At 46.8% G+C, this 119,709-nt stretch overlaps 2 protein-coding genes across 2 annotated transcripts; one reads left to right on the forward strand and one right to left on the reverse strand.

Annotated features, from left to right (window-relative positions):
- Positions 1-27,033: 27,033 nt before the first annotated feature.
- On the forward strand, positions 27,034-63,930 carry SPACA7 (sperm acrosome associated 7). Its single transcript, XM_030922401.1, has 7 exons — positions 27,034-27,170; positions 36,569-36,625; positions 41,718-41,804; positions 42,733-42,840; positions 44,709-44,804; positions 62,169-62,249; positions 63,724-63,930. The coding sequence occupies exons 1-7, from the start codon at positions 27,077-27,079 to the stop codon at positions 63,786-63,788; spliced, it is 588 nt and encodes a 195-aa protein (XP_030778261.1). The 5' UTR covers positions 27,034-27,076; the 3' UTR covers positions 63,789-63,930.
- Positions 63,931-64,529: 599 nt separating this feature from the next.
- LOC115894610 lies at positions 64,530-113,001 on the reverse strand. The gene is made up of 3 exons (XM_030922407.1): positions 112,705-113,001; positions 109,571-109,735; positions 64,530-68,521 (listed from the first exon to the last, which is right to left on the reverse strand). The coding sequence occupies exon 3, from the start codon at positions 67,440-67,442 to the stop codon at positions 64,530-64,532; it is 2,913 nt and encodes a 970-aa protein (XP_030778267.1). The 5' UTR covers positions 67,443-68,521; positions 109,571-109,735; positions 112,705-113,001.
- Positions 113,002-119,709: the final 6,708 nt, after the last annotated feature.

Below are 119,709 nucleotides of genomic sequence, written 5' to 3' on the forward strand. Positions count from 1 at the left end.
ACGATCACACTAAATGCAAGGAAGGCAGAAGCCCCAGCGTGCCCCGCAGCTCTGGGCGATTACCGAGCGCATCGGGGGGTATCCTGCACTCTCAGACTAAAGGCTCAGAGACTTTCACCAGAAGGAGAGGCGGTCTTTCCATACAAATGCACTACCTGCGGCGTCTTGTTGCAATAATGAAGTGGAATTTATAAATAAAAATAAGGTGCCGAGACAGACCCTGTGCGATTTCCGGCCATTACTGACAGAGGAACGACATCAGTGACAGCTAAACCGAGGCTGTGAAGCCGTTTCATAATTTGCTGTATATTTTAGTAAAAGTTGCATGTAGAAATAACTGACAAATCAATGTTGATCAAAAGAAAACCTTAAATTCAAATGGGAAAATTAAAGGTAATCTGTCATTATTTAAAATGTGTTGACATAGTAAAAAACATTCTTCAGTTCCTATTCAAAAGGAAGCAACACAAAATAGCACCAATGGGTATAATTATTGTATATCAGGTACAGCTACTGGTACTCATGTTACAAAACTAAGAATTTTAAAAATAAATTACCCTTATCTAGGTGTATTTTCTCTTCTACAGAACACAATTCTCTTTTACTATAGATGTTAAAGGAAACATGTTCTTTACTTCTTGTATTGTGGTGTTAACCACAGCCATCTCTTTCTTCATAGACCCACAGCACGTAATTCCAACCAGACATTCAACCCCTGCAGATTTCATGTGAGCAGATCCACGGTATCATTTTCTATGGCTCTAGTAGAAGGTGTTTGTTCACAGAGCATTTCTATAGAGCCCAACTGTCTCGTATTTTCAGTAGCGGGTGGGGGGGCGGGGAATGAATAACAACTGTAACGATTTTACATATTCTGTGTGATAATTTGCTGTATATTTTAGTAAAAGTTGCATGTAGAAATAACTTAGAAATATACAGCAAATTAGGAAACAATGTAACTATTTTACGTATTCTAGTTACACCTTTAGTCTGATGATCTTCCAGGACTTCGGAGGACAATGTTGGAATATTATTGCCTGTTTCGGCGGCTCATGCACTGCAATCATTAAGGAATCTGAATAATTCACCTTACAAAATCTAATCTGAAAAACAATGTATATACTTGTCCTTTGCCACTCAGACAGGAAACGGATGAACTCTCAACTATCAAACGTCTATCATTTTTGTGAGGCCGAATGCACTCTTTTGTTAAGGTCAAGTGCACAGCCGTCATCTCACCTTTCTGGGATTCACTAGGAATCACTTTGCCTTATTGGAGGCATCAGGCACAGCTCAGCTGGCCCTGTGTGAATGGAAGCCACAGGGATGGGAGGTTTTCAAATGTAGGAAAAAGTGACCCTGCTTCTGGGACCCCTTTCTCTGTCCCCACGCCAGGCACACTCCTGGTCTCAGCCTCCCGCACGTCGGCCTCCTTGGCTATTTGTCTCCTGAGGCTCCGTGCATGCACTGGGTCTCAGGCAGACATTCTGTGGTTCTGGTGACAGACACAAACACAGCCACTGATGCTCAAAACTTTGCAAATATTCTCAGCCCATAAGGGTGGTCCCGGGACCTGAGCAGGCTCATCGGCCTGTTTTATTTGACTTGTCTACTACTCAGAAAAGACAAGATTTCACACAAAAATCCAGCTTCCCATCCATTCTCAAAAAGTCTGAGGAGCAACCGTGCAGAGCCCGCTCACCAGGGAACAACGCCTGGAGCCCCATCTCTATGACTCCTTCTGTGGGCCGCAGGTCTGGCAGCCAGTGCAGCCCCCGCCTAGCCTGGCCTGAGCCTTCCCCTCTGTCCCTCTCGCCCCTGGGTCACCCACAAGGACATCAGTGTGTGAGCCCCAGATGAGAACACCTGGGGCAGGTGCCACCGGCTGACCTTGGGTGTGACTGTCCCCTGCTGGGAATTCTTTTTCTGTGTGTCTCTTTTCAAGTCCTGGTTTCTTGAAAAGAAAGTCTCTTTTCAAGTGAGCTTCAATGAGGAAGAGACATGACTGTCATCGTTCTGACCTTAAGGTGAAGTCCTTGACCAGCAGCCTCACACCCACCTAGGAGCTTGTTAGGGATACAGAGTCTCAGGCCTGTCTGGGGCCTGCTGAGTGTGACGCTGTGATTTCACAGGATGCCCAGGTGGTGCTGCGCTCATTAACCTGTCCTCGAAGGCACCTCCAGCAGGACTTGGAGCAGGTGCACAGTCAGCACTGGCCGACGGCTAGTGAGAGGGTGGTGCTGGAGAGTGAAAACCCGGACCCAATCCTGAAACAAACCAAGAAACCAACAGAAACCGCACATGGGCCAATCAATCAGCAGGGGGAAGCCACCGCTCCAGAATTCTAAGACCTTCAGGGAGTAACATGACGAAAATTGCGGCCAAATTATGCAACCCCATTTTTCAGGCAGCCTCTGTGCCAGAGAGTTGAATGATGCCTGTGAGTTTTATTGATAAGATTTCAAGAGGACTCTGAGAACTTGGCTTCCTTCTCAGGTGAGCGGGCTCTGCATTATTTACTCTTCAGATTTTTTGAGAATGGATGGGAAGTTGGAGTTTTATGTGAAATCTTGTCTTTTTTGAGTAGTAGGCAAGCCAAACAAAACAAGCCAATGGGCCTGCTCAGATCCCAGGGCCACCTTTACGAGCCAGAGCTCAGTCGTGTTTAATGATGATTTAATGATCTTCCACCAGCCCACAGCTCGGCTGGGAGGTGTGCTCCAGTGCGAAGAGGAATAGAAGGTGACTCCATTTCCTACATTTCCTACATTCCTCTCCAGTGCAAAGAGGAATAGAAGGTGACTCCATCTCCTACACTTCCTACATTCCTCTCCAGTGCAAAGAGGAATAGAAGGTGACTTTTGTCCTCAAGGAGCTTAGAGTCTAGTGAGGGTGTTTGCAAATTTCTGTCTGTGGTAGGAAAATAACAAAGAAAAGGCCATGAACCTATCCCTGAAGTCCTTACAAGCCTGCCAGATTTCTAGTGATGTGGGTTCCCAGGCTGTAGCCCCGAAGACTCGAGCCCAGTAGCACAGTGGTGAGACAGGCATCCCCCTTGGTACAAGCACCTGTGGACTCCCACAGATGTGGTCAGCACCCTTCTCTGAGGCCCCCCGCAAACCAGAGGCAGATTTGAGTTCATTCAGATAAGCGAAGTCTTTGTGCTTCCCTGGGTCCCGACCTCCTGGCTGCAGCCTCAGGAATCCACAGCCTCTCCCATGAACGGACTCAACTCTCCTCCCTTCCTCTGCATACCTCAAGGAGCCATGCGCGCTGGGGTGGGAGGAGGAGGAAGCCTGTGGCTGCCAAGGCCCCTCTGTCTCAAGTGCCTCTTGGGTGTCTCTTATGCCTGTCACCATCCACTCAGCATGTCTTCGCAGAACGCCTGAGAGCAGGGCCTGACCTCCCGCCACCTCCCAGGCAGGCTCCCCAGCGCCCTGGGCCCTGGCTCCGGCCCACCAGATGTGCTGAAGCAGCCAGCACAGCAGTGAGCCACTGCTCTGGTTACCCCACGATGGTCCCCTGTGCAGATGAGGGAGCAGCAGTTCCACTGAGCAAGCCAGCCCCAGCTCCTGTCCCATGACAAACATGCAGATTCTCGGGAACAACCTAGTTTTCTCATCTGTAAATGAGGAGTTGAGAAAAAAAAATCTCTTCCAGCACTTAAATTCTATGATCAGAAACTGTCACTACCTTAAACCATCTCCCAAGTACCGTTCACCATGAGTAGCACCTTTGTGTTCCATTTGCTGGCAGCTCTCTTTGCAGATCTTGTCAGATGTTGTGCACAGCTGTGCATGGCTGTAGGTGGTCGTGCACGTCTAAATGGTTGTGAATGTCTGCATTTGGCTGTGCATGGCTTCTGGCGATTGTGACTGTGCATGGTTGTGCATGTCTGTGAATGGCTGTACACAGCTGTGCGTGGCTGGGAGTGGTTGCACATGATTGTGCATGGTTGTGTATTCCTGTGAATGACTGTGAATATGCATGGTTGTGCATGTCTGTGCATGTCTGGGAATGATTTTACATAGTTGTGCATGGTTGTGTATGGTTCCACATGGCTGTGCATACCTGTGCATGACTGAGAATGTTGTAAATGTGCATAGTTGCACATGACTGTGCCTGGTGGTGCATGGCTTTGCATGGTTTTGCATGACTGTGAATGGTTGCAAATATGCATGGTTGTGCATGGCAGTGCACAGCTGGCAGTGGTTGTACATGATTGTGCATGGTTGTGCATGACCATGAGTGGCTGTGAATATGCATGGTTGTGCATGGCTGTGCATGGCTGTGCACAGCTGGGAGTGGTTGTACATGATTGTACGTGGTTGTGCATGACCGTGAATGGTTGTGAATGTGCATGGTTGTGCATGTCTGCACACGGCTGTACATGGCTGGGGGTGGTTGTACATGATTGTGCATGGTTGTGCATGACTGTGAATGGCTGTGAATGTGCATAGTTGTGCATGGCTGTGCATGGCTATGCACAGCTGGGAGTGGTTATACATGATTGTGCATGGTTGTGCATGACTGTGAATGGTTGTGAATGTGCATGGCTGTGCATGGCTGTGCATGGCTAGGGGTGGTTGTACATAATTGTGCATGACTGTAAATGGTGGAGAATATGCACGGTTGCACATGGCTGTGCATGGCTGTGCATGGCTGAATGATTGTGAATGCACAGTTGCACAAGTCTGCACATGGATGGGAATGGTTATATCTGTGAATGGTTGTGCATGGTTGGTTATGTGCAGCTTTGAATGACTGTGTATGGCTGAGTGAGTGTACATGGTTGCGCATGGTTGTGTGTGGCTGTGAATTGTCTTAACGGTTCTCCTCATGTGAGCCGGGTTTATGAGCTTCTACAAACACTGTATTTCCTCACATCCTCCAAAATATATGCCACATCTTCATCACAACCCTTATACTCTCTGTCTCTCTCTCTTCCTTTTCTCACTCACTCTTCCTCTCTGTCTGTCATTCTTTCTCCCTCTTCTTTCTGCCTCTCCATAAAAGACAGAAAGCATGTGTACCTTGGTCTGTAACTTAACGAAAGCTCGGTCTCAGAGGCTGTAGGTGTCTGCCAGGTTGCAGAGATGTTGTGGGATCCAGTTCAATTGAAACAAAACAAGAACTTTTGCTAAAAGCTCTGCTAGAGATGCTTTCTATATTAGATACATGTTGCCAGCAACTCAGAAGAAATAAACATGTTTGGTTGTAACTAACATGCACTGAGCACTCCGGGGAGCAGGTGCCATGCTAAGCCCTTTACTCAGGTTCTCTCATCTAATCCCAAGAACGCGGTCAGGTGGGTACTGTTGTGATACTATAGATGGGTTTGGCTAGCCAGTGAGAAGTCCAGCAGGAATCTGAGAAAAAGGCCCCTGGCAGCAGAGCTGCCGGTTGAAACACAGTGTCATGGCCATCTTAGATTACACCCTCACGTCCACGAAGCATTTGAATTTCTCAAGGTTCAAAGTATTTTTCAAATATGTTTTAATAGTGCAAAAACAAATCCAGTAAATGTTGAGAAATATTTTGGGAATGGGAGCAGTGTTTGTGAAGCTCCTGCCAAGCTGGCTGCGACTTAGGGCCTCTGAGTCTTGCTCAAAAAGGGAGTATTAGGACACTCACAGTGCAAGGGTCAGGCCTTTCCAGCACCTGGGGGTGAGGATCAGGGGCGTCAGGACCCCAGGCTACAGGGAAGACCTCACCATGGCAAACTTCCACTCAGAACAATCCTGTAGGTGAAAAGCCTGTTTCTATCTACCAAGGCCAACTCTGTTTTCTTCTGTAAACACAACAATATTTGTTGTGTGGTTTTAGTACATACTGAATTCTCCAGTAATGCAACTACTTTGAAAATCAAGAGAAGTCAGTACTTTATTTTGTCAGAATGTTATCAAGTGTTGTTTATCATTGAGGAAAATCATGCCACAGACAGGAAAATCCTGTCATTACTGGAGTATTTGATGCAAAGATAGATAGAATTGTTGGTGTATTGGTCTGCATTTGTAACCATTGCATTCACGAAAATCCTATTAGGATGCGTAAATCCAAATATTTTTAGATAACTTTTATTTCAAAATACTGAACGTAAAGTCTTCACAACAGCCGAATGTTGCTTCACTTCTCTGAAACCCGACAGGCTCATGTGAAGGAGGGGAACGTGTTTGTCTACTTCGTTATGTTTGTTCACACTGTCATGCCCAGGTGTTTACATATCGAAATATAGGCCGCTGTAAATTAACGTCCTTTGATTACGGTTTATTTTAATTAATTTCCTATCTATACTATCACTTCTCAGGGGTGTGGATTACTCATACTAGCTGTGACTTTCATTCCAAGTAAAGGGAAGTGACAACGTGTTTGTCATGAAAGCAGGTGGCATTGGTTTTCGATGGGGTTGGAAACCACAGCTCTGGGGGACACTGCCCTGCTTTTCCCCACATTCGGATGACAGCGAACAGCTATGTGTTCAATGAGGCAGCTCTCTGTGTGCGCAGTGGAAAACACACGTGTGTTCTGGGATAAATAAATAAATAATCCCTTTGATAAAGCAGGAAGGCTCTCTACAGCTTTCTCACTCCGCCACTGAAAAGCTGCTAGCTTAATAAAGCCATCAAAGTTTTCGCATTCTGACCCCACAAAGGCAGTGAATAACTAGAACTCTGACTTTTAATCTAAGCTGCAGCATTTGAAGAACAAGGAGCTCTTGAAGGCCTCGCAGCCCAGCACCCCCGGCCGCACTCGTCCTTGGGGCTGCGCGCCTGCCAGACGTTCATGATCACAGCACAAGGACGACTTGCTTTTTGAAAGGAGGCCTCAATCTTGTCGCTTAACCCCCAAAACATTCATTATTTTCAGCCAAAGGATAACAAAAGTTATTTCAGAAATTTTTTTCAGCCTCATCTCTGGAGCACACTTCACCTCCTAACTTCCACTGACTTCGTCTCTCCCAGACACTCAGGAGGAGCCAGAGGACCTGGCCCAGCGATCGGGGCCTCATGGGAAAACAAGGCAGACTGTCTGCTGAGTCTCAGAAGAAAAACATCTTGAAACGCTTTCAGATGTCAAATCGGTGGGCAGCGAGATTAAGAATGAGGGGAACAGGAAAGAACGGCAAGGGTGGCGAGGAAACAAGCCCTTCAGTGACACACGGATGGGGCGGTGAGCTTAGAAAACATCAGCAGCTGCTAGAAATCCCCCTGGAGGCGATGATTTCCAGGCCCACTGGAAGGCTGCACGAGGGTGCATTGTGAGCTGGGAGCAACCAAGAATCCGGGACCCTGGGACCTCCCTGGACGTGCACCCAGGAGCTGGGTGCACCCAGAAAACACCCAGCCCAGACACCCAAGGAAGGCCGGATTCAGCAAAGGAGCCCCGCAGCCCCGTCCAGGTGGAGTCCCAGAAAGCTGGGCCCCAAGGCCTGGAAGTCAGGGAATTGCACGGGGGGAGATGGTGGGGAATGGAGACTGGGCCCCAGAGTCTGCCAGGCCTGCAGCCTCAGAGGAGCCTTGGGGAAGCGGCTCTCCCTCACTGAGCTGTCAAAAAGGCATCCAGTGATGTGACCACGACCACTGAGCCGCTGGACCTACCATTGGCCCTCTGTGGCCACCCCAGGCTCCACCTGCCGACAGGGCCCCCACCCATGGCTACCTAGGGACGATCCTTTTGCCTCCCCTTTAGGGATTCTCCAAGCTCAGCTTCCTCCCACCCGGCCTCCTTCCCTTGGGCCAGCACAAAATTGTGGAGGGGCAGGGTGTGCTGAGTGCCCACACCCCTGTCTCACCCCGGTCTCCCCGAGGGGGTTGCAGGCTCCTCACTAGCTGGGAGGGTTCAGATCTATCAGACGGACCTGGCACAGGGTGAAGCTGTGAGGGCAGAAGCCAGAGTCCAGGGGTACAGGGTGACCCAATGCCCAGCACTGGACGCGGAGCCCTACTCACCCGGTCCTCCCGGCTTCGGGGCTACCGCGCTTTACAGACGAGGAAACGGAGGCTCTGGAGCTTAGGTGGCCTCTGAGGGCACAGGGACGCCGGGACCACCCCCTGCGCCCCAAGGCAGGGCGCTCTCCTGCCTCTCCTGCCTCTCCTGCCTCTCCTGCGCAGGCAGAAGCTGTGCCTGTGATGGCCCCAGCACCGCCCTGCAGGAGCTCAAGCTCTAGCCCGGGGCAAGGCCGCAGGGGAGGGAAGGGAGACAGCAGGGGGAGGGGTCACCTGTCCGGCCATGGGGGTCACACGTCACGTGGTGGTGCCTTCAGAAGTCGCAGGTGTTTTCATTCAAATCAAATCAATGTTACATTTAACTTAACTTTAACCAGGTGTGTCATTCAAGGCTAAGCCGGCGTGGGGGAAGGGGGCGTCTGTGGAAAGGTCCAGGTGGAAGAGACAAAGGGAAGCGGGCACCAGGCCCAGGGCCCCGATCCCAACACCAGCTGTGAGCGTGGCCCACTGGGGGCTCTGCCTGCTGGAGACGGCCACTCGCCCCTTTGGCCTCCATCTCAGTCCTTTTAGGCCGCTGTCACGAAATACTCTACACTGGGTGGCCTGGAACAAAAACGTGTTTCTCAGTTTTGCAGGCTGCGAGTCCGGCATCAAGGCGCCGGCGGATTTGGCGTCTGGAGAGGGCGTCCCGGTCTGTGCACGGGGCCTTCTCACTGGTTCCTCGCATGCTGGAGGGTGAGGGAGCTCTCTGGGCCTCTTTGGTAAGGGCACAAATCACATTCGTGGGGACCCACCTTCATGACCATCTGAACTGATCGCCTCCCAAAGGACCCACCTCCGAACACTCACGTGGGGCTGAGCATTTCGATTTGTGAGTTTCCTGGGGGACATGAACTAAGAGCATGGCGGCCCCACCACGCCCGCTGCGGGCCCCTGGGGGTCTCCTCCTCCTGTCCGCAGCTTGCTCTGTGCCCCTTGCCCTCCGGAGCCCCTCCTGCCTCCTCTCCCTTTCTCTACTCCGCACACACAGGCAGAGAGAAGAGCTGGCCGTGTGGAGGTGAGGCGGGCACCCACGCAGGGGCACAGGAGCCCACCCCAAGCTGGGCACAGCGACGCTGTGGTCCTGCAGAGCAGGCAGCCCCGGGAGCGCTTATGAGGGCCAGGCGCACAGGGCACCTTAGAGCCGTGAAGTCATTCCGTGAAGCTCACAGAGCAGGGAAATACATCCGAAAACAAAACCAAACTTGGATGAGATATCACCTCCAAGGCGAAACGGAATTGGAAAACTTTCCCATGAAAGCACCTGGAAGAGGCTTTAGGTTTGTATTAATCTAGATATTGCATGATTATGCTGGTATCTCACCCCTGTGCAGTGGGGGCCCCTCCTGCTCCAGCGACGGCCTTTCTCCCTCACCGTCTCATCTCCGCGCCAGGCAACCGATGACCAGGGGCAGAGCGTCCCTGCTGTGGGGGCCAGATCAGGGTTCACCTCCACTCCTAAACTGAGGAAAGGACGCCTTTTTTAAGGTCAAAATTAATGTGTAAATTGCATCAAATTATCTCAAATGAAAACGTGTAGGGACATGCACATGGCCCCCTGGCTATTTCTCAGCACGTGTTAGAGAAGGAGGGCGTTTTCAGCCCAGCCACTGTGATGCCTGTTTCCCACAGTCTCCAGAACAGTGCTTCCGTGTGCTGCGCGGACAGAGACCCAGAGTGTGTTACCTGCTCACATCCCCAAGGCCAGGCTCCTTATGCTGAAATGATGACTCTGGCCTGTGCCCTGCTAAGCGCTTGGCACGACTTCACTCTCCGAATAAAATTAGTCTTTGATTCTTCATCCCCATGGAAATTGCATGGCTCCAGCCTCTCCACTTCCTTAATGGTTTCTTCACTACAAAGGCTCAATTGAATGACCCTGTCAGCCATCTCCAAGGTTTGGAATTAAATGTACCTAAGTGTAAATCAATAGAAAGGGAATCAAAAACTAAAAGGTTGGATTATTTTTGCAGATCTCTTTGTGCAAAACAAGTTTGCATTGACCCCGGGACCACCTGCGACCCCAGAGCAGCTCCGCCTTCTGGCTTCAGGAGGAGCTTTGATGAGCAAAGATGAATCACGAGATCTATTAAAATGGAATTATGATTTTGACCCGCTCACCTCCAAGAGCTGCTGGATAGCAAAATTAGAGAATCCGGAACTATACGTGTTCCATTTTAAACTGCAAGAGATGCTGCGCTGGCAAGCATCTCCTCAGCTCCTCCTCACTCCAGACTCAGGTGACTCAAGTCCTTCATGCAGACATGGATTGTGAATGCATTGCATTCTCAAACAGTGGGATATGCAACAAAGATCCACAGGCATATTTAGAACCCAGTGGAAAGCAGCTCTCAAGGCCACCAGCACTTCCTCCCTCCCTCTAAGTACAGTAGCTCCAAAAACTCTGGAGGTTGCTCTGGCCTGACACCTCTGGCAGGGACCAACCCACCACCTTTGCCAGTCTGTGCTGGTGCTAAACCTCAGACCTGCCAGCCCACTACCTCGTCTACAAAACCAGTTTTTAATTTCCTCTTAGACACCAATGCCTGGTAAATTATTAGCACACATTTCTTCCAAGAATGCTTCATGTTTCAATAGTAGCCCCCATAACACAACATGTTAAGCAAAGGAAGAACTTTCTGACAGTAAAAATGCAGCCACCTGAGCCAATCAGAAGGCTTCTTTGTGCCTCAGGTTGTAAGGAGCTGCACCTGGACGGACATCTCTGGTTGGTTCTATGGACCACTGCCAAATTTCCAGTGGTCAGCAGGAGCCCATACAAGACGGCAGAACTAATATTCTATTCCAAACATTCACAAACCAAAGTGTCAAAGCTGTAGGCTTGTATTCATTCTGCATTGCTGTAGGAAACGCGAGTTTTGCCTTCAGCTTCAGTAAAGCTGAGGCCTGGGTGAATGGGCGCTGGATGCTTAATTTCAGAGTTGAAGGAAACAGTAGCTCAGAAATTGTTTCAAGGCTACAGGTGGGCTGTTCAGAGAGTCAGCAAGTGAGAAAAAGCTTTCACTCATTCATCACAAAATGTAACGGTAGTCAGAGTGAACCGTTTTTGCTAAGTTGACCTTATCTGTAAAACATGTGAATGATAGATATCTTTGAATGTTAAAAAAGCAACAACAACAAAACCAAACAAACAAACTGACACGTTCTACCCTTCATCTGGAACCTCGGAGTTCTCGAATGCACCCGTCTAAATGAAGGCTAGAAAAGAGGCTGGGAGATGTGGGGGAGTGAAAGAAAGGAAATGGAGAATTGGGGGTCAAAAAGAAAAAAGTATATGTGTGTGTGTTGTAGGTGCGTTGTGGTTGTGTGTATGTAAGTGTGTGTATGTGTATATGTATGTGGTGTGTGTATATTTTCTGTGTGTGGTGTGTGTATGTGTATGTGGGATGTGTATGCATGTTGTATGTGTGTGGTGTGTATGCATGTGTATGTGTGATGTGTGTGTAGGATGTGCATGTGCATGTTGTGTATAGTGAGTGTACATGCATGTGTATGTGTATGTGTGATTATATATGTGTGTATATGTGTGTATGTGTGTATTGTGTGTGTGGTGAGTGTGTGTATATGTATTTATGTGTGTGGAATGTGCATGTTGTGGGGGAACATACATGTATGCATGTGTTGTGTGTGTGTAGAATGTGCATTGTGTTGTGGGGAATGTACATGCATGCATATGTGTGATGTGTGTATGTGTGGGTGTGTGTACATGTGTGTAGAATGTGCATGTGGGTGTTGTGTGAGTGTACATGCATGTGTATGTGTTTGTGTGTGTACAATGTGCATGTGTGTTGGGGGAGTGTACATACATGTGTATGTGTGATGTGTGACGTGTGTGTGTAGTGTGTATGTAGGGGAGGATGTTTATGTGTTGTGTGTGGTGTGTATATGCACGTGTGTGATGTGTGATGTGTGTGTGTATAGTGCGTATGTGGGGGAGATGTTTATGTGTTATGTGTGGTGTGTACATGCACATGTATGTGTGATCTGTGTATGTGTGTAGGATGTGCATGTGTGTTGGGGAGTGTATATGTATGTGTATCTGTTATGTGTGACTTGTGTGTAGTGTGTACGTCAGGGAGGATGTTTATGTGTTGTGTGTGGTGTGTATATGCATGTGTATGTGTGATCTGTGTATGTGTGTTGGGGGAGTGTATATGCATGTGTATGTGTGATGTGTGATGTGTGTGTGTGTAGTGTGTATGTAGGGGAGGATGTCTATGTGTTGTGTGTGGTGTGTATATGCATTTGTATGTGTATGTGTGATGTGTATATGCATGTGTGTTGTGGTGTGTATGTGTGTATGGTCTGTATATGTCTATAACAAATAACGAAATGACTGGATCGCTGTTTTGAAACAGAACCCCTTATGTTTGGAAAATGATGTTCTTCCTGTGGACATCGGGATGTCGGTGCCCCAGGGCACAGTGATGGGTCTGCCACAACCTGATATTTCTCCAAGAATCACTTCAGGTTAAAAAACACATTCATAGTAAGGTGAAGGTCTCAGCAAATGTGAAATAACATCTCACTGCCAGTTCCCACGTCCCAGGCAAAAATTCCTTTAAGTTAATTATACATTATCTGAACTAGTGTGTACATGTTCAGTCTCTTCATATCTGTACACATCTTCTAGCACTTTTGTTCTGATTTCTAAAGAACCTTGACTAATTCACTTTAGCAAGAAGCTAATCCCGCACTGTAGGGCTAAGTATAAAACAAGTGACATTCTCAAATGGGTGACAGAAACGTGCAGGCGGGGATCATTAAGTACTCATTAGCCACGTGCCGTCACGTTAACCACGGGGTGTCGCACCAATTTTCTCTTCTTTGTCATGAGCCAACACTATCCCCCTTTCATGGAGCAAACCACCATGGCGAATGGTGCCCACACCTCCCGCCTTCCGCTCTGCTTGTCACACAGTGGTCCCTGAGCTGCATTTCCATGGCCACGGTCTTAGGAGTCCACTCAGAAAAGACTGTTACCTGGGCCTGTTCGTAACAGTGGTGTGTAATTGAAATGGTCAAGTACCAGAAAAAATATATTTTTTCAGACTATTCAATGTATACAAGTGTTAGAGCCATGTGTGAATATAGTCATTTTATTTCAACTCATGATTTTAGAATCTTAAAGATGGCCATGTAACCCAGACATTTAGGATTCCCAGGTTTGTTTTTATTTTCATTTTTTAGTAATTTCCATTTTATTTTAGATTTGGGGGCACACATGCAAGACTGTCACATGGGTATACTGTGTGATGCTCACAGACTGAGGACAGTATCCAACAGTTACTTTTTCAGCCCTTGCCCCACTTTCTCCCTCCCACTTCTAGTCCTCCTCAGTGTCTGTTGTTGCCATCCTTATGTCTATGAGTACCCAAAGTTTAGCTCCCACTCATAAGTGAGAATATACGGTATTTGGTTTTCTGTTCCTGCATTAATTTGCTTAGGGTGATGACTCGTGGCTGCATCCATGTTGCTGCAAAGACATGATTTTGGTTTTTTTTATGGCTGCATAGTATTCCTTTATGTAAATGTACCACATTTTCTTTATCCAATCCACCACTGATGGGTACCTAGGTTGATTCCATGTCTTTGCTACGGTGAAGAATGCTGCGATGAACACACACATCCATGTGTCTCTTTTGTAGAATGATTGTTTTCCTCTGGATATATACCCAGTAATGGGATTGCTGGGTCAAATGGTAGTTCTGTCCTAAGTTAAGAAATCTCCAAACTGCCTTCCACCGTGGCTGAACAATTTACATTTCCACCAACAGCGCCTGAGCATTCCCTCTTCTCCGCATCCTCACCAACATGTGTTGCTCTTTGTTTGCTTGTTTGTCTTTGTTGTTGTTGATTTTTATTTGAATAATGACCATTCTCAGGTCCACCTACGTTAAAAATGGCCCTAAAATAAATCGGTTGAAGAAATTACATCCCAAAGATTCTTGATTTTTTCCTAGGTGAATTTTGAAGTCTTCATCAGTATATCCATATTAAAAGGAGATGACAGAAGCCAAAATAAAAGAATTGTGGGCTGACAGGACAACTGGATTAAAATAAGCATCAGTTTCATTAAACAGGACTAACTAGAAAATAAATCTTTTAAAGACAAATTTTTATCCAGCTCTCTAAATAAAGTGACCTTGATGGACAGTGGAAGAAATCACACCATGGAACTCCTTTAATAAATACGTATTGACTTTAAAAATAATAATAATAATAATGGCCATTCTGACTGGTGTGCATTGGCATCTCATTGTGGTTTTGAATTGCATTTCTCTGATGATCAGTGATGTTGAGCATTTTTTCACATTTGTGGGCCACTTGCATGTCTTCTTTTGAGAAATGTCTATTCATGTCTTTGGCTACTTTTTTAGTGGAGTTATTTGATTTTTGCTTGTTTAATTCATTAAGTTTCTTATAGATTCTGGATATTAGACCTCTGTTGGATGCATAGTTTGCAAATATTTTCTCCTATTCTGTAGGCTGTCTGTTTACTCTGTTGATAATTTCTTTTGCTATGAAGAAGCTCTTCAGTTTAATTAGGTCTCACTTCTCATTTTTTGTTTTTGTTGCAATTGCTTTTGAGGACTTAGTCATAAATTATTTCCCAAGGACAATGTCCAGAATGGCATTTCCTAGGTTTTCTTCTAAGATTCTTATGGTTTATGGTCTTATATTTAAGTCTTTAATCTATCTTACATTGACTTTTGTATATAGTGAACGGTAGGGGTCCAGTTGCACTCTTCTGAATATAGATAGCCAGCTATCCTAGGAGCATTTATTGAATGGGGTGTCCTTTCCCTGTTGCTTATTTTTGTCAACTTTGTTGAAGATCGGGTGGCTGTAGGTGTGCAGCTTTATTTCTGGATTATCTGTTCGTTCTTTTGGTCCATATGTCTGTTTTTGTACCAGTACCATGCTGTTTTGGTTACCGTAGCTTTGTAGCATAGTTTGAAGTCAGGTAATGTGATGTTTCCAGCTTTGTTCTTTTTGCTTAGGATTGCTTTGATGTTTGGGCTCTTTTTTTGGTCCACATGAATTCTAGAATAGGTTTTTGTTTTTTTTTTTTTATCTAATTCTGTGAAAAATGACATTGCTAGTTTGAAAGGAATAGCATTGAATCTGCACATTGCTTTGGGCATCATGGCCCTTGTAACCATATTGATTCTTCCAAGCCATGAGCATATTTTTCCATTTGTTTGTGTTATCTATAATTTCCTTCAGCAGCATTTTGTAGTTATCTTTGTAGAGATCCTTCACCTCCCTGGTCAGATGTATTCCTCAGTATTTTATTTTATTTTTTGTGGCTATTGTGAATGGGATTATGTTCTTGATTTGCTCTCAGTTCAAATGTTATTGGAAATACTTCTGAATTTTGTATGTTGACTTTGTATCCTGAAACTTTTTACTGAGGTCATGTATGAGTTCCAGAGCCTTTTGACAGAGTCTCTGGGGTTTTCCAGGTATCAAATCGCATTAGTGAGGACAGATAATTTGACTTCCCCTTTCCCTGTTCGGATGCCTTTTATTTCTTTCTCTTGCCTGATTTCTCTGGTCAGGACTTCCGGGATTCCCAGTTTTAATTCTTAGTCACTCTTAGTTCCAACAGTTGTAGCATGGACAACTGTGAATTTATGACTGTACAAAGAATGTCTAGGCATTTAACCATGCTGTCTGCATTCAGTAGCTATCAGGAATTAGAGCTGTTAGACTTGAGCAAACGTATTGGTGGGAACGTGGCTGGGAAACATCTTTAAAGTTTCTTTAACCCTGCTTCCCTGTTTGTCCTGCCAGCTAATGATATTCTTTGAAGGAAAAACTGAATTTAAACTCTGCTAACAGAGGCCTAACTCCATAGCAATGTGTTTTACAAATAGTAGGTCTTGATAAACATTTGTAGCACAGTTTTACATCTAACTCATGATCAACAATTTTCTCCTAGTTTTCCAATTAATAATTCTATGTAAGCAAATTTTTTTTCTTTCACTGTGATATGACTCCATCCTCATACAATGTATTTTGTTTTTGATTTTGCCAAAATTATTTCTTAAAGCAACATTGGATTTCATATTTGAATTCAATAAACTAATACAAAATGGAGCCTGAATATATGGAATTGGTCTCAGTGAACACACTTGCCCAGATTTTCCAGGCCAGTCTTGGCCATCTTGGGAAATTCTGCCATTTTGTGCTACTGGTTTCACAGCCGGTAGTGGCCAATATACTGGATTTTATCACATGCAGAAATCTACAATTAATCTGATTCCATGTAACCTGATCCTCTCAGCAAACATGCTCCATAAGAAAACAAGGAAAAGGAAGGGAGGAAGGAAGGAAGGAAGGAAGGAAGGAAGGAAGGAAGGAAGGAAGGAAGGAAGGAAGGAAGGAAGGAAGGAGAGAGAGATGGATGGATGGATGGATGGATGGTAGGTATAGAATGCTTTTAGGTTTTCCTACTCAAGCAAATCTTTTGCTTTCCCAGAGGAGACAGTGTTCCCGCTTGGCATTTCACTTTTGTCACCAACACTTAGAATTTCTAGTAGAGGGACCTCTGGAATGCAGAGCTATTATGGACCATTGAGGTCAAGGCTGATGCATCCAAGAAGGTGCCCTGCATTTTCTTGCTGGTCTTCACAGACTCCTCCTGTGGACCCTCCCTGGGCAGGAAGTGTCATTGGCCATGATCCTGCTGTGACCCTCCATTCGGCATCCAGGTTCTTTCTGCCTTTTAAAGCATCAGCATAATGTCTCTACAATTAATCTGTAAAGCAGCAGAACTTTGTGATTCTGACACAGTTAATCGCTCCCAGTATCTCTATTTAAAGCTTTCTAAAGACAAAAGTAAAGAAGACAATTATACAGATTGCAGAGACCAGAGTAAGATGAGCTTGGAGAGAAAGAGAAACTCAGAGAGCCAACAACAATATAACATAAACAGTTCAGCAAATAATAGTGCAATTTCCCAGCTAATAGAATGGTTTAACACCTGAATACATTCACATGCCTGATTAAGCACTAACCACATACACCCATAAAGGAAGATTATAAGTTGTAATATGCCTTTGCAAGAAGCAGCATATTAACCACTATTTGTATACTTCTCCAATTACATTCCTTTAATTCTTTCATTTAGAAAACAGTTTACATTATAATAGCCAGCATCACTTCTGTTTTTAAAACAATTGGTTATACGTACATTGCCAAATTATGGGTCTACGGGATATTTTCATAAGAGAAAACAATTGCCAACGTGCCTGGAGAAGGATCTTTAACTGGAGAGTCTGGTGACACACGGATGCATGGCCATTCCTTTTCGCTATGCCAACGCTTCCCAGTGGATTGAACAGCCCATTTTTTCTTCTCAAGTTTTCCGCGAGCAGAGATTTGTCTTGCAGACATGAAACCCAGACAGTGTGAGCCTGTCCAGCTCCCTCCTTGTTCCCTGTGTGCACTGTCCAGGAGCCCAGCTCTCCCAGGCCACTGCACCCACCGGAGTCTACATGCTGGTTTGTCACCAGCTATTCCATGGCAAAGGCCTCCAACACACCTCCCCTACCCAAATCCCAGCACACTGCTGGTCCCACACAGCTCAGCATCTGGCCTGCGCAGGGTCTCCCCTGGGACCCAAATGTGTCAGAAACCAAGATGCAATCAGCAACAGCAACAGAGCCTTAGAGACAAAAGCCAAACCAATGAAAAGCACCACCATTCGGACCAGAGCAAGCCAGGCACTCCCTCCTTGTGATGAGCACCAGGAAACTACAGGTGGAGGCAGGAGGAGCCTGGGCGGTATTGGGGCTTGGAAGGCCATACCCCAAAGCCTGGCTGGGACCTGCTGAGAGGCCCAAGGAGCTGTCTCCAAATCAGGGCCCCCTGGCCTGGGCACCAGCCCCTCCCAGGTGCTGGGAGGGGCTCTCTCTGGAATTCCTTGTCTGCCTACCAAGGCAGCTTCAATGCAATTGTCTTACATCTCCCTCCTTGGGAATCTCATCAATGGCCAGGGAAGCTCAACCACCTGGGAAGGGAAGGAACAGGGGTTCCCCACACCCCAACTTCTCATCTGTTCTTCCAAGGGCAACTTCAAGGGGGGTTTTGGGGGACTTGATCTGCATAGTGAGGCGACCTTTATTCCTGTGCAGCTCCATCCCCCACCTTCCTGCCTCCACCTCCCGGGGCCATTTGCTTTTCCCTGATGATTTATTGCCCCTCAGAAGAACTTCCCACCCTCACCAACCCCCTGCTCCCCTGTGGAACAGGACACATCAGCCTCTGCACCGTGCAACACATTTGGGAAATCCCTGCGATTTCCCCCCAGGCACAGTCATGAACTGCATGTGCCTTTTCTCTGATCAATCCGCCTTTTATCAGTTGATTTTGGACCAAACCTTCAGAGGGCAGGTAAAGGGGAAGTGAGCCCACAGAGAGGTAGGCACAGCCAGAGAGCCACCCCAGGCAGGTACAGCCTAAGCTTTGGTTCTAAGTGGAGAAGCTGAGCCTGAGAAGTGAGATCTGGCAGGGCAGGTTGAGTTGGCATGGACCTAGGGAGGGTCCTGCCCCATGGCCACACACCAGCAATGCTGCTACCAGGGAAGCCACAGAGGAGGGGCTGGGCCCAAAGAGGGTTGAAGGGTTGTGCTTTGAAAGCCAAGTTCGAGGTCAGGGACCATTGGCACTGAGGGATCCCAGGGCTTCACAGACCTGATCAAGGGAACATAATTTCTCCCAATGTCCTAGAAAAGTATGACAGCAGAGGGAGGGGCTTAGCCCCAGTCTAATAGCTTAGAAAGGATGCCAAGACAATAAACAAGCAAGCCACCATTCCATGCATTAACTTACTGTTATCAACTGGATTCTGTGCCCCGAAATGTGTGTGTTGGCGCTCTAACCTCCAATGAGATGGTATTTGGAGCTGGTACTTTAGGAGCTAATTTGGTTTAGATGAGGTCATGAGGGTGGGGTCCCCATGATGGGATTCCTGTCTCCATAAGAAGAACAGGCCAGGGTCCTCTCTTTGCCACGTGAGGACACAGCAAGGGGGCTGCTGTCTGCACATCAGGGAGAGAGCCCTCACCAGAAACTGAATCTCCCAGCACCTTGATCTTGGACTTCCAGCCTCCAGAACTATAGGAAATCAATGTCTATTGATTAAGACACACAGTCATGACTGAGACACTCACTTAACACCATAAAGGGGTGTGGTAAGAACATAACATGAAGGGCCCAGCTCCACCTTCCCTGCACCCACACCTGTGTCCTCCCACTTGGTGCTTGTGCCCAGCTCCACTCCTTAGCCCTGGCTGAGCCCCATGCATCGTGGTTTGTAAGAAAACACCACACCATCAGAAGCTGGGAAGTACTCACGCCCAAGTCCTGATGGCCCCTGCTCCTTTTCCACCATGGTCATGAGAACGTGCTCAAGCCAGCCTGCGGGGAGAGGCACACAGTATGCATCTCCACAACCCCAGCCGAGAGCCAACCACCATAAGTGAATGAGAATAGCTGAGTGAGCCCAGCCCAGACCTGAAGAACTGCCCAGCTCAGCCCAACCAACATTGCTAGCCACAGGCTTAAGCCACTGAGTTTTGGGGTGGTTTGCCATGTAGCATTATGGTGAAAACAAATGACTTAGACTTGTGGGAGTTATCAGCTTAGAGGCTCAGAGGTGTATTTGACTTGTCTGAGGTCATCAGCTAGTAAGCCACTGGCCAGGAATTAAATCGAGCTGGTGTGACCATGTTGAGCGCTTAGCCTGGTGCACACTGCCTCCCAGAGCCTCACCCACCATGGACACATGTCCTGCAAGCATGCGCTCATAGAGATGCATGGATTGGACTAGAGGAAAATAGGAGCTGCCTCTGCTTTCCTGCTATTCCCACTAAGGACAACAGAAAGCCCCGGACACTGCCCACAAGACAAATAGAAGTCTTAGAGAGCTGGAAGGAAGAAGGTAAACCCACTGGGGACCTCGGATCGAGGAATTGCCCAGCAGGGAGTTCCCTGGGTTTTCCTTTTGCCTCATGTCTCCCAAGTGGGTGCTGGAGAAGCTGGCAGCACAGAGATGGCCATGGATTCAGACCAAAAAAGACTCCAGAAAAGCCTACGCTCTGCAGCCACAAGACCAAGGAAGCAACAGCCCTGCAGGACACAGTAACTTCTCTCCTCCAGCCAAACACCATGGAGCTGTGGCCCTGTCCCCACCCCTCCAGCAGAAGTCAAGTGGGGAGCCTGGACTTCTGCCCTCAGCACACTGTCATGAGATGCCCCAAACCCCTCTTTGGGTGGCATGGGAACAGGCTCATGGAGGGGGGCTTGGACTTCCACCCCCACCTGGTGGTAACAAGGCCCATTCCCCTCCCCACCAGGATGGTGACAAGAGAGGCAGCACAAAGTGGGAACTCTCATCACCCCCTAGCTGTCATGAGGCCACCACCCCTGTAGTTTCACCTGGGGCCATGTGGGACCAGTAACGAGGCACTCCTGCTCTACCTGCTGCCAGCAGTGCAGAGGTGCCCCATTGTGCCAGTATCGATGAGGGCTGAGAGGGAAGCTGGACTTCCACTCCCAGCATGACAGTGACACGATAGCACCTGTCCTCACCCAGGGTCAGAGAAACCTGCTAAATGGCAAGATGCAGGTAAGATGCAGAGTCTCACAATATGATGCACAAACTGCCCAGGTTTCCATCAAAAATCACTTGTCATATCAAGAACTAGGAAAATCTCAAATGGAACAAGAAAAGACAACTAACAGAGGCCAACACCAGAATAACACAGACGTGAGAATTATCTGACAAGGCTGTTAAAGCAGTGATCATAAAAATGCTTCAACAAACATTCACAAACACCCTTGAAACAAATGAAGACATAGAAAGTCTCAACAAATTAAAGCTTTCAGCAAATAGTAGAAAATTAAAAAAAGAACCAAATGGATATTTTAAATCTAAAAATACAATATCTGAAATTCTAAAAATCACTAGATGGGATCAATAGCAGCAAAAAAAAAGACAGAAAAGAATCAGTGATGCAAAGATAAAATAATATAAATTTCTCAATGTAATCCACTGTATTAGCACACGAAAGAAAAAAGAATTACATCATCATACATATTCATGCAGAAAAAAAATGACAATTCTTTCCAAAATGATACACAGATTTAACACAATTTTCATCAAATTCCAGCTCTTCTTTTGCAGATATAGACAAGATTATCCTAATATGTAACACAGAAAGCCAAAGGAAGAGGAGTCGATAAAACAGTTTTGAAAAATAATACTAAAGTGGAAGCAATTGCCCTTCCCATTTCCCAGACTTTCGTGTCACTTCAGCAGTCAGGACAATATGGCACTGGAGAGGCATAAACACACAGATTAACCAAATAGCAGAGAGAGCCCAGAAATAGCCCCACACACGCATGGCCAGCTGGTTTTTAACAAAAAGCCGAAAGCAAGTCAATGGAAGAAGAACAGAGCACCAGTTTAAATGTAAGTCTTATCACGGAAACATCCAGCATAATTTTTTTTTTTTTTTTTTTTTTTTTTTTTTTTTTGAGACAGAGTTTTGCTCGTTACCCAGGCTGGAGTGCAATGGCGCACTGTGGCTCACTGCAACCTCCACCTCGCAGGTTCAAGTGATTCTCGTGCCTCAGCCTCCAGAGTAGCTGGGATTACAGGTGTGTGCCACCATGCCCAGTAAATTTTTGTACTTTTAGTAGAGACAAGGTTTCACCATGTTGGCCAGGCTGGTCTCGAACTCCTGACCTCCGGTGATCCACCCGTCTCAGCCTCCCAAAGTGCTGGAATTACAGGTGTGAGCCACTGCACTGAGTCCAGAATAATTTTTGACCAAATGTCTGGGTACCATGGCCCAGCCAAGCTGACATAAATTTAACCATCGCAGGACCCAGTGGAATCACAAGGTCTTTATAAATCAAGAGAAAGGCAGAAGACAGAACTGGAGATGGGGAGATTTTGCTACTGGAGAAATGTGGGCAGCCTCCAGATGGTAGAGGAGATGAGGAGCCAGATTCCCCAGAGCCCTCAGAGGAAATGTAGCCGACAGCACCCTGGCTTTAGTCTCGAGGCCCAATTTGGACTTCTGGCTTTCAGAACTGGTAAGAGAATGAATCATTGTTGTTCTAAGGCACTAAATCTGCAGGAATTTGTTAAAGAAGCAATAGAAAACTAGTTTAGGTGTGAACAGACATGTTCCCGAGAGGGTGCACAGGTGGCAAGCACTGCAAGATGTGAGCATCGCCAGCCGCCAGGGAAATGCAAATTAAGGTCACGAGAGATTGCCACTACACTCCTATTAAACAGCTAAAATGCAAATACAGCCAATAGCACATAGGGACAAGGACAGTGAGAAGCCAGATTTCACATACGTTGCTGGTGGCCATGTGAAATGAAAGAGAGACTCAGGAAATAGTTGGGCACTTTCCTGAAAAACTGAACCTATACTTGCCACATGACCCAGCAATTGTACTGCTAGGCATGCACGCTGGGAGAGTGAAAACTTATGTCCGCACAAAACCCATACACAGTTGTCTATATTAGCTTTATTTGAAACACCCTCAAACTAGAAAGGACCAAAGAGTTCTTCAACATAAGAACAGATAAGCAAAGCGTGGTACAGTTATGCCACGGAATGCCTGCTGCTCAGCCGTGAAAAGGAACTGTCACTGCAGCCAGCAACTGGGATCAATGTCGAGGGCATTATGCAGAAGGAAGGAAAAGCCCATCTCAGAGAAACCACCCTTTTGTATGATATTCTCACACGACAAAATTACATACAAGGAAAACAGACGAGTATGTTGGGAGCAAGCCCCCCAAAATCTGGCCATAAACTGGCCCAAAACTGGCCATAAACAAAATCTCTGCAGCACTGTGACACGTTCGTAACTGGCCCTAACGCCCAGGCTGGAAGGCTGTGGGTTTACAGGAATGAGGGCAAGGAACACCTGGCCCGCCCGGGGTGGAAAACCGCTTGAAGGCACGCTTAAGCCACAAACATTCACGCTTAAGCATGAGCGATCCGTGCCTCAAGGACATGCGCCTGCTGCAGTTAACTAGCCCAACCTATCCTTTCATTCGGCCCATCCCTTCATTTCCCATAAGGGATACTTTTAGTCACTTTAATATCTATAGAAACAATGCTAATGACTTTTTATAGTTTCATTGCTTAAGTTCTCTATAGTGAGTAAGCATTACTATAGTATTTATAAAAAACAAAACATGATTTTTCAAAAATTAAAAACATCAAAGGCAAATATTCTAAGATACTAACAGTGTTAATTTTGGACAATGGAACTAAGTATGTTTGCATTTTTCTTGTTTTGTTTTGGTTTTTCTGTGTGTGTGTGTGAAATGGGGTCTCATTCTGTTGCCCAGGCTAGAGTGCAGTGATACAATCACAGCTCACTACAGCCTCTGCCTCCCCAAGGTCAGGTGATCCTCCTACCTCAGCCTTCTAAGTAGCTGAGACTACAGGTGCATGCCACCACACCCAGCTAATTTTTGTATTTTTAGTAGACACAGGGTTTCACCATATTGGTCAGGCTGGTCTCGAACTCCTGACCTCAGGTGATCCACCTGCCTCGGCCTCCTAAAGTGCTGGGATTACAGACGTGAGCCACCGCACCCAGCTTCTTTTAAATGCTTTTCTGAGATGCGGTCTCACTCTGTTGCCCAGGCTAGAGTGTAGTGGCACAATCACAGCTCACTACAGCCTCTGCCTCCCCAAGGTCAGGTGATCCTCCTACCTTAGCCTTCTGAGTAGCTGGGACTGCAGACATTTACCACCATGCCCAGCTAATTTTTGTATTCATTGTAGAGATGACGTTTGCTCTGTTGCCCAGGCTGGTCTTAAACTCTTAGGCTCAAGAGATCCACCCACCTCGGCCTCCCAAAGTGCTGGGATAACAGGTGTGAGCCACTGGACCTGGCCTTGCATTTTTCTTTTAATTTTTAAAATTTTTACATTTCCAAAAATTAAAACAATAAGGAAAGCCTGTTTATTTAAAAAGAGCCATAAACAGTTCTTTCCTCTTTCCCCTGGAAGATGCAGGAAACAAATCTCTATCGGCATATGACAGAGACAATCTCTCAACTGAGATGCAACCATGGAGAAAAAAACTGCTAGGAGTCATATGCCGCTGCTATGACAGTTATGCAAATGAATTAAAGTCCCCATTCAAAGAAACTGGTATAAATAGATTAATTTATTAAATTCCCTTCTGGTTTTAATGTTGCATGCAAACACAAATGCAAAGGGAATTATGTGTAAAATTGTTGCTAAAAGACAGCAAAGAATAAGAAAAATAAATTTGCCATCAACCTCCCAAGGGTTGGTGAGAGATTCTCCAAACCCGAATCTCATAAAGCAACTGATTAAAAACACATACCAGACACTCTAGCCTCTTCTTTCCAATTAGCTAAGCAAAGCTATGAAACAAGGGCAGGCAGAGCTGTGAACTAAGCCAGTCTGACTACTCTCTCTCTATGTATAATTGTTTTTGGTTTTTTTTTTAGATGGATTCTTGCTCTGTCTGGAGTGCAGTGGTTGGAGTGCAGTGGCACAATCTCGGCTCACTGTAAGCTCCGCCCCCCAAGGTTGCGCCACTATCCTGCCTCAGCCTCCCGAGTAGCTGGGACTACAGACGCCCACGACCACACCCGGCTAACTTTTTTGTATTTTTAGTAGAGACAGGGTTTCACCATATTAGCCAGGATGGTCTTGATCTCCTGACCTCATGATTCGCCCGCCTCGGCCTCCCAAAGTGCTGGGATTATAGGCGTGAGCCACCACGTGCGGCCTCTGACTACCGTATTTTAGTGCTCAAATCTGTTCCTCCACTCCTGCCTCTGGGATTAGTTTGACTCATTTGGCCAATGAGACATTAGCAAATGTGGTGCAAGAAAAGGCTTGTTTGCATCGAGGCTTTCTCTCCTCTGCTGTGACCAAGCCCAGGCTGCCTGCCAGAGGCCAAAAGACCACATGGAGGGAAGCCTTAGCCATCCAAGCTCCATCATCCTACCTGAGGCCCCAGACATGTCCATGAGGCCACACTGGGCCAGCAACTACCAGAGCCAACCCACGAGGTTGTGAGCAATCACACATGGGCTGTATTGAGTCACCGAGCTTCGGGCAGCCTCGACAATGACTCCTTCCTCGACCAAACCAGCCAGGCTCCTCTGACTCCTCTTCTCAACGAGGTCTCGCCCCCAGCCCTGCTCAAATTCCTCATCCTCTGCCCTGAGGTGGAAGTCCCTGCCCTGCCTTAGCCAGACATCCCTCCTTGGTGCAGTGGGTGTCATGTGACAGGCAGCGGGGCAGGGTTCTGTTCTTATGGGAGCTCTGGCTGCTGTCCATGTGTACATTCAGCCTCTTAGGCCCATGCTACTGGCCCCAAAATGACACTTTGAGTAGCAAGAGCCTGGGTTATAGAAGCGAGCGTCTCACTTGGACCATTCATTAACTCAGAGTGGGACTTGGAACCCACTGGGTTTCTGCAAATGTCAACCATGCTTAGTGTGCCTTTATGGATGCACTGAAAATCTGAAATATCCTCCCCACGCCTTGAGGTAGATTGGCTACCACTGCATCTATCAAGAGGAAAACCTGAGCAAAAATGTGCTGTGGATTCCCATACCAGCAATAAAAATTAAAGCACCAGAGATCCACGGTGGGTCAGCCATCCTTGGGGTCCTGCCAGGCCTTGGGGACATTGTTAGTCTCGTGCGTCCAGGACCCCAGCTGATATGATTTGGCTCTGTGTCCTCACCCAAGCATCATCTTGAATTATAATCCTCACAATCCCACTTGTTGAGGGAAGGACTTGGTGGGAGGCGATGTGATCATGGGAGTGGATTCCCGCATGCTGTTCTCATGATAAGAAGTGAGTTCTCACTAGAGCTGATGGTTTTTAAGTGTTTGACAGCTCCTTCTTCATGTACTCTCTCTCTCCTGCTGTCTTGTGAAGAAGGTGGCTGCTTCCCCTGCCATCATGATTGTAAGTTTCCTGAGGCCTCCCCAGCCATGCAGAACTGTGAGTCAATTTAATCTCCTTTCTTTATAAATTACCCAGTCTCAGGGAAGTTCTTTATAGCAGTGTGGGAACAGACAAACACCAGCCTTCTCCACCATGGAGCTGGGATCTGGAGGCTGTTCACCCAGGACCCCACCACCGGCAGAGTCTAGGCCAGCTGCCCCACTCTGAGCCCTGGATGTAGGAGTCAGTCCAGGGGTGAGATAGGATCCAGGGGAGCCAACCAGAGTGACTCCTTTGGGGTTTTGTCACTGCACTGATGCAGAAAGCTCTAGAAAGTCTAGGAGATCGAGCTGGGAGAATGATAACATGGAAATGCAGCCATGTTCTCCTCTTGTGATTAAAGTCTCACTGCTAGGGAGAGATTGGGGCTGATGCTGAGAAAGAAGATGTGGGGGAAAGGAGGCTGAAACCTGGGTCATCTGTCTCCTGTTCTTCACAATCCTGGAATTTTGAGGGCAGAGGAGGATGGGAGGGGACATGGGGCCATGAGCCTCTGTTCTTCAAGGCTGTGTTCTTCAAGGGGCCTTTAAGAGGTGATTAGATCCTCTGAATCTGTCGGTTCTGGCACTTGCTCTGTAATTCAATGACCTCTCCAGCATCCTTCAAATTTGCCTCTTTCCATGGGAGCAGATTTTGTTGGCTTTTGGCCACTGGCACTTAGAGTTCTAATTAGTATCTACCCCTTCAGTCCTCAGGGTGCTCAGGACAGAGGAAGTCACCAGAACAGGCAATAAGAAAGAGTGGAGAGGATCTCTGTTACCTTAAGACCCCCATCAGCCTCCTCCCACCTACCCAATCACAGACTCTGGACAGAAACCCTGCCCACCCCAGGCAAGATGCCAGCTCCCTTCCTGGTCGTGATGTCACCGGTCCCTGGACATGACCTCCCCCCCAGGGCAGGACCCTAGCTCCCTTCCTAGTCATGATGTCACAGGTCCTGACATTCCACAGTGTCCTGGAGACCAAGGGTGGGAAACTGCCAACCTTCAGGACGTCCTTCGCCTTCAGCTGGAGGGAGCATGGCAGTGAGCCAAGGAAAAGGGACCCTCTGCTTTGTCCTCCTGCTGTGCTGCTGGCAAGAAACCGAGCTCCGGCCGAGAACTGCGACTCCAGGTAGGGCCCCGCAGGGATGGCTCAGCAGAAAGAGAACTGAACCAGGTGGGTGGCAGCCTCTTCTCCCATGGGTTCTGCTTATTCTCAACCTACATGAATTTACCATTTATTCCTTGGGGAATGAATGTAGCTGAAAAGTCTTTCTATCTTTGAAGACCTTTTAAAATCTAGATGCCCATAGGAAAGTTGCATATGTTACTTATTTTAACTTTTTATTACAGAAAATTTCTAACTGGGAAGAATATCATGAACCTTCATGTAGTCACCCTCAGGTTCAATTATTGTGTATATTTTGTTTTTTTCTACACACACACATACACACACACACACACACCCCACGCCACATACACACACTTTTCTTGTTTGGGGAGTATTTTAGCAGTGTCCCAGATGTCTTACCACCTCATGTAAAACATTTTCTTGTTAAGAGATGAAAGCATTATCCACCATGTTATAATCACACTAGCACAATTACCAAAAGCCTTTATTGCAGCTCATACCAGTTAAAAAATATTTGTGATGCTTGTTAAAGATGGGCAGGCAGACTTTATTCAAAGGGGGCTACTACCGTGGTGTCTCATAATAGCAGGGAGTGGGCTCAACTCCAAATACAGGGAAAGTGGAGATTTGTAGCCAAGGGTCAGGTGGGTCAGTGGATGAACACTGCTAAGAGGTAGGAGAATTCTTTGCTAAACTGATTTAGCAAAGGCCAGGAGGACTTTTATAAATAAAAACGAAGCATTTGTATTTTTTGTCCCACCTGATTACTCTAGAATTTGGATATGATGATTTTCAGGACCGTCTAATTGTTTGCATAAGTTTAATAAAAATTAATTCCCCTTACAACAGGATGCAAAGGTCTGCTATCTTTGAAGACCTTTTAAAATCTAGACGTCCATGAGAGAGTTGCATATGTTACTTATATTAACATTTTATCATGGAAAATTTCTAACTTGGAAGAATATCATGAACCTCCATGTAGTCACCCTCAGGTTCAATTATTGTGCATATTTTGTTTGGCCAAACAGGAGGCCAGGCCTGAAGGGAAGCCAAGATGATAAAATAATCAAAGATGGAGGGTGAGGAATTTGATCAGATATCAAGGGTGAGCAGGCCAAGACTGGGGGATTTCCACTAAAAGACTTCACAGGATTCCTACTAAACATGGGGAAAAGCAGACAAAGGCAGAAGCTAGGATCAAAGCCAAGTCAAAGAGAAGACTCCACAGAGTCTGGCATGAGGCAAGTCAAGGAGCAAGGCTTTCTCATTCCCTCCTCTTGTTCCAGAAAGAATAGACATTCCTTTTCCCTTTGAACAAGATAAGTCCATTTTTCATGTAGTGGAGGATATTTGCTGGATGGTACAAGTAGTCAGGAATTTAATGAGGGGAATGTCTATGAAAAAGAGAAGAAAAACAAAGATTGATAGTTGGAAACGCAGTTCCCAAATCCAAAGGGCAGTCTGTTGAGAAGATTTCTGGATGTTGAGCTCAAGGTATCTTCAACCAATGGGGCAAGGATGGATTTCCTAGTTTGCACGGGGGCGTATCCTTGGTGGCATCGTGACCATCAGAGCCACAGTCATGGTTATGCTGGGGGCAGAGTGTGGATGTGTCCAGCTCCAGCCTTTCTAGATGGTCCCATGGAAGGCCTGCATTGTCAGACTTTAGTTCTCAGTAACACCCAGTCAGGAGAGCAGAAGAAAGACTGGAAATGTTAGCCTGGGGACATTGAAGGACTCTAGAAGACTTCAGGATCCAGTCCAGTTTACAGGTAGATAACAAAGTAGAAAGTAAGCTGGAGTTCATCAAAAGGTTAAAAAAAGTAGAATACACAAGGTTATAACTCACAAGGGTGTGCTACCATTTTTCATTAAAACATAAACTATGGCTCTATAGTCACCCCCTTTTTTTGACCAAGGTAACCAAAGTAATGCTATTCTTATCTCAAAACTATATCACATCTTACAAGAGTTGGTCTGGTTATTTACATGAGTGCAGCAAGAATGGTAATGGACCACATAAATTGAGTTTTCTTCGCTGGAGCTTTGTGCAAGGAATCTCAGATTAGATTTTTTAAAAGCTTTTTGAGGCTAGGAAGCCCAGCCAAAAACTCACCATCAGACTTCATGTGTGGTCCCTAAAGACTTCGGTGAATTTCTCTCTTCCAAAGGTCTCGAGGCTTCCAAAATTCTTGGATCTGCCAGAAAATGACCTTCTTCACTCACCTGTGGGATGGGGACCCTGTGAGCCAGGTAGCAGGTCAGTTTCTCCAACTCCATCAAATCAACCTCAGTTTTTAAAAACTGTCTGGTCACATTTGATTCTATGTATCAGTCTCAAATATGACATTCCAGTCAAAGCCTTGGTAATATGACCAATGTTTCCAATCATGTCCTGTTTAAAGGAGAATCAATTTATATTAAACTTATGCAAACAATTACATGGTCCTGAAAATCGTAACATCCGAATTCTAGAGTGGGACAAAAAACATAAATGCTTCATTTTTGTTTATGAAAGTGTAATTACCAAATTGTTGTCAGTTATACATAGCCTAAGAGAAACCAGAAGCAGAGAGCTCTTTAAATCTGGAAAACAAAACATTAAAAAACCAGAAACATTTCAAAGGAAATTCAGAAAAATATAATTGTCCCCACATTAAGTCCCACATAATTAATTCTTGTTCTACTTGATCTTGGGTTAGCAGGTTTACAAATCCGTCAGTTTCTCCCTCAGTTCTGGAAAAGTCCAGTCTAATGGCGCAATCTTAGAGGCATCAGAAACCTTACTTCAGAGTACTTAGCAGAGTCTTACCTAAAAATCTCCTTGAAGACAAAGAATTTTTGGATTGTAGCTGATTGCAAAAGCTTTCAAAAAAGCATCAGCGTAAAACAATAATTGTCTTGAATGACAAAAGACATAAAATGCATAAAATGGCCATGGTCAAAAATCTGATGAGAGTTCATTATGCTGCAACTGACAAGGAAATTTGGTTGTTTCTGTGACATACAACATTACAAGACAATAATGGAAATTATGACTCATAACTTTATACCAGGACGTATCATGGACAGTAAGGACAGTGAAAATTTCTAGGAATTTTATACAATTCCTGAAACACTTATAACATATACACATACAAACATAATATAAAGAAGGTTAAACAACCCTTCTTATTTGACAATGCTTTTTATGAATTTAAGTATCAAACAAAGCTAATTAGTTTAACATCTCTCTTTTCGCCAGTGAAAGAACAAATCCTGTGAGATTTTCTAGTAGTCCTCTGGGAAATCTCAAAATTAGTTTGAGGCCAAAATTCTTCATGTAGAATTTGACTTGGATGAAGTTGTCAAAAATTACAAAAGGTTTGAATATTTGGTTAAATAGGATCATGATTTACTATGAAATGGCAGTTATCCATTTAAGCTAAATGACAATAAAGAATTTTTAAAGAAAATATAGGAAGTGCCATGGTTTTTAAAACAATTTAACTCTTTTAATATTGAGGAGACTCAGTTTTCTTAAGTAATCAAAAACATGATAAAGATAACATGGAACACAGGAGATATTTGATAAGACACAGAATCTTTGTTTATTTTTAAGACTACTCAACAGGTAAGAAAAAAGTGCCTCTTACAATCTCTTACTAAGAACAGAACAGGCCTGGCGCCATGGCTCACGCCTGTAACCCCAGCACTTTGGGAGGCCACCATTGGCGGATAATCTGAGGTCAGTATTTCAAGACCAGTCTGACCAACATGATGAAACCTCATCTCTACAGAATTAGCCAGACGTGGTGGTGCATGCCTCTAATCCCAGCGACTTGGGAGGCTGAAGCAGGAGAATCACTTGGACCCAGGAAGTGGAGGTTGCAGTGAGCCAAGATTGCGCCATTGCACTCCAGCCGAGGCAACAAGAGTAAACTCTCAAAAAAAAAAAAAAAAAAGAGAACAGACCAATAATTCAAGAAAACTTTGGCCTTTTAGCAGAGAAAGAAAATCAAACTCCAGTACTGCATCCCTCTGCTATTGATGTAAAGCTCATCTATAACATCTTATCATAAAATTCATTTACTCTTAGTGTATCTCGACCACATAAGATGTTTCTCTCTCTCTTTTTTCTCAGAGACTCGTCACATCTTTCCATTCTCATTTACGCATTTTGTCCGTTTTTTTCTCTTCCTGAAAAAACTACCTTTAAACCACTTTAGGACAAAATTACTCACCTTTTTCTTCAACAAAAACACATTCTTCATATCACATACGCTTTCTTCTCAAAATCAGATCTTACTTTCCTTTGTACTTTGCACAGGAAGTTGTTTTTCTTCACCCTCATTATTTCTAGTAGTTTTAATTACACATGTTGATTATGTTGATTTCAATGTTCAACAGAGAAAACTAGGAGTAGACAGTTGGGAATTGTCTGTCACATATAGCATTCTGTAACAAAGTAGTAAATTGTATGACTATACCCTCTTACAATTTTTAGAGATATATTTATCTACAGCATAATTTTTCAAGGTGGCAAAAACAACTTTTGTTAACAGACTCAAATACATTTAGTCTCTCCGTACCACATAAAATAAAAAGTCAAAAGTATATAAACTTGTGCTTAGTACTGAGTGTTTCAATAGGTTATCTTATTTAAAAATTATTAATGAAACTCTTGTTTTACTTAAGTGATCATAACGCCAGGGTTATGAGTCACCAAAAAGATGTTTAGAAACTGTTTTCAAAAGGCAAACACAGGCTGGGTGCAGTGGCTCACACCTCTCATCCCAGCACTTTGAGAGGTTAAGGCTGGTGGATCACTTGAGCCCAGGAGTTTAAAACTAGCCTGGGAAACATGGTGAAACCCTATCTCAACAACAACAACAAAAAATGCAGAAATTAGCAGGGCGTGGTGGCACGTGCCTTTAGTTCTGGCTATTTGGTAGGCTCAGATGGGAGGATCACCTGAGCCCAGGAGGTCGAGGCTGCAATGAGCCATGATCACGCCCCTGCACTCCAGCCTGGCTGACAGAATGAGACCCTGTCCCCTCTCCAAAAAAAGCAGACACATTATTGTGTAACTTCCCAAGGGGTTTACCTGCCTCCTGCCCAGGCAGAGCCAATTCATCAAGACAGGGGAATTGCAATAGAGAAAGAGTAATCCACGCAGAGCCGGCTGTGCGGGAGACCAGAGTTTCATTATCACTCAAATCAGTCTCCCCAAGCATTCGGGAAACAGAGTTTTTAAGGATAACTTGGTGGGTGGGGGGAAGCCAGTGAGCCAGGAGTGCTGACTGGTCAGGGATGAAATCATAAGGAGTCAAAGCTGTCTTCTTGTACTGAGTCAGTTCCTGGGCGGGGGCCACAAGATCAGATGAGCCACTTTATCCATCTGTGTGGAGCCATCAAGTGCAGGGTCTGCAAAATCTCTCAAGCACTGATCTTAGGAGCAGTTTAGGGAGGGTCAGAATCTTGTAGCCTCCAGCTGCATGACTCCTAAACTGTAATTTCTAATCTTATGGCTAACGTTAGTCTTACAAAGGCAATCTAGTCCCCAAGCAAGAAGGAGGTTTGCTTTGGGAAAGGGCTGCTACTGTCTTTATTTATACTATAAACTATAAACCTTCTCCCATAGTTAGTTCAGCCTATGCCCAGGAATAAACAAGGACAGCTTGGAGGTTAAAAGCAAGATGGAGCCTGTTAAATCTCTTTCACTGTCTCAGTCATAATTTTACAAAGGCGGTTTCACTACGACACCAAATAAACCTACCATCATCTCCAGTTATTTCCCTGTTAACTATTTTCAAGTTTATTTGTCTAGTAACCCAAGTAGAATAAAATTATGTCCTCATTATATCTATAGCTGAAAACTCCAAAGACATACTGTCTTTATTTAACAAACAATCTCAAACTAGCTTTATATGTCAACCATCCTAGTAAAGTAAACTTGAAAAACATTTGGGTTAGTTCCTCTGTTTCTGAGAGTCCTAGAAATATTTAATCAAGCACATCTTTTTTCTCTAAGCCAATTTGAATAGAACTCCTTCAAGGAATTTTATAATTACTTTGGCAATACCATCCAGAGGTAGAAAAATATCACATATATGTAACATAGGTAAGTACACATACAGACAGACACATGAAAACAGTGATTGCATGGCTTCATTCTTAAATTTTAGCCATGAGTCCGGAAACACAGTAACACAAAACTCACTGGTTTATTTCCACTCTATATTTTTATCTGAATTATGTTTCTGACAAAAACGGGATATGTTGAGGTTACCCACTCAATAAGAGCTAAAGATTTTTCTTTCTTAACCACGATTTGTGAAGGGGAATCTCAAGCCTTTCTTTTCCCCTGATATTATTTAATCTTACAGAGGCTGTGACTGAGGCAGCCATCTGGAGTTGTCAAAGCCTTCACTGAGTAGATAAAATGTCCCATCTGCTTCCAGTTGGTCTTTTTCCTTCTCAGCCTCAGATCAGGTAGTTGATCTGGAGATGTCTGGGTCCATAAAGCTCCAGGGACTGTTGGGAGTCAAGGGGCTGAGTGGGAAGAGGAGGGTGTAATGGGGGTGGGGGGAGGAGTGGAGGCCCAGGGGGACAGATGCAAGGTGCAAAGGGACTAAGGGAGATGGGATGGTGTGAGGAGAACTCGGGGGCAGAACTCGGGGGCAGAGACTACGGAGAGGGGAGAACTCCGGGAGCCAGTCTGGGGAGATCTGGGCCATGGCCACTCTGTATGGTCCTTGCAAAGTCATACCAAAAAGGAGAGGAGCAGAGCCAGCGCCACAGTGGGGAGGGTCAGGAGGGTTTTAGAAGGGGTTTCAATAAACAGAAGAGCCATGCCCATGTGCAACTGAGCTCCATGCCTTTTTATGGGTTGCATGTTCAAAAAATGGCAGTGTTCGCATGGCAGTGTTCGCATGATCCGAGAGCGGCGTTTTGGCCCTCTCTGTTAGTCAGTCAGTTCTTGCACTGCTTTAAAGACATACCTGAGACTGGGTAATTTATGAAGAAAAGAAGTTTAATTGGTTCACTGTTCTGTGAACTGTACAGGCGTCTACTTCTGGGGAGGCCTCTGGAAACTTGCAATCATGGCAGAAGGCAAAGGGGAAGCAGGTGCATCTTACATGGCCAGCAGGAAGAAGAGATAGAGTGGGGAGATGCTACACACTTGTAAACAACCAGATCTCAGGAGAACTCACTCACTATCACGAGAACAGCAAGGGGGACGTCAGCCCCCACAATTCAGTCAGCTCCCACCAGGCTCCTCCTCCAACACTGGGAATTACAGTTCAACCTCAGATTTGAGTGGGGACGTAAATCCAAACCATATCAGCCTCTGACATTCAAAGGTGAAGCAGAGGACAGTAAACCGTCACTGCGTGTCCTACATGGACTGGCCAGAGCCACTCCATGGTCAGTGGTCTCTCATCAGGAAGGAGTGCTGGGGGCACTGCACTGTTTCTTGTTTTCCAGAGCCGGCTGCTTCTTACTCCTTACGGAAGCATTCTGGTCACAGTTGTGTCAGGAATGGGTAAGAGGAAGAAAGGTCAGAGTTTAGTCCTCACCTCCTAAGATCTGATTTCCTCATCCAGACAGTTGAAACAGGTGACCAAAGTCTTCCCCAGCTTGAAGACCAATTAAGGGATCATTTCCAAATCACTTTCTCATGGGGAACACTGGGCTTCCTTAGTCTCCGTGGGCCTTAATGACTCAGTGGGCACTTCAGGCGTTTGCTTCAGAAATTGAGTTGACCATGTTATGTGGCTTTCTTGAGACGTTGGACCTTGAGGGAGAGAGGAGAGCAGTCAATGTGGTCCTAGTGATGGAGAAGGGTGCGGTGCTGTTTTCCCCAAATTAACCAGAGTGAAATCTCAGAACTCCACAGGGAACCCTTTCATGGAGGCCAGCGTGTGCATGATGTAAATATCGAGAACGAGCAGGAGATTCTCACGATTACACGGCATGCAGCACCTTAAAACCGTGAGGCTGAAGTCAGAGGTGACACAGGAAGAATACGGCAAAGCCACTCCACTTGACAATGCACTTTAAAAACCGCACGGATGTTATAAAACACAAATATTTTACTGCACATGCTTACTGGCTGACTTGCACAATACTTCCATTATAATTATGGGACAGACACAAAATGAAAAGAATATTTTTAACAAAGCACTTGCACGATGCAGCTGTACCCATTCTTAATGATCATTAATGTCTCATCCAAAGAGAACTGTACTTTGTTCGTTTCGTTTACCGAAGGTCAGCATACTGGGAAGCAATTGTCATCACATCTCAGACCTTTTTGCATATTTTCCCGCATTGTTCTGAGCCTGCATGTGCGCAGACGAGTCGATTGGTATGCAGATTGTCTGTCATTAAAGCCATTTGGAAATCAGCTTTGTCATTGGTTTAGTGTTGGAACTTCACATCCTAGAAGACACCACTGGAAAGCTATGTGCACTCAGAAAGGGAAGGTGTGTGACCCTGCCGAGCCCAACCTCAGGGCTGCAGGAAGAGGCTGACCGTGACCTTGAGCCAAAGCAACGTCCCAGGATGCTGAGACGCCACACCTCCAATTAAGAAAAACTGTGAATGGCAGAAGCTGGGAACTATTGGGTGGGGGCTGCCAAGGAGAAAGCAGTGCTCAGAACTACCACCCACTGTCAAGGTCACTCAGCTCCCATCAGTCAGGCAGCCAAGGCCACAGGTCAGGAGGCCATGGGACCTGTGGACAACCCATATTCCAGACCTCAGAATCTCACCCACATGACTCCACCTCTTATCTACAAACGGGACCACCCTGAAATTACTCTGTTTTTGAAGGAGGAGAAAGGGGGGTGGCCCGTCTCTCTGAGTCCTGCCCTCCTAAAACAGAGCCATGAAGCCAGGGCTTCCTGACAGAGCCATAGCATTACACACTGTTTTCCCATTTCCCCAGAACATGGTTCCAAGCCTCCAGGTGCACGCATTGCAGGAGCCTTCCATGAAGGAGGTCAAAGTGGTGCTTTCACAAAAGGAGATGTGCCCTTTTTCTCTGCTCACCTCAAAGCCGCTGGGTGAGCCCAGTCATCCTTGGGACCAAGACATTGTCTTGACCTCTCAAGGGGTTATTCCAGGGACCAGGAGGGCAGGCTCAGCTCATAGCTCCTGGGCAACTGTCCTCCATCCTCACAGCCACCCCGGAGGTGGCTGTTTCTCCACATATTCCAGACATGAAACCCAAGTCCCAGAGAACTTTCCTGGGGCCATCTCTCATCACCTGCAGGAGAGACTGGAACTTGGGCAGGACTCCTTACTCTAGCAGGGGCTGGTGGGCACCCACAAAACCATAGCCATTTAAAGAGAAAAAAATGCAAATTCAATGAACATTGTTAAACTATAGGGCTTTTATTTCCTCCTAGGTTCAACCACTGAAATACCATTCAGTTCAAAACATGAGGATGCGTCTGAATTATTAGGTAAGGAAGTCCCTCCTCTCAGCCTCTGGCCTGTATGTGCAGGGGGCTGGATGGCTGTCTGTGGCTGTTTCCCAGATAACCTGGTACAAGCTGCAGACAGTGGAGGGAACTGATTGGTTTGGGGCTAGAATCATATTCCAATGGCCCATAGCTCTACTGTTGACATCTGAGAGTCAAACTCTCAAGAAATTAAGGAAGACAAAATTTTAGACCATTACACCTAAAAAGTGCCTGGGAGCCTTGCTTCTCAAAGTGAGGTCCGAGGACCCGCAGCGTCTGCATCACCTGGGAGCTTGTTAGAAACGCCCAGCGGCAAGCTGGGCCCAGCCCTCCGGCACCAGCACCAGCACCAGCACCGCATTCAACCTGATGCCGCTGATTCCTTGCACCTGACAGGCCCCGTGGCTGAGCCGTCCCCTCCTTCACTGCCTCAGCCCTGCCAGCCCCCTGGGAAGATGGTGGAAACCATGGACCCCCTGGCCTCACCCCGGGGATGCAGACCGTGCTGGTTTGGCTGGACCTGGTGCCTCTGTGCTTCTCTAGAGCTCTGCAGGTGATGCTAAAATACAGCTGGCTGAGAACCGCTGGCCTGGGCCAGGGCCATCCAATAGAAACACAGCACAAGCCGCAGTTATTGTTTTCATTGTCTAGTGGCCACATTAAAAAGACATAGATGAGGCCAAAGCGGGCAGATCACGAGGTTAAGAGATGGAGACCGTCCTGGCCAACATGGTGAAACCCCTGTCTCTACTGAAAATACAAAAATTAGCTGGGTGTGATGTGTGCCTGTAATCTCAGTTACTTGAGAGGCTGAGGCAGGAGAATCCCTTGAACCTGGGAGGCAGAGGTTGCCGTGAGCCGAGATTGTGGCATTGCACTCCCACCTGGCAACAGAGTGAGACTCTGTCTCAAAAAAAAAAAGACACAGATGAAACTCACTGTAATAACGTTTTATTTCGTGTGATATTTCAACATGTGATCAGTGTAAAATCATTAATGAGATGTTTCAGTCTTTCCATCACGCTGGATCTCCACAGTTTGATGTGTCCTTTGCACTTCACAGCCATTTCTGCGTGGACAGCCACACTCCAGTGTGTGAACGTGTGGCCAGTGCCCACAGTTCTGCTCCGACCTCTCGTTTTACATGTGGGGAAACTGAGGCCTAGAGTGCTGGGACTCAGAGCACGCGGTCCTGACCCCTGCTCACATCGATGTCCTTGGGAAGCAGTCACCTTCCAGGACCTCTCTGCCAGCGTCACCTGTGCAGTGGGGTCAGGAGTAGGGGCTGGGGGCCACCTTCCACCCGGCAGGGCCTGGGACTGCGGCTGCGGAGGCTGCACGGCCTCGAACAGGGGCTCCCGTGGGAAAGCAGGGGCCCCCAGGTGCTGGGCCCCTTTCCAGGAGCTGCTGCTGTCAGAAGTCAGGCTTTGCTCCATTTCCACGTCTGGGTGGGAGAGTCTGGGAAAAGCTCTGCCTGCCGGCGTTTTGATGGGTTACATGGATGGATGAGTGAGTGCCCCAGTGAATGAGTGGATGTTCCCATTCTCGCTTCTGCCACCCCGTCCACTTTCCGGGTACTCAAGGGAACTGCCCCAGGTGGGAGTTAGGCTCCCCAAGGTCAAGGAATGGCTGTGACTGGACTCATTTTCCTGGTGAATCTGGCGGTTGCCAGATTCTGAGAGTTTTCGTCCTGAGACCAGCACCTGCTCCAGCCAGTGGCTCAGTCACCACCGATGAAACAGCGGCCTCAGGAAAGGATTCAGGAAAAGGAAAGACTGGCTGGCATTTCTGATAGTTTTTCTGAGTCCTGACCAACTAAACCTAGAAGGAGGCGGCAGCTCTTACCCCCATGCGCACCCCCACATTTCTTCTAGGTAGAAAGCTGAAAGCTTTGACAGTGAGAATTCAAATCCCCGTGGAGGTCAGCGAAGCCCACCCAGGCAGGCCAGGCCCAGACTGTCTGTCCAGAGCTTGCCCCGGCAGGGGAGTTGCCACCATCACGTGCAATTTCAGAGCCTCCGAGTCAGGCAGGGGATGGGGCCTCACTACGGCAAGGGAAGCCCAGGTCCCAGGCAGGCTTTGGCCAGGGGCACTCGGGGCGGCTCATCAGACGGGCGGCAGGTGTTGGTGAGGGAGCGTGTGTGGATTTCTCTGGTCGGCTCTGAGTTAGAAGCGAGGACAAAAGCCAAAGGAGCTGTCGGTGATGAATGCATTCGTGGCCCTCTGGAGCTGGCTGGCACAGGGGTTGTGGTTTGGCTGCCTGAGTTGTTGCTAGAGGAGCTCTGATACCTGCAGTTTGACTGTGGAGCAGGCCAGCCCCTGGACTGGCTGCTGCAGATGTGGTTGGCTCTGTTTTTGTTTTTGGTTTTTGGTTTTTGGTTTTTTTTGAGATGGAGTCTCACACTTTCTTCACCCAGGCTGAAGTGCAGTGGCGAGATCTCGGCTCACTGCAACCTCCACCTTCTGGGTTCAAGTGATTCTCCTGCCTCAGCCTCCAGAGTAGCTGCGATTACAGGTGTGTGCCACCTCACCCAGCTAATTTTTGCATTTTTAGTAGAGGCGGGGGTTTCACCATATTGATCAGGCTGGTCTCGAACTCCTAACCTCAGGTGATCCGCCCAACTTGGCCTCCCAGAGCACTGGGATCACGGGAGTCAGCCACTGCGCCCAGCCTGGTCAGCTCTGTTTTGATGGAAGGTCTGGTCATTGTATTTCAGCTTTTCCTCTCCCGAAAAATTCAACCATCAGCAGTTAGACATGGTTTTAAAACAAAGAGCTTTCTAACCTTGTTCCACCTGCTGGCTTCATCTCTACCTAAAGCATTTTTCTATCCCTGACCAATCTCCCTGTGGGTGGGGAGGCCCGTGGAAGGGTCCAGGCAGCCTTTGGCCATGGGCAGCTCACCGTGGGGCAGCTCGGCCTCCCACCTCTCTTTGGCCCCCAAAGCTATGACTGCTCTCCCAGCAGAAGCACGCCTCCCCACAACTGGGCCTCCATCCGCCCACCTCAGGGAATCCCAGGGTGTCTACAGCTTGAGGAGTTTGGGTCCCCCGGAGGCCACTCCCGGCTTCGGGCATGGAATGGACTGGGTCACACTGGGCCAGGTCAGGGACTGTGGGTGCAGTTGTTAGAGATGGAGAGTTGCAGAGATAGCCCATCTGCCATGGACAGGAGTGACTCCCAGTAATGATGGGGTAACTGAAGCCAAGGTCAGCCCAGAAGTTCAGACAGTGCCCCAGGAGGGCCCACGTCTTGGGCTGGTCAGCTGAATCCCGTCCTCTGCCTGCCCCCATTTGCCCTGAGAACCCATCTGCCCTGGGGGCCCATCTGCCCTTGGTGGATGCTGCTGACTTGCTGTGCCTGGTCACGGCTGTACAATGCTGCCTCCTGGACATGGCTGGCTGGAGTGGGACAGAGAACAGGGACCGAGGCTGGGCCATCCTTGGCACCCCAGCACCTGGGCAGTGTCTGGTTCAGATGAGTGCCCAGTAAATGCTTGCCATTCAAATGCGTATCCACTCTTCTCCAAGACCCCATCTCACTGGACACCATGACAGACCCCATCTCACTGGACACCATGACAGACCCCATCTCACTGGACACCATGACAGACCCCATCTCACTGGACACCATGACTGTTTAGGAACTTGGAGTTCCTAAGATCAGTGCTTCTGTCCAATCACTGGCCAAGGTCTCCTCAAGGTGGAGGAGGCCAGTGTTGCCAGGGCAGTGCCCCGGCTGAGACCACAGCCGGCCCCAGTGGACAGAGTGGGTCCTGAGTGGTAGCACCCAGCCCCTTGGCTGGGATCTTGGGGCACCCGAAGCTAAGAGGGAGGTGGCGCCGCCTCTGGTCTGGCAGTTCCACAACACGAGGGCATGTCCCTGAGGTTGTCCTGGCCTCTCCTCAAGCTCATGCCTCATGATCAAGGATGGTGTCCACAGTGCCAGACACCTCGTCCACTCCCAGGGCAGGAGGTGGGGGTGCAGGCCTGGACACTGGTTCCCCTTTTATCAGGAGGAGCAAATTCCTCACAGAGCTGGTAGACTCTTGCCTACCTTACAGGGCTGTAGCCCACCCGGCTGCAGGGGGCCTCACTGGGGGCACACATTGCCAAAACCCAGCGCTGTGAGTGAGGCAGAGGGAGAGTGCGGCTGCTGGGCGAGACACCGAGAGCCCAGGATGAAGCATTTTTCTCAGGCATGTTGGTGGCATCTTCATTTCCAGTGGCATTTTCAGCCTCTTCCCCTTTACCCTCGAATTCCGCATGAGCTGGTCCTGGGGTGACCAGACACCTGCTTTGCCTGGGGCTGAGGAGCTCCTCATTAAGGGACTTGCTGTGCTAAACCCGGAGCGCCCAGCAAACTAGGACCCACTGCCCAGCCCAGCACTGCAGCCTGGCCTGGTGACTGTGCTGCAGAGACAGCGGTGACTGTCAGTTGTTGCAACACCTGGCCATGGCCCAGGCTTCATGCTGAGCGCCTTCTGCATACACTGCTTTACTGGACCCTCAGAAAAGCCCACAGGCAAATACAAACCCCTGTTTTACAGACAGAAAACCGAAGGTCAGAGCTGTGAGGACGCTTGTCCAAGATCACATTCTGGTGGGAGCAGAGCCCGTGTGTTTTTTCTGGGTCTGTCAGACACAAAGCTCAGGGCTCTCATGGTAAAAGCTCCCTAGGAGGACTCATAGGGACGTAAAAGAAGAAAATGAGGCCGCGTTGACGCAGAGATCAGGAGCGACGTTCGCTCACACATGGAGGGCAGCTTCGGGAGAGCCTCAGATGGGACAGAGGGACCCAGGGCGGGAAGGAGACAGGACCACATGTGGGCCAAGTGTCCAGCCTTGTACCTTTGGGGAGCAATGTTCAGTGTCCAAACATCCCCGTGGTCTCAGTTTTTCTGAAGTTATTGAGGGAGGCAGCGGCCTGCCCACCCAGAGCAGGTTCTTTCAAAAGTCAAGTCCCACATCCCCTGGGGTTCTGGAGTTCCCGTTTCCCATTCACTGTGTGTACAGATGGCCTTAGGGGACAGGAACACAAGGGCCAGCCCTGCAGGGCCAGCTCTAACGTGCTCTTGTGTGCTTCTCCCAAGATGAAATTCTAGTCCAGGAGATTTTGGATCTGAATAAAACAACATGGACCGAAATGCCAAGCACAGCATCGACATTGTCAACAATACGTAAGGAAAACCGCAAGCACACCCCTTTCTAACCCGCTAATTGCACTGATTCCTGGAGCTCGGTGCTGTTGAATACATGACGCTACTATTTGAGCATTAAGACCAGCTATTTCTGGGGCAAGGGCACATGGAGATGTCAACAATATGGTGTCTAAACCGTTTCTACAGCTTCCCGAGACAGAGGAAGTCAACCCCAGACTGGCAGGGATGATTCCCTTTACTCTGGGATCTCTGGAGTGCAGGTTCAGGCACGTTCTCCCCCTTGGGAGCCACTGCAGGAACGCAGGGCACAGGAACATGAGAATCCTGCACTAACCAGCAGTTTCCAGTTCCTCCCACACACGCCCACGCTCTCACTTCACGCTCACCTAAGGCTTCTGAGAGAGCAGGGCAGTTATCATTACCCCATTTGACAGAAGGTAAAACCAAGGTCTAGCAAATGACTTGCCCAAGGCCACACAGTGAGTCATGAACAAACACAAAGAATGTGCCTTCCCCAAGTGCAGCTTCACATGGCAAAGACATATGCAAGTAAATAGAACAGCACATTTAGAACCAAGACACAGTACTGAATCCACAGTTGCCAAAGAGAGAACTGGGAATCAAAAATCCCCACGCAGTGCATGAAAATGTATTCAGCAGCAGGAAAGTTCAGCACTCTCTTGAAATCTTTCATCCAGATGTAAATTCCAGTTCCTAGGATTGGTTCACCTGCCATCTGCCAAGGTCCACACTGCTGGTTCAAGGGAGTCAGAGGACACCTGACTCTATTTACACATTCACTTGCCAACGCACGTGTCCAAATAGAGCTTGCAAATCATATTAGCATCTCATCCCTACATTTTAAAATAAAGCATGGGCCAAAAATGTTTATACCTGTGTAATCAAGAAAACTTTTCCCCATTTTTTTCCATGTTCTTCATTGAAGATGCTGGTATTGATGAGAATTATCAAGCTGGTGGTTCTGAGAATTATCATGAATTATTAGAGAATTTACAATTCTCTTCTGGCACTGAGGACAAAGTTTCCAATGATGGTAAATGCAACCCAGCAATTACTCCTTCCCACGTCCAGCTGTAACGGGAGAGGTAGAAGGCAGGCAGACACAGGCGGAAACATCTCCTTCATGGAGGATAAACCCTTGGTGAGAGAACGTGCCTGCTTCCCCCGGTTGGGCAGATCTCCCAGTCTCTGTTGGGACTGAGGGACCCCCACTTTCCCCACCCGCTGCTGTGGGGCTGACCCTGGAAAAACCACAGCCCAGGGAAGCACAGCAGAAATGTCTCATGGGCAGGCAGATGCCAAGACAGGGAGGTAGGTGCTGCCACAATGCCTGGCCCCCTCTCCCAAAGCTTCAGCTAAGTTACTTCTCCTTCCCAGGGCAGGTGCAAAGAGAGCCAGAGTGCCCCCAGGGGGTTCCCCCAGAAGTAGGGAAAAGCCTCCCTCCAACAGATGAGTCTGCTGTGAAAAAATCAGTGTGCAAAAGCTAAGAGGATAAGACCCTTGGATGCCACAGAGGGGCAAAATACCTCCTCTTTACCCTGGAGATTCAAAACCAGAAAGGGCACATGTATATACCCAGGTGTATGAGTCCATTCTCACACTGCTATAACGAACTACCCGAGGCTGAGTAATTTATAAAGAAAAGAGGTTTCATTGGTTCATGGTTCTGCAGGCTGTGCATGAGGCGTGGCTGGGAGCCCTCAGGAAACTTACAATCATGGCAGAAGAGCATAGGGGAAGCAAGCACATCTTCACATGGAGACAGGAGAGAGTGAAGGGGGAGGCGCTACACACAAACAACCAGACCTCGTGAGAACTCACTATCATGAGAACAGCAAGGAGGAACTCTGCCCCCACGATCCAATCATCTTTCACCAGGTCCTTCTCCCAGCACTGGGGATTACGTTTAGACATGAGATTTGGTTGGGGACACAGAGCCAAACCATATCACCAGGACACACACGTAGGACATCTGTGCTGTTCCCCACATACAGGACCAGGTCACAGCTCCAGTATCTGATGGTGTGCCAGGAGCCAAGCATTTCTGTAGGGGTCCAGGAATCTGCATCCCAATCCATCACCCCAAATAAGACAGACTCTGGAGTTGGGAAGGATTGAACTAGATTTTTTCAGGCCTTAAACAAGATTTTATTTAAAATCAACATGAATCCTTCCGAATTTGTCTGCCTGATGGTCAGTCTGGCAAGTTTCTCTTTCTGCCATTGCTTCTCCATTTATTAATTGGGATTCTACCTTAAGAAAGAGCTGCCACTCCTCCCCTGTTTGTTTATGTATTCAGTTGCTTATTACTGTCTACATGGGCTCCTAGGGATTTACTATAGTCTGTGGGTTATAAAACACTAACACCATTACTGATTGTGAGCCAAGAACTGTGTGCTTGTTAAGTTCAATGGCACAGCGTTGCTTCCGGGCCTTCTCCACGGACAGAGCTAGGAAACACATTCGTGCAAATCATGGATCCGTGCAAATCCTCCTTTTCTGCCCACCCTCCTTTCTTCCTACCCCAGTTCTGCAGCCATTATCTTTTGTATGGTCTTTTCCATTGTTTGCAATATTTTGCCATTTCAAACACAGCTGCAGTGAGCAGCCTACAGCACAGGTATTTTCATATTCTCGGGAATTATCTCCAGGGTCAGTTCTTAGCATTGATCCTGCTAAGATGCTGGGTCAAAGGAAGTGTGGAGGAGTGACTATGCAGTTTTAATAGTCAGATGAGGCCTGGCTCTGTATTCACATATTGAGTTTCCAAAACATATTTTCAAATAAAACTTGAAAATGATATTAGCATTTCAACTTAGCATTTTAAAATAAATGACCAAAATGCTTGTAAGTGTGTAATCAAGAACATTTTCCCCGTTTTTTCCATATTTGTCATTAAAGAAGCCAGTGCTAATGCAAATCTCCACGGCGATCCTTCTGAGAATTACAGCGGGCCACAGGTGTCTCCTGGCAGTGAGAAGAGAGTTTCCAGTAAAGGTAAATATGCCTTGCCCACACTGAGAGCTCTATGGGAGAGATGGAGGCACGTGTGTGTGAGGTGACCGTCTCCCTCCTGCCTCACCACGATGCCTGTTACACCATTAGGTTTCCACCAGCACCATGGTGAGAAGGGGTATTTCAGTATTGCTTTTGTTTGCATTTGTCGCATTACGAGTGAGTTTAAACATCTCATATGTTTAAGGGCCATTTCTATATCACTTTTGTAGATGTTGCTTTCATTACAATTTCCCATTTTCCTTGAGGTTTTTGGTTTCTAGCCCCATTTTCTCAAAGCTGTTTATATTTTAAAAAACAAACTTTGAGATACAGATAGGTAGATGGTAGATGACAGGCAGATGACTGATAGATAGATCGATTAGATAGATAGATGATATATAGATAGAAAATTATTGGGGTTTGTTAATTGACTTTTGACTGAGTTTATAATTTTTCATGTAAAAAAATGTCAATTTTTGTGTAGCCCAAATTATCAATCTCTGGCTGCCTTTAGCTTTGACTTTCTGGGTTAGAAAGTCTTTCTCCACACTGAGTCTAAAGAGGAATTTGCTTTCCTCCGATATTTATAGGACTTCATCTCCTACGTTAGCCCTTGGATCCATTTGGAGTTTACCTCTGAGCATGGTGTGAGGTGTTCTTAATTTTATCTTTTTATGAATGGCTACTCAGTTATCCCTGAACCATTTTTTAAAAGTCCATCTTTGTCCCATGATCTGCAAAGCCACATGTATTACACACTGAGTTTTTCTGTGTGTGACTGTCCTGTCTGAGCCATGCAGCACCATCCTCTACTAAAGGGCCAGCACCAGAGTGTGTTATTCAAAGTGTATTTTAACCTCTGGGACACATGTCCCTCTTTTAGTTCTTTTTAGCTTTTCTTTTTCCATATTTCCCTGATTATATTTTTGGTAATATGTCTAATTTCCTTTCCCTGAGTTTGTTTATATTTTTATTGGGATTGCATTACATTTGTAAAGGAATTTAGAAAATAACTGAAACTTCTACAATGTTGAGTGGATCTATCTAAGAATAAGTAATGTCTTTCCATTTGTTCAATGTCATTTCCTACCTTTCAGGGATATTTTTAAGTCTTCCTTGCATAGGTGTTATACTCTCATGATAAGCTTATTCCTAAGTATTCAGTTTATCATCTTGCTATTAGAAGCAAGATTTTATCTATCATTGTGTACTTTAACTGGTCTTTTATATGAATGCTTTGATTTCTATAGGTTAATTTTGTCCTGCTATCTTACTGAATCATTTTCTTGTTTGAGTTAGCTTTATCATTGATTATTTAGGGTTTTCCAGATATGCTATATTATCATCTGATAAATAGAAATGGTTTTCTTCTTCTCTACCAATTTTTATGCATCTCATTGATGTCTCTTGGCTAATTGCATTGACTGATATATCCAGGATAATGTTTAATAGTAGTGGGGTGAGTGGGCATTCTTGCCTTGTTCACAGCCTTGGTAGAAATGCCTATAGTGTTTATCCAGTAAGTAGGATTCTGGCTTTGGAATAGAGGAACACACATTTTAACATGTAAGGAAAGCATCCATCAACCATTTTACGTTTTGTCAAAGTCTTTTTTATCATTTTTGGAGCCAATAGTTTTTTTTCTTTAGGTCTATTTAATATAGTGAATGATATTAATGAGTTTCCTAATACTGAACCAATCTTGCACTTCTAAAATAAATTCCATTTGGTCATGTTGATTATATTCTTAGAATGGTATTAGATTCAACTTGTCAATATTTTATTTCATATTTTTGCATCCAAATACACAAATGACACTAGACTATGGTGGGTTTTTTTTTTTGTTTTTTGTTTTTTTTTTACCTATCTTTCAGGTTGAAATATTGATGTTGTAATAAAAAATTTATAATAAAAATTAGAAATTTTTCTTTCGTTTTTGGCTCTTTAGAGCATCAGAAGCATTTTGTCTTTTAAAATTTATGAGAATTCCCTGTGAAACCACCTCTTCCTGGTGCTTTTTCTGGGGTAGTTTCTTAAAAAGTTTATTCCTTCTAAGAAAAGTGATTCATTTAGGTTTCTTAGTCAATGGAATCAGTTTAGACATCTGTATTTCCCTAGGAAGTTATCCATTTCTTCTAGGTTTTCAAATGTATTTGAATAGAGATCTTTAAATCATCTCCTGATTTTAAAAAATTTACTTGTTTCCACTGTTATTTCCCCTTTATGATTTCTTGTTTTGTAAATTTATGCTTAACCATTTTCTTCTTGATCAAGTAAGCCAGCGACCTGTCTAGTTTATTATTTTTTCTGAAATCCAGGGATTTTTAAAATTTCCATAGGTTTTTGGGAAACAGGTGGTGTTTGGTTACATGAATAAGTTCTTTAGTGGTGATTTCTTTCTTTTTATTTATTTATTTTGAGACAGAGTCTCGCTCTGCCGCCCAGGCTGGAGTGCAGTGGCCGGATCTCGGCTCACTGCAAGCTCCGCCTCCCGGGTTCACGCCATTCTCCTGCCTCAGCCTCCCGAGTAGCTGGGACTACAGGCACCCGCCAACTCGCCCGGCTAGTTTTTTGTATTTTTTAGTAGAGACGGGGTTTCACCATGTTAGCCAGGATGGTCTCGATCTCCTGACCTCGTGATCCGCCCATCTCGGCCTCCCAAAGTGCTGGGATTACAGGCTTGAGCCACCGTGCCCGGACTTTAGTGGTGATTTCTTAGATTTTGGTGCACCCATCACCCAAACAGTATACATTCTACCCAATTTGTAGTCTTTTATTCCTAACTCTCCTCCCACACTTTCCCCCAAGTTTCCAAAGTCCATTGCGTCATTCTTATGCCTTTGCATCCTCCTGGCTTAGCCCCCACTTATGAATGAGAACATATGATGTTTGGTTTTCCATTACTGAGTTACTGCACTTAGAATAATGGTCTCCAGTTCCATCCAGGTTGCTATGAATGCCATTATTTCGTTTCTTTTTATAGCTGAGTGGTATTCCATGGCATATATATACCACAATTTCTTTATCCACTCACTGATGTATGGGCATTTGGGCTGATTCCATATTTTTGCAATTGCAAATTGTGCTGTGATAAGCATGGATGTGCAAGTGTCTTTTCCATATAATAACTTCTTTTCCTCTGGGTAGATACGCAGTAGTGGGATTGCTGGATCAAATGGTAGTTCTACTTTTACTTCTTTAAAGAATCTCCACACTGTTTTCCAGAGTGGTTATACTACTTTACGTTCCCACCAGCAGTGTAGAAGTGTTCCCTTTTCACCACATCCACATGACCATCTATTATTTTTTGAGTTTTTGATTATGGCCACTCTTGCAGGAGTGAGGTGGCATCGCATTGTGGTTTTGATTTGTATTTCCCTGATCATTACTGAGGTTCAGCATTTTTTCAAATGTTTGCTGGCCATGTGTATATCTTCTTTTGAGAATTATCTATTCATGTCCTCATCCCCTTTTTGATGGGATTGTTTTTTTTTTTTTTCTTGTTGATTTTTTCATTGTAGATTCTGGATATTAGTCCTTTATCAAATGTATAGATTGTGAAGATTTTCTCCCACTCTGTGGGTTGTGTGTTAACTCTCCTGATTATTTCTTTTGCTGTGCAGAAGCTTTTTCATTTCATTAAGTCTCATCTACATTTGTTTTTCTTGTATTTGCATTTGGGTTCTTGGTCGTGAAGTCTTTGCCTAAGCCAATGTCCAGAAGGTTTTTTCCAATGTTATCTTCTTAAATTTTTATGGTTTCAGGTCTTAAATTTAAGTCCTTTATCCATATTGAGTTGGTTTTTGTATAAGGTGAGAGATGAGTATCCAGTTTCATTCTTCTACATGTGACTTGTCAATTATCCCAGCACGATTTGTTGAGTAGGGTGTCCTTTCTCCACTTTACGTTTTTGTATGCTTTGTTGAAGATCTGTTGGCTATAAGTACTTGGCTTTATTTCTGGGTTCTCGATTCTGTTCTTTTGGTCTGTGTGCCTATTTTCATACTAGTACCATGCTGTTTGGGTGACAATAGCCTTATAGTATAGTTTAAAGTCAGATAATGTGATGCCTTCAGATTTGTTCTTTTTGCTTAGTCTTGCTTTGGCTATGCAAGCTCTTTTTTCATTCCATATGAATTTTAAGACAAAATCCAGTGTTTTGATACAGTAATTAGCTCCATTGTATTCTCTTCTTTACCTCATTAGTTTCTGCCTTTGCCACTAATATTACCTTCTTTATTTTCTCTTATAGTTCACTTCCTTGCTCTTTTTCTAGTTTTAGACCTGAGTAATTCTTTTATTTTTTTCCTTTTACCAATAAGTGTTTAGTGCTGTGCTTCTTTATATGTATTCCATAGATTCTCATGTATAGTGTTTTCATTATTATTTTCCAGAAATTTATCATTTTAGTTTGTATTTCCCTTTTAACCAAAAGTTTTCCATTTCCCAGATAGTAGGGCATTTTGTCTTTGTTTTTTATAGTAATTTCTAGTTTTACTGTCCTGTGATCAGAAAGTATTGTTTGTAATAGTTTTACTTTACAAAATTCGCTCATAGTTACATAAACATACTCAATTTTTGTGAATGTTCCATAAGCACTTGAGAAACAGGCGTATCCTCCAGTGTCAAGATTTAACAGGAATCTGGTGCGTGTTAATAATGGCCACCTTTTGATTATGTTGTTTAGGTCTCCTCGCACATTTTTCACCTATTCAACCTGCCTTTTGTTAAGAATAGTGTATAAATTCTCTATTATAAATATTTTTCTGTCTGTGTCTCCTTGCATTTTCTGTAGTTTTTGCTTTATGAGTGTGATTCCTGTGTTATTTGTTGCGTAGATTTTTATGAATATTATATCTTCATTGTGAATTCCAACTTTTAGTATTGAAAAGATACTTTCTTTGTCATGTTAATGTTTTGAGGATTGGATATTTCTTTCTCTGCCTTAAGGACCACCATCTCTCTGCTTTCATATTAAACAATAAGATATATTTTGTCCATTCTTTATTTTTTAGTTTACCATTTAAACTTTTATTTTTATTCATTTGCTTTTTTCTTCAATTTTTTAAATTATGCTAATACCTATAACATAATTTGCCACTGTAACCATTTTTAAGTGTACAGTTCCATGATGTTAAACACATTCATAATGCTGTCCAACCATCACCACCATCTGTCTCCAGAATTATTTCCATCACCCCAAATTGAAACTCTGTACCATTAAGCAATAACCCCCCTTTCTGCCTCCCTTCAGGCTCTGGCAGCCACCATTCTACTTTCTGTTTCTATGAATTTGAGTATTCAGGTGCCTCATATAAGTGGAATCACACGGCACTTGTTCTTCTGTGATTGGTTTATTTCACTTAGCATAATGTCTTCAAGGTTCATCCCTGTCTTAGCATGTATCAGAATTTTATCTCTTTTTAAGGCCAAGTAATGTATAAATTACATATCTGATGATAGATTAATATTGAGAATATATTTTTAAAACTCTTAAAACCCAACAACAAATAGCTCTATCTAAAAATTAGCAAAGGATTTGAATAGAGATTTCTTCCAAGAAGATATGCATGGCCAATGAGCACATGAAAAGATGTTCAATATCACCAATCATTAGGGAAATACAAATCAAAACTACAATGAGATATTACCTCACACTCATTGGGATGGGTAACATTAATGGATGAGTTAAGCCCATTTACATTATGGATGTGACTGATAATTCATCGCAACTCTGTCAAAATATTATAAAATTATGTGGATTGTGTTACATTTACTATGTTTCTTCAGGAGATAAATATTCCTTGTTCTTTAAATTATAAAAGTTGTTTGTTGTTGGGTTTGTTGTTGGGTTCAGAATATATTCTGAATATTAACCTCTCATCAGATACACAATTTGCAAATTACTTGGCCTTAAAAAGAAATAAAATTCTGACACATGGTAAAACAGTGATGACCCTTGCAGATATTATGCTAAGTGAAATAAACCAATCAGAGAAGGACAAATACTGTGTGATTCCACTTATGTGACGCACCTGAGTAGTCCAATTCAGACTATTAAAAAATAGTCAGTACTGGGGAGGATGCAGAGAAATTGGAATTCTTGTGCACTGTTGGTGGGAATGTAAAATGGTGCAGCCACTGCAGAAGACAGTATGGCGGTACCTCAAAAAATAAAAAATAAAATTACTGTATAAAATACACCCAAAATAACTGAAAGCAGAGTTTTGAAGAGGCATTTATACCCCCATGTTCATAGCATTATTCACAATAACAAAAACACAGAAGCAATCCAGTGTTCACTGACAAATACATGGATAAGCAAAATGTGGTCCATTCATTTCTTTATTTTTAACCACTCAACATCACTTAAGTATACAGTATATACTTGGATCTTACTTTCTAAGGAAAACTGAAAAAAAATTAATGGGTGAGTTAAGCTCATTTATATTATCAATGTGACTGATAATTCATCACGACCCTGTCAAAATATCATAAAATTATGTAGATTGTGTTACATTTGCTATTTTTTTTAGGAAGTAAATATTCCTGTTCTTTAAATTATAAAATATATTTTGGGTATTTAAGAAAGTTTATATTTTTGTTCTAGTAATGACCTTTATACTTATAACTTTTTAAATGTCCCTAATTTCCTTTTTTTCTTATTACACCATGTACTCTCTGGTTTTTCAGTTTTTAGTCCATATATAATAGTTGCACATATTTACAGGGCACATTTAACATTTTGCTACATGCATACAATGTGTAATGATCAAATCTGGGTAACTGAGATGTCCACCACCTCAATCATTTATCATTTCTTTGGGTTGAGAACATTCTACATCTTCTCTTCTAGTACTTTTGAAATATAATAAAATATTGTTAACTGTAATCACCCTACTGTGCTGCTAAATGCTAGAACTTATTCCTTCTATCTAATTTTATTTTTGTTCCCATTAACCAATCTCTTTCTATTTCCTTCTCCCCTTTTACCTTCCCAGCCTCTGGTAACCACCATTGTACTCTCTACCTCCATGAGATCAATTTTTTTAGCTCCAACATATAAGTGAGAGCATATGATATGAGGCTCTCTGTGCCTTTCACTTGACCTAATATCCTCCAGTTCCACCTGTGTTGCTGCAATTGACAGGATTTTGTTTTTTTTATAACTGAATAGTATTCCATGTGTATGTGCACCATATTTTCTTTATTCATTTATCCACTGATGGACACTTATGTTGATACCATGTTTGGTCTATTGTAAATAGAACTGCAATGACTATGGGAGTGTAGGGATTTCTTTGATGTACTGATTTGCTTTCTTTTAGACATATACCCATCACATCAGTGGGCTTGCTAGATCATATGATAGTTCTGTTTTTAGTTGTTGTTTGAGGAACCTCTATACTGTTTTCCATAGTGGCTGAACTAGTTTACACTCCCACCAACAATATACAAGGATTCCCCCTTGTTCCCTATCCTTGCCAGCATCTGATACTGCCTGTGTTTTTGAAAAGTTATTTTAACTGGGATGAGATGATATCTCATTGTGGTTTGATTTGCATTTCCCTGGTGATTAATGCTTTTCACATACCTGTTGGTCACTTGTATGGCTGCTTTTGAGAATGTCAGTTCAGATCTTTTGCCAATTTTTAAATTAGTTTTTTTTTTTTTTTTTTTTTTTTTGGCTATAGGGTTGTTTGAGTTCCTTATATATTCTGGTTATTAATTTCTTGTCAGATGGATAGTTTACAAATATTTTCTCCCATTCTTTAAGTTGTCTCTTCACCTTATTGATTGTTTCATTAGTTGTGTAGGAGCTTTTTAGCTTGATATAATCCTAATTGTCTATTTTTGCTTTTGTTGCCTGTGGTTTTAAGGTCTTACTCAAAAAATATTTGCCTACACAGATGTTCTAAAGTGTTTTCCTAATGTTTACTTCTAATGTTTTCATAGTTTCACATCTTACATTTAAGTCATTAATCCACTTTGAGTTGATTTTTATATATGGGTGAGAGAGAGGGGTCAAGCTTCATTCTGCTGCATATGAATGTCCAGTTTCCCCAGAACCATTTATTAAGGAGACTGTCCTTTTTCAAATGTACGTTCTTAGTGCCTTTGTTGAAAATGAATTGGTTGTAAATGCATAGATTTATTTCTAGATTCCCTATTCTGTCTCCTTGGTCTATGTGTCTGTTTTTAGTGTATTTATTACAGATTTTTGCTTTGTGGTTACCAGGAAACCTAAAAAAACACATCCTATAACAAGTTATTTTAAACTGATAACAAATTAACTTTGATCACAAAGAAAAGAAAATAAACAAGCAAAGAACAAACTAAAAATCCCTACACCTTAACTCACTTCCTCCTATATTTTCCTTTTGTTGTCTCCATTTAAGTCTTTTTATATTGCCTATCTCTTTAAAAATTATTATTATTTTTAACAGATTTGCATTTTCATCTTTATACTAAAGATTATGAGTGGTTTGCACACCACAATTACAGTATTAGAGTGTTCTGAATGTTCCTGTCTGCTGACTTTTACCATTGAGTTTCATACCTTCGGATAATTTCTTGTTGCACATTAGCACTGTTTTCTTTCAGATTGAAGACTTCTTTTCAGCCTTTCTTGTAAGACAGGTCTGGAGGGTATGAATTCTCTCGGCTTTTATTTGTCTGGGAAAGTATTTCTTTTTCAGGTTTGAAGGATAGCTTTGCTGAGTAGAGCATTCTCAGTTGGAAGAGTTTTGTTTTGTTTTTTTCTTCCTTTAGCACTTTAAATATGTCATCCAACTCCCTCCCGGCCTATAAAGTTTCCACTGAGAAGTCTGCTGCCAGGCGCATCAGAGCTTCTTTAGATGTTATTTGATTATTTTATCTTGCTTCTTTTATAATCCTTTCTTTGTCCTTTACATTTGAGAGCTTGATTATTAGATAAATTGGGGTAGTTTTACTTGGGTTATTCCCGGTGATCTTTGATCTTCTTGTACCTTTAGTATTCTTATCTTTCTCTAGGTTTGGAAAGGTTTCTGTAATGACTTCTTTGAATAAACTTTCTACTCCTATCTTTTCCTCTACTCCTTCTTTAAGGTCATGACTCCTTAGCTTTGCGCTTTCTTGATTTCATAAGTGTTCTGCATTCTTTTTTATTTTCCCCTCTGACTGTATATTTTTAAATGGCCTAAGTATTAGTCCCTTTTGTGTTGCCATAAAGGGATACCTGAGGCTGGGTAATTTATAAATAAAAGAGGTTTATTTGGCTCACAGTTATGCAAGCTGTACAGGAAGCATGGTGCCTGCATCTGCCTCTGGTGGGGGCCTCGGGGAACTTTTCCTCATGGCAGAAGGCAAGAGGAGCCAGTGTGTTGTGTGATCAGAGACAGAGCAAGAAGGAGTGATGGGAGGAGTTCCATACTCTTGAACAACCAGCTCCTGTGTGAACGAAAAGAGCAAGAACTCATTACTGAGGGGAAGGCACCAAGCTGTTTATGAGGGATCCACCCTCATGATCCAAACACCTCCCAGTAGGCCCCACATCCAACATTGGGGATCACATTTCAACATGAGATTGGGAGGGGACAAACATTCAAACTACATCAGCCTGTCTTCAAGCCCGATTCTTCTGCTGGATCAATTCTGCTGTTGAGACACTCTGATGAATTTTTCAGTTTTTAATTATGTTTTTCAGCCCCAGGATTTCTGTTTGCTTATTATTATGTTATTATTGTTATTATTTCAATCTTTTGTTAAATTAATCTGATAAATTTCTGAATGGCTTTTCTGTGTCTTTTTTTTTTTTTTTTTTTTTTTTTTTTTTTTTTTTTTGAGATGTGGTCTCATTCTGTTACTCAGGCTGTAGTGCAATGGCGTGATCTCGGCTCACTGCAACCTCTGCCTCCCAGATTCAAGCAGTTCTCCTGCGTCAGCCTCCCAAGTATATGGGATTACAGGCACATGCCACCATGCCCAGATAATTTTTGTATTTTTAGTGGAAATGGGGTTTCACCATGTTGGCCAGGCTGATCTCAAACTCCTGACGTCAAGTGATCTGCCCATCTTGTCTTCCCAAAGTTCTGGGATTATAGGTGTGAGCCACCACGCCCAACCTTTTCTGTCTCTTATTGAAGTTTCCTCAGAATAGCTATATTTTTGTAGAATTCTCGGTCTTAAAGTCACACATCTTCATATCTCTGGCTTTGGCTAATGGTGCCTTACTTCATCTATTTGACAGAGTCATATTTTTCTGAATGTTCTAAATGCTTCTGAATGTTCATTGGTGCCTGGGCATTGAAAAGTTAGATATTTATTCCAGTCATCACATGGGCTTTGTTTGTACCCATCCTTTAGAGGACCTTTCATTGATTCAAAGGACACTGACTGACTGTTGAGTTCCTTAAGCCTGTGGTCACTGCAGCCATTTTTGCACTACAGAGCATCCTAAGTCCAGTTACACTGCAAGTCTCTTGCAACCTCGTAGATACCCAGCTCTGATACAGTTGGGGAAAATCAGGAGAATTCTCTGGGCTCCCAAACAAAGTCCCTCACTCACTTCCCTCCATTTCCCCATAGCAGACGGAGTCTCTCTCCACACTGAGCTGGCTGGAGTTGGATGAGGAGTGATACAGGCACTCCCATGGCTGCCACAGCTGGCACCATGCTGGGTCTCACCCAAAGTTCCACAGCTGCCCAGACAAGCACAGTACCAGAGCTCATCCAAGGCCTGCAGCTGCTACTGCCTTACTGCCATTGATGTTTATTCGAGGCTCCAGGTCACTTTAGTCAGCCAGTGGTGAAGCCAGCCAGGACTCAGGACCATCATACTAGAGTGGTATTATGGTCTTCCAGCCTTGGGTCGGCCTAGAAATGTTGTCTGGCAGAATAGCCTGGAATCAGGATCTTTGGGGTTCTTCCCAGTGTGGTTTTACTGTGGCAGGGTTTGTGCTAGGTTCCAATGCAAAGGCCCCTGTACTCTTTTCTCTCCTTCTCCCGAGAAGGAGTCTCTCTCTAAGCTACGGTGCCTGGAGTTGAGAGAGTTGTGATGTGGGCACTCCTATGGCCCCTGCATCTGGTGTTACATTGGGTTGCATCCCAAGCCTTCTGCCTCCCAGACCAGTGCAGCACCACAGGGTTCACCCAAGGACTGTGGTGCACTATAGCCCTGCTGGCACTGAAATTTATTTGGGACCTATGGCCACTTTAGATAGCCAGTGGTGAAGAAGGGCAGGACTCAGGTTCATCCTGCAGGACAGCAATGCTCCTCTGGCCTGGGGTGGGTCTAAATGGTCCCTCTGTGGGCACTGGCCTGGAATCAAGGACCACGGTATTCTGCCAGGTGCTGTGTTCCACTGTGGTGAGGCCGCATTGAGCTACAATGCAAGGTCCCACATTCACTTCCCTCCCTCCCTAAAGCACACAGATTCTCTCTCTGCACTGTGCTGCTTGGTATTGGGGCAGGGTGGTGTAGGCAATACTACACTGTCCTTCCTACCTTCTTCAATGTGTCTTTTCTTGTTATTATGCTAAAACTAGGTACTATGATGACTCATCTGATTTTTCAGTTCTTGTGAAGGTGCTTTCTTGCATGCATAGTTGTTCAATTTTATGTTCCTACAGGGGTCAGTCGCTGGAGGGTAATATTTAGCTATCTTGCTCCACTTTCTGGATTGTCAGTTGTTGTTGTTGTTGTTGTTACAGACTGTCACTGTCACCTGGGCTGCAGTGCAGTGGCATGATCTCGGCTCACTGCAACCTATACCTCCTGGGTTCAGGAGATTCCCCTGCCTCAGCCTCCCAAGTAGCTGGGATTATAGGCACCTGCCACCACACCTGGCTAATTTTTGTGTTTTTAGTAGAAACTGGGTTTCACCATGTTGGCCAGGCTGGTCTTGAACTCTTGACATCAAGGGATCCACCTGCCTTGGCCTCTCAGAGTGCTGGGATTACAGGTGTGAGCCACCATGCCCAGCCCCTGGTTTATCAGTTTTTAATGGTGTACTTGAACTATTAATCATTGTCTAATTGATTCAATTAGGCATCAACATCAATGAGTTTCTATTTTCCTCTTCATCTCCCTTATCACCTCCCATAGTTTAGTTTTATCACTTCTATTTTGTCAATACATATAGCATTTGCATATTAGTTTTCCAGTCTCACCTATGTTTCGATCATTTACATATATGATTATAGGTTGTGTGTGTGTGTTTGTGTGTGTATCCACCTTCACCATCACTGTTCTCATTGAGGTTGTTCAGTTAACTTTTGGTTTGATGAAGTTCATCCTGTAGCAGATTACTGAAGAATGTGCTACGGACACACAAATCTTTAGACTCTTGTAGGTTTAAACTGATGTTTGACGGACACTTAGATGGATATAAAATCCTTGGTTTACACTTTTTCTTTCACTGAGTTGATAGAGAATGCTGCTTCATTGCTGCCTTGCTTTTTTGGTTGTTTTATCTTTGAAATCTAATGTTTTTACTAGGATACATCTTGGTATTTTCCCAGATACAAAATGGATCCTTTCTTTTTTTTTTTTTTTTTTTTTTTTTTTTTGAGGCAGAGTCTCACTCTGTCGCCCAGGCTGGAGTGCAGTGACGCAATCTCGGCTCACTGCAAGCTCCGCCTCCCAGGTTCACGCCATTCTCCTGCCTCAGCCTCCTGAGTAGCTGGGACTACAGGCGCTCGCCACAGCGCCCGGCTAACTTTTTGTATTTTTAATAGAGATGGGGTTTCACCGTGGTCTCTATCTCCTAACCTTGTGATTCGCCCGCCTCAGCCTCCCAAAGTGCTGGGATTACAGGCGTGAGCCACTGTGCCCGGCCTGGATCCTTTCAAAATTAGACTCACCTATTATTTTTCTATAAAGTTATCTTAATTATAACTTTAAATATTAGTTCTATACTGTGGTTAATGCTGCTGTTTTCTTCAATTACACCAATTATACAGATGTTATTTCTTCTTTGGCTGTATTATATTTTTGCTATTATTTCCTCATTCACGTTTTGCTTATTTCTTTATCTCATTACATTTTCTTGTTTTTCTGCCTTACTTTCCTACCTTTTATTCAGTTTCCATTTAAGTTATATCAGTATAGAAAAATACTGATCCTTTAGTGAATATTTTTATTGCTTTGGTACAAGAAAAATAAGTGTATCCTCTGATTTTTGTGGTTCTTTATAATCTTACAGGACCATACATGTTCCCTTTTTGCTACTTTTGTTCTTTGTCATTCAATTTCTAAAGGGAGCCTCCTCTTTTTTTTTTTTTTTTTTTTTTTTTTTTTTTTTTTTTTTTTTGGTCTTTTCTCTTTCCCAGGTGTTATGTATTTTGAAGACTGATACATAAAATTCACATATGCTTTTTAAGTTCCTTCTCTGTAGACTTTTCTCTGATTTACCAGGACCCATATTTAGTATTTTCAGTCTTACAGTGGACTTGCTTATTCTGAAAGTTTTCAGATCAATGTTAGGCTTTTTCTAACTCACTTTTCTCACTGTTTTATCTCAACCTGCCATTGCTCATCAATAAATGTTGCATGGAGTGGATGTAGGGCAGGAGCAAAGATTCTTCACTATAACTTTGAAATTTTTTTTATTTTTTACTTACTGTTATTTTGATACTTGAGTATCTTATAGTTAGGTTATGCCTGAATGTCTAGTTTTGTGTAATCTTATTTTTCTTTCCTGTTTTTCTGTGTCATTTTTTGAGGAAATATTGGGAGACACAGGCCTAGGCAGCTGCCATAGTCTTTAGTCACATGGAAATCAAATCAAAGGACTTAGAAGATTCAATTTACTTATTTGTGTTTGCCAATGTTGAAAACGATATAAGTTGAAAATCTTTGGAAATTCTAGATAAAACATAATAAACATTTTTAAATGTCTATTATGATCTGACAGCAAAGTAAAGGAAATCTTCAGGGCTAGAAAACCAAGAGAGAATTAAAATCCAGAGCAGTAAGTTACAGATCTAATTGCAGAACAATCCTCAACTGTGATTTTCCTTTATGAAATATAGAAATTTGGCTGTTAGAGTTTATTTGCAGAAGATGAGGCCTAGGGAAGAAAAGTGTTGCAAATTAAATCCCTGAATAATGCTATGACTGCTAACAAGACTACACCCTCAGTAAAAGGATAGTCTAGATAAAAAACCATCTACCAGCACAGGGAAATGGAAATACGTCTGTGTCAGCCTGCACCACATGGGGACTTCAAGTTCTGTGTATTCTGGAATAGCTAATCTGTGAAACCAGCATGATAGGAAGTCTCATCTGGTTACACCCCGGGTCAGAGGGCACTTGGTGGAAGCAAATACACACTTGATGTAAAGAACGATTCCCTTAGCTTGGGCTTCACAGGATTTTCACAGACAATAGCTCTGCCAAAGGTGAGCTTATAATTCAAAACACTAACTGATGGGAAGCAATACGCCATGGATAATAAGCAGCAGGCAAAATAACAGCATTACTAGACTTCAAGAACTTCCGATAATTGAACCCTCTGACACAGCATTCGACATAAGTATGTTTCAGGTTCTCTACCTCCACTTAGAATGCTGTTAAAAAAAAAAAAAAAAAAACTGTTACTGTCTAGCCAGTCACAGTGGTGGGTGCCTGTAATTCCAGCTGCTTGTGAAGCTGAGGCAGAAGAATTACTTGAACCTAGGAGGCGGAGGTTGCAGTGAGCTGAGATCATGCCACTGCACTCCAGCCTGGGTGACAAGAGCGAGACTCCATCTCAAAAAAAAAAAAAAAAAAAAAAATGCTATTCTCACCCTAATAATAAAAAGTGGGATCATCAACCAAGGCTTTCCTTGAGCCCATAAGATCAGTCTAGTAGCAGGGTAGTTAACTAGGCAGAATTCAAAAGAGAGGCAAGCCTACCCAAACAGAGCTGGAACACATGAGCTTTCTCATTTTTGGCCAAGCAGGAGAAGAACAGGTCACCACCATACAAGTGGGTAAGAAGTAACCACTGAAGTTTTTCAGAGCCAAGTGTGGGATATCACATGCATCTGAAAAATCCAAAGGCCCCAGGCACAAGGGAGCTTTTGCACTCACAAGCTCTTCTCCGTAGGTATCTGTAAGATGTTCTCTTTCTCTGTGTGTGTGTGTGCGTGTGCATCTCTCACTCTGTCCTTTGAACTCTAGCTACTTTGACCTCTCCAAACCCCTCAGCATCTTGAGATCACTGGGCTCTGCCTAAGTTCTCACTCCTAATGCTGCCCTGGAAACTCCCCAGGCAATGCCTGAAGCAATCACAGGGCTGCACTTAGCTGCTTTCCATCTCTCAGTGGATCACTGGCCTTTGCTGCTTATTCTCTGATATATGGGAAATCACTGTTTCATACATTTTTTCTTGTTTTTTAATTAAATTGGGAGGATAAGTCTCATCCTTGTTACTCCATCCTTTCCAGACATTAAAAATTCAAATACTAGATTTTTATCCACGTGGTTCCATTGAGAATCCTGGAACTGTGAAAAGCTCTGCATTTCAACTCTGGAAGAAAAAGCGAGGACTGGGGTGATGGCCTCTGGGTTCTCCCAGCTCAGCCGCATACAACCTCAGTGATCTTAGGAAGGTGCTTTGCCTCACTGAGTCCTCGTCTACACATGAAGACTAAGTATTACCCACGGGCTTCACCAGGTGCCCTACGGTCGAATGAAACCACACATACATAGGGAACGGGGAAATGTTAGCATCATATACGCTTCCCTGGGACTCCCAAGGGCTAGAGAGTACACTCTACAAATAAGCAAATTTAAGATAAAATGTTTTGTATTAAATGATGAATTACATATGTTTCCACAAATAGCTAACCTGAGTTATCTGCCAAAATTTTCTAAGGACTCTTCTCTTAAAAAGCACGGTGTGAATTCATTTTGAGTATGAAATTGGCAGCAATCTCTCTGGTGTAGGTTACCCCTGGAAAGATACACAGGCAAGTGGGTCACAGTTGTAGCCCCCAGGAGGAAACTGGTAGTGAGGGCCAACCACTGGAAACAGCCTGATGTTTCACTGAACATCTTTTCTAAACCTTAAAAATTGTTCCATGGGCTTGTATCCTTATTAAATATATAAACTGAGCACCTAATATTAATTTAGATAAATGTTTTTAAAGCCTGAAGCAGCCTTTAGGGATGCCCGCAGCCTTTAATGAATGTTTGCAGATCCACGTTCCTCTTAATGTAAAATGAATTAAGAGGAAAATAGATCTGTAACTACTCTCCCTTCCTTGTTGCCAGAAAACCCAACTTCCCCATGTAATCCATGATTTCTGGGAGTAGGAAAAGTTTTGTGGTTCATAATATTATTCCTGACACAATAACTGTGCCTAAACTTCAGTTGAAGACTTGAGGACCTGGTAAATCTAAGTATCCCATAGGACATACATAAATTCATGTAATAATTATTCATTTCCTGTAACATTCATGTCAACAAGAGACTCATTTACTCTGCAATCCCTGCTGAGCCTGCTAGGTACTCAGCAGTATACATAAGGGGTTCTTGTTTCCAAGAAATGAGACTGAGGGGCCAGGCCAGTCAACAGTAGTCATTATTCATGCGTTCACAAAATGCATGACGACCAAACAATATTTTTAAGGGTTCCAGGTTGCACCTGCACAGAGTTTTGGGAGAACTAAAGAGAGGTGGGTCCTCCTAGCATACTTTGAGAGCAAGAACAGTAAATAAAGGAAGGGGATTAGGGTTCTCTGCAGGGTGCCCCCCACTAGGAAAGGGCACCTCCCAGGCTGGGCGCTGCTTCAAAGGGAGCCCCCCACCCACCAGCTGCAGCGACCAGGGCCGCTTTGGGGGGGCTTGGAGCCGCTCCTGGACCGATGCCACCCCACACTGCCTGCACCTCTCCCTGAGCAGCAGGGACCACACAGCACAGTTATTGGTAGAAAGGGCTGGACAGGAAGAGACGTGGGGAAAATTCAGTGTCTGTAAAACCTGTGTCTGGGTCCAAGGACTGTGGCACAAGTGACCATGAGTGTCAGATCCACAGAAGGGAGTCCTGCTCACCACCGGTGGTGGGGAGCCCTTAGGACACAGTGGACAGAATACTTCTATGCTAGCGCCTCCTAAGAGTGTAAAGAGAAAACACAGAGAAAGCATAACGATGTAGGACTCCACTCATCGCTTGGGCACCAAGCCACACTTTCTGGGGCTTGTTGGAGGAAATGTTTTTGATGGCCTCGCCTGAGGCTGTGTCTTGAGAATCCGCAGCACCTCACCTCGCTTGCTCTGTGCGTGGGTGCTGCTTTGCTCAGCGCTTACGGCTCCCGGAAGTTAAAAGAAAAAGTGGAATCATGCCTTAATTATTTATAAAGCGTGATCACTGTACTTACTGTTTTCTCCACAGAAAAGACGAATTCAAAGAACACTCAGTATGAAAATCTATCCTTCCTGGACAAAATCCTTCAAAATATTGGAAGATCTTCAGGTAGATTGGAAATAATAGATAAATGTCTTCTCATTTGGGGATTTTTTTTCCTGCTCAAGGGACAGGTGTGTCACCGGGCAGCTCCAGGGAGAGCAGGTGAGCCCAGCCCCCAGGTGGACCCACCTGAGCTCCACAGGAGGCCCTGTCCAGCTGTTGATGTGTGGACACCTGACCGGACAAGTCCAATTCAAGGAGTCAAAGCCCTTGTCAATGAGGGAGTGCTCTCCCATTTCAGCTGAACGGAGCAGGGGACCAGTCCCCCTTTTCCCAAGAATAATCAGGACTCATAAGACTGCCGCCACCCACCCACACAAGGGTCCCAACCACGTGGTGGCAGGAGCCTGCTCCTTTGTGACAGGCCCAGGAAGGGCCCCCACACCCCGGTCAGGAAGCCCCCCACCCTCTCATGGGGTGAGGACCCCCAGTCCAGCCCTTCTCCACTCCCTGTTCACACAGCTCCACCACTGCCCGCCTGCTAAGAGTTGGCCATGCAGATCCTGTGGCTTCTGCCCCTGGCCCCAGGCTTCTCCTTGGAGCTTTCCAGAACACCTGGGAGCCAGTCGTGGGTGAGGCTGACAGCCCTCCTGTCCTCCCGGCATCCCCGATTCACACGGTGGCCCAGTGTGCCCAGACCCTCCCCCCATACCCTGCAGCACATGCCCGTCCACACAGCCTGAGACCTTCCATCTGGAGCCCCTTCCAACTTTGCCAGACCAGTGTCAGTCCCCAGTCAGACCATGAAACCCCACAAGGTCAGCACATGCGCCCAGCAGCAGGGACCAGGCCAACATACACGGTGTGGAAAGGGCAGTGAGCGGTTGTTCAAGCTACGGCCAATTTCCCAGACCATACGACTGTCCAGGACAACCTCTGCTGCTTCAGATACAATATCATGATTGACCATGTCAAGGTTCCAGTTCCCTGGGACCTGACTGTTCTGCAGGGAGAACCACAAATTCTCCTATAACTCAAGACACCAAAAGATAGGGGCCTCTCCACTGATGAAGCTCCTGGACGTCACCAGCACCTCTAGGTGCGGCCATCGGCAACAGAAGCCCCAGAGGTGACAGTGGGGACTTCCAGAGCCCTGGCAATGTTGGACAGTGAAGAACCGGGAGTCCCCAACCTCCTGGTACTGACATCCCAGGAATGAGATCCACAGCTGGCCACTGTGAGGGAAGGAGGAGGAGGACCGGCCCAGCCCTGCCAAGCTTGGAGTTGTCGATGGGTTTTGAGGGAGAATGCAGGGGAGATTACTCTGGACAGGGTGGCACTGCGGGGAGAGCCAAAGGCAGCCCGACGCAGCCAGCACCCCCTCCGTCCTCCTGCCTCGGATACATCCGCAGGGCTCTCCCCTCCCTCCATAACTGAGGGCTCGGTTCCTCCTGTCCCCTGGTGTCCGTTGATCCTGCCGGTGTCCCCATCTCCCTCACACCACACACTGCCAAGCTCAAAATCTCCTCTTTCTACACAGGAAACATTTTCCGGAATGAGCAGCAGAGGACCAGTGCTCAGAGGAGGAGCCGAGACAGTCAGTGAGGCCACAGCCCCAGAGCCCCTGCACAGAAGACGAGCCTGCTAGAACCCCCCCCCCGCACCAGCCTCTGGAACAGGGCACTTGTATGCACATGCCCACGTTCTCTGAACCATTCCTGCATAAAGGAAAATTGTTTATTCACACAATCCCAATTGGAGTTGGTTTATTTAAGTGTTAAACCACAGGGTGTGTGGGCTTTGGGTTTAAAAAAAAAAAGAAAAAGAAAACAAGAAACCAAAAACATATTGAGCCTGGAAATAAGAGCATCAGAATATTCTGTCTACAAATAACATAATCTCAGAGCACATAAAGAATTCGTCCATGAGGAACAGAGACTATGAAGGCCTGAGAGTCTCTTCCCTGCTGCCATGCCTTGCAAAATACGCACACATATAACACATGCATACACAACACACATGCACATATAACATGTGCATACAACATGCACACACGGACATGCATGTGTATGCATACAACACAACACACACATGCAACATGCACACACATGCAATGTACATGCACATCCAACACGTACACATGCAACGTGCACGCATGCAATGCACATGCATACAATATGCACACATGTGCAACATGCACACATGCAACACACACACACAACACATGCGCACACACGAAGCCTCATTGCTTCAGAACGTTTGCCGAGCTTGGGAATGCTGGCTGGGACTGTGTGTTGTGGAAGGTGAAGGTTTGCTCTAGCTGGTGTGTGTGACCTACAGCATTACCTAGGGGTAGGGGCTGGGGGTGACCAGGACCCATCTTGGGCAACTTTTCTTATCCAAACTGATTCTGTCGGTGGACGGGCTGCAACCTCTGTTGGACTCATTGAGGTGACCATCTGGAAAGGTTCCCACTTCTCCAGAAAGGCAGCCAGGCTCGGAGAAGCTCGTGGATCGCGTTTGAGAACCATCCTGGACCAGAAAGGCAGCCAGGCTCGGAGAAGCTCGTGGATCGCGTTTGAGAACCATCCTGGACCAGAAAGGCAGCCAGGCTCGGAGAAGCTCGTGGATCGCGTTTGAGAACCATCCTGGACCAGAAAGGCAGCCAGGCTCGGAGAAGCTCGTGGATCGCGTTTGAGAACCATCCTGGACCAGAAAGGCAGCCAGGCTCGGAGAAGCTCGTGGATCGCGTTTGAGAACCATCCTGGACCAGAAAGGCAGCCAGGCTCGGAGAAGCTCGTGGATCGCGTTTGAGAACCATCCTGGACCAGAAAGGCAGCCAGGCTCGGAGAAGCTCGTGGATCGCGTTTGAGAACCATCCTGGACCAGAAAGGCAGCCAGGCTCGGAGAAGCTCGTGGATCGCGTTTGAGAACCATCCTGGACCAGAAAGGCAGCCAGGCTCGGAGAAGCTCGTGGATCGCGTTTGAGAACCATCCTGGACCAGAAAGGCAGCCAGGCTCGGAGAAGCTCGTGGATCGCGTTTGAGAACCATCCTGGACCAGAAAGGCAGCCAGGCTCGGAGAAGCTCGTGGATCGCGTTTGAGAACCATCCTGGACCAGAAAGGCAGCCAGGCTCGGAGAAGCTCGTGGATCGCGTTTGAGAACCATCCTGGACCAGAAAGGCAGCCAGGCTCGGAGAAGCTCGTGGATCGCGTTTGAGAACCATCCCTGGACCAGAAAGGCAGCCAGGCTCGGAGAAGCTCGTGGATCGCGTTTGAGAACCATCCTGGACCAGAAAGGCAGCCAGGCTCGGAGAAGCTCGTGGATCGCGTTTGAGAACCATCCTGGACCAGAAAGGCAGCCAGGCTCGGAGAAGCTCGTGGATCGCGTTTGAGAACCATCCTGGACCAGAAAGGCAGCCAGGCTCGGAGAAGCTCGTGGATCGCGTTTGAGAACCATCCTGGACCAGAAAGGCAGCCAGGCTCGGAGAAGCTCGTGGATCGCGTTTGAGAACCATCCTGGACCAGAAAGGCAGCCAGGCTCGGAGAAGCTCGTGGATCGCGTTTGAGAACCATCCTGGACCAGAAAGGCAGCCAGGCTCGGAGAAGCTCGTGGATCGCGTTTGAGAACCATCCTGGACCAGAAAGGCAGCCAGGCTCGGAGAAGCTCGTGGATCGCGTTTGAGAACCATCCTGGACCAGAAAGGCAGCCAGGCTCGGAGAAGCTCGTGGATCGCGTTTGAGAACCATCCTGGACCAGAAAGGCAGCCAGGCTCGGAGAAGCTCGTGGATCGCGTTTGAGAACCATCCTGGACCAGAAAGGCAGCCAGGCTCGGAGAAGCTCGTGGATCGCGTTTGAGAACCATCCTGGACCAGAAAGGCAGCCAGGCTCGGAGAAGCTCGTGGATCGCGTTTGAGAACCATCCTGGACCAGAAAGGCAGCCAGGCTCGGAGAAGCTCGTGGATCGCGTTTGAGAACCATCCTGGACCAGAAAGGCAGCCAGGCTCGGAGAAGCTCGTGGATCGCGTTTGAGAACCATCCTGGACCAGAAAGGCAGCCAGGCTCGGAGAAGCTCGTGGATCGCGTTTGAGAACCATCCTGGACGGAAAGGCAGCCAGGCTCGGAGAAGCTCGTGGACCGCGTTTGAGAACCATCCTGGACGGAAAGGCAGCCAGGCTCGGAGAAGCTCGTGGACCGCGTTTGAGAACCATCCTGGACGGAAAGGCAGCCAGGCTCGGAGAAGCTCGTGGACCGCGTTTGAGAACCATCCTGGACCGGAAAGGCAGCCAGGCTCGGAGAAGCTCGTGGACCGCGTTTGAGAACCATCCTGGACGGAAAGGCAGCCAGGCTCGGAGAAGCTCGTGGACCGCGTTTGAGAACCATCCTGGACGGAAAGGCAGCCAGGCTCGGAGAAGCTCGTGGACCGCGTTTGAGAACCATCCTGGACGGAAAGGCAGCCAGGCTCGGAGAAGCTCGTGGACCGCGTTTGAGAACCATCCTGGACGGAAAGGCAGCCAGGCTCGGAGAAGCTCGTGGACCGCGTTTGAGAACCATCCTGGACGGAAAGGCAGCCAGGCTCGGAGAAGCTCGTGGACCGCGTTTGAGAACCATCCTGGACGGAAAGGCAGCCAGGCTCGGAGAAGCTCGTGGACCGCGTTTGAGAACCATCCTGGACGGAAAGGCAGCCAGGCTCGGAGAAGCTCGTGGACCGCGTTTGAGAACCATCCTGGACGGAAAGGCAGCCAGGCTCGGAGAAGCTCGTGGACCGCGTTTGAGAACCGTCCTGGACGGAAAGGCAGCCAGGCTCGGAGAAGCTCGTGGACCGCGTTTGAGAACCGTCCTGGACGGAAAGGCAGCCAGGCTCGGAGAAGCTCGTGGACCGCGTTTGAGAACCGTCCTGGACGGAAAGGCAGCCAGGCTCGGAGAAGCTCGTGGACCGCGTTTGAGAACCGTCCTGGACGGAAAGGCAGCCAGGCTCGGAGAAGCTCGTGGACCGCGTTTGAGAACCGTCCTGGACGGAAAGGCAGCCAGGCTCGGAGAAGCTCGTGGACCGCGTTTGAGAACCGTCCTGGACGGAAAGGCAGCCAGGCTCGGAGAAGCTCGTGGACCGCGTTTGAGAACCATCCTGGACGGAAAGGCAGCCAGGCTCGGAGAAGCTCGTGGACCGCGTTTGAGAACCGTCCTGGACGGAGGACTTCCATGCCTTTTGCGCAGTTTAGCAGTGGATTGGTGTCCTTCCTTCCTAGTAATAACACCATTTTCAAAGGCAGCTGGAAACAGAATCAGAGGCTGCCATTGTACTTGTAGCTGCTGGGTGTGCTCTCTTCCTAAGAGATGCAAACATCCTATGCCCTCTTTCTATGGTGTCTTCAAGGCAACTGCAGAGGACTGGGGTTGGAATCAGAGAACGCTTGTGTTGGAATGGCCCTTTGAGGCCTTTCACGCAATCCCTCAATTCCAGATGAGGAAACCGAGGCAGCGAGGACACATGACTTGCTAGTCAGTAAGTCGGTGGCAGGGCAGGATACAGTTATTTCTGATGCTCAATGCTATCCTGTGTCTACTAAACCACGTTGCAGCCTCTCTATTAATACAGGGACAGCACTGCATAGTTCTCATTTCTTTTTGTGCTTGCAGTTTTTATTTTTCTGTTTTGTGCATGGATCTCACAAAGCATTTTTAGCAAACTCTGTGGTTTATAAGTTGTTTCCATGCACAGTGGGCCACCAAGTCCTCACAGCAAGGCGGGGAGGCAGGCGTCGCCTCCACTCCACATGAGTGGGCCTGGGGCTCAGCAGTATTCAGTGACTCACTCACTGCCAGACCGTCACGTGGCCTGCTGCGGACCTGACACTGTGCCCCAGGCCAGGCCCTTGCTGCTGGATGTTTTAACCGTCAATGGCATCATCGTTTTCCAAGCAGGGCCTTGCAGGGTTTGTCCCCCTTGGCAGAGCAGTGCTGACCCAGAGAAGACAAAACATAAAAAGTGTCATTGATTTGATCACTCTCTGTCCTCTGTCCTGACCACATGAGATCCCTGATTACACAGTCTTCAAAAGCTGGACGTTTGATTTAATAGTTTGATCACATCAAAATATTCCCGTCTCAGGGATGGCACTGAAAACAGCCAAGGGAACACGTTGGGTCTCCAGACTGACGACTGCTGTGCAGGGCTCAAGCACGCCCCTCTGGCTGTACAGGACACACCGTTGTTGTTAGGGAACATGTTGGGTGTCCAGGTCAATGATTGCTGTGCAGGGCCCAAGCACGCCCCTCTTGCTGTATGAGACCCACCGTCGCTGTTCCCAGGAGGCTTAAGACAGAGTCGAGAACTAAGCTGACGAGGAAAAGCATCCATGTTAATATTAGCTACCCCACGGCAAGTGATGAACTGGCTTACAGGGGTGTTAAAGACGTGCCTGTGAGGTGGAAGTGAGCGCCCACATGTACTAGGATGGGCATTCCAGGAAGAAAGTGTCCCAAAGGTGCCAGGGCAGGGGTAGGTGAGTGTCGGGGGGGCTCTGCCACCATGGGAACTGTGGCCAGAGTGGTCCCCTATTATATGTTATGGGTGGAAGACAATGGTGAAACATATTAATGTACACTGTATGATTTCAGTTTTTTGAAATTTTTCTAGAGTGGATTTATGGCCAAACATACAGCCAATTTTGGTAAAAATTCCATTTGGAACTTGGGAGGACGGTGTATTCTGCATTTTGGGGGGTGGGATCCCATAGAGTCAGTCGGGTCAAGTTTTTTAATTGTGTGGTTAAAGTATCTCCTTACTCATCGCTCTTCAGTCATCAAATGTCAAAAGAGGTGAGTAAAAGACCCCATTGTGAATGCAAGTGATTTGTTTCTTTAGTTCTATTTTCCGTTGTATGTTTTAAAGCTATGTTGCTAGGGTCCTACAGACTAAATTGTCTTTCTGGTGGATTTCAGCCTCTATTGTTATGAAATATTCCTCTTTATCTGTAGTATTTCTTCTTGCTTTCTATTCATTTTGTCTGGTATTAACATAGCCACACTAACTTTCTCTTGGTGAAGGTTGCATAGTATATCATTTTCCATCCTATTACTTTAAGCTTCACTGTAATGTTATATTTAATATATATGTGTATATATATATATTTTAGGTAACATATAGGAGCACATTTTTAGAAATCCAGTCCTTTTGTCTTTTAATCGGCATATTTCATCCTTTTCTGTGAAATATAAGTAGTCCTATAGCTGGGTTTGTATCTGTGATGTCACTATTTATTTTCTATTTGTCTCACATGCCTCATTTTCTTCTTCTTTCACTTTATTTGGATTAAGCAAGTATTTTTTCATTCCATTTTCCCCTCTATTAGATAATTATGTATTTTAATATTGTTGTAAAGGTTATATTAGAGACTACAATATATATCCTTGACTTACCATCACCTAAAATTAATACTTTTACCACTTCTAACTTTACTTTTCTTTCACTTTATTTGGATTGAGCAAGTTTTTTTTTCATTCAATTTCCCCTCTATTAGATCATGGATTATGTATTTTTAATATTATTTTAAAGGTTATATTAGAGACTACTACAGTATGCATCTTGGACTTCCTATAACCTAAAATTAATACTTTTACCATTTCCTGAATAACGCAAGGAGAATACTTCACTCCACTTACCATTTTTTGCATTATTTTTGTCACAAATTTTAATTCTACATATATTTTAAATGCTTCAAGATATTATACTTAGGTCTATGCACTTAATATTTGTTTCAGATTATCCACATATTTACTCTTTTATTTGTTCTTCATTCCATTGTGCATTTTTAATGCTTCTGGCTACCAGTACATTCCTGCCAACTAACTCCTTTTAGTATTTTAGTGTAGGCCTACTGGGAAAATTCTTAGGTTTTTAGTTGTCTGAAAATATCTTCACCTTCATGTTTTGAAGAATGTTTTCACTAGACGTTCACTCTAGATTAGCAGTGACTTTCTTTTCCATTGTCTTTTGACCTCCATCATTTCTCCTGGGGAATCTGCTGTCGCTCTTTGTGCTATTACTGCTCCTTGGACAGTAACCTGTCTTTCTACCTCTGGCTAATGTGAATCACTTCTCTTTGCCTTTTCATTTCAGCATGTTCACAATGATGTTCCTAGCTGTGTTTTCATTGCATTTATCCCGTCTGGGCTTTATGGTGATATTTGAACCCATGGCTTATTTATTAAGTTCTGAAAAATTCTGTCTTTTCAAATATTCTGTGCCTTTTTTCTCTCTCTCTTCTTCTCTCCTCCAATTATGCATGTTCGATGTTTGTGCTGTGTCCCATGTTTTTCTTATACTCTTTTTATTTTTCATTCTTTGTTCTCTTTTATTTTAATCTGAATATTTTCTCCTGACCTACATCCAGATCACTAAATCTCTCTTCAGCTTTGGCTAATCATTTAATCATCATAATTAAGTTTTAAGTACTATATATTATAACTCTGGAATTTCCATTTGTTTCTATTTCATGGATTCCATTTATCTGTGACGTTCACCACTGTGTCATCTGTTTTATGGATATATTAATCACAGTTATGTCTAATCTGTATTTGATAACTCCAATATCTGTATTACCCGGAAGTCTGTTTCTATTGCCTGGATTATTGATATGATTGGTACTTTTTGATGGAATGCTGGACATCATGTGATGAAAACCTAGACACTCTGAAAGACATCTAGTTCTGGTAGCCAGTTAGAGTGAGGACAGATCATCTTAATTAAGTTGTTTTAATACTAGATTTGTCTTTGTAACCCCTGGTCTATTTCTACTTTTCCTTGTTCCTATGGGAGTTCCAATTTAGAGCTCTGAGAATTTACCAGGACCCTTCAAATGCAACTTTTATTTTTTACACTGGGAGACTGCTTGAAAGCTCTTTAGCTGGCCGGGCGCGGTGGCTCAAGCCTGTAATCCCAGCACTTTGGGAGGCCGAGACGGGTGGATCACGAGGTCAGGAGATCGAGACCATCCTGGTCTACACGGTGAAACCCCGTCTCTACTAAAAAAAAAATACAAAAAAACTAGCCGGGCGAGATGGCGGGCGCCTGTAGTCCCAGCTACTCGGGAGGCTGAGGCAGGAGAATGGTGTAAACCCGGGAGGCGGAGCTTGCAGTGAGCCAAGATCGCGCCACTGCACTCCAGCCTGGGTGACAGAGCGAGACTCCGTCTCAAAAAAAAAAAAAAAAAAAAGAAAGCTCTTTAGCTCCTCAGCCTCTCTGCTGCCACTTTCTACCGACCTTCTCCCCAGCGGCACAGCTGAGGACTTAGGGACTTTAGGGGGACAAGCAGATTGGCTAGTTGAACTCACTACACTGAACATGCCTCTTCTTTCTGGGATCTCAGCACCAGAAGCCCTGGCTGTGTAAGAAGCCCTCAACTCACATTTTTTCTTCCCAGCCCTGGGAGATTGCTGAAAGCCTCCTAGCAACTGCTTTCTGCTGTGCTGCTCAACCTGTCTGTGATGCATAAGAATTAGCAAATGCCTCGAGGGGGTGATGAGCTCAGAATATAAAACTCACATCCACAAATGTCCTTCTCTCTTAATCTTGACCACTCAAGTTCTGCCCATCTTGGAAGTTTTTCAATATCCACATCTGCATTTTATCCAGGTTTTCCCATTGTTTTCAGTGAGGATGTGGCTGCTACTTATCCCAGAACCACATTTTGAGAATCTTTAATCTAGAAACAGAGTTAACCAGCTACATCCTGACATCTATAAGGAAGACAGGATTTTGCCACAAATAGGAAACAACAGAGCTTCTGTACTTGGGGTCAGGGAGGGAACAGACTAGAACCACCTCAGGGGAAGGGGTGTGTGTGAGCAGTGGGGAGCACTGCAACATTACGGGGCTCAGAGGTGGCTCCAGAAACTAGAAGTGGCAGCTGTGCCACCTCCTGTGGGTCTGGGCAGGACCAACCAAGAGCCAAACACCCAGGGCAACAGCCAGCCACTTCCCAAACTCTGTACGGTTTTAGGATTGAATGTTAATTTGTCACAGACAGACTGAGAGGGCTCTGAGCATTGCATTCTATCACCAGTATCATCAATGACTAAGAGCACATGCACCAGGAACAGAACAAGACCAGGGTAATGGAAGAACACAGGTAGCAGGGTCAGGACGAGGGCAAGGCTGGTCCCCAAACCACCTTGACAAAGTGCTTTGCAGAAGGACACTGCTTGATACATCCACAGTGAGTGTGTGTGTATGTGTGTGTTGTGTGTGTGAGAGAGAGAGAGAGAGACAAAGAGAGAATTGCTGACTAAGGGCTCTATCAATGAGTAGGAATTGGAACTTCGCACTAGAATCAAGTTACACCTGTATGCTATCTGGAACGTCTCTTCCATGTTCATAGAGTAAGTCACCTATTAGTGAACTATGTATAGTTCCTCATGCAATTTGAGTTTCTTAACCAGCTGGTCTGTTGTTAAATGCACAAACCCTCTCCCCCCATCTTGCAGCAGGCCCTGGTCACCTCTGGTGCTCTGGGGGAAACCGGTACCTAAACAAGATTGAGAGCCACACCCCAGACTCTTAGATTTCCAAAACATAAACCATGACGAAGTGCTGACGCACAGTGTCACAGCTGGCCTTCTGCCCAAGATCCTCCCAGTTCCTCACTCTGATTCCAGAGGAGGTTACCTCTGCCCCTATGAGCCAACAGCTGTGTCCAGACGAACAGGTTCCAACCCCGGGTCCTCTGAGAACCACAGTTCAGAGGCCAAGGGACCCAAAGCATCCCCCAGCCCTGCAGTGACCACAGATAAGCAGCAGGAGAACTTGGAAAAGTGCATAGTTGAGACAGTTACAGGGAGGGTCGAGATGCCATGCTCAGAGACACATTACTGCAGACAGGGCATCTGCTTGCCCTCCCTGAGATTTTAACTGAATACGTGTCAGGACACCACTCCCCCATTCTGGTTTTGGATTTTTGTTTGTTTTGTTTTGTTTTCTGAGATGGCATCTCGCTCTGTCACCCAGGCTGGAGTGCAGGGTACCATCTCGGCTCACTGCAACCTTCGCCTCCCAGGTTAGAGCGATTCTCCTGCCTCAGCCTCCTGAGTAGCTGGGATTACAGGCACACGTCACCACACCCAGCTTATTTTTGTATTTTTAGTAGAGACCGGGTTTCCCCATGTTGACCAGGCTGGTCTCGAACTCCTGATCTCAGGTGATCCACCTACCTCTGCCTCCCAAAGTGCTGGGATTACAGGCGTGAGCCACTGTGCCCGGCCACCATTCGTGTATTCACAAAAGCACACACTCTGCTGTTAAACCATCTCCAGGAGTTTCACCACCTTTCAGAAGATGCTACTTTTGAGTCGTGTCTACACAGCAAGAGCCGCAGAGGACCCGGCCATCGTCCTCCCACAGAGAAGAGGGCTGGACTGCCACGACCCACCCCATCCCTAACTTGCCTGTGTCTTCACTGCTCAATCAGCTGAGCCCAGTCTTCGGTGGCTGGAACAGACCCTTCCAGAACCACGCAGGCCCAAGCCCCACACCCCAGTGCCGGCCTCCTCGCGTGGCTTTGGCTCCAAGGACTTCTGCTATTGATGCTCAGCGCCCTCCTCACCTTCATTCCAAGTGTGGGCTTCCCTTTTCTGGAGTTAATGCTGTTTGGTGAACTGCACTTTCTAGACACAGCTCTCCAGAGATGAACCTGATTTCCATTGGAAATCATGGCCTCTTTCCCCTGGGGACCGTGGGCCAGGAGGCCTGCTATTCCTGGTCTCTCTGAAAATAGTCTGTGGTCCTTTTCCTTGGGCAGAGGGGTGGTTTCTGCTCTGATGTGGTCCTCTGTCTCCTTGTGCCCCAGCCAAAGGAAATGGTCCCAGGTAGTCCCACGGCCTGACGCACCTCTGCCCAAGGAGACACCGCTCACACGCTGGCTGGACACACCCCACGGGTTCGCACGTTCAGGCACACTTGAGGACATCAGTGCTGAGGCCACTCCCTGCCTGCCTCCCCACCCCCCATGCTCTCCGCAACCAGCGCCTTTGCTGCTATGCACAGATGCCCTGCCATGTCCACTGCCTTAGCACAGCCCAGACCTGCTACTCACAACATGGCAAGGCCAGCACCCCTACACCCCACATGACCACCTACAGTGGACCTCAGGTGTGATGCAGTCACACTGCCTTGCAGGCAGACCCAGCTGGATTTCACAGCTGTGCTTTAGGGCAGGGGTCAGCAAAAGCTTTCCATCAAGGGCCAGATGAAAAGCATTTGGGGCTTCGCAGGCTCTCTGGTCCCTGTGGCAACTCAACCTCCAGAGTGTAGCGCAAAAGCACTAGAGGCCGGGTGTGGTGGCTCACTTGAGGCCAGGAGTTCAAGACCAGCCTGGCCAACATGGTGAAATCTTGTCTCTATTAAAATATATATTTTAAAAAATTAGCCAGGCATGGTGGCAGGAACCTGTAATCCCAACTACTCAGGAGGCTGAGGCAGGAGAACTGTTGGAGCCTGAGAGACTGAGGTTGCAATGAGCTGAGATCATGCCACTGCACTCCAGCCTGGGTGACAGAGGGAGACTCTATCAAAAAAAAAAAAAAAGTAGCAGAGGGGATCCACAAACCACGGGCATGGCTGTATCCCGGGAAGCTCTATTTACAAACCTTAGTGGGAGCTGTGTCCACGGGAGCTTTCTCAGCGGGAGGAGAAGCCCACCCTGCACGGGGCCACGGTGGGCTCCTGGGCGCTTCCAGTGGGTGCGACTGGAGAACTGAACTCAGAGAACTGAGCTCTTCATTTTATCTGGACCAGTTTAAATGTAAATGATCTGTGTGACTGGTGGCTGCCATGCTGCCCTGCGTGGCTCTGGGAGCGCAAACCTCAGGACAGGTCTCTGTAGGCCCCACCTCTCCCACGAGCCCCACCTCCACACATGCCTGGGGCGGGTCTCCCAGTAGCACTACCTCTTCCAGCCACGATGCTTCTTCTTAGACCAAAGGCTTGCTCCTTACAAAAGACTAAACAACTGCATCATTTCCTAGGTAAGAGGCTGCATATGAAGCTTTAGAAGGCGAAACGTGGCAGGCCCGGGAAACACTGTTAAAACACGGGGACTTTTTAAGAGGCCACATAGACTTTAAAAAAAATTTGTAATAAAATGTTTTCCAGCTAAAGACCCCACATGATGTTTTTCAACCCAGAAAGCACTTTTACTCCTTGATCCTGAATCACTGATAGAAGAGATTTATAAAAGGTGATTCCGGCGGCCCCACCAGGCAGATGGCTGGCAGACAGCCCCGAAACACCAGGAATCTGTCCCCGGGACTGGGTGGGGCAGGCAGGGCTGGCCAGGAGCGAGCAACCAGGTGCTCCCAATTCCACCCTGGCCACCCCGTCCCAGGCAACACAGGCTCCGGGAAGGGAGTTCCAGGGTTCGCATCTCAAAGTCAGGGGCAAGAGCTGTCAGCTCGAGAGGTGGTGGTGAGGACTGATGTAGACGTCGAAAACAGTAGGTCTGAGGAAGTGAAGGAGATGATTAATAATAGGAACGGCGGACAGCAGACCCCACCCCACCCCCGCCCCTGCTGGGGGCTGACTCGGAGCCACATGTCTCACCCACCCAAAGGCGACAGCACCAGGCAGTGAGGACACACGACCGCCACCCTGTGGTCATCCTGTGCCCTCCAGCCCCGAGGGCAGCCCCACGCCTGGAGTGGTGAGGGGCTCCCAGAGCAGAAGCTGTGGGACCACCCACACACACACACACACACACACATCACAGTGGGGGAGGTTTTCGGGAACTGGTCGGGAACCTGAGAGAGTCGATGCTGCCATTCAAGTGCAGAGCAGGATTCCCTCTTCCGTGGGGACCACAGTCTTTTTCTTATGACGTTCCGCAGAGTGGATGAGCCCCACCCACACTACAGCCAGACGACTTCACTCAAAGTCCACTGAGTTGACATTAGATTTCATAGAAAAAGTAGTTCACAGCCGCATCCCACGGGTGTCTGTCCAGATATCTGGGTGCCATGGCCCAGCCAGGTTGACATGAGGAGTGACCGTCACCTCACCCTCCCATCCTCACCCCGCTGAACACAGGGGGGCTTGGCAGAGAAGCCAGGATCTGTCCGTGGACAGAGCGGAGGCTGAGCCCAGAAGCGGCAGCACCTGCGCTGGGACCTCAAGCCCTGTCCTGCACTGCCTCTCTATGGCGGGTCTGGGAATGACAGCCTCCTGCAGCCGGGAAGTTCAGGCCTAGCTGTGCACACCCGACGGGAGGCCGCAGGGTGGCTGAGAGCCCATCCCGGACCTGTGTCCCCACAGCAAAGCCCTTCATGCTGCCTCGCCCCACACGGGTCCCCGTGACCTTTCCTCCCCGGCAGATGGGGCCACAGAGGAGACCCCGAAAAGATAGTCCCCCCAACTGTCCCCCATTACCAAGGCCCTGTGGCTGCACCAGAGGCCATGAGAGTGGGGGCGGTGGGCAGAGCGGACTATGAAGGGCTTGGGAGACAAGGGGCTTGGGGGTTTTAGGTGGGGGTAAAGACAGGTTTGGGGTCGAGCAGGGGTCTGGGACTGCACCTCACCACGGGATCGGTGTACACAGTGATGCATTCAGCGTACGCAGGCCCTTCCCTCTGAGCCCTCGGCCCCTCATCTGCAGGATGGGTGAGCCCCAGAGAAGCGGGCAGCAGAGGAGGCAGCGAATACAGAGCATGTGGCCTGTAACTGGGCCTAGAAAGCCCGCTCAGCAACAGAGGCTGCCACCCAGAAAGCCTGCTCAGGACAGAGGCTGCAATCTAGAAAGACCGCTCAGCGACAGAGGCCACGATCTAGAAAGCCCATTTGGCGACAGTGGCTACAACTCAGAAAGCCTGCTCAGCAACAGTGTCTACGATCTAGAAAACCCAGTCAGCAACAGCAGCTGTAATCTAGGAAGCCTGCTCGGCGACAGAGGCTACAATCTAGAAAGCCTGCTCAGCGACAGTGGCTACAATCTAGAAAGCCTGCTCAGCGACAGTGGCTACAATCTAGAAAGCCTGCTCAGCGACAGTGGCTACAATCTAGAAAGCCTCCTCGGCGACAGTGTCTATGATCTAGAAAGCCCGCTCAGTCACAGCGGCTACGACCCAGAAAGCCCTCTTAGTGACGGTGGCTATGATCGCTTGCGACTCCAGTCCCTGGCTCTGTTGGTCAAGCCTTCCACAGCCCGGAAGCCTCTGGAGCCTCCCCGTTGCTGCTGAAAAGGACGCCGGTTGGAGAAGGACCCAAGGAAGCACCGACAGATTGAGACCAGTCCGGGGATGACTGGCCGAGAGCCTGAGAGGCTGGTGCCCAGGCTGCCCCTTGACCCTGCTGCACCAGCGGCCGCCTCTGTGTCTGGTCCTGACTCAGAGACCAAGGTGAACAACAGAGCAGGGTGGGGGTGAGGAGACTGAGGTGAACAGGTGAGAAGGTGGAGGTGAACAGGTGAGGAGAACCGGGGTGAATGAGTGAGGAGGACTGCAGTGAACAGGTGAGGAGAACTGAGGTGAACAGGTGAGGAGGACTGAGGTGAATGGGTGAGATGGCCGAGGTGAACAGGTGAGGAGAACCGGGGTGAATGAGTGAGGAGGACTGAGGTGAATGGGTGAGATGGCCGAGGTGAACAGGTGAGGAGAACCGGGGTGAATGAGTGAGGAGGACTGAGGTGAATGGGTGAGATGGCCGAGGTGAACAGGTGAGGAGAACCGGGGTGAATGAGTGAGGAGGACTGAGATGAATGGATGAGGAGGACTGAGGTGAACAGGTGAGGAGAACCGGGGTGAATGAGTGAGGAGGACTGAGATGAATGGATGAGGAGGACTGAGGTGAACAGGTGAGGAGGACTGAGGTGAACGGGGGAGGACTGAGGTGAACGGGGGAGGACTGAGGTGAACGGGGGAGGACTGAGGTGAACAGGTGAGGAGGACTGAGGTGAACGGGGGAGGACTGAGGTGAATGGATGAGGAGGACTGAGGTGAACAGGTGAGGAGGACTGAGGTGAACGGGGGAGGACTGAGGTGAATGGATGAGAAGGACTAAGGTGAACAGGTGAGGAGGACTGAGGTGAACGGGGGAGGACTGAGGTGAATGGATGAGGAGGACTGAGGTGAACAGGTGAGGAGGACTAAGGTGAACAGGTGAGGAGGACTGAGGTGAACGGGGGAGGACTGAGGTGAATGGATGAGGAGGACTAAGGTGAACAGGTGAGGAGGACTGAGGTGAACGGGGGAGGACTGAGGTGAATGGATGAGGAGGACTAAGGTGAACAGGTGAGGAGGACTGAGGTGAACGGGGGAGGACTGAGGTGAACAGGTGAGGAGGACTGAGGTGAACGGGGGAGGACTGAGGTGAATGGATGAGGAGGACTGAGGTGAACAGGTGAGGAGGACTGAGGTGAACGGGGGAGGACTGAGGTGAATGGATGAGGAGGACTAAGGTGAACAGGTGAGGAGGACTGAGGTGAACGGGGGAGGACTGAGGTGAATGGATGAGGAGGACTGAGGTGAACAGGTGAGGAGGACTGAGGTGAACGGGGGAGGACTGAGGTGAATGGATGAGGAGGACTAAGGTGAACAGGTGAGGAGGACTGAGGTGAACAGGTGAGGAGGACTGAGGTGAACGGGGGAGGACTGAGGTGAACGGGGGAGGACTGAGGTGAATGGATGAGGAGGACTAAGGTGAACAGGTGAGGAGGACTGAGGTGAACGGGGGAGGACTGAGGTGAATGGATGAGGAGGACTGAGGTGAACAGGTGAGGAGGACTAAGGTGAACAGGTGAGGAGGACTGAGGTGAACGGGGGAGGACTGAGGTGAATGGATGAGGAGGACTAAGGTGAACAGGTGAGGAGGACTGAGGTGAACGGGGGAGGACTGAGGTGAATGGATGAGGAGGACTAAGGTGAACAGGTGAGGAGGACTGAGGTGAACGGGGGAGGACTGAGGTGAACGGGGGAGGAGGAGTGAGGTGAACGGGTGAGGAGACCAAGGTGAACAGAGCAGGGTAGGGGTGAGGAGACTGAGGAGAACAGGAGGACTGAGGTGAACGGGTGAGGAGGATGGGCCTACCCACTCTTGTTGGCCATTTCCATTTCCCCCCGAGGCAACATTACTTTTCAATACTGGGTAAGGGCTGTGTGGCCGCAGAACCACAGACGTCAGACCCTCCCACTCTGACCAGAAAGCCTCTGTCGAGGAACTGGAGGCTGCCCTGCCTGGGTCTGCTTCACTCACATCACACTCACAGCTTCCACCCCTTGCACCGCCCCCAGAGGGGGACGGCAGGCGGCTGCTCAAGGTCCGCTCCCCATGCCCTGCCCGCCACGCCCATCCTCGCTGGGCTCTCACCACCCCTGGTCCTGCACAAGCTGAGCCCCTCTGCCTTTGCCCTCAGGGAAGCAGGCTCCCTGTTAGGGACTTGGAGCAAGGTCAGCCCCTATTTTCCCACTGCCCCTCAAGATTCCACAGTGAGAAGCTGGGCTGGGGACCCGCAGGTGTTCACAGAGGTTCACTGTCACTGTCTCAGCACTGGGGTCTGTTTTGTTTGGACTCACCTCGATCCTGTACCTGGACACAGTAGGGTTCACAGTCTTTTGCTGAACTAAGCTGAGCTGGATTCCAGTCCTCCAAGGAGCATGCGATGGGAGGGGCTGGTCTCTCCCTCGGTGAGGAGTAGGGAGGAGCCGATGGGCACAGAATAGACACATCCTACTCAGGTCCAGTGGTCAGAGGTGGGGCAGGGGGCCCAGTGGTAGGAGTGATGAAGGTGCTGTGTCCTGGAGAGGCTTAGCCCCTGCCAGCATCCCATCCCCTCCAGGCAGCAGCTTCCCGGCCTTCCTGGATCCCCTCTTGCCTTTAATTCCCAGCCACACAATCCAGTTCTCCCACACTCCTGTGTGTTCCTACTGAACGCTGACGGGGACAACTGCAGAATGCCCAGGAGCCTTTAGGTTGGGTTTGCCTGCTCTTTTCTGACACCCAAGGGCTACAGTAACATTTGTTTCTGAGGGAAACTGCTGTTTTTAATCAGCTGAACAGTGACCCAGAACAACAGGCTGAGTACTGCAAAGAAAAGTTTAAAGTAATAAATCTGGGGTCAGGCACAGAGTCCGAGAAGAGTGGCCACCGTGCGGGAGGCAGGTGTGTCTGGGGCAGATGCGGGAGGCTCTGTGGCGAGCCCAGGAAGCCCAGTCCTCAGCAGTGGATGGAGCTCCCATGGCCAATCCAACCCGCACTGCTGGATTACAAAGAAGGGTGTCTAGAAGCTGCGCTGCCTCTCCCAGGCACCTCTGAGCTGCTCCCAGGAGGGTTTGCTGTGAGTTAAGGAGAACAGCAGTCAGCCAGGACACCGAGGTGAGGGACTGAGAGTTACATCCAACGAGAAACGGGGGAGTCCAGGGTATTTCTCCTGTACTGAGACAGCAAAGGAACCACAGGGTGTATGTACACAAGCGACCACAGCTGCCATGACGGCCAGGCTTGTTCTGCTGGTCCAAGGAGTTAGGTGGCCACGGGAAGATATTTCAGACCCATGCAGTGCCCAGCACAGGGAGCACCGCCTCTGCAGGGGCCGGGCTCAAGGCCACACCCAAGGCCCATGACCAGCACTCCCCAGCCACCCTGCCTTCCCTCCCTGCAGACACACAGCCCCTGGGCTCCCACTCCAGCCAGTAGCTCCACCACAGCCACCAGGGGCAGGTCAGTCCCATCTGCCACCTCCACCCATCCAAACTGCCCTGGTGACCGCACAGCAGTCTCCATGCTGCGAACCTAGACACAGACTGCATTGTTTCCCAAAGTCCAGGGTGGTCAGCAGCCCTAAATGAGCCCAGCCATCCCTCCCCCTGGGACCTACTCCCCCTCAGTAATCCCCTCCTCTTGAGCACGGACTGAACTCGGGAATATGGAAACATGATGGAATACTGCTTCCAACCTCAGGCCACAAAACAACTGTGGCTTCCATTTCATGGCCTCTCATGCTGTTTCTCACTTATGTACTTCAAGGCAGGCAGCTGCCAGGCCATGGCTTCCCTCCAGAAAGTCCACGTGACAAGGAACGGAGATATGCCCTGGCCACAGTCAGTGGGAGCCCAGTGTGAAAGCGGATCCCGCTCCTGCTGAGCCTTCTGATGAGACCTCGACCTGGCCACAGCTTGCTGTCCTCAGGAGAAGCCTTGGGCGAGAAGTGCCTGGCTACAGACCCTGGACTCCCGACCCCACAAAACCCTGGATTCCCGACCCCACAAACTGTGCCATAATGTGTGCTTTAAGCCATTGCATTTGGGATAACTTCTTACACAAAAGTAGACAAAGGGCCAAAGATCCTCCTGAGCCCACGAGGAAAGCTCACTAATGAGGACTGGCTGCGTCTGGAGCAGCTTGTGCCCCTGCCGTTCCAGCAGCAGCAGTGTGCCCAGGAGGAGGGTGGGACCCCAAGGGGCTCTCCTGATCCCGCACCCTGATCCCGCACTGGGCGTGGCTATCCATGGACGCCAGGTGAAAATCAACATCACAGCAGCCTTGAAGGAGACATGCGGCTCCAGGGAGCTGAGAAGCAGGAGTGGGGACGATCAAATCAGATTCGGGAGCATCTCTCTGCCCCTGGGGGGACCACCCTCTCTCCAGCCCAGACCCCTGCCTGACCACACCCTAGGAGCAGAGTGCTCAGCCCCACCCCCGCTGCACTGCGGTCAGGAGTTTGCAGGTGATTTGTAACCAATAGTAAGGTATGAACTACGAACGTGAACCAGTCAGGGTTTGAGGCAGAGAAGGAAAGCCACTCCAGGTGTCTTCCGCAGGAAGGAGGTCATGCTGGTGTCTCTGAAAGCGACTGGAAATTGAAGCAGGTTCTCATTTGGCTGTAGCTCCCAGAAACTACTTGCAGGACAATGTAGAGCCCACCCAACAGGGGGGCCGCCATTCCTGGGGCTGCCATTGACCCATGGGTTCACCTGAGCCAGCTGGGGAGCACGAACAGGAACCGACTGGGGACCAGGAGCAGAAGCCAGGAACCCGTGGGGTCACGGCTGCCATCCGACTGCATCTGGGGTTTAAAGAATGTACATCACGCCGAAATACTCACATCTCAACAACGGTGCTTTCCAGCAAACACAGCACAATGGCGAAAAGATGCGCTTCTCTTCCACCTGCCTTTCGGAACGCCTTTGGGTACCTCTTGGTGGACACTGCCTGGCTTCCGGAACCCGGCTGCCAAGCATCTCAGAAATGAGGTGTTTTATTCTCCGTCTTCTCCAACCACAGGGAGAATGGAAGGAAGGCTGAATAAGCCAACCCCATGCATGCCCCACAGAATGTAGAATTTAAACCACTGGATGGCTCAAGGCACTTCTGCCCACAGCCTGGATGTGCTGCTTCATGATGAAGACGAGCTTGGACCTCCAGCCCAGAGACTCCAGGCACGTGGTGGCAACATATGGGCACCATGCTTCCAGGGGCAAGGCCTCTCCCAACACCGGCTTGGCCACAGCACAGCTCAGCTGGGCCTGCCAGCTGCCACCAACTCACCATCGGGAGGCAATTCTCTGCAGGCGGCACATTTTCCATACACCCCATGAAGTGAGACACTGGCCTCCCCTTTGTTCAGGGCTACCTGTTCAAGGATACCCAAAAGCAAATACAGCCTTGGAAGGCAAAGGCAGTGCCTTCCTCTGTGGCAGAAGACTTGGGGGTGCTCTCCTATAACCCTGACTCATGGTGTGTGTGGGCGGCACTGGTCCCTTCACGTGGTCGAGTAGACATGGGGCCCTGCGGGTTCCCAGCCACTGTCACTGCCGTAACAAGCTGTCCTCCCTCCCTGACCTCAGAGCCCCATATCTCCTCCCAGCACCCACGCAGCTGGGCAGGTTGTGTTCGGTTACAGGTAGGGTGACATTCCAGAGCTGCCTCAGTCCTCGACACCCCAAAAGGGCCATCTCGAACGAGAGGCAGTGGTCGCAGACCGGCATGGAGACCAGGAGAAGGGCTCTCACTCTTGACCCAAGTCAGGGGCATCCGGCCCCCCAGAGAGAGGGAGACTGGGCTCCCTCCAGGCTCTAGGAGCCCGTCCTGCTCCTGAAGCTCATGGTTAAACATGGCACGTGTATACATATGTAACAAACCTGCACGTTGTGCACATGTACCCTAGAACTTAAAGTATAAAAAAAAAAAACCTTGTTTCCTGCTTTGTAAACACTTAGGAGTCACTGATTTAAAACTGTCCAGACCTCAAAATGCCACACGTCTTTTGGTTAACTCATAAAAAATATTGACTATGAATGAGTCCAGATTAATGTCTTGATATTCAAAGCCTCCCGCGTTCTGTCCCAACCCGCTGTGGTCTCTTCCAGAATTGGGGCACGTCTGGTCCTCCCACCTCCACACGTGACTGTTCCTGAGACTGCCCTTCTCGCTCCTTCCTCCGAGCCAGCCCCAACCAAGGTAGACCCAGCCTCCGGCCCCTGGGAAGCCCTGCTCGGAGCCTCCCTCACGCTTTGCAGTACCACCACTGTGCACGTTTCGTCGTAGCAACCACAAACACTTCCCAGCTCTCCCAGCGGCCTCGGGTCCACACACTTCCCAGCTTTCCCAGCGCCGTGCACACTTCACAGCCGCACACACTTCCCAGCTCTCCCAGCACCGCACACACTTCATCACAACTGCGCACACTTCCCAGCTCTCCCAGCACCGTGCACACGTCATCATGACCGCACAAACTTCCCAGCTCTCCTAGCGCCGTGCACACTTCATCACAACCGTACACACTTCCCAGCTCTCCCAGCAGCCTCGGGTCCGCACACTTCCCAGCTCTCCCAGCGCTGTGCACACTTCGTCACAACCGCACACACTTCCCAGCTGTCCCAGCGCTGTGCACACTTCGTCACAACCACACACACTTCCCAGCTCTCCCAGCGCTGTGCACACTTCGTCACAACCGCACACACTTCCCAGCTCTCCCAGCGCTGTGCACACTTTGTCACAACCGCACACACTTCCCAGCTCTCCCCGCAGCCTCGGGTCCCTCACAGCGGGGCTGGGGCTTCTTCATCCTGCACCCCTGCAAGTCCAGGACAGGGCCTGGATTTGAAGCGTGGATAGTCCTGTGACCTTTGGATAAGTTACTAAATGTTTACAAATCTCAGGGTGTTCAAATATGTACTAATAAAATTATGAAAATGAAAATTCACAAATTAAACTCAATATTTGTTGATTTGTTGATTAGGAGGGTTGGCTTCTACAAATGCAACCCCAGGCAGTTTTTCAGGAAAGGTGGCATCTGGAAGGCACATTCTCCTTTCCGCTGTCTCCAGGCTCCGCCTCTAGCCGGGCGTCTGGCCTGCCTAGCCTTCCCCAGCCTTCACTGACCACATCGTCTCCAAAAGTACAAATCCAATGAGCTTGAGCTAATCACAGTGCTTTAGGGAAGGGACCCGTTTTCTTCCAGCTCCTCAATTGACTTAGATTCTGCTAACAGGAGCCTTGTTTTTGCAAGACAGGTCCAGTCTCGAGCCTTTCCGCTCCACAGGGCTCGGTCCCTGAGCGCCACCCGGGGCCTCCCCACACAGGGATTTCTCTTTCCTTTCACCGACACCAGAAAGATCAACAACAGCAGATTTTTTCATTTGAAAGGATTTTTTTAAGTAACTATTTTAAAACGGTGCTTCCTTTGCCCATCTGTATTCTAAATGTCGGCTCCTCCCGCCAGAGGCCTCTGTGAAAACTGACCTGCAGAGGCAGAGGGGCAGGGAGGAGGTCGAACGCAGTTTCCAGCGCCCAGGGCCGCCTAACTCTGCCTGGCTGCATTAACACTTGACGAGCATATTGACATACTAGGCTTTGCGATCCTCTTTCTATTTTTAAACCCTTGATTTATGCCTTTCAGTTGGATCTTATTCAACTAAAAATGTACTGTGTGTTCAGCTGAAAAAGAGTAAACATTTTCCATGGCTATGGCAATATGTTTGCATAGACCTCAATTACAAAATTAACAGGGCAGATTTGGTTGTCTTTGTGGAGCCGAAGAGATGACAATGAAAACCTCTAATGAAAGGAGACATGAGAAATAAGACCTAAAGACAATACTAAACAAGAACGGCTCGTTTATTCACTACATTTGATTTACTAGACAGCTGTGTTGCTTCCGTTTTAGAATTCAACAAGTAAGAACGTCATTTCTAAATGGCAGCAAAACCCGAAATCCCGGGTCAGAGCCACGGGCGTGTGGGTCACAGGGTGGACAGGGATGGGTGGAGGGTGCAGGGAGAGATGGTGACAGGGCGGAGCCTCCCCGGGCCGATCGGCACGACCTGCGCTCCAGAGTCACCTGCACACCAGCTGATGACACAGTAAGAATCTCGTCCAAGCCATGACTCCATGTCCCGGGCCTGGCGGAGGTGGAAGGTGGGAGGTGGGGACTGGCTGTGCCCGGCCTGGAGGGAAGAGGTGCTCGGGCCTGGGCTGGTGGGGCTGCCTCAGGGGCTGAGTGACCCAGCAGAGCCCTCAGACCTGTGTCATGCTGCCCTGGGATGGGGACAGGTGTCCTGAGGCCAGGCACAGAAGGGCAGACATCCCTTTCTTCTCCTGGCCTGAAAGGCCCCTGCCCACCTAGACAGCATCAGGAGGCTGGCAGGGGACTGGTGCCACGGGAGGGCCCTGGCTGACAATGGAGGTGGTCACATCGGCCTGCAGAGGCTCTCCTTGGCCCACACTTGGTTGGCTCCTGAGCCTTTTTTTTTTTTTTCTGAGACGGAGTCTTGCTCTGTTGCCCAGGCTGGAGTTCAGTGGCACAATCTCTGCTCACCGCAAGCTCCGCCTCCCGGGTTCACGCCCTTCTCCTGCCTCAGCTTCCCAAGTAGCTGGGACTACAGGTACCCGCCACTACACCCGGCTAATTTTTTGTATTTTTAGTAGAGACAGGGTTGCACTGTTAGCCAGGATGGTCTTGATCTCCTGACCTCGTGATTCATCCGCCTCGGCCTCCCAAAGTGCTGGGAGTACAGGTGTGAGCCACTGCGCCCGGCCCTGAGCCCTTTCTAATGAGGCCTGACCTGGGGCTTCCCGCTCTGTCCTTGTGAGGTGAAAATCCTGGCACGTCAGTGTCACGGGAGCCCTGCTGGCCGTCAGCCGTGGTCCTATCAAATCTGTAGGAGTCCCTCACCCTAATGCTTCCTCTTCACAGTGTTCCATCCCCAGCCCTTCCTCGTCCACAGTTACACGTCCTGTCCCCCCTTCCCCTGTCCTCATGGTGGGAGGAGCTGAGTCCACTCTCCCACTCCCAAGGCCCTGCTGCTGTCGTCATGAAACCTATCGCCAGGGCCCGGAGTGAAGCCAGCCTGGCCACCTCCAACGTGTGTTTGGTGAGTTTTTTTGTTTGTTCTTGAGCATGATGTACAGAGCAGAGGGTGGGAGGCCGTGGCCACGGAGTGGGAAGTGCAGGGTGACCCCCGAGGCCTGACAGCCGCCCCTGAGCCCACAGCCCCACACCTGGTCATCCCAGACCACCCCCAGACCCCCATGCTGGCCACTGAGAAGCCATGCCTGGCAGGCCAGCAGCCCACAAGAAACACTACGCAGCTACACACCTGGCCAGTGAGGGGCCCACACACAGAGTTGGGAGAGCAAGGGGGCAGGCGCACACTGTGTGCTGGGAAACCAGTGCCTCTCACTGCTCTCCAGTGCTGGGCACAGACACTCCTGGCAGCAGACAGAAGGGTGACTTCCGGGCCCTCAGACCCAGGACGGGCACCACGCTGGAGCTCAGCCATCCCGGCGGTGGCATCAGAGAGTGGCCCTGCTCTCCCACAGAGGCCTTGCCCGGGTGAGGGCTGCCAAGACAGGGCCATCGGGGAAGCCGCTGCCGGCTCGCTTGCAGCTTCCTTCTGGAGGCCCAGATGCGGTTCTGCAGGAAGGGGGTGGAGGGAGGGCTTCAGGGACTCTGGAGCCCACCACACAGCCCCAGCCACCTTGGAGCCACACTGGCCGCTCCACTTCAGGTCTCTGGAACACCAAAGGAAGATGCAGACCGGCCCCCGTCAGTACTAGGAAGCGGGGGGCTTCCCAGAGCCTCCAACGGGCTCGAGGCCAGGCAGGCTTCACCACACACCCACCGCAACCCAGCACACACCCCTGACCCCCAGCAGCGTCCCGACCGCAGGCTGTCAGCCCACATGCGGGTGTTGAGTGCACATCAGTGAGGGAAGGAAGGAAGGCAAGGCCAACGCCAATCACAAAACTGCCCGAGAAAACGGAAAGAAGCCCCTCCACTCAGGTAGCTCCACGCCCAGGACGTGGCATCGGAGAAGGACCACCCAGACGCCGGGACCCCTGAACGTCTCCCCAGCACTGACAGCTGCAAGCCTGGGCCACGCACGCAGCATGGAGCCCTGCCCGACGCCACGGTCGCTTGACTTTTCACCGTCACAGGAGCCTGATGCTGCCTTGTAGGCCACTGACTTCTTAAAAAGAATCTTCAGGGGACATTGCCAGGTGATGGCGGGAATCCTCAGTGAGAGGGTGAGGCCGTCAGGGCTGCTGTGTCCGCAGATGTGGTGCCGCCTCCAAGGGTGCACCTGAGCCACAGTCACCACCACAGTGCGCCGACGACCACCACAGAAACAGCCACGGCACCGTGAGGGCCATCCTGCACCATAACCAGGACAACGCGATCAGGATGTCGCATCCATCTACCGCTTAATTCCGTGCCAGCTCTTATTCACCACCTGAATCATAGTTCACGTTTTCAAAGGCTGGGGGAGAAGACACAGCTTGTCCCAAAAGTCATGCTCGGATGTCCAGAGGCCTGAGTGCCGCTCTAATTGTAAGTGATCAGAATATTGTGCCGGGAGGGATAATAGCAGGAAGTAGCAGACGCAAGCAGGGCCGCCAGGGGGACAGGGACAGTCTGTAAAGGTGGGGACAAAGGAGTTGGGTCACGAATGCAAGAACTGGGGGCTCTGGGCAGGGCAGGGAGGGGACTAGGCTTGGCTGCTGGGGCCCTTGTGCCGTGGGCGGGAGGGACTGTGTGGAGCCAGACATCCCTGGGGCACCTGATTCCCGACCCACTGTGGTTCCCAAGGGCAACCACGCAGCTAAGCTGGGCACATCTACCTGGAGCTCAGGCCCCTGGGGTGAGGGTGAGGGCCACCACCCCCAGCAGAGGCCATGCTGAGGGACAACAGGAGCCCCATGAGGGCCGGACCCCCTTCTACCACCCGCCCCCACGAACTTCCTTCAGGAAGACAGTCCTGGAGCCCTGGGGGCTTCCTCCTCTCCCACAGCATGAGCTGGGTCCTCAGTCAGTGTGGAGGGTGTGACTCAGACCCTCCCTGGAGGACACCTGTCACTGCCAGAAACCTGCAGGCTGCAGCCTCCAGCGGCCAAGGGGAGGGCCTAGCCACACCGTCCCTGCTGGACGCGCCTGGAGAGCAGTCCTTGCCGTCTGACCACCTCTGGTCATGACCTACTGAGGAAGGGCTCACTCTCCATCCACAATGAACCCACATTTCCGAGCCCCCAAGATCCTGACACCAAAGTGAAGCCTTGCGTGAGGACGCGGGCGATAAGGCATCAGTGCGGCCAGGCGCAGCCCAGCCTCTCGGAAGCGAGGCGAGGCTCCATCCCCCTCCAGAGGAAATTAATCAAGCTACCTGCAGATTATTATGGAAAACAGATTATCTCCTGCCGTGATGATTTAAAATAAATCCTGTGTGAGGACCCCACTGACACAGGACAGATGGAGCTGGCCCTGACATCGGTGGGTTGTGGGGGGCCTGGCGTCCGCAGGTCCAGCCCAGACCGGATCCTAGGGGGACTAAAGGAGACACGTCTGGAACGGCGCAGCTCAGAGGCAAGGAAGAGGAATTTAACTCTGGGGACTAACCTCATCGCATCTTGATTCCTAATATCTCTATTTTTAAACACAAGCAAACAAAAGACGCTCTCCCAGGGACCCATGGTGGAACTCACCGTTGTGCCGAGGGGACAGCCAGGCCCACCGAGCGGGGGACGCAGGGCTGCCTGAGGGCCCCAGGAAGCCTCCTCACCAGGCTCACTGAAAGGGGGCCGCCGGGCTGCCTGCAGCCCAGACCCCCCTCTGGAGCTCAGCAGCTCAACCCCCACTGGCTCAACAGCACTCCCCTCCATCCAGCTTCTCTCCCTGTCTAAACCACTCCCTGTCTAAACCACAGACGCTTCCCAGAGGTCGGCCTGATCTGCCCAGGTGGGTTTCATACCCCAAAGCTGAGGCGATGCTCGGACCTCCCGACCTCTGCCATGTGGCCCCCACCTGGAACTTCCCAACGCACCCACCAAGGTCCTGGCTGGGCTGCGCGGGACTCACCGGGCACGTCACTGACCCATCTTCCTCAGGTCCTGAATCCAGGAACAAAATTATACAAAAAGCAGACAGAGGCAAAAACAGAACCTCTGAATCTCCTCGTGACTGTGAGGAGAAATCAATACCATGAGTGGCTTACCTCCTGTCCCCATCCCAATCCCACCACCTCCCGTCCCCATCCCAACCCCACCACCTCCTGTCCTCATCACAACCCCATCACTGATCAAGAGTCCCGCCGGAGTCCATGGATGCCATGTGACGCTGCTCTGTGTCACGCATTAGGAAAAGGAGGCCACGGTGAGGTGAGGCAGAGAAGAGCCGACCTGGGGGAGCAGGGCGAGCTCCTGGAGATGGGCACTCGGCTCCCAGCACCCCAGGCAGGCAGCCCAGACAGTGAAGTCACCTCAGCAAGCTCAGCCCGGAGTGCGGCTTACAGTGCAACCAAAACGCCCAGTGGGTTCAGCCCATCTCCACTCCGAATGCTTGAGCCAGAAGGATTAACTATCTGAAGTCAGATTGTCAGATGAGCAGGGAGCAGGGGTTTTGGGGGGTACACTCAGGGCTATACCCTTACCCAAGGCGGGCGTATCCTGGCTTCCGTGTGAAGAGGGGTCTTCCTATAAAGCCCACCATGGGGAGAACTAGCAGAGTGGCCCCTCCAGGGAATGCCGAAGCTTTAAAACTGACCAGTTAGATTCCGTCTGAAGGAGAAAGTCTCCAGTGTCTGATTCTGTAAACGCCTTCTGGCTGTTACCTCAAAGGAGATCCTCAAGTCTGAATGATCATAGCGGGAACCCTGAAGCCTATTGGTAGGTGGGATTAGGCTCAGTAAACATCTGCTGAGCACCCATTTTATGCCAGCCTGGTTTAGCAACAGGAAACACAAAAGTAACTCCAAGTTCTCGTCCTCAAGGAGCCGGCAGTCCCATGTAAGGACAGGTGTGTAAGCAGACAAATGACAGGATGGGACAGTGTGGGCATCTCAGAGATGTGGGTGGAGCCCTGGCTGCCACTGCTGCAGGCAAATCACTGCACGGGGTGACTGTGGACACCTTCCCTGTAAGAGCCCAGACCAAGAGGGACAAAAAAGTCAAGGCTGAGGTGGCCGCATAGAAGAGGGCTACCCAAGAAAGCAGTCCATTTCTCAATTGTGTGAAAGAAACCAGGGTGCAGGCAGGCCACGCGCGTGTGAGGGATCCTCCCATTACAGTGCCTCCCCTCTCTGGGAGTGGCCTCCTGTGGTCAAGAAGGCTGCCTAAGCTCCAACCTCACGACCACATTCCCAGCAGCTGGAAGGATGAAGATGGAGAGAAGAGCATGAGACTAGAGACCCACTAGAGAAATTCCTTCACACAGTGTCTAGTGACTGCTCATTGTGAGTCATGTGGCAATACCTAGATGTGAAACAGATTAGAAAAACAGGCTTTCGTTAGGGCTTGTTGCTGCCCCAAATCAATGCAGGGTTGTGCTACAAAAAGAGGAAGGAGGACAGCGAATGGGGTGGGAAACAGCCCCCTTGACTGCAGATCCACCAGGGCCGGGGGTCCCAGGCTTCTTCCTGACACCCTGAACTTCATCAACAAGGCAGGCAAGGGAAAGACAAAGCGGGGAGGGGCCTGGGTGGGCACGGAGATGGGATAGGGAGCAGGAGAGGAGGGGACGTTCCTCGAAGTCCACGCATCTTGTCTGCTTCAGAGAGAACGAGTGCCATGCAAGGAACTGTGCGAGCCACAGACATATGCCACGTAGAACTGTAAATGCTCTAGTAGCTGCATTTTTAGAAAGCAAAATAAACAGGAGAAATCTGTTTTACTGTGTAACCCAATATATCTAAAACATTGCCATTCCAATAAGTAATCAGTAGAAAAAACGGATTAATAAGGTATTTACTTTTATACCCATGGCACATCTCTACCTGCAGCGGCCATGGCCATGTGGCGAGCGCCGGCTTCACTGGGCCACACAGCTTGAAGCCACTGGAAAATCCCCGTCTGGGGCACCCAGAAGCAGGCACCGAGAGTCAGGAGGGCGTTTTTAAGACAGAATTCCCCAAACCACACCCATAAATACACAACTGTTTGCCACCTACACATTAACACCTCTCTGGTTATGGGGACTCTGTATGGAGAAAATAAATTTGGAAATGAAAACACACTTCCTGCCCAGGTGGCCTTGGTCGGACAGGGCCGGCCAGCAGCTGGTCCTCAGCAGCTGGTGCCTGCCCCAGGTAAGGGCTGCAGCAGTGCCCCGAGGCTGTGCAGAGAGTGCTCCCTTTCCAGTCACACACCTGACACTGAAGGCCTGTCCTGTCCCTTATGGTCAATACGGGCTCAACACTTGGCCAACAGGTGTGGGTTTGAACAGTCCATGCGACCAGCAGGTGCGGGTTTGAACGGTCCATACAACCGGCAGGTGAGGGTTTGAACCGTCCACACGACGGCAGGTGCAGGTTTGAACCGTCCACGCGACAGCAGGTGCGGGTTTGAACCGTCCACGCGACGGCAGGTGCGGGTTTGAACCGTCCACGCGACGGCAGGTGCGGGTTTGAACCGTCCACGCGACGGCAGGTGCGGGTTTGAACCGTCCACGCGACGGCAGGTGCGGGTTTGAACCGTCCACGCGACGGCAGGTGCGGGTTTGAACCGTCCACGCGACGGCAGGTGCGGGTTTGAACCGTCCATGCGACGGCAGGTGCGGGTTTGAACGGTCCATGCGACCTTGCTGAAGTCCAGCTGCCCGGCTTCAAAGCTCCAGAGGGATGGCAGCGCTACATCCCTTTCAGAGGCACCTTTCAGAAATGCAGACTCTCCAACTCCACCCAGACCTGCTGAGCCGGAAGCTCTGGGTGGGGCCACAAGCCCCCCAGGTCCTGGGGCTGACTCAGGCTTGAAAGGATGTCTTTGGCTTGACAGAATGGTCTTCGACTTTGATGTTTACTTTTTATTTTTCCAGCAGTGACAGCTGATGGATGCTGCTCTTCTCGACTTCCTGCTGTCTCCCTGCCGACCCTTGACTCTCTCCATTCGAGGAGCTTCCTGGATGGATGTGAAGGAAAGAGAGGCTCCCCGGGGACACCTCCAAGCCAGCTCTAATGTATATTAGAAAATGCATTATTAGAAATACTGCCTTTGAGACTTATTAGTAAATTATCTGCAGCCTCCCCCAAAAGCATCTCTACAACAGTGCTTTTGACAGCACACCCAAGAATGGATCTTCCAAAAGAGTAACCTCTGAACTTCCTAAAACGAGAACTACGTTTTGAAATTCTGAACGTGAATCCCAGTGGGCACGCACATTTAAGTTGTGTACAAGAACTGTTACTAGGTTATACACATCACATAACAAAACGACATTTTTGAAGGATGAGATAAGAATTATATTAAAAGAAAATTTTCTGTCAATTTTGGAATCAATCCTTTCCTGCTCTTACTAAAATATGGTATAAATAGTAATGATTTTAGAGAGTGCCATGCTTTGATTTGCTCAATTATTTTGGAAACATTTGATTTGCTTTTTTGTACTATTTTAAGTATTAAAAGTTAATATTCAGGGGTACATGGGCAGGTTAATGCTCAAGGGTACATGTCAGGGTTGATATATAGGCAAACTCGTGACTCAGGGGTTTGGCGTACAGATTATTTTGTCACCCACATACTAAGCAAACGACCCAATAGCTGTTTTTTGTTTGTTTTCATCCTGCTCCTCTCCTTCCTCCCACCCTCTACCATCAAGTAGGCCCCAGAGCCTTTTGTTTCCCTCTTTCTGTTCATGTGTTCTCATCATTTAGCTCCCGCTTATAAGTGAGAACATGCAGTATTTGGTTTTCTGTTCCTGTGTTAGTGTGCTAAGGATAATGCCCTCCAGTTCCATCCATGCTCCTGCAAAGGACATGATCTCATTCCTTTTTATGGCTGCATAGTATTTCGTGGTTTCTATGTACCACATTTTCTTTATCCAGCCTCTCATTGATGGGTATTCAAGTTGACTGCATGTCTTTGCTATTGTGAGTAGTGCTGCAATGAACATACATGTGCATGTGTCTTTATGTTAGAGTGATTTACATTCCTTTGGTTATACACCCAGTAGTGGGACTGCTCGGCCAAAGGGTAGTTCTTTTTTTAGTCCTTTGAGGAATCGCCACACTGCATTCCACAATGGCCAAACTAATTTACACTCTCACCAACAATGCATAAGTGTCCCCTTTTCTCCACCCACGCCAGCATGCTATTTTTTTTTTTTTTTTTTGCCTTTTTAATAATAGCCATTCTGACTGGTGTGAGATGGCATCTCATTGTGGTTTTGATTTGCATTTCTCTGATGATCAGTGATGTTGAGAATTTTTTCATATGCCTATTGACCAAGTATATGTCTTCTTTTGAAAAGTGTCTGTTCGTGTCCTTTGCCCACTTTTTAATGGAGTTGTTTGGGTTTTGCTTGTACTTTAGTTTAAGTCCCTTGTAGATTCTAGATATTAGATGTTTATCAGATGTATAGTTTGCAAATACGTTCTCCCATTCCATAGGCTGTCTGTTTACTCTGTTGGTAGCTTCTCTTCGCTGTGCAGAAGCTCTTTAGTTTAATTTGGTCCCATTTGTTTATTTTGCTTTTGTGCAGTTGCTTTTGCCTTTTTTGTTATGAAATCCTTGCCAGTTTCTATGTCCAAAATGGTATGCCCTAGAGTTATCTTCAGGGTTTTTATAGTTTTAGGTTTTACATTTAGGTCTTTAATCCATCTTGAGTTGATTTTTGTATACGGTGTAAAGAAGGGGTCTAACTTCGATCTTCTGCATATGGTTAGCCAGTTCTCCCAACATCATATATTAAAGAGGAATTCCTTTCCTCCTTGTTTTTGTTGACTTTTTCAAAGATCAGATGGTTGTAGGTGTGTGGTTTTCTCTCTGGGCCCTCTATTCTGTTTCATTGGTCTATGTGTCTGTTTTTGTGTCAGTTCCATGCTGTTTTGGTTACTGTAACCTTGTAGTATAGTTTGAAGTCAGGTAATGTGGTTCCTCCAGCTTGGTTCTTTTTGCTTAGGATTGCCTTGGCTGTTTTGGCTCTTTTTTGGTTCCAATAAGAATTTTAGGATAGATTTTCTAGTTCTGTGAAGAATGCCATTGGTAGTTTGATGGGAATAGCATTGAATCTGTACTTTGAGCAGTCTGGCCACTTCAATGATATTGATTCTTACTATCCAAGAGCATGGGATGTTTTTGCATTTGTTTGTGTCCTCTCTGATTTCTTGGAGCAGTGTTTTGTAGTTCTTCTTGTAGGGATCTTTCACCTCCCTGGTTAGCTAGAGTCTTCTGAGGTATTTTATTCTTTTTGTGGCAGTTGTGAATGGGATTATGCCCCTGATTTGGTTCCTGGCTTGGATGCTGTTAGGAAACACTTGCTTTAACACTTTGCAGTGCAACTATCTGAAGTGACATTTAAGTTTAGTTAATTTTGATAGTCGGTTTTAATGACTATAACATCTGAAAAATGATTCCTCAAAATGATTCCTCACAAGGATACATTCATCACAATGGAGAAGCACATCATTGCTATACTTCTAAACAGTGTTGTGTATTATTCAATTCCAGTGACCAACCCCGCCCAGGTTTTTGTTAAAATTTGGGTAGTACGTTTCTATACTCCATGATGACAATCAGCTGTTTCTCCAGGCTAATTAGGATGTACTGAATTTTGATAATTTTAACAAATAGGGCCAATCAACTGAATCCTTTTCTTGGTATATTTTTAAACAAGTTTGAAAACTACTTTTTCAAGTTTCTTAAGGATTTAAATCAAACTTTAAAAAAAAAAGTGAAACATCACTCTTAGTCACAAAACCACATAATAAAACATTTTTGAACATTCATTTCCAAAATGTTTTCTCCACAGATGCATTTCTTTTGAAAGGTATATAGCTGCTTTGTTCATTGTGAAAATATTACTAGCGAGGTTCTAACTTGAAGGGGTTGAGCATTTTAATATTTTTGAAAATATTTGATCAGTAGCATACTATGGATAGCCATTTATCATCACGGAATACTGGCAAATTTGGAGCATTTATTCCTTTGTAAAATGAAATGTGTAACTGTTGAATGGCTCAGCATCTCTTTACAGTGCCCTGGCCATGAGTCGGCCTTCAAAACTCTGTGCTTCACAGAGGAGTGTCAGGACGCCATCCCCCCACCATCTCCTCCCGAGATCCTCTGAGGATCCTGCCAGCTGAAAGAAGACGCTAATACTCCATTCCCACTCAGGGTGCAGATGGCACAGGAAATGTGGCTCCCTCCTTAAAGTGAGAAAAACTTAGATAATCTAAAAATTGTCATCTTTTAAAAGCCCATCAGAGAGCTGGAACTAGACAGAAGCCCAGTGAACTGAATCCACGAATCGGCAGCCTTCCCAAGATAGAAGTGCCCACGGCTGCCGTCAGCCACGGACTAGCCGTGGGGGAGGCAGAAGCTTCCAGGGACACAAATAAGAAGAAAAAAGATAAGCTTCTGACAAATGTGTAAAGGCTGAATGTGGGGTGGCATGAGTATCCGAGTGCTCCCACCCCCACCTCCAGAGATTTTTCATGGTCCTTCTCCAGGTGCCCTTAAGAAGGACAGGGTACATGGTGAAGGCTGAGATGCCCCCCAAGACATGGGGACGAAGGGCCTACTGAGGAGCAAGGGTGCAGCAGAATGGGGAGAAGCCCTTGAGAAGCCCCATGCCTTCTTCTGAGGCCTGTAGAGTCAGGGAAGCAGAGGGCCCCACCCCTCGGGCGCAAGCTCATGAAGCCTGCTGCAGTCTAAGGGCAGGGACCAAGGCTGAGTGAAGCCCCAGAAGCACCCCAGGGCTTGCACTGAGTACAAAGTAGAGGGTGTTTACCACAGGGAGAGGCAGGGGCTGGAGGATTCCCCCAGGTGCAGATGCCAGGAGCCAGAAGACATCCAAGGAAAGGCAGTGGAGATAAGATGGAACCCACAGGCACCTGAGCCCAAGAAAAAAAGGAGAGTTCCGATTTGGCATTCAAATCACATGAAGTCTATGGTGAACAGAATCTTAACTAAATTAACAGTAAAGCCAAAACCCAGCTCAGCTACAGAATGGACTGACCAAATCCACTGCAGTACAGACTGGCAAGAAGAGGCCGCAGCCTAGGTGTGGGCGGCATATGCATGCCAAAAAACAGGCTTCCAGCAGTCCACAAAACATGACAGGACACATCAGAAAGCAGGAAAATACCACCTACCATCAACAGAGGAAACAGCCAACAGAACCAAACCTAGAAATCACTCAGATACTGGAATTTCAGACAAAAACTTTAAAACAACTATGATAAATATGTTACAAAATCAAGAGGGGAAAAGGCGACACCAGACACATGGAAATGCTAGAAGTGAAAACGTTGTATCAGGTCAGAGCTCTCTTTATGGGCACCTCTGTAGACTGTGGATAGCACGGGAAAGAGTCAGTGACCTTGAAGACATGAATAGAAATTACCCAAGCTGATCAAAAGGGACAAATAGAGACAGGGAGAAAAAAAAAAAAAAAGCATCTGAGGCCTATAGGTGAAGAGTAACAGCCAGTGTGCGTGGTACCGGAGTTCCAGAAGGAGAGAAGAAAGAGAATGGGGCATGGAACTATCTGAAAAAATAATGGGCAAGGACATGGCAAAAATAAGAGAACCACAAGTCCAAGAAGCTTGGCAAACTCCAAGTAGGAAACTACAAAGAGACCACTCCAGGGCACGTCGTGGTCAGATTGCCGAAGGCCACCCAGAAAGCGCAGGTCTTGAAAACAGCCAGAGGCAAAAAGGCATGGCACACACAGCGAGACAAGATGAGAACACCACCAGCTTCCCATCGGAAACAAAGGAGGCCAGAAGATGAGAAAACATCATCTTTAATGTGACGAAAGCATCAACCTAGATTTCCATATCTAGCAAAAATATTCTTTAGAACAAAGACATCCTCAGATAGGTGAAGGCTGAATGACTTTATCTCCAGAATAGCATTATCCAAAATGCTAAGAGAAGTCCTTTAGTCTGGTGAGAAATTATACCTGATAGACACGATAAACACTAACAAAAGTATCACGTTAAATTCAAAACACCTTAAAAATATTTATATGTATATGTTCTCTATTTCTCTGTATTTATATTTTCTCCCAAACATATGTATGTGTTGAATAGGCTATTGATTGTTTAAAGTAAAAATAATTAAAAAGTAATTTGCGTTTACAACATCTGTAGAAGTAAAACAAAGACAAAATGTACAAAGGGGAAAGGGTGGTGGTTGGAATGATGCTATTGAAAAATTTCTTACACTGTTTATGAAGTAGTAGATGTTTTTAAGATGGAGGTTGACAAAGATGCACATTTTAATATCTGGAGCAACCACAAAAAAAAAAGGACAAAAACAAAAACACCAAATCAATGGAGGAAATAAGATTCAACACCAACCGAAACTAGAGAATTTACCTTGGCAGGGGAAAGGCACAGATAAAGAAAGGGCGGACGAGATGATTTCTATGTAGAAAATACAGGGAAATACGGTAGAATCAAACCCAAATATATTGATATTGTATGTAAATAGACTTAATATACAAGTTTAAAGGTAGATATTATAAAACTAATAAAAATAAAAGAAAGACCAACTATATATTATTTGTAGAAAACACAGTTTAATCCTAAGGACACAAAGAAGTTAAAAGTAAAATGTTGGAAAAAGATATACCCTATACACACTAACTGAAAGAAAGCTGCCGTAGCTTTATTAATACTAAAGCAGACCTTAAATCCAACAGCTTAAGAGAAAGGGAGGGACAGCTTATAATGATAAACGGATGAATTCATCAAGAAGACATCATAATCTTAAATGTGTGTATCTAATAACAAAGCTAACACTTGAAGCAAAAACTGTCTGAAGATGGACTTAGAGCGGGACCCAGGTCTTGCGTGCCATTCTCCACTACCAGGACTCTTTGGAGAAATGGTGGATCCCAGGGCAGGGGCAAGGAAAGCACCAGAGAAACCTGGAATATTGTGTTTCGTCAGAAGTAAGGCAGGACTCAAGCAGCAACAGCATCATGGGGAGAGGGCATGGAAGCCAGCTGGAGGGGCTCCTGCGGGCCATATATGGGAGAATTTTAGCATGAAAAAAAACAAGTGAAGGTAACAGATTATATCTCATTTAATAAAATGGAAAACCATGAATCTACGCTGATAAAAATAAATACATAGGCTGGGCGCAGTGGCTCATGCCTGTAATCCCAACACTTTGAGAGGCCAAGGTGGGTGGATCACTTGAGCCCAGAAGTTTGAGACCAGCCTGGCCAACAAGGTGAAACCTCATCTCTACTAACAACACAAGAATTAGCTTGGCATGATGGCGTGTGCCAGCTACTTGGGAGGCTGAGGCAGGAGAACTGCTTGAACCTGGGAGGCAGAGGTTGCTGTGAGCTGAGATCATGCCACTGTACTCCAGCCTGGGCAACAGAGCAAGACTCTGTCTCCATAAATAAATAAATTATCTGAAGGGTTGATGAGGAATGGAATATTTACATATTCTCATAATCCACCCCCCAAACGTTGTTAGTTCCAAAGAGGGAACGACTGAGCTCACAGTGGACAAGTCTGGCAGGCGCCTCACTGGGTACTCGTAGCTGAGCTCAGGCAACCCCAACAGCAGGGCACAGGAAGGAGACCACATGACTTCGGCAGTTTTGCTGCCACAGGTGCATAGTTTGAATGTCATGGCGAGGAGACACTGGACAAATCCAAACTGAGGGAAAAGTTACAACATAACTGTCTATCTTCTTCAAAAGCTTCAGGGCCAGAAAAACCAAGGCAAGACTGCTAACACCTCCAGGCTGAATAGGAACTAGGTGCCGGCTGTCTCGTGGGCATGTGATCTGGACTGAGCCACTCGCCATCTAAACGAGGCCTTGCTGGGGACAGTGGGTGGAAGCGGGGTGAGGTCTGGCTGTCAGGGAAGCAGTCGATCCATGTTCAACTCTGGGTCCTGCTGGCTGTGTCGTGGTTACATAGGAGAACATGGTTGGTCGTAGAAAAAACAAACTCAAAAACATGGGGGTGACAGGGTGACAGGTCTGCAACTTATCATGAAGTCCTTCAAGAGAAAGTTATTTTACTGTACTTGCCGCTTTTCTGCAAGTCTGAGATTGTTTCAAAGTGAGAAAGCTTTTACAAATTAAATTGGCCAGCCATAAATAGGGAGGAAGTATTTGCAATTCATACGTGACAGAAGGCTTGCAGGCAGAATCTACGACCATCACCTACGATCCGACGAAAAGGAAAAACAGCCCGATAACAGTGGACGACATGCTTGACAGGCATTTCACAAAGGAGATGAGCAAATGGCCAGCAAGCCCAGGAAAGGTGTTCAGGGCCGCAGACACTAGGTGGGCATGCGGGGCGCAAGACACCGCCTCACGTCCCTGAAACGGCCAGAATGAAAAAGGCTGATGACTCCAAATGCTGGTAAGGACGTGCAGCCGCCAGAACCCACAAGCTGCTGGTGAGAATGCAGAAAGGTGTGAGTTCTTTCCACACGCACTTGCCAGTTGCTTATAAAGTTAAACATACACTTAGTGCACAATCCAGAAATTCCACTTCAAGCATTTATCCAAGAGCTGTTCAAACGTGTGCTACACACAACTTGCACACAAATGTTCATGGCATCTTTATTAACAACATATTAAAAAATAGCCAGAGACTGGAAACAGCCTGGGTGTCCAGCGAGGGGAGCGGATCAGCTATAGTACCTTCACAGGTGGGATGCGCCTTACCCACCGGTAAGAACCCGTGAGCCGGAGACAGGCGGCACCAGGAGGACTCTGAAGAGCAGAGCACCAGGCGCAGAGGGCACATGTGGCAGGTGGGAAGTTCAGGGACAGGCAGAGCTCACCTGTGCCGCTAGACACCAGCTCCACGGTGGCTCGGGCCAGGGGACAAAACGAGATTTGTGGGGCAAGGGGAAGTGGGTGGCACGGGAGCCAGCATCTGTCAGAGCAGCCAAACCACGCATTTCTCATACCTCAGTTTTCACAAGCGTAAATGTCAAAGCAGGCTGGCACACAGGCATGCACACAGGCAGACAGTGCCCCATCCATGTACACACACATGTGACTATGCACACACACACCAAAGGAAGCCTGGTGAGTCGGCACAGAGAAAGGGCTACACTGAAGTGTGCACAAAGCAGGGTAGAGCAAGGCCCTGCTAACCCGGAGACCAGGGGACCCCACCCTCCCTCAGGAGCCCTCCCAGCATGTGTGCCTCCTGTCCCTCTGACACACGGACTGCACCAGAGATCACCGGGCTGAAGACAGGCAGCCCTGAGGCTCCCAGTCCGCAAGCTCTGGACTGTACCTTGCGAGTGCTGAGGTGCCCAGAAGCCTCCTGGCCCCGCTAAAGCATGTGGCTTTGACATTAGGGACTGTCTCTTAGGGGCCACATCAGGACCCAAGGTGAAAGGGCTCCGAGGACAACATTGTGCCACTGTTCAGAGCTGCTTCCTTCCACCCGGGTGTCCAACTCAACTCAGCCCCTAGACACCCAGGTATGGGGTGCAGACTTCACCCGAGAAGCACTGGACACCCCTGTTTGGTCCCAGAAGCGGCGCCTCCTGCCAGCTTCTCCATGCACAGCCCCACGTGGAGGTGGGGGATCCTCTCCCCAGGACTCCAGCCACAGGGTGCATGGGAAGCGCTTTTCCTCTCCAGCCTGCGGGTGAGGCGGCCCACACCAGAAGGGCGCAGAAGCTGAAACAGGCGCCCGCTTGGCCAGGAGGCCCCCAGGGCGCCCGGGCCTCCTCCCCCAGGACACCAGCCCAGTGCCACCCACACGCCGCGGGTAGATGGGACGTGGATGAGACGCCGGACACACGGTCTCCACCCCATCCTGGGCTCCATGGGGTCTCTCGGTGTGAGGGGAGCCGGCCCCGCGGTGCCAGGGGAAGGCGGCCTGAGGCTCTGTCGGAAACAATGATCTCAGCTCCAGGCAAGCTGCTGTGCAACATCCCCTCGCTGCATTCTTATTAACACCTTAAGCCCAGCGTAAAGGCAGAGAAATAAAAATTTATTTCTCTTCTTTATGAGACACCTGGCAACACGTCCACAGAAGAATATCCATAATCACTTAGCCAAATTTCCATCCCATTTTACTCAATTTTCCAGAGAGCAGAGGTATATTTTTGGAGAGCAGAGATCTTTGTGCAATTTTCACTTCCCTTCCTCTTCCTTCCCCTTCCCGGCACATCCTCCCCCAGGAGCCCCAGGCGGGGACTGGGTTCGTGCCAACCTCACTTCTGGAACAGGGTTCATGCTTAGGCAACCCGACCCCTCTCGGGCGCTGGCTGGGGAGAGGCCGAGGCCCCCAGCAGAGGAGGAAGGGGCGCTGGAAGCTGCCAGGCCCTACATGGACCACCTCGGTGGGGTCCGGACAGCTCCCTGCGGAACACCAGGTCGGCAAGAGGAGCTGGACCGCAGCACCCCAAGCAGGTCACAGCCCCACCTGGGTGGCCTCTCTGGCTGGACTGGGAGAGGAGTTTCGGTACCTGGTGCCTTACACTGCATCTGAAGGAGGGTGACTCAGGTCCACTTCACTCCCTGAACCTTGGTCTCCCCAGATGAAAAAAAGAACGGTATCTTAAAAATGCTCTAGGGTGGCTGTCAGAGGGAGAGGTAAGCGTAGGAAGTGCCTGGTGCATATTAGGTGTTGATAATGATTTTGGAAATTGTCCCCTACTGCAGAGAGGCCACAATAACCAAAAGCACCTCAGAGGTAATGACACCTCTGTATTCTTGGGAAACCCCTACAGGCATGAGATCTCCATTCCAGGTGAGGCTGCTGACCCTTCAGGACCCCCAGACAGGTGACACTGTGGGTGCCTTCAGGATGTGCAGGTTTTGGCCGTTGATTCAAGAGATGCTCAGATCCCACACCAGCGTCTGTGCCAGACTCCACAGACAGCAGGGGACGTGGCTAGGGGCGAGGGTCTAAGGATGCCGGGCTCCTCGTCAATCTCCAATTCCATGCACCTGGTGACTTGTGAACAGGCTCTCCGAGGCTTCAAACGTGTCCTTAAAGATCCCGAAACTGACTGCGCTACACAGGGGACATTTAGGGAAGAGCTTATGGTGTTTTTCAACACTGGGGAGGTGAAAGGCTGAACAAGCCGTGATGAGAGCACGTGGCTGGTTCTTCAGCGCAGCTCGAGGGACACCACATGGCCTGAGGCACACCCGTCACTCTCAGGCGTGGTGGCTCAGGGGTCCCGCCAGTGACGCTCCCCCAACACCCGCACTAAAGCCCTCTAAAGAGGCTGCTTTCACTGCTAGCTTTTCTGAACCTATACATTAGTTCTCTAATTTTTATTTGGCTTACAAAAGCAATTCGTCATAAACAATAACATTTTTAAAGCACAAAGAAGAAAACAAAAATCCTGATTAATTCTATAATCAGAGAGAACTCCTGCTATTTTGGGGCATATTTTCTAGTCTTTCTATCTTGATTGGTCAATTCAAAGGTAAATATACTTACATATAATAAAATTCATGTATTTTACGTAACTTTACATATACAAAGTATACTTTTAAGAGTCCCCCTTTACTGAGATATGTAGCACACTTCCTGTATGAGGTCTGCTTATTTAGCCATTTTATATTGCCATTTTATATATGGCATTTTGTATAGCCATTTTATATTTAGCCATATTATATTTAGCCATTTTATATTATATTTTATATTACACTGCATATCACTATAGAAAAGGTCCCTGAGGTTGGATTTTTGACCTCACCACAATGCAAAGGGATGAGCAGGCAGCAGGAGCTGTCCTCTCACAATGTTGGGCAGCCCCCAGGCAGCCACGCATTTTTTCTGTAGTGATGAAGTCTCAGTGTGTTGCCCAGGCTGGTCTCAAACTCCTGGACTCAAGCCATCCTCCCACTTCAGCCTCCCAAAGTGCTGAGATTACAGATGTGAGCCACCGTGCCCGATTGGGCCACATGATTTCAATTTACGCATGTTTACTGGACGAAGCCCCATGGTAAGTCGAGGAGCAACTGTATTCTTCCACAGCTTTGGTTTTTACTAATCCCCTTAGATTTCTATATGGTGGTACAGGTGTTTATTAAGCAAACCTCAGCTGCTGGACATGGGACATTCCTGGCTTGACCCCTGAGGATCATGAACTTTCAGTCCATGTGATCCAGGTGTTAGATGGACACACAAGCTGCACGGCTGGGAGGCAAGTGACCCGTGAGGACACAGGGGCCGGTCCCTCCAGGCTGGGTCCCACATGCTCCACCCAGAACATGGGTCAGGTGACTCAAGGTACAGCTGAAGCATCTCTCCAGCGCCTCCTGCAAGGACAGTGCCACTCCTCAGGTCTCTGTGCACCAGCTAAGAAAGGCTTCTCCATAGCACTGTGTCCCCCAACTCAAACCTTCCCCACCAGGGCAAGGTTCCCTTTGAACCACGGGTTACAGCTGCTGCCGGGGAACCCATACATCTTGTGCCCAGGAGCCACCACCCTGGCGGGAGCACAGGAAAAGGCAGGGTGGCAGACACGCTGGGACAGGAAGCAGCACACGTGGGACCCAGACAATCCCAGCTGGTGCCTCCTGGAACTTCCTTGTCTCATTTTCGTGCAGCAAGCCTGGCCTGAAAGGGGTGAATTACCAAAGATTCAGACCCTTGCACCCTAAGAGTTTCAGTTCAGGTCACATCACAAGGTAAGCCACCAACACCAGTCAAAAGATCCCTGAGGATGAGGAGAATTTAACATGAACAGAACGGGAGGGGAGACCAATTCCAGCCCCATACACAGTGGCCAGAACTGCCACCCATCCCATACACCCTCTTTAGAGTCTCCCCTCGGGAAGAGAGGCCCCAGGAACATAAAAGAGTTGCTCTCCAGATGTCTGGAGAAACAGGTCTGTGTGGCCATGAAAATGGCTGAGACCTTCATCTGTGGGAATGTGATCTGAGGCCACAGCGGTTATGCCCAGGAACATGCAGAGGCCTCCCAGCCTCCATGCAGAGAGAGGTCATGCTGTCCACAGGCTGCCCCCAGCCCATGCCCATCCTGGAAGACATAAGACTCCTCTGACAGACAACTTTAGCTCAAGGATCCCCACTGGCTTTGCCAAACACCTCAGAACTGCACTGTAGTCTCAGATCCTTGTGCCAATCTTCCTCCTCCTCTCCTTCTTCATGAGGATATGAGCTCAGTCTTGGTCTGCTGGGTTTCCCAACCTCCACCGAATCCCTCCCCATTTCCCCTGCAGGTGTGTTCCCTAATAAATCTAATTCCATCTTGCTACCTCCTTCTTGGGAGAGCCAGACTAGGTACATAGAAAATCCAATGAACAAAACAGATAAGCTCCTAGAATTAATAGATAATGGCAAAGATAATTTAGCAAGACTTTTGGATATAAAATAACATATAAAAAATTAATTGGCGAAGCATGGTGGATTATGCCTGTAATCCAAGCACTTTGGGAGGCTGATATGGGCACACTGCTTGAGCTCAGGAGTTTGAGACCAGCCTGGGCAACATGGTGAAACCCCTCTCTACAAAAAATACAAAAAATTAGCTGGGCATGGTGACATGCCTGTGGTCCCAGCTACTGGGAGGCTGAGGTGGGAGGATCGCCTGAGCCTGGGAGGCAGAGGTTGCAGTGAGCCAAGATCATACCACAGCACTCCAGCTTGGGTGACAGAGTGAGACACCATATCAAAAAAATACAAGACAAAATATAATTGTATTTCTGTGCATCAGCAACAAGTAGAAAAGTATACCTTAAAGATATCATTTATAATGGTGTTAAGAAAATAAAGTCCCTAAGAATACATTTAACAAAAGCTGTGCAAACCCACATGTAGAAATTTATAGAATCTTGAAAGGCCTACGCAAACATGGAGAGATACAGTATGTTCATAGATCAGCAGAGTAAGTATTATAATGTCATCTTTCTCCAATTCAATTTATATTAGTCTTTTCTTGCACTGCTATATAAAGAAATATCCGAGACTGGGTAATTTATTTATAAAGAAAAGAGTTTGAATTGGCTCATGGTTCCCTAGGCTGTACAGGAAGCATGGCAGCATCTGCTTCTGGGGAGGCCTCAGGGAGGTTTTACTCATTGTGGAAGGCAAAGCAGGAGCAGGCGTCTTACGTGGCAGGAGCAGGAGCAAGAGAGGCGGGAGGTGCCACACACTTTTAAACAACCGTATCTTGTGAGAACTCACTCACTACCAGGAGAAGGGTAGGAGAATAGTACCAAGGGGATGGTGCTGATCCATTCATGAAGGATCCATCCCCATGATCCAATCACCTCCCACCAGGCCTCACCTCCAACACTGAGCACTACAACTGAACATGAGATCTGGGTGAGGGCACAGATCCAAACCATATCAGAGGCTTTACAATCCTAACCAAAATACCAATTTTATTGGTGGTGGGGCAGGCAGAACTAGATTCTAAAATGTATATGAAAAAGAAAAGGTCAGATATAGCCATTCTTGAAGAATAACCACTATAGAAATTAAGACAGTCTTGTAGTGGTGTGGGGCAAGACAATTGGATCAATGGAACAAAACACACATATGCAGATTCATGCTTTATGACAGAAACAGTACTTTAGATCCAGCTTTTCAATTACTGGTGCTTGGCAACTGAATACACTTATGAAAAATGAATGCAAATAGGTTCCTGTCTCATACCATATGTTAAAATTAATCCCATGTACATAAAAAACAAAATTTAAAGATAAAACTATAGGTTGAGCATCTCAAATAGGAAAATCCAAAATCTGAAACTTTTTGAGCACCAACATGATGCTCAAATGAACTGTACACTGAAGCATTTCAGATTTCAGATCTCTGAATTAGGGATGCTGAACAGGTAAACATAATGCTAATATTCCAAAATCTGAAAAAAAATCCAAAATCTGAAACATTTCTGGTCCCAAGCATATTGGATAAGGATACTCAACCTGCACTAACTTTTTAGAATAAAATATAGAAGGCTATCTTCCATGATTTCAGTGATGGGAGATATGTATGTAGGGCATCAAACTACCTGACTTGAAGCTGTACTACAAGGTTACAGTAACCAAAACAGCAGGGTACTGGGTTGAAAACTAAAACAAAAACATAGACCAACAGAACAGGATCAAGAACCCAGAAATAAGGCTGCACATCTACAACCATCTGATCTTTGACAAGGTCGACCATAACACGCTATGGACTCCCTATTCAATAAATGGTTGCTGGGATATCTGGATAGCCATATGCAGAAGACTGAAGCCGGACCCCTTCCTTTCACCATATACAAAAATCAAATCAGGGTTAATTGAAGACTTACATGTAAGACCTAAAATTATAAAAACTCTAGAAGAAAATCTAGGAAATAACATTGTGGACATGGGCCATGGCAAAGAATTTATAACTAAGCTCCCAAAGGCAATTGCAACAAACATAAAAGTTGACAAATGGGACCTAATTAAACTAAGTTTCTGCACAGCAAAAGAAACTATCAACAGAGTAAACAGAAAATCTACAAAATGTGTTAAAATATCAGCAAACTATGCCTCTGACAAAGTTCTAACATCCAGAATCTATATGGAACTTAAACAACTCAACAAGTTAAAAACAAACAACCACATTAAAAAATGGGCAAAGGATATGAAGACACTTCTCAAAAGAAGACATACATGCAGCCAATAAACATATATGTTCACAATTAATCATCAGAGAAACGCAAATCAAAACCACAATGAGATAATATCTCACACCAGTCACTATGGTTATTATTAAAAAGTCAAAAAACAACAGACGTTGGTGAGGTTTCAGAGAAAAAGGAACACTTACACACTGTTGGTGGGAATGTAAATTAGTTCAGCCACCGTGAAAAGCAGTTTGGAGATTTCTCAAAGAACTTAAAACACAACTACCATTCAACCCAGTGATCCCACTACTGGGTATATGCCCAAAGGAAAATAAATCGTTCCACCAAAAAAGCAAAACAAACAAAAACACACCCACTCATGTGTTTACTGCAGCACGATCATAATAGCAAAGACACGGAATCAACCTGGATGCCCATCGACAGTGGACTGGATACAGAAAATATGGTACGTGTACACAATGGAATATTACACAGCCAAAAAAACAATAAAATCGTGTCCTTTACAGCAACATGGATGTAGCTGAAGACGATTATCCTAAGCAAATTAACACAGAAACTGAAAACCAAATACCGTATGTTCTCACTTATAAGTGGGAGCTAAACATTGAACATACAGGAACACAAGGATGGAAATAACAGACACGGGGGGCTACTTGAGGTGGGAGGGTAGGAGGTGGGGGGGGACTGATAAACTACCTATCGGCTACTATGCTCACTTACCACGTGGGTGATGGAATCATTTGTATCCAAAACTTCTGCAACACACAATCCACCCATGTAACAAACCTGAACATGCACCCCCTGAACTAAAATAAAAGTCACAAACAAACTAAAAAGTAAAAATACCCATTTGCTAACCGTAACATTTTTAAAAAACATAAATATGGATAGGCCTATATTGAAAGTTAAAATGTCTGTTCAGGAAAAGGCCAACACAAAGAAAGTTAAAATCTTGCTAGAAATTGAAAGATATATGGAATATACGTAACTAACAAAAGGCCATTACACAAATGCATAAGTAACTCCTACGAATCAATAACAACCCTCCAAAGAGTGGCAAACACTTGCACCAGAAATTCAAAAATGAAAAAATTAAAGTGGTCAGTGAATATAAAAAACATGTCCAACCTCATTAGTATTTAATATGTAAAAATTAAAGCCACAATGAGATACCATCATGCAGGAGCCAGATAAGCAAAACTTTCAAAGCCTGGCAATGCCGAATGTTCCAGAATGCTGTGCAATGGTAACTTGCACGCACTGGTGGTAGGAACGTAACTGGCATTTTGTAAAACAGCTTGGCACTGTGCAGTAAAGCTGATGATATCCTATGACCTAGCAATTCCACCCGTGGGTATTTACCCTAGAAAAACTCTTGCGTATATGCCCAAGAGATACTCACACCACAACATCTGTAACAGGCAAACATTGCCAGTCATCCCAAATACCCATGAACAGTAGAATGGCTGAAGAAGTTATGGTATGATTTAAAAAAAAAACAGAATAGTACATATCAATGAGTGAATGTCAGTTATAGCTGACATGGTATCAACGTGATACCTTCATATTACAGGTATCAGTATGACCTCACTTATAAAATATGAAAGATGGCACTAACATAAAATTCAAGTGTAGACAAAATGAATCCATTATTGTGAGGAGCGTATGCACAGGTGGTAAAATTACAAGGAAAAGCAAGAGAGTGATTGCCACAAAAGATAAGATGATTTACCTGCACAGAGAGCAGGAAATATAATCAGAAAGAGCCAAGAGGCTTTCAGGTTACTAGAAATGTCCTGTATTTTAAACTAGGAGGTAGTAGTGGCTGCTGGCTTTATGATTAAACTTTAAACTATACATGTGTGGAGAAATTATATAAAGTCCATATAATCAAAAGCTGCTTCTTTTAAAAAACCAATAAATCCAAAACACAATGACCAATTTTCTATCATCATCTAATTCTGTCTTTCCACAGTATTCGAAAGAGCCGACGGTGTGTTTCTTGCAACTCTGTTCTCCTGGCTCCTGAGACTCTCCAACTCTCCTGCTCAACCTCTAAAAATTCAGGGTTGGTCCTGAACTTTCTTATCTGTACTTTCTTTCAAGGAAATCCCATACCATCAAGTACCATTTCTATGCTGACAATTCCCACACATGGAGTTCTAGCCCTGACCTCTCTTCTGCTTAGTTAGTGTCTCTTAGGACATTGTGCTGTAAACTCCAGCCACCTCAGCTTCCCAGGACAACCAGCTCCATCTCACCTCAGAGAAACTGCCGTGCTCTGCGTGGGCCCTGCTCCCTGTGCTGCAGACTGTCATCTTCATCCAGGTGGTAAGTCAGGGCAACTGCAGGACTCACCTTGGTTTCTCCAGTCTCTTAGGTCTCTGTCCTCCGCTGTCAGGTGTACATGAGACCCACTGTTATATTTTGTCTGGTTTCTTTGGGACTTTTGTTTGCATCAGGCAGGAGGGTAAATCTGGTCACTACTATTCCATTTGAACCAGAAGTTGAAGTCTTCCTTCTCTAATAATTTTAAAAGTGCAAATTTACAATGGTACATCACAGATACTTAATATTTGTTGAATTAACTACCTAATTTTAAAATAAGTACTAAGAAGGGTCTTGTCTCAGCAATAAAGAAAAACAAATACAAGATGGTAGATTTAAACTCAACCAAGTGAATAATCACATTAAATGTAAAGTCTAGGAATTCCAGTTAAAAGGTAGAGATTGCCAGATTAGATAAAACACACACACACACCCCCAACTGTATGCTGTCTACAAGATGACCATTTTAAATATAAAATCACAAATAAGACTAAAAGTAAAAGAATGAAAAAACTATACATCAAATTAATACAAATCAAAAGAAAGCTGGAGTGACTATAAAACAAAGTATATTTTAAAGCAAAGCATATTACCAGGAATAGGAAGTCTCTTTATAATGACAAACAGGACAATTCATCAAGGGAACATAACAATTCTAAATACCTAAGAGCCTAATAATAACAGAGATTCAAAATGCATGAAGTAAAAATGAGAGAAGTGCAAAGAGAAATAGGCAAATTCCTAATTATAGTCAGAGATTTCAACAGCACTCTCTCCATAATTGAAAAGTAAAAGTAGACACAAGTCAGTAAGGGTGTAGAAGACCTCAACAGGTAATATGATTAATACCAACCAACTTACACTGATGGACTTCACAAGACACTCCACCACCAAACAGCAGAACAAGATTCTTTTATTCTGCACTCACAGAACATTTACCAAGACAAACCTTCCTCAGGGTCATAAAACAAATCTCAGTAAATGTGAAAGAATGTACACAAAATATGTTCTCTGACCACCATGAGATTACACCATAAGTCAGTAACAGAAAGATATCTGGAAAACCCATAAATATTTGAAAGCCAAATAACAAACTATTCTAAACAACCCACGGATCAAAGAAGAGGAGAGAAATTAGCAAGTATTCTGAAATGAATACAAATGAAAGCACAGCATGTTAAAATTCGTGAGTCAGACACGGTGTCTCATACCTGTAATCCTAACACTTTGGGAGGCCAAGGCGGGTGGATCACCTGAGGTCAGGAGTTCGAGACCAGCCTGGCCAACATGGCAAAACCCCATCTCTACTAAAAATACAAAAATTAGCTGGGCATGGTGGTGGGTGCCTGTAATCCCACCTATTCAGGAGGCTAAGGCAGGAGAATTGCTTGAACCCAGTAAGTGGAGGTGGCAGTGAGCTGAGATCACGCCACATCACTCCAGCCTGGGCGAAAGAATGAGACTCCGTCTCAAAAAAAAAAAAAAGAAAAGAAAAAAACTAATTGTGGAATGCAGCAGAAGGATTTCAGTCACCTTACCCTCCATCTCAAGAAAAAGAAAAAAACCCGGAGCTGGCACAAGAAAGGAGATAATAAAGATGAGAGCAGAAATCCGTAGATATAAAGCAGAAAACAATACAGAAAAATCGATGACAAGAGCTGCTGCTTTGAGATGAGGAAAAGTGATTAATCTCTCTCCAGGCCAATCAAGGAGAAAAGTCACAATTTACTAATATCAGAAATGAGATTACAGTAACGCCATTACAGTTTCTACAGATATTAAATGAATAAGAAAATACCACAAACAACACTCTGCCCATTGATTTGACAATTCAGATGAAATGGACCAATTCCCTGAAAGATACAAGCTACCGTAACTCAACAACAATTCAGAACCATCTGAACAACAAAATAAAGGATTGGACTATAATGCAAAATAGACAATAAATCTTCATATGTCCACACTGAGATAACAAATGCTTGAATAAATACATGGGGGAAAGACACCGTCTCCCATGCAGAACTTCAAATAATGCATGCAGATATTCTAATGTATGCAGATATTCTAATGTATGCAGATATTCTACTCTCAAGAAGCTCCCAGCCCTTCGAGTTCGGGCTGCACAGTGGCCCCTCCTAAAGACAGAAATAGGAAAAGGAGGAGAAAAGCAGCAAGTCTGCAGTGGAGAAAACATGACCTCATCCAGGCAGGGGTTAAAGTCAACACCAACAGTGAGAAGTCATGCTTGACAACATGTGATGAGAATGGCACTTTGCCCTGGTCTTCCTCCCAAAAACCTATACTCTCCAATCTAATCATGAGAGAAATATCAGACAAAACCCGACTGACGGATATTCTATAGAATCCCGACCACTAATCCTCAAAATTGCTGGCGTCATCAAAACCGAAAATCCGAGAAAAGTCAAAGCTTAAAGGGGCCTAGGAGATAAAACAACCAAATGTAACAACATGATGTCCTGGATGGAATCTGGGAAGGGAGGTCATGCTGAAAAATCACCATCTGGCCGGGCACGGTGGCTCAGCGCTTTAGGTGGCCGAGGCGGGCAGATCACCTGAGGTCAAGGGTTTGAGACCAGCCTGGTCAACATGGTGAAACCCTGTCTACTAAAAATAGAAAAATTAGCCAGGCATGGTGGTGCACACCAGTAATCCCAGCTACTCGGGAGGCTGAGACAGAAGAATTGCTTGAACCTGGGAGGCGGAGGTTGCAGTGAGCTGAGATCGCACCACTGCATTCCAGCCTGGGCGACAAAGCAAAGGATGAAGGGAGGAAGGGAGGGAGGAAGGGAGGAAGGGAGGAAGGGAGGGAGGGAGGGAGGGAGGGAAGGAGGGAAGGAAGGAAGGAAGGAAGGAAGGAAGGAAGGAAGGAAGGAAGGAAGGAAGGAAGGAAGGAAGGAAGGAGGAGGGAGGGCGGGCACAACCTGATAGAAATATAACATGAGCAATATAAGTAGTTTAAATTTTCTAGCAGTTATGTTAAAAAAAAAGTAAAAATAGGTAAAACTAATCTTAATGTATTTTATTTTACCAAATATATACAAAATAGTATCATTTCAACATGTAATCAGTATGAAAAAATATTGAAATAGTTTACATTTTGTCCATATTAAATATCTGAAATTTAGGATGCATTTTACACTTACCCCGTATCCCAGTTGAGACTAGCCACATTTCAAGTGCCTGGCAACCACCTGTGATGAACAGGGCAGAGCTAAATAAATAGCCTTGATCTAAAGCCAGCAATTGAAATTACGATCATCACAGTGAGGACTCTGCATTAACTGTAGGCTAATACATAGACATTGCTTCCTCTGAAGAGTTCCATTTCATGGTTAAAATGACAGCAAAGCCTGGGTGCAGTGGCTTACGCCTGTAATCCTAGCAATTTGGGAGGCCAAGGCGGGCGGATCACCTGAGGTCAGGAGTTCAAGACCAGCCTGGCCAACATAGTGAAACCCTGCCTCTACTAAAAATACAAAAATTAGCCAGGCATGGTGACGGGAGCCTGTAGTCCCAGCTACTCAGGAGGTTGAGACACGAGAATCTCTTGAACCCAGGAAGTGGAGGTTGCAATGAGCTGAGATCAGGCCACTGCACTCCAGCCTGGACAGAGTGAGACTCCACCTAAAAAAAAAAAAAAAAAAAAAAAAAAAAAAAAAAAATGACAGCAAAAAAGCAGCAGCAGCAGCTTCCCTGTGCATATCAACGTTTGTCTGTATTTTAATCCCATAAACTTTACCCCTGGGAGAATCTGTCCACACCATGGACTTAGATGAAAATCCCTATACTGATGAGGATATAACCTAGTAAATGCTCAATTTTAAAAAAAAGATGAGGCCGGGCGCGGTGGCTCAAGCCTGTAATCCCAGCACTTTGGGAGGCCGAGACGGGCGGATCACGAGGTCAGGAGATCGAGACCATCCTGGCTAACATGGTGAAACCCCGTCTCTACTAAAAAATACAAAAAACTAGCCGGGCGAGGTGGCGGGCGCCTGTAGTCCCAGCTACTTGGGAGGCTGAGGCAGGAGAATGGCGTAAACCCGGGAAGGCGGAGCTTGCAGTGAGCTGAGATCCGGCCACTGCACTCCAGCCCGGGCGACAGAGCGAGACTCCGTCTCAAAAAAAAAAAAAAAAAAAAAAAAAAAAAAAAAAAAAAAGATGAGCCATAGACTGGAAGGAAACATTTGCAAATCACCTATCTAATAAAACACTTTATCCAGACATATTTTTAAAACTCTCAAAACTCAATAACAATAAAAGTGGAAAAACATTTTGACAGATAAGGTTTCACAGCAAATAAGCACATGAAATGATGCTCAATAACATCACATTAGGAATACTGATGCCATTTACAAACCAGATCAATTAAAGCCACAATGAAATGCCACTACACACCTGTAAGATGCCTAAAATGAAGAGTGCTGACCACGCTAAGAATGGACAAGGACTGGAGCCCCTGGAATCTCACAAACTTAGGCTGAGAACGTCAAATGGTTTGACCATTTTGGCAGTCTCTTAAAAAACGAAATGTAAACCTGTCACGTGATCTAGCCATTCCTCTCCTAAGAATTTACTCAAGAAAAATGAAAGCATTTATCCACATAACTTGTGCACCAATGTTCACAGCAGCTTTGTTTATAATGTACTTTGGGAACAACCCAAAGAGGCCCACACAGGAGAATGGATGAGCCCACGGTGATGCAGCCACAGCAGGGGCTACTCAGAAAGAAAGCAGAGCTAACTTCTGATGCAGGAACAACATGAAATGCACCTGGACATAATTAGGGTTACTGAAAACACCCAACACAAACCAAATGTAACAGAATTCTACAAAATGAGAGCTGTCTATGACAGAAAGCAGGGCAGCAGCTGCCTGGGGATGGGACCCTGACGAGAGGGGCGGGGAAGGGGCTACGCAAGAACGCTTCCCCCGGGGCTGTAGTGTTGGACTCCTGCTGCCCACGCCCATCAACACGCATCAGATTACAGACTTGAATTGTGTTAATATTAACACAACAATATATTCTGTGTCACGACAACCTAACCAGTGAGGCTACAACTGAGCATATTTCTTTGTGTTTTATATGTTTTCTTGTGTTTTGTATTTCTTTCCTAAATTCCTCACTGATACGCTTGGAATTATTAGTAGACATTAAATTCATTTACAAGGGCCTGCTATAATTAAGAATATAGATTTTGTGGTCAATGTTGTAATTAGATTTTCTAAGTCTGTCATTTGTCTTGACTATTGTAATGCTGACTTTCACTGGGAAACAGTTTTCCATTTTATGTAGTTAAATCTTTCACCACCTTCCTTCATAGTTTTCATCCTTGGTGTCATGTTAAAAGTCAGAAACCCTGGGATTATAAAAATATTGCATTTTTTTCTAGTAATTATGCTTTTAATCATTCATATTTACCCTATCTGAATTTAATCTATCTGAATTTTTCTTCTGAGCTAAAGTCTTTAAATTTTCTCCAAATGGTCTGTGCCTGAAACAATTTACCCCAAAGCATTTGCTGAATAATCAGACACGACGTATTTCTGTAGTGAACCTACTAAAGACCTGTGAACACTGGCGATTTTAGTCACTTTATTCTACTCCATGGATGTTTCTTTCTGTTCCTATACCACACTGTATATGCACTATAGCTTTGTAATATATTTTGATACGTGTTTGGCAAATTTTCCTTTTCCTTTTTCTAAAAGAAAAAAATTGAAGGAAAAAAAAACAAACTTCCCGGAAATTTTGAAATGTTAACTATATCCAGAATTAAGAAAATTAACAGAAATTACATACTAGTTAGGTATTAATAACATTGAAAATAAACTATATATGTAAAAACCTGTGATAGTAACTACAGTTACACGCAGAGGATAACTTACAGTTGGAAATGCTTCTTAAACAATGACACAACAAATTCTATACACATTCAATTCATGAAACATTAAACCAAAAGAAGATATTAAATATAAAATAGTAATTTATGGCCAGGCACAGTGGCTCACACCTGTAACCTGGGGAGGCCGAGGTGAGCGGATCACCTGAGGTCAGGAGTTCAAGACCAGTCTGGCCAGTATGGTGAAACCCCATCTCTACTAAAAATGCAAAACTTAGCCAGGCGTGGTGACACGTACCTGTAGTCCCAGCTACTTGGGAGTCTGAGGCAGAAGAAACACTTAAACCGGGAAGATAGAGGTTGCAGTGAGCCGAGATCACGCTACTGCACTCCAGTCTGGGCAACAAGAGCCAAACACCGTCTCAGGGAAAAAAAAAAAAAAAAGTAATTTATAAATAAAGCAAAAGAAAAAAAAATGTATCTATAGTAAAATAAGTAACACCCACCCCCAAAAAAAGATAATTCTTGAAAGACATAAAGTATAAACAAAATTTGGTAAATGTGACCAGCAAGGAAAAAGAGAGCCATGAATAGAAAATATTAAGGAATATAACTCAAAAATGAATATTTGAAACATTATCAAGGAATCTACGTAAAAATGAATGCCAACAAATTTGAAAACCTAAATGAAAATGCATACATTACCTCAGAATCAGGATATCTGAATGGTGTGGTAACCATAGTAGAAAGTGGAAACATTCTTTATAACCTGCCCACCAAAGATGCCGACCAATTCATATGCTGCTAAAACTACAAGTCATTAGTACAAATACTTGTCCAAGACAGTGATTTTTCTGACAATTGGCAAAATTTTAAGAATCACATCATGAGCTCATCTGACCCGCCATTCTTCCTTTCTTTCCACCAAGTCACATTCCAACAGACCCTTGCACGGTCCAGTCCAGGTTCACCAAACACAGAAAGAACCTGGCCCCATCTACCATTTACACACTGAATTGCATTCTTTTGATCATTATTTCCATACCAAAGAATATGGCAGACCTCAGAGGTATCATGGGTCTGGTTGCAGACCACAAGAAAGGAAGTATCACAATAAAATGAGTCACACGAATTTTTGGGTTTCCAAGTGCATCCAAAAGTTATGTTTACACTCTAGTCTATTAAGTGTGCAACAGACAATGCCTAAAAAACCAACGTGCATAAACAATACTTTATTGCTAACGTATGCTACTGAGCATCTGAGCCTTCAGCAAGCTGTGTCACCTTTTTGCTGGTGGAAGGTCTTGCCGAGATGCAGATACCTCCTAGCTGATCAGGGTGGTGGTTGCTGAAGGTTACAGTGGCAGTGGCAGTCTTTAAAAAAAGACAACAATGAAGTTTGCCACATCAATGCACTCTTCTTTTTACAAAAGATTTCTCCGTAGCATGTGATACTGTTGGATAGCATTTTACCCACACTGAACTTCTTTCAACACTGGAGACAATCCTCTCAAATCCTGCCACTGCTTTATCAACTGCGTTTATGGAATATTCTAAATCCTTTGTTGTCATTTCAGCAATGTTCACAGCATCTTCACCATGAGTGGATTCCATCTCAAGAAACCACTTTCTTTGCTCATCCATAAGCAAAGATGATGGACAGATGAACGTTGCAACTAGATGGCTACATGAACGAGCAACTCCTCATCCATTTAAGTTGCATCGTAAGATTGCAGTAGTTCAGTCTCATCTTCAGGCTCCGCTTCTAATTCTCCTTCTCTTACTAGTCCCACAACATCTGCAGTCCCTTCCTCCATTGATGTCTTGACCCTCGAAGTCATCCATGAGGATTGGAATCATCTTCTTCCAAACTCCTATTTGTGCTGACATTTTTACCTCCTCTCAGGAATCGTGTTCATAATGGCATCTAGAATGGTGAATCCTTTCCAGAAGGTTTTCAGTTTACTTTTCCAAGATCCTTCAGAGGAGGCACTATTCATGGCAGCTATAGCCTTACAAACTGTATTTCCTAAATCGTAAGACTTGAAAGTTGAAATTACTCTTTGATCCTGTGGAACGGATGTTGTGTTAGCAGGCAGGAAAACAACATGCACCTCCTTGTACATCTCCAGCAGAGCTCGTGGGCAACCAGGTACACTATCAATGAGCAGCAATATTTTGAAAATAACCTTTTTTCTGAGCAATCCATCTGGGGGGGAGAGGGGTGGTTAAAATATTCAGTAAACCAGGCTGTAAATAGATATGTTGTCATCCAGGCTTTGTTGTTCCATTTAGAGAGCACAGGCAGAGATTCAGCATCCCTCTTCAGCGCCCTAGGATTTCCACAATGGCCAGTGAGCATTGGCCTTAACTTAGCATCACCAGCTGCATTAATTGGCCCCTAGCAAGACAATCAGCCTCTCCATTGAAGGTAGACACTGACTTCTCTCTAGCTATGAAAGTCCTAGATGGCATCTTCTTCCCATAGAAGACCCTTTCATCTACAATGAAAACACGTCAGTCTGGCCACATTCATCAATTATCTCAGCTAGGTCTTCTGGATGACTTGCTGCAGCTTCTCCATCAGCTCTTGCTGCTTCACCTTGCAATTGTGTCATGGAGACAACTTCTTTCCTTCAGCCTCATCAATCAACTTCTGCTAGCCTCCAGCTTTTCTTCTGTGGCTTCCTCACCTCTCTCAGCCTTCACAGAATTGAAGTCACGGCCTTGCTCTGGATTAGGCTTTAGCTTAAGTGAATGTTGTGCTGGTTTGATCTCGTATCCAGACCACTACAACTTTCTCTGTATCAGTAATAAGGCTGTTTTGCTTTCCTGTCTTTCTATGTTCACTGGACTCTCACTTTTAATTTCCTTCAAGAACTTCTCCTTCACATTCACATGACCAACTGTTTGGCGGAAGAGGCCTTTCAACCTATGTCGGCTTTCAACATGCCTTCCTTGCTGAGCTTAGTCATTTCTAGCTTTTGACTTAGAGTGGGATACATGTGACTCTACCTTTTACTTGAACACTTAGAGGCCACCGTAGGGTTAACTGGCCTAATTTGAATATTGCTGTGTCTAGGAATAGAGAGGGCTGAGAAGAGGCAGAGAGGCTGGGGAATGGTCACGCAGTGGGGCGCTCAGAACACACGCATCGTTTATGGATGAAGGCTGCCCCTTACATATGCCTCATATGTGTGCCTCAGCTGCACCACACATCTCTTCCACATAGGCCACGTTAACACGATTCAAGTATGCCTATGGCTATTTGGTAAAAGTACTCTTTTCCTTCAACAAAGCTGTGTCCTTCTGTCCTACATTTTAATGTCTGGAGGCACATTTTTCCAGAGGCACTTGAGAATCATCATGCCATGAACACTGCAGTTGACAAGCAGGCAAGAAAGGCAAGAATATTCCCCTCTCCAGTCGAGCCTACCCATGCAGCAGGATATGAGGGCGGCCAGCCCTTCTAACCAAGGATATCTGTATGCTCGGCCACAGTCACTGAACTTCCTGGTGGGCGAGAGGTGTCCTCGCGGACGGAGCCAGGTGGCCTGCTTGAGCTGCCCAGGACCCTAAGGATACAGCATCACTAATCTTTACAATAAGCATGACAGGGAAGAACAGTTAGCATTTTCTGGATAAAGACGCGACCCTCCCAGAGCTTGGTGCGGTCGCCCACACTGTGGGTTCTCCTTTTCGCACAAGCCCAGTGTGGAGCCCCCAAGTCATCCATGCTTGCCTGATGCTGGGTTTTGGGACCCCGGCTCCCTAACTAGCCCAGCTGTGCATCCACAATGACGGGGAGTGGGTCCCACGCGGCTCCTCAGAGGCCTCACCCCATCCCAGCTCACACCCTCAGACCCACAGGCACCCCCCAGGGCCACAACCCCCGGAAGCCCTCCATAGTCTACAAATCTGACCTAAATCCTGGTGATTCCTACATTCCAATGGAGTCGTAATCCCTAAAATCGAGGGGGGGCTTTGCTAGGGTGCTTTTTACCAAGGATTAATCCCTGGAACAACTCTCTGAATAAAATAAAATAAAATATAAAATAAAATAACATAAAATAAAATAAATAAAATAAAATAAAATCTGGCTGCATGGTCAGTAACCTGGGCAAACCTCTCTCAGAGATACACAATATGCCATAATTTCTAGAAAACCTTGCAGTAGAAAAACCTGTTTCAAATTTCTGACTTTATGAAGTTTAAAACTAAAATAACATTGAATTTCTGGCCTTCGCCATGGATTCGTTTCTGCATGGCCAAGATTCCCGACAGCCCCTTTAGCTTTAAATGGAATT

The sequence above is a fragment of the Rhinopithecus roxellana genome, chromosome 18 (assembly GCF_007565055.1).
Source record: "Rhinopithecus roxellana isolate Shanxi Qingling chromosome 18, ASM756505v1, whole genome shotgun sequence".
Lineage (NCBI taxonomy): Eukaryota > Metazoa > Chordata > Mammalia > Primates > Cercopithecidae > Rhinopithecus > Rhinopithecus roxellana.

Bases quoted from the DNA above. Each gene is read 5' to 3' on its own strand.
- SPACA7 (XM_030922401.1), top strand. From the start codon at position 27,077: ATGGCAGTGAGCCAAGGAAAAGGGACCCTCTGCTTTGTCCTCCTGCTG. The intron at 44,805-62,168 runs GTAAATATGCCT...TTTTCTCCACAG, and splicing joins GAAGAGAGTTTCCAGTAAAG to AAAAGACGAATTCAAAGAAC. The intron at 62,250-63,723 runs GTAGATTGGAAA...CTTTCTACACAG, and splicing joins AAATATTGGAAGATCTTCAG to GAAACATTTTCCGGAATGAG.
- LOC115894610 (XM_030922407.1), bottom strand. From the start codon at position 67,442: ATGGTGTTATTACTAGGAAGGAAGGACACCAATCCACTGCTAAACTGC.